Source organism: Pleurodeles waltl, chromosome 12 (genome assembly GCF_031143425.1).
Source record: "Pleurodeles waltl isolate 20211129_DDA chromosome 12, aPleWal1.hap1.20221129, whole genome shotgun sequence".
Taxonomy (NCBI): Eukaryota; Metazoa; Chordata; class Amphibia; order Caudata; family Salamandridae; genus Pleurodeles; species Pleurodeles waltl.
The window spans coordinates 493,777,646-493,921,824 of NC_090451.1; positions in this window are offsets into that span (position 1 = coordinate 493,777,646).

The window sequence follows — 144,179 nt, forward strand, 5'->3', positions numbered from 1 at the left end:
CCCTTCTGTGACGGAGTCCTGGGTCCGTGGGTGTCCTCCCTCACACCCGGGATGGGGCTTGTGGGGCCCTCCTGGTCCGCGCCCCTGCTGGCTGACTTCTCCGCCCTGCTGCCCTTGCCCTCCTTCGATGAGGCTCTCTGGCCCTTGCCTCCCCTGGATGTTGTGGCAGGTGACGGCCCAGGACTTTGCTCCTTGGGGGCAGCCGTGTCAGTCTTCTCGCGGCGGCCCCTGATTTTACGGGTCCTCTTTCCAGGGGGGGGCTGGCTGTCCCCTTGCTGCTGGCCGATGTATCAGTGCTGGGAAAGGGTGGACTCCAAAACCTGTGCACAATGGTGACACTTGAAGCAGGGCTGGTGGTGGCTGAGGTGCTCTTGGGACTCGTAGCAATGGAGGGGGTAGGCCAGGTGGGGCAAAGAGGTTAAGTTTGGAGAGGTAAAGTTTTTTAGGACCAATGTAAAGGGTAGGTGTAGTGGGTATGGGAGTGGAGGAAGAGGATGTGGTTGTAGGAGAGTCAGGTGTGCTGTCTTTGGGTGCAAGTGCTTGTGACGTAGGCTGTCGTGAGGTGGTTGGCTGTTGGGTGGGTGGCTGCCTGCGTTTGTGTGTCTTGGAAGAGGGGGTGACAGACACAGTGGGAGAGGACACAGGGGACGTGTAAATGGCAGTGGGGGTGGTGACTGCACATGTGCGGACTGTACTGGAGGGTGTGCTGGTGATGGAAGTACTGGCTGATGGTGGTGTGCATGCAGGTGTGAGTGGAGACGTCACAGGGAGGGAGGAGGGAGACGAGGAGGAGGGGGACACAGGGGTGGTAGTGACTGTTGGCATGTCTTCATCTGGGTGTTGCTTGGGTGAATGCTTGTGTGATCTGTGGTGCTTATGTCTGGATGAGCTGCCCTTGGGTGTTGAGGTGTGTGCAGGCTGGTCTGATGGTGTGGATGGGATAGGCTGAGGAACAGGAGACAGAGACAGGGTGGAGGCAGTTAGAAGAGGGAGGCTGGAAACAGGGACAATGGCTGCCGTCAGTGCTGAGGCCAGAGCATTGAACGATCGTTGATGGGCAGCCTGACCCGAATGAATGCCCTCCAGGTATGCATTGCTCCGATGCACCTCCCTCTCTACCCCCTGGATGGCATTCAAAAGGGTAGACTGCCCAACAATGATGGTCTGTAGGAGGTCAATGACCTCCTCACTGAGGGCAGCAGGGCTAACATGGGCAGGGCCTGAGGTGCCTGGGGCGAAGGAGATGCCCGCCTTCTTGGGCGAGCGGGCACGGAGCGAAGGCTGAGGGGCTGCTGGGAGGGCGGAGCTGGTGCGCTGGGTGGCGGCTGTACCTGTAGAGTCGGGGGTCCCGGATGTTGCCGCCACCGCTAGGGAGCTCCCTTCCGAGGACGTGTCGGTGTTGCTGGTGTCACCACGGGTCCCCGTTGTGGTGCTCCCCTCGCCCTCCGTATCACTGGTGACCTCGGTGTCTGTACCATGGCCCACCGGGGCCTTGTGAGTTGCAGCTCCCTCGTGCTCCGATGCCAATTCTCCTCCGCCTGATGATGCTAATGCACGCATGCACAAGAAGACAAAGAAAAAGGGTGGGGGGGGGAATAAAAACAGGTTGAGTGCATGCATTGTCAACACCGTTGGCGGAAAGGACAGACACAGGAGCCTCATGCACTACGCCGCGCCATCGGGGTACACTACTCAGTACTTGTGACTAGGCCAACAGGTCTATGGACAACATATGCGCACATGGGTGATGCTGGACCATGGATTGCTGTACTTGGCACCCTACAGTGGTGGGGGGCGGGGGCATGGGGCAATGCCTAAAGGAGGGGACTACACTACAGAAAGCGCCCTGGCCTAATGTCACCCACAGGCCTCCTCCCCCACCCAGACGCCTCCACTGCATGTATAGATAGCAGAATGTGCTGGTACTCACCCCCTTGTGTCTGCTGTGATGTCCTCACGCGCCCATCCAATTCGGGGTAGGCCACCGCCAGGATCCGGGACATCAGGGGGGTCAAGGTACGACTGGCACCCCTCCTACGTTGGGAGGCCATCCCCAGCAGTGACTCGGCGGTCTTCCTGGTCCCACGGCGGATGTCCTCCCACCTCTTTTGGCAGTGGGTGCCCCGTCTTGTGTGGACCCCCAGGGCCCGGACTTCCTTGGCGATGGCACGCCAAATGTCGACTTTCTGATGGGCGCTGACCTATTTGACATGTACAGGGTGGGAAAGGAATTTTCAACATTTTTCTGCATGTTAGATGTGATTGCCCCCCCCTCCCCAACCCTGCCATGTGGCACATGCTCTCATCTGTCATGCCTTGCACTCCTCATTCGCTCCCCACCCCACCATCTTACATCCACCATACACAACCCAGGCATAGCCCATTCAACGTGCACCCAGTGTACTTACCTGTTGGTCTGGAGGACCGTAGAGTAGCGCATACTGGGGCAGGACCCCATCCACAAGTTTCTCCAACTCTTCTGAAGTGAAGGCAGGGGCCCTTTCCCCAGTCGCAGCAGCCATTGTCTCTTCCAGACTGAGGTCACAGCAGCACTTGCAGTATAGGTCCTCTCCTGTGGATGATCAGGTCTCGAGTGATTAAGCAGATAGAAAATGGCCGTCACGCCTGCGGCGGTGCGTACCGCGACCGCTGGCGCACATCGTCATTGGCTCCTGAGACCCATAGGGTTCAATGTTAACCAATGCTGCTTTGCGCCGCGGTCTTCGACCGCCTACCGCCACGGTGTGTCACGCCAGCGCAGTGACCTCACATCCCACTGTCACACTTCACAGGTCCGGCATCCGCCATTTCAAGGGCCCACATGACATGATTTCTACTGCATTACACAGGCCTAGGCCTTGCATTGTCACTCATACAAGCCGTTCCATGCATAGCGATTCGTGTACTGTGCAAGCTGTGTGAACGAACCTGTGGGTTGCTTGACTCTGTGCTCCATGTTGTCCTTCCTAGGCACCGTTCGCTGGGACTTGCGAGGAGAAGGATGAATCCTCCCGTGTACCGACCGCTGGTGGACCTGTCGACAATGGAAGAACGACATATTATACTTCGATACCGACTTGACCGAGCCACTATACATGAACTGTGTGCCCAGCTGGAGCCAGACCTGATGTCCACCATCCGCCAACCCACAGGGATTCCCCCTCTGGTGCAGGTGCTGTCAGTACTCCATTTTTTGGCAAGTGGGTCTTTTCAGACAACAGTGGCCATGTCATAAGGGATGTCTCAGCCTATGTTTTCTAAGGTTTTGTCCAGAGTGTTGTCTGCCCTGATGAAATACATGCGGAGATACATTGTTTTCCCTGAGGAGGGTGATTTGGCCACTGTGAAGGGTGATTTCTATGCCCTTGGACATATCCCCAACATCATTGGTGCCATTGATGGGACCCATGTGGCTTTAGTACCCCCAAAAGACAATGAGCAGGTGTACAGAAATAGAAAAAGTTACCATTCGATGAATGTCCAGGTGGTCTGTTTGGCTGACCAGTACATCTCCCATCTAAATGCCAAGTTCCCTGGGTCAGTGCATGACGCGTATGTCATGCGAAATAGCAGCATCCCTTATGTGATGGAACAGCTACAGAGACACCGTGTGTGGCTAATAGGTGACTCTGGTTACCCCAACCTGCCTTGGCTATTGACCCCAGTGAGGAATCCCCGGACCAGGGCAGAGGAACGGTACAATGAGGCACATGGGCGAACTAGGAGGATTATAGAACGGACCTTCGGGGTCCTGAAAGCCAGGTTTAGGTGCCTGCATATGACAGGGGGATCCCTCATGTACTCACCAAAGAAGGTGTGTCATATCATCGTGGCCTGCTGTATGCTTCACAATCTTGCATTGCGACGCCAGGTGCCTTTCCTGCAGGAGGATGGTCCAGATGGTGGTGTTGTAGCAGCTGTGGAGCCTGTGGAGAGTGAAGAGGAGGAAGACGACGGGGACGACACGGACAACAGGGACACAGTTATACAACAGTATTTTCAGTAGCACCCAGGTAAGAATCACCCACGCCATTTTACATTTACTTCTGGCCTCCTGCATCTCTACTTTCTGTGTTTCCCCCCAGTTCCTTTTCACTGATTTTTTACTTTCCCTTCCCTTTTCAGAGCTGTATGACCCACAGCGTGACTTCTGCTTTGTTTGCCCATGGACTAATGCTTATTGACACTGGTATGTTGTCATCACAATGTTAATGAACATTATTGCACCGTTATGTGTAATACATTTGTAAAGAATACAAGCAGACTCCTGACATTTGAAGTGCAATTGGTGATTTATTTTAAGTGCTGCGTATAGGTCCATGATAGTAAAACGGTGATGGGTGGGGGTCGAGTAATGTCCATGGCAGAGTCCAGTTCTCAGTAGCACAGGTGCATTGCCCATATGCCTGTGGAAGGATGGAGCAGGGGGAGTTCAAGGTTGGACAGGGTGACAATGTGGGACAGTGGGATGACATCAGGGGGTATCTTGGGCTGGCGGGGGTCTTGGCATCCTACTCTGTCTTCTTGTGTGATCTCAGGTTCCGCTTGCGGGGTGGTTGATCTTCAGCAGGAGGTGGGGTTCTGGTGGCCTGTCGTGGTGTGGGGGCCTCCTGTCCACTGGCGCCGGCGGAGGTGGTAGGCTGTTCGTCGTCCGGGCTGGTGACAGGGGCCCTTTGGGGTGCCACATGGTCCCGCAATGTGGTGACTATCTGGTTGAGGGCCAGGACGATGGTCCCCATTGCGGTACCGATGTTCCTGAGTTCGTCTCTGAACCCCATGTACCGTTCCTCCTGCTGTGCCTGGATCTCCTGGAACCTGGCCAGTACCGTCGCCATCGTCTCCTGGGAGCGGTGGTATGCCTTCATGATGGTGGTGAGGGCCTCTTGGAGAGTGGGTTCCCTGGGCCGGTCAACCCCCTCTCGCACAGCAGCCCTCCCAGTTGCCCTGTTTCCCCGGGCCTCTGTCCCCTGGACGGTGTGCCCACTACAACTGCCCCCAGGTCCCTGTTGTTGTTGGGGTGGTGGGTCAGCCTGGGTGCCCTGTAGTGGCGGACACACCGCTGATTGACGCGTCCTGGAGACAGAGGCATGGGCCCGCTGGGTGGGAGCTGTGCTGGTATTCCCAGAGGGGGTTGGGTCTGCTGTGGCCTGTGTCTGTGTGTGGGGAACCGACTGTCCAGAGGTCCCCGATGGTCCGGGCTGGTCATCAGGTTCTAGATCGACAGAGCTGCTGTCATCACTGGGGGCCTGTTCTTGGGGCGGGATGGACAAATCTGGACCCTCCGGGCCGGTGTGTTGGCGTTCGGGCCCTGCAGGGGTAAAAGAGTATGGTTATTGCTTCTGTGTGTGCCATGGCGTACGATTTGTGGGTGCCCTTGTCCCCCAGTGCTGGCCTTCCCTTGTGGGAGGAGTTGTGAGGGTGGTTTGGGGGGGGGATGGGTATGTGCGGTGGTCATGCTTGGGTGATGGGTGTCCATGGTTTGTGTTGGCATTCAGGGATTGGTGTTGTGTTGAGTGGGTTGTGCTGGTGAGACATTGGCAGGGAGGATGTGTGCTGGGGGTTGGGGGTGAGGGTGGGGGTGGGGGTTGGCATGCTGGTGGTTGGGGGGGGTGAAGTAGTTGGGATTAGACTTACCAGAGTGCATTCCTCCGCCTACTCCAGCGAGGCCCGCAGGATGCAGAATGTTCAAGACCTCTTGCTCCCATGATGTGAATTTGGGTGGAGTGGGTGGGGGTCCGCCGCCAGTCTTCTGCACAGCGATGTTGTGTCTTGACACCATCGACCGCACCTTCCCCCGTAGGTCTTTCCAGCGCTTTCGGATGTCTTCCCGGTTTCTGGGATGCTGTCCCACAGCGTTGACCCTGTCGACGATCCTTTGCCATAGCTCCGCCTTCCTGGCTATTGTGGTGTGCTGCACCTGTGTGCCGAATAGCTGGGGCTCTACCCTAATTATTTCCTCCACCATGACCCTGAGTTCTTGGTCCGAGAACCTGGGGTGTCTTTGGGGTGCCATGGGGTGGTGTGGGGTGGTGTTTGTGGTGATGAGTGTGGTGTGTGTGGTGGTGTGTGGTGTTTTGTGCGTGGATGTAGTGTGGGTGATGATGTTGTGTTCCTCTGTGTGTTGGGGTTTGCGATAGCTGTGCTCTCTCTCTCTCTCTCTCGCCTTCTCTCCGAATTTCTAGTAGTGGGGGTTTGTGGGTGATGTGGATGTGTGTTTTATAGTTGATTGGATGTGTGGGTGTGGTGTGTGTATGTGTATCAGGTGTGTGTATTTCGAATTGTCCAATGTGGCTGTGTTTTGTAAAGGTGTGTGTATTTTGACCGCGGTGGTGTGTACCGCCAATGGAATACCGCGGTTGAAAGACCGCCGCGTGGATTCGTGGGTCGTAATGGCATGGGCGTGTTTGTGTTGGCGTGACGGTGGAGGTTTGGTCATCTCCAGTTTATCGCTGACCGCTGATGAGGCGGCCTTCCGTGGATGTCGGGTTTTTGGCGGTTTGGCAGTTGTGGGTCAGAATGACCGTGGCGGTTTACCGCGGCCGCGGCGGTAGAATGGCGGACTTCTGACCGGCGGTAGGAGCCTTTTACCGCCGAGGTCAGAATGACCCCCTAAATGTGTCATCACATTAATTTCCACCCACAACATTTATAATTGAATTTCTTCCAAATGTTGTCTTCTCCTTGAATCTCCCCTGTAAATTCTTTCTCTTTTCTTTTCTTCCCTCCTCTGATTATTCTTAGACCTTTTTAGTTTAATTATTTTGCACAATCTACATAATCCCCATATCCCAATTAGACAAACCACGACAATTAATATTTCCTATAATATTTTCAATAGAACCCCATTCCAAATGTTGCTGAACCAATTTCCCACTGAAGCAAACCATTTGCCAACTTTTTCCCACACACCTGGTTCTTTCAATTCTTTCAAATCAGCACTTGCATTAGTCAGATTAGTAAGTAAGTCTTTTATTTCTTTACTATTGTCAGGAATATATGAGCAAAAATGCCTAGAGTTAAGTATTCTACAGACTCTGCCATCCTTCGCTAAAAGAATGTCTAAAGCAAGATGATTTTGAAGAGCCATAGCTCTATCCGCAGCTAATTCAGTATCTATTAGGATTATAGCCCCTGAAAAATTTGTCAGCATGTTATCCACAATAGTAGACAACTTTTGAAGCTTGATCGAATTCAGGATGACTCCCACTGAAGGAATCACTGCACCATATTTCCCACTATCGCAGAAAAAGGACTCCATCCTCTGTCTCTTATGATGTAATTCAGTCACTTTCGGAAACTTTCAAACCCTCCATCTGGTAAATCTTTAGGAAAACTATCCCCAAATAACATATCCCATACCATCCTCTTGGAAGACGGTGATAAGCATTAAGTCCACAAATATAATATATCCCTGGAATCTCAGGGTCCTGCCCATTCAACATAAATGTCCATTTAGTCTGAAACAATGACACATGCCTGCATTCACTCGTACCCACAAATAAAGTGTCAGTGCATGATTTAGGCCTATATATACACAAAGCTTCCCTACGTGTAGTGCATCTAAAGGTAATTACCCTTGCGTTTTAATCGCACTATAATCATAATCATTCTTCTAAGTTCTTTTCTCTAAGCCTTTTTCTAATTTCTCTTTTAGCGCCTTTCTCCTGTCATCAGTGTGATCTAAGAAGCTCTTCTCTAAAGGTGTAAGCAAGCATGTCAAATTATGCTTATGTGCATATGCTGTGCCAAAAGTTAATGTAGGTTCAAAGAATCCTCTAATGCCATATCATCCTTAGCTATTTTACTCATATATCTAATTATAGGGACAAACGAAAACACAAGCTCATGATTCGAGTAGAAGTACTGAATATACTCCTGGTCATAAAACCTTGTTAGTAACAGACTATAACTTATTCCATAGATTAGCGGCAAGCTATGATATGTGACTCCTTCCTCGACTGATAAAGGTATCTGCGTACAAACATAACTATTCCTCATATTCATCATTTCAACATACTCACTCAGCAACCAATAGAAGACAGTGGAAGAAAGTTCTTCTTGTGCATTAGTATCCCCATGCAAATACTTCTCATCTAACCTAAACCTCTCTATTGCTGTTAGTGCAGCCGTTCTCTCAAAAGCAGAAGTATGGTTGGCTTCACTCTTATCAAGAACAGACAAACCCACAATCCAAACCAATACTTATATATTTACAGTGCCTAGTATTCCTATCTTGCTGGCTAAAGTTACTTATGATCTGTAAAGAATCAGAAAGCAAAAGGAAATTTAGAAAAACTGCAGCAAAAATAAAAAACGAAACAATTCTTCTTTCAGAAGTTATTTACAGCTTTCAGTTTCACTTCCAGGATCCTTCGTCAAAATCAGTAAGCAGCGTGTCAAAATCAGATTTCATAAGTCAAATCAGGTTATCAATGTCTCTTCCGGTTATTTTCAGCATTCTCTTTTTCTCAAATTTTTTCTCTCAGATTGTTTCAACAGTTCAGTTCATCAGCTTCCTTCAAGTGCCAAAATATTGACTCAGAATGTCACTATCAAAACAAAAAGACAAAAACTCTTACTGCCACTCACTTGTAGTTGCATACGCCCATTCAGGAATTGCGTATCTTCGACTTGCTATTCTCTTTCTTTTCAACTTTCAATCATCATTTAATTCTCCTTCACTTAGATCTTCTCTCCTTGTTGTATCTAGTTCTTCCTCGATTGTTGCCTCAACAACCACTTCCTTTCCTCTTTCTTCTTGCGACTCCGGCCACTTATCTCCTTTCAGTGGACCTTTTGTCAATGTTCTCTTCAGAGTAGGACTAGTACCTTCTCCTTGTTCTGTGTTGTTTTCTCTTGACAGACCTGCAGTCGGGTCAGGAGGAGTCAGATCACAGTGACTTTGATCCACCTCAACTCCTTTCCCCTCTGGGTCTGGCAATTGCTCTGTTTGTCTTTCAAGATCTTCTGCTTCTGGAAAAGCCCTCCTCTGACTAGGCTCTCCTGCTGCCTCAATTGAGACAGGTTCTCCGTCACCCTCCTGGAGGTCTTCTCCTTTGTCTCTCTCACAGGAGTGACTGAACCGTCCTCAATGGGTTTAGATCCGGTCCCTGTTCCCCTTTGTTCTCTTTCCGGCCCTGAGACTTGTTTCACTGTTGTTGGTACTCTCTGCAACTCATCTTCCTCATGATCCAGTGGACATGCTACCTTATTCATGTGACTCGCATGAATCCAGTTCGGAATTCCAGCGCACTTCACAGCTGTGGTAGTTGTCAGAACTACCTGGAATGGACTTTTCCAACCAGGCTCCAAACACGTTTTCCTCACGTGTTTCCAGACCACAACCCAGTATCCAGCTCTCAGGTTGTGCCCTGGGTCATGGATCGGTGGCAGTGTGGTGGCTTCCACCTGCTGAGAAGGGTGACCACCCGTCCGTAAATTTCAGGGACTGCCCTTAATTTCATCCTGCCGTCCATTGTCCGTGATGAAAGGCTTAACGGACGGCATTTGGCCGTAATTTTAGCCTTTCACCAAAAGGACAATGGATGGCAGGGTGAAATTACGGGCAGATCTGTTTCCCCAGCTGGATTAAAGGGCAGGGAGTCTTGTGTGCTCAGAGGAAGGGAGGGGCAGACAGATAACAAAAGCCCTTCTTGCCAGGTTGTGTCCCTCCCTAAAGTAATGCAAATGTGGCTAACGGGTAAATCTGCAAATTCAAAGGGGCTTGAAAACCTGCATTGACTTTAATCAAAGGAGTCACTTGAAGCTTTCTGATGGCAAAAATATTTTCTTTTAGAGAGGTACCTTAAGGGTGTTCCAAGGTGAGGTGTGGAGTGCGTGGTTTTAATGGAGTGTTATAAAAAATGTTAGTACTATGTATAAACTTTATATTATTCATAACTGTTTTTGAGAAGCACTTTTTTAATTTAATCGAAATGTATTTGCGCATTTTGTAGCAGCCTATATTATGATGTAGTTGTTTTTATATAGCGCTTACTACCCCTGACGAGGCATCAAATACATGTTTAAGATAAGGACTTACACATTCACAGTTCTTTCAGGGACCTCTGTACCTCATAGTACTAACAGACATTGGCAAAGCCAATAGGTCTCATCAATGCAAGAGTTATTGGCTTTGCCAATGTGTTTTAGCCATGTTATACACCACAGTGGCCTCTGTTCATGGCTATAAGTTAGTGGCATAGTGGTGTGGAGTGGAGTAGAGTGGCATAAAAGCAGGGGCATGGTGGTGCAGAGTACAGTGCAGTGGGGTACGGTGCAGTGGTTTAGAGTGCAGTGGCATGGAGTGGTGTGGGGCAGAGTAGAGTGGCATAGAGTGCAGTGGAATAGAATGGAATACAAGAGAGTGGCAGAGAGTGCAGTAGTGTAGAGTGGTGCAGTGGCATAGAGAGCAGAGTAGACTTGCATGGCAGAGAGTGCAGTGGCGTAGAGAGGAGTAGTGTAGAGTGGTGTAGTGCAGGTTAGAGTATAGTGCTGTAGAGTGCAGATGCATAGAGTGGAGTGATGCAGAGTAGAGTGGCATAGAGTACAGTGGCATAGAATACAGTAATACAGAGTAGATTGGTGTACAGTATAGTGGTGGAGTGTGCAATGTTGCAGAGTAGAGTGTCAGTGCAGTGATGTAGAGTGGAGTACAGTGGCACAGAGAGTGTGGCTTGGAGTACAGTGGTGCAGAGTAGAGGGCTGTGGCGTACAGTGCAATTGTGCACAGCGCATTGGTGCACAGTGCAGTGGAATAGAGTGGCATGGGGTAGAGTAGCATAGAGTGCAGTGGAGTAGAGTTGACATACAATAGAGTGCCACAGAGTGCAGTAATGCAGAGTGGTGCAGTGTCATAGAGTGACATTGACTGAAATGGCCATTACATTTGCACAGACATTCCGTTTTTCAAATCAAACTATACTGTGCACAGACGATGATGTGTGGAAATTGCATCACCTAATGCAATTATTTGTTTTAATCATATAAAGGTATTTTTTTCCAGCACAGTTCAGAATTAACAAAAATGTGCTTCATTTGTACTCCTAATTCTGATATATTCTGAAGATGGGACAGAAAAAAACTCTTTCCTAACTCCAGTATCCAGCAAGATTGTCGCATAAATCCTCTCACTTTGAAGTCCCACTGAAGACAAAGCCTGACATTTGACTTTGTTCTTTGAATGCACATCAAATGTGATGATAGAAGAACAAGATTTACACGCCTGTTTACAGAAAGGGAGCACTTGGAAGGACACTGTAAATAAGGTTTGGGCAAGGGATAGGACAAACTGAAGCTGCATAGCCTAAAACAAACAAAGCCAGCAAATTGAAAACAACAAAATGTGAGTTACAAACCACAAGGCCAATGGCAAGCAAGGGGCAGAATGCATTCCCAAGTAAGCTCTATGAATGTACTTAAAGTGACAGGCGTGGGATACTTTGTGGGGAAAGTCCAGTATTTTAGTCCAGTCCTTATCTTGCAGAGGTTTGTCCACATCAATCACCCAGGTAGCATGACGAGAAGACCTGGAGTGGTTTCCATGTTTCAGGAAAGGTCTGTACACCCATTCGATCAGTTTGCCACCAGTCCCATGTGGTAGAGCTTCTGGCACACCTCTTGTAGGGTTAGTGCTAGGTGGCAGACATGAAATAGGGCATTTAATGATTATTTAAGGTGGTAGTAAGTAAGGAGTTGACCGGGGTGAAGATGGTAGTCTGCCACAAGGGTTTGGAAATTTAGTAGCTTGCTGTCCAGAAATAAATCCCCCAATTATAAGACACCTGCAGCATGCCACTGATGGAGTTGCTCTGAGCACAGCCGTCCTATGCGAGTGGAAAGACTTAGAAAAGATAGTGCAGAAGCACAGGGTTTCTTCGTGTCAGTGAGTTTACAGGTTCTAGCAAGACTAGAGAAAGCTGTGCATGATATCCCCGGGTGGTGAACTGTAGAATGGTCAGTAGTAAACAATGAGCAGTGCATTGAGCATTCCTTAAAAATCTTTACTGATAAACCCCATCTCATGCAGGGAAGTGAGCAGAAAGCCACTGAGCCACCTATTGGACCTGTGCAGCTGAATAATAGCATTCTAAGTCTAGAAGACCTAATCCACCCGCAGTCACGGGTAGCTTTACAGTGGAAAGAGCTACATGACGGCGCCGCAGCGACCAAATCAAATGTGTGGCATGTCTGAAGAAGGAATGAAGGACAAGCAGGAGAAGGTTTGCAAAATAATACTATCATTGGGGTAGCACACCATCTTCACTAGTGCCACATGGTCCACTACAGAAAGCAGAAGAGAAGACCAAAAAGCAAACTGGGTTTAGAAGGACCGTGACACTCTGCTGAGATTTCCATCCTGCAAATCAGTGGGAGACTGGTAGATATTATTCACTAGGTATTAAAAGGTAACTGGTTCCCAGTTTAATCTGAGATCTAATTATATAAAAAGGGGAAAACAGTGCCACTAATTACATTTTAACATTTTACTTTTTGTTTGTGCAATTTAAATTCCAAATATTTTGAAGATTCTATATGTACTTGACACTTAGGAATAACCCAGATCACTAGTTTGGCTTTTGCTCAATTTCAAAACCATTTAAAGACATGGGGGCAATTGCCTTGCACAACCTTGCAAGGGGTCTGGCCCCGGCTCACCCTTCATAAGCACGAACAGCGGACCATAACACCAGAAGAGTTTGCCAAGGTGGATGGGTGTTGCTTCTTCAACTACTTGAGAGTGCCTCTTCTGTTTCTCTTCTGTGTGCATAGACAACGCCCCAGGTACCCAATACCTTCCGATAGTCTTGGTGGACCCATCTTGTCTGATTTAAGGAATTGTCCCACCTTGTTCTTCTCTTCCTTATTTACCATGTTCTTAGCAACAACGCTTTGAATCACTTGCCGTGGATCTCCCATTTGATCTTGATTTCATCCTCCTCTTTTATTATCTTTGATTGGTAGTCCGGGCCCCCATTTCTGAGATAAATGTAGAGTCCCAGACATACACTCTAGTGCTGTAAGACTACAGACAAGTTGTGGGTACCTTCCATCCTGACATTAGGTGTGAGACTGTCGTCCACACCATCTGCCCTGCCTCATTGAAAAAAATAAATTTAGGTTGAAAGCCCATGGGCGGTTGGGGTGACCCGATGTTTTTGTTCAATTTGTTTAAATTAGCATAAGGTTAATTACCTTAATGTTTTCCAAACAGTTTACCAGGGGTTTTAAAATGTTTGGAAACATAATCAAAATGTTGCTGTTTCTTTATCTTCAAGAAAGATTGGGTAAATTTGGATAGGGGTGATGGCCTTGACACAGTGCTGAAGGGCATTAATTTACTACTGAACAAGGACGTAATGTGACACCTGAATGTAGCATACCAGGAGGCAATCACAAAAAAACCACAGTGAATAAATAGTGCTATGTTAAAAAAGAGTAAATAAATGCACTGACAACATAGTGAGGCATGGCCTTTCTTGGGTGTGTCTGTAAAACTGACGTTTGTTCTTCAATTTTTGTCCTGAATTTTGACCCTTTGTCCTGAATTTTTGTGCTGAATTTTGACCGTTTGTCCTGCATTTTTTACGGTCCTGTCCAGAATTTGCCACAATGCCAAGTGGTCTCCTTACTGCTGAGAGAAAGAGCGAACCACATCAGCCAGACCTTTGCAGTAGTCCAACACCATATCATCTGTAATGTTGACAAGTGCATTTGCAGGCACCGCTGGCAACCTTATGGCTCGGCCTATAAGGATCACATGCGGCGACAATCCTGTCTTCCTGTCGGTGTGTTTCTCATTGACATCAACACTAAAAGTAATGCGTCAGGCCATTTTAGATTCTTGGACGCACACATCTCCGCAACTCTTGACTTCAAGGTACCATTCATCTGTTCCACTTTTCCTGATGCTTCAGTGCGGTAGATATAATGCAACTTCCGCTCAATGTTCAATGCTGCACACAGTAATTTAATTACTTCATTGTTGAAGTGACTTCCCCACTCTAATTTTTTATTTATTTATTTTTAGTATTTATTCAGTGGAACAAAACACATGTAACAATAACCCCATAAACAGAATTACAGAGTGATTATAAAGACGGTTCGTACAGCATGCAAATCCCAATGCATCGCAGCCACAGTTCATAATCCCAGAGGGAGTTTCCCTTCTCAATTAAGGCATATCGGATTGTATCCTCAGCATTGGGAGCATAGAACATCGATAAGCACAAGGCCAGAAGCCAGCACAAAAATAATTCACTATTCCGGCTCCAAGAGAATGAGTAACCAACATATTAAGAACAGAGAAAGATGGGCAAGGGAAAGACGCGTTGGGCGCGGTGCAACCATCCAGTCTGACATATCAACCATGGCGCGCGGGGAAAGCCAAAATCAGAGCTACCAATTCCGTGACTAAGGGAAATCGTCGCCGAAGCCTCATGAGAGGGACTCCAAAAAGGAGTGCAGTGGAGCCCAGATGTCTTGGGCCGGGAGCCCTCTGGGACCAGTTCCCAGAAAATCATTAATTTTTCTTGACAAAAAGAGGCATCTCGCAGCCAGTTGGATCCACGCGGGGCCCTGCCACGTCACCAGTACATCGCAACCCTGCGCTTCGCAAGCAGCAGCAGCAGGCTCACAAGCCTTCTATGAGCTGACGGAACGGCATCAACCAGTCCAAGGAGCGCCAATTTAGGGGAAAAAGGCAGGGCCAGACCCGTCATTTTCTCGATCATGTGCATTACATCCACCCAAAAGGAGTGGACCTCTCCACAATACCATGCAAGGTGCAAAAAGTCTGCATCGGGAGCTCAACACCTTTCGCAGTGCGAATGCGCACGCAGACCTATAGCATGTAAACCTCGAGGGGTGTAATATAACCGATGCAGAAATTTGAAATGAATAAGCCTCAACCTGTAATTAGGGGACAAAGCATTCATATGCGCACAGCATTTCTTCCACACCTCTTCAGAAATAGTCTCACCAATGTCAACTTCACATTTAGTTTTTGCAGATTCTGCGACACCTCCCCGCTGACCCTGCAAGCAGTTATACAGCTTGGTAATGAGTTTGCACTGCGACTGCACGCTACATATCACCTCCAGGACCTGACAGGTTGAGGGAGTTGCAGGGAGATCGGAGAAACGCACACGGAGCATTGCGCAGACACGCAACACATACAGCCGGCACAACGGGTCATCACGGCTATCACCCAGAGCTGCCTCCAGGGGTTCAACCTCCCCTCCACAAACCAATCACCCAGTGCAGTCAAATACAAGTCACGCAAGAAATTGTGCAGTTGAGTATCACGATGCATCCTCTCATCCGCGACAGTTAGCACCGGCATCGAGCGAGTGAAGGGCTCACGTGCAGCATCCCAGCCCAGTAGGACAGTCCAGGCTCTAGCAGTGCATGCCACAGTATTCACACCCCGTGGCCTGGGCCAACGAGGCCCCCCGAGAACACGCGACAGACCATCCGGCCACACCGCATCACTCTCAGGCGCCAGATGTGGTAAATAACGAACCGGGTGAAGCCAATAATATGCATAGTGGGCCTGTGCACAGTGGTAATAAAGCTCCAAGTCAGGAGCAGCAAGGCCACCCAGCTCAAAGGGTAATGTTAACTTCTCCCAGGCTATTCTAGGTTGCCGGCCCGCCCAGACCAATCTTATCAAGGCAGAGCGCAGGCACCGCAGAAAGCTCGCAATGAGCACAAGAGGAATGTTCACAAACTGGTACAGGAATTTGGGCAGCACTACCATCTTAGCAATAGCAATGCGTCCTACAAGAGATAGCTTCAGCGAACGCCACACCTCGACCCTGTCTTCCAGCCACAAAATAGCTCTGCCATAGTTGGCCATCCATAGGGTTTCCACGTCTCGACTCAGCCACACACCTAAATAGCGTACCGGACCGTCTGCCCACCCAGTCGGGTACCGAGAGGGGAACCTCCCTGAGCCATCAGCGAGGGGCATCACAACTGACTTGGACCAGTTAATAACAATGCCAGAAAAAGCGCCGAAGCGCACAGCCTCATCAAGTAGGACATCAAGATTTTGGCGTGGCTCGCGTAGATACAGCGCAATGTCATCTGCATACATGGAAATCAGAATGGGCTGCTGTGGGAACGGCAGTCCTCGTGTGTTATGGTGTTGTCTCAGGTACGCCGCCAGGGGATCCATCAGGATTGCAAAAAGCAACAGAGATAAAGGACACCCCTGACGAGTCCCACGTGCCACTCGAAAAGGGCCCGAAATGCTACCATTGAGTCTCAGTCTAGCTGTGGGTTCAGTATATAACAAGTGTATCAATTGCTCAAAACGTCTGCTCAAGCCAACCCTAGCGAGTAGCACAAACATATACTTCCATGCCAGCAAATCAAAAGCTTTAGTGGCATCAAGGAACACTGCAACTGCATCCTCCTCAGGTTCAAGCGAGCCCGCGACTGCGAAGTATGTACGCAGACTATGAGATGTAGACCGGCCCGGTACAAACCCAGACTGATCTGGGAGCACCAGCTTCGGCAAAAAAGGCTGCAATCGCGCGGCAATCATCTTGGCCAATATTTTGTTGTCTATATTAATCATTGAGAGAGGGTGATACGAATCACAGCAATGGGGGTCCTTACCAGGCTTGAGAACTGTGACAATCAAGGCCTTGCTCAGGGAGGCAGGTAGGATTCCAGTATCCATAGCCTCCGCATATACCTCCAAAAGCTGAGCAGCAAGAATCTCAGAGTATTCCTTGTAAAATGCAGGCGTCAGCCCATCCAAGCCGGGGGACTTATCTCCCTGCAGGCTGCGGATCGCTGATTTAACCTCCTCAACTGAGAAGGGAACGTCAAAATAAGCGTAGTGAGCATCATCAAACCAGAGTAAGCTGATCTCAGAGAAGTAAACCTGAGCCGCCTCGTCGTCCAGCCCGGAAGGCTCCGCGTACAGATCCACAAACAATTTAGTAAAAACGTGCATTACACCATCAGTCCCCATCACCCGCTCCCCCTACGAGCAGTCAATTTCCGTAATATAGTTACTGGCCCAAGGTCTGCGCAACAAATTCCCCAGCGTGCGTCCAGGCCTCTCACCTCCCCCATAGCGCCGTGCCCTAGCAAACTTCCTCAGGAAGCAAATCTATCTCTGGGAGGCCTCCTCATATTGAGAAACAGCACTCCGAACAGCTGCAAGCGTAGCGCCAGACCAATCCAACACCAGACTCCTCTCCAGATCCGCTATCTGAGCCTCTAAATCCACCAGCTCTCGCTGCAGCATCCGTAAGATACCATGCTGTTTTGAAAGACACACCCCACGAATGACCACTTTGAATGCCTCCCACAGCGTTCCAGCTGAACTCACAGACCCGCTGTTTTCAGCGAAGTAGTTGGAAATGGCCTCACGAACCTCCCCACGAAATGCCTCATCTCGAAGCGTCCCGTGAGGCAGGCGCCACATGAACACACGCCCAGGACCACTAGGAACAGCCAGCACCAGCTTGACTGGCGAGTGGTCTGACCGTGTGCGCGCTATGTGTTCCACTGACTGAGTCCAAAGCTCCACATCCTGAGTACCCAGCCAATGGTCAATATGAGACCAACTGTTGTGTACTTAGTTAACACAGGTGCCCTCTCTTGCAGCCACATGCTTCACCCTCCATAGATCTACTAGAGCGCCCTCAGCCATCACAGTCAACAGAGCCCTCACAGCAGCAACGTTCTGCACCCTGGCCAGACTCTCATGATCTGCCACCGGGTCCAGAATCACATTGAAATCACTGCCCCAGATCACCGCTCCACCTCCCAGAGACTGAACCAAGCACCACACTGCACACAAGAATTCAGGGTCATCATTATTGAGGCCATAAACAGAGACGAATCTGCAAGGTCTGACTCCGCCCAACAGGACATATCTACCGTCCGGATCTGTTATTGTCTTTTGAGTGAGCCAGTGCAGCCCCTTACGCAGCAAAATCGCCACACCTCTTGCATAGCTCGAGAACACTGACCCTTGTGCCTCGCCAATCCAACCAGCTTTCAACCTGTGCAAAGTAGCCGTAACCAAATGAGTCTCCTGGAGCATGCAGATATCGATTTCCTGGCGCTTTGCGTAAGCAGACATAAGCCGCATCTTTCACCCATCATTCAAGCCACGCACGTTCCAGCTAAGACACCGAACCAATGTCATCCTCCCAGCACCTACTAATCATCCAAGCCAAGGCACCGCACAGCCACAACATCCCGCCAAGCCCATCTCCCCCATTCAAGCAGAGAAAATGAAAGAAAACACAAAGAGAGAGAAGAACAGGACAGAACAAGAACAAACCCACCCCACACCCACGCTGACCCCCGAAACGAGTCAAAGCAAGAACCCCACCCACCAGAACCAAGATATCCCCTCCGTAACAAACAGAATGAGAATAGGACACATCCAAGGGGCGAATGCCAGGCCATCCATCCTACCACCCCGAACGGGACAGGGGAGGGGGGGGCAAAGGGCCACATTTCAAGTAAACTTCAGAGCGGCCAAAAGTAGAGATGTCGCATTAATGGAGCATCCAGCCGTCTATGAAGAAGCAACTCAGCCCATCGACAACCCCGGCAGGTCAATCGGTATTGCTTAAAGCCACCCGGTCAGCAACTGGGGAACCAGAGTCAGCAGCAGCAGACCTCCTGGAGATAGCCTTGACAAATTTAGCTGCCAGTTTCGGATCGGCAAAGAAATGCAGCTTGCTGCCATGCTGCACTCTCAGTTTTGCAGGATAAATGAGGGAGAAACGTGCAACCGTCTAACTAAGTACCCGTTTAATCTGCAGAAACGCCTTATGGGCTGCTTGCACTCCAGAGGTATAGTCCGGGAAAAAATGCGGTTCAGTGTTCTTATGAGTTACCGGGTGCCTCTCTCTAGCCAACAGGAGAACAGTATCTCTAGCACGATAATTCAGCAGCTGGACAATGATGGGGCGAGGCGGAGTACCAGGCGGGGCCATGGTCCCAGAGATCTGTGAGCTCTCTCCACCACCAACATCCGGGATAGCTCGCCAGGGAAAAGCTCAGAAAGCATGTGCTCGACAAAGTCCTCCATCCTGCCCATGTCCGTGGACTCTGGAAGCCCAATGATTTTAATGTTATTGCGCAAGGACTGCGCCTCCAAATCCTCATTTTTAGCACCTATGACCTCCAGCACGCGCTCCATGCTCAGCAATTGCTCCCGTTCATCTATCCGTCGATCCTCCACCTCTGAAGTGCGCATCTCCAGCTGATCAAGTCGGAAGTCGTGATCATCCACCCTGGTCTTTATTTTGTCTAGCTGCGCAGTCAGATGATCAAGCTTGGCATCTATTCCAGAAAGGCCGCTCTTAAGGTCCAAGAACATGGCTTTGACTGAGGCGTCCAGGCTTCCCCCCTCCGCCGGCGCATCCGCCACCTGAGAGGCAGAACCGCCTGCCTCTGCTCCGCCTTGCCCATTCTCACAGCCGCAAGTGCATTGACAGAAGAACCCCTGACAGTCGATCCAGCAGAGCCGCTGCCCCCAGAGACCCTATAATGAGAGCAGAGACAAGCAGCCGGGGGGAACCGCGACGTACAGCCGACCCGGTAAGGGACTGCACTGCAGTTCTCACAGAAAGCACTGCGTCTACTCCAGCTAGGCCAAACGGGGCCCCAATCCCACAGTAAGCAGACTTCTGTGCAGCTCCGTCAGGGTCTCCACCGGGGCAGCCCGGCACCCAGCAAGCAATGGGACTCCCGACCGCCCCGGGAATGCAGCAGCTGTCCCACGGCCCGAACTGACCGTCGAAGGGACCAGCCACCCGGAGCGGCCCCGGGAACCCCGGAATTACAATGCGCACCGCCAGCCGCACACAGGAGGAACAAGTAGCGCCTGCAGCCCCTCACCTCCTCACACAGCCAGCAAGCAGTCAGCGCCACCCGTCAAGGCCGGGGTCTCAGCCAGGGGCCCCGGCGGCCACAAAGCCCCCCCAAGAGGAAGCAACTTCCAGGAGAGGCCGGCCTGAGCGCCCCTCCTCTGCCCGCCTCAGCTGACAGCCGTAACCACGAGGCGAGCAGGCCCCCCGAACCCAGGGGCGAAGAAGCTGCGATCCGACGAGACTGCCGGACGGCACCGTAGGGAGGGAGCAACCACTCCCCCCTGTCCCCCGCGGGCCACATTCCAGCCAGCCAGGCCCGTCCTGGCAGGCGGAAACTCAGCACCAACGGCCTCAGAACTCCCGACCCCGGGGCAGGAAGACACACGCCGATCTCGGGGATGCACCGAAGGCGCAAAAGCCAGGAAATTGCTGCTGAGGTAGGAGACATTAAATAAATATGCCCTAAGCCCAGCAGAGCCTCACTCCATGACAGCCATCTTGCTGGCAGGCCAGGCCACGCCCCCCTCCCCTCTCTGATTCTAAAGAGATCGGAAACCTGAAACGCAGTATCAGTTCCCTAAGCAGTAGTTTCACTACTGCAAGACTATCATTTCTTCGTGTAGGGTAAGCTTCAATCCAATGAATAAAAATGCAAACATTCACCCACACATATCTCAAACCTCCACTCACAGGCATCTCAATAAAATCCATCTGCATTCTCCTGAATGGACCTCCCGTTCTTCCAGTGTGGCTCAAATTAACCACTGTCCCTTTCCCCGTGTTCAGCTGTTTGCAAATGACACAACAATGGCAAACTGCTTCAACAACCTGTCTAACCCTTGGGGTAAACTAATCATGTTTGAACATTCAAATCATTGAATCCCTCCCAATATGTGCTTGAGCATGATAGTACCTTGCCATCTGAGACAGCAGAATATTTGGCAATATCAATTGACCCTCTTCTGAAACCGATAATTCATCATGTCTTTGCATGCATTTCATTTTGCTCCATGAAAGTTTTTCCTCCCTGTCAGCATTATTCTGCAACATTTTCAATTCCTCCAAGGTGTCAATTACTTTCAGTGCAAAACTCGGACATGTCTTGCCTTCATCAGGTAACAGTTCCTATTTGTCTTAGAACGATATTCAGTTCAATGCGGAAAACCTTGCGACGTGATCCACTTATCCATTTCCCAATGATACAAAGTCTTGCGACTTCAGATGTGCACTGCATTTCACTGCGGCAATCTTTTCACGCATTTGAATAGCGTGTAGCAGTTCTTTAATCCTTTCACCATTTCTCTCTGGTGAACCAGAAGAGATCATGAAACCTCTCTGTGACCACAACTGGCCAAAATCATGGACTATTCCAAATCCATACTGGCTATCTGTATAGATTGTAGCTTTCAGCTGAGCAGAAACATGGCACGCTCTAGTAAGGGCTACCAGTTCTGCTACTTGGGCAGAATACACTCCTCAAAGCCAAGAAGCTTCCAATGTACCCGTAATTTTGCACACAGCATATCCTGCTCTCGGGGTCCCTGCATTGTCTCTCAGACAAGTACCATCAACAAAGATAATTTGGTCATTATCTTCCAATCAGGTGTCTTTAATTTCAGGTCTCGGTTTTGTGCACAAGTCAGTTACTTTAAGACAATCATGCTCAACATCTTCCATCTTTTCAATTTCAACATTTTCATTTGGAAGTAAGGTTGCCGGGTTCAGAACTGTACATCTTTTCAATGACACATTTGGTGACCCTAGAATGCTCGTTCATATATGGTCAACCTCGCTCCAGTCAAATATAAGAATTTCAATAGAGTGAGGGACCATTATAGTCAGGGGATGTCCCATCACAATGCCTTCACACTGTGTAAGGCTTTGACCAACTACTGCAGCTGCATGCAAACAACCTGGTAAAGCTGCTCCAATTGGGTCCAAAGTAGCTGAAAAATATGCTACTGGGCGGTTTACACCTCCATGGGCCTATGTCAAGAACATGCCTCACGCTCATGACAAAACAATGTGAAAGGTTTTGTGTAATCAGGCATACCCAAAGCTGGAGCCTTGAACAGACTCTCTCTCAATTCAGTGAACGCTTTCATTCCAGCCTGGTCTAACACTATAGGATCAGTGACTTCCTTATGAGTCAGCTTCTGCAATGGTTTCAAAATGACTGAAAAATGTGGAATCCATTGGCGACAATAGCCTACCACCCCTAAAAACATCCTGACATCTCTCTGTGTGGTTGAAGGGGATTTATCTGCAAAATGGCTGTAATCCTTTATCTGGATATCTTTTTTGATCCCTTCTCAGTCTGGTGATCCAAATATTTTACGACTTTTTGACAGTATTGCAATTTCATCAAAGATACTTTGTGACCATTCTTTCCCAAATGGTTCAACAGGGCAATCGTATCATACTTGCACTCGTCCCTTGTTTTGGACGCAGTCAGCAAGTCATCAATGTACTGCACCAAGGTCGATTGGTAAGGCAATTCCAACGACTCCAAATTCTTCTTCAAGATCTGATTGAATACGGAAAGTGACTCTGAAAACCCTTCAGGAATTCTGCACCAACAGTAAACTCGATCCAGAAATTTGAAACAAAAGAGAAATTGACTATCCTCATGAAGAGGCACAGAAAAGATGGCTTGCGACAAATCAATGACAGAGAACTACTCAGCATCACATGGAATCTGAAACATTATCACGGCTGGATTTGGCACCACAGGACAACATTTGACCACAATCTCATTTATTTTTCTCAAATCCTGGACAATTCGAACTTTCCCACAGGGCTTCTGCAAACCCATTATCGGTGAACTACATTGACTGCTCAATAATTCCTTCAAAACCCCTTGCTTTACAAAGTCTGCAATTATCTGGGCAACCTTCACAAGGACATCTTGCGGCATGTGGTACTGCGGAAGTTGAGGAAAAACTGCATTCAGCTTTACAGTAACTCTAACTGGCTCAACTCCCTTTATCAGACCTACTACTTTTCCTTTCAAATCCCACACTTTCTCCTTAACCATTCCCTGCAAATCAGGATGAAGCTCTTTCACTGTGAACACTGAGAAAAATTCAATCAGAAGTTATTCCTCATTTATAGTTTCCTTTATAAATCATCAGATCGAAACGTGTCGCTGAATAAATTTTCTCTTTGAATCACTGTCCTGGAGTGCGATCTTGGTGTCCGTGCGAGTTGCAGCGAGTGTAATATATATATATATATATATATATATATATATATATATATATATATATATATGTATACTAGAGCAGCTCTCCACCTAAAATTGGGAACTTCCCAGAGTTCTCCTTTGTTTTTTTGCATAATTCATGTGTCACTTTAACCCTGAAAGGGCCTTGGTTTGACTTATACTGGGTGCTCCCTTGTGTCTGGACAAAGCTACACCCCTCTGAAGAGCTCTAATGAGAGCGAAACACGTGTCAGGGGTTGCTTTACTCATTCCAGGTTGGCTTGAATGGTATTTGACCAGTCCAAAGCTGTAATACTGTGCCTGGAGTGGTGAATGGCTTTTGTCATTTTACAGCTCGGCAAGGATGACACTGTGTCAATCCCATGCTTAAAGATTTTGCTGTACGAATGGCAAAAGACTTTGTCACTATCTAGCTCGGTGAGGATAGCACTGTGCTGATCCTATGTTTAAAAACTTTGCTAGATAAGCAGACATTTGAGGTGAGCAAATCTAGAGTGTTGCTGGTGTTGCAGGGTGCTCCTTACTAGAGCAGCTCTCCACCTAAAATTAGGAACTTCCCAGAGTTCTCCTTTGTTTTTTTGCATAATTCATGTGTCACTCTAACCCTGAAAGGGCCTTGGTTTGAGATATATATATATATATATATATATATATATATATATATATATATATATATATATACATGCATATATGAGAGATTTCTCTCCCTCTATGAAGTCTCTCTCTCAATATATATATATATATATATATATATATATATATATATATATATATATATACATGCATATATGAGAGATTTCTCTCCCTCTATGAAGTCTCTCTCTCAATATATATATATATATATATATATATATATATATATATATATATATATATATATATATATATATATATAGCTATAGAGATCACTTTTTTTTTTTTTAGAGATGTGTGATTTCCCTGGGGGGGATTATGGCCCCCAGCGAAACCACACATATATAAAAAAAAAATGTAGCCCCCTACAGGGGGTTAACCCTGCTCACGGGCGACCCCCTGTCAATTTCTTTATTTTTATTTTTTATAGTTTTTAACCCCTGGGGGCGATCACTCCCACCCAAGGTTTGACCAAACATGTAACAATAAAATAATATGCCCCCGAGTGGGTGGCCAGCCTGTTACTGGGTGGGCCGACCCCCATAGTTTCCCTCCGTGGACATTATTTTTTTTATCTAAAATGTCGTTTTAAAAAAACCCAATATATGTTCCCCGGGTGAGGGACTGGCCTGTTACCACGTGGGCCAACCCACTCCCTGCTATCCTTGGTGGCATGAGCAGGAATCAGTTTGTGTGAGGCATTGCTGGAAAGGGGAGACTTTCCCCTTTCCAGCGATGCCTCCCACAAACATTGGGGACATCGAAAATGCCCCCAAAACCCCACCGAATGCCAGAGCACACCTTTCCTGCTCTCGATGGCCGCTCTGGTGAAGGTTTGTGAGGTCATCACAAATGGGCAGGGGCGGGGGAGACTGAAGATTTTTTAAAGAACCCTCTCTAGTGTCGGCTAATGTTCATGGCACATATTAGGGAGGGTGTGCGTGTGTCGGCCATTGGCCATCGCACGCACCGATAGGGTTAATTCAGCAATGCCAAAAATGAAAAGTGAGCTATGAACATTTTTACAACAACAAACATTCTGCCAAAGCATGATATCTTAGTACGCCACCCAAATACACTGTTTGCTGAAAAAAGTGAAATACAAATAAAATACCATTTAATCCCATGCTATCCCTGGCCTACATAATCCTAGATACAATGTGTACCACAGAAAAAGTGGTTTCATATACCTAATGACTAGTACTGGCCGGATCGCCCGGGGGCAGACTAGGCCACATGGTAAAATAAATGAATTGTGCAAATGTAACAAACATGAAGAGCATTTGCTTAACTGTCAACCTTTTTCCCTTCTAAAAGATAACAAATTACATTAAAAAAAATTCTATGCCCCTACTGCAACTTCAGGTTACCCACCACAACCAAATTTAAAAATTGAATAAAAGTACAAATAAAGTACTGGTGCATGCCCTCTATCAAACAACACCCTTATCCAAAAGTTTGTGAACTTACTTGTAATGTCACAGAAACAAATTCCTTCAAATCCAATAGTTTATCCAGCAGACAAGGAAAGTGATTCTTTCCTGATGAAATCAAATGTTTCCACCCAGGCCTTTTTATAACATGTATTGTGACATCACTGATAACATCACTGAAGCATCTGAAATTACATTGTGACTAATTGTGTTATTGATTGAGGGTGGTGGAAACCCTACTCAAGCAACAACCACAATCCTTCTTAGGATGAGCCACAAAACTCACTAAATGAACCTGTGCTTAACCCTCTGGTAGCTTGTTCCAAGAGCAATCAGGATTAACTGAAAATAAATCCATTCAGTAGAACTGGAGTTCTGAATTTTTAAAGTTTTTAGTGCAATCTTGTGCCCAAAACATCAAAGCACCAACTGCAGGTATCTGGTTGTGCAAGACCGCAACAGAGTTGAAATTAAGCAGACCACGATGGAGCATGGGTCAGATTAAAGGGGTGGATTGGTCACAGTCTCAATTTATCTTCAGACTTGGAATATTTCCAGAAGAAAAGTCCAGGAGAAGGTGGAGTTTAGAGGGGCAGGAGGAGCTGCTGGATGAGGGCTTGGTGATGCCATTAATAGTGGCAGGACAAAGCTCTGAGATGTAAAAGATGGATTTTAAGGCCAAGGAGTTTGTCATCGTCAATGGGAATCTGTGGTATAGTAGGTATGTTGTGAATGTTGGGCATTGTTAAGGCTACCATACAGGAGATGTTACTGTAAATGGATATGGAAGCTACGTATTCCAATTATGGCAACTAGAATGTGATGGTTTGAAGAAAACAGCAGTTGGAGCTGAGATAAGCAACTGCTGGTGGCTGAGGTTGCTTTGCTCTGTACCTAGTAAAACATGAAGAGTACTTACCAGTGTGTGGTATTCTTGAAACTTCACATTGGTGACAAGTTGGTCCTACCTGGGATTTGAGTGACTCCACACTTAATTTGCTGGCAGCTGTCTCTCTGAAACATCCTAATTTACAAGTTTTGGGATCTTATCTTTACCTTGTATGTTTTCAACATACATTTGTGAAATAATGTAGAAATTAGCTTAATTTGGAAATTGACCGAACAAGTGAACGAGTGCAACAAATAGATTTGCTTTAAGTGTCACAGTTATGTGGATTATGTACTTATCAACCAGTTTGGACGATAATGAAGACCGCAAGTCACACAGCTCTTCGTGTTTTTTAAACTTACTTGGCTAACAAGGTTGGAAGATGGCTTAATGAATTCACACTAGGGCCAGAGTGTTCTATGTTAAAGTCTTGAGGTCTGGCGTGCCTAATGGTACTGATAGAAGGGAGATTAAAAAAAATATAGTGGGTTAACTTTAATGTTTCCATATGAATTTATTAGTCGGTGAAGGCAGTTGTAGGAAAGTGCCCTTTTTGGGTGGTCACACTCACACTTTTTGCTGTTGATGCTGTTGGGCATGGCTCTGAAAGTGCACTGGAGCCTGCTAACCAGGCCATAGTGCCAATGCTCTCTCCCTAAACTGGTAAATTTGAATTAGTGTTTCCAAGCACTTTAACCCTCTTAGAAGTCCCTAGAACATGATACCCGTGGTACCCAGGACATAAGTTTTAAAAGGGTCATGAGGCCTAAAGCACTGCTTGAGTGACCCAAGTAAATGACTAAGAGCAAGCCTGCCACTGCAAACTGCAGGATCAGCATAAACTCCTCAAACTTGATTGGTACAGTCAAAACACTATCTTTAATATATCTCAGTCTCCCCTAAGGAAGGGCTCCTGAGCCCTGACCGCAGGGTGAATTATAATAAAGGTGTGGGCATATAAGTGCAAGCTTGTACAACTCAATAGTGGCCTCACAGCTGCTACCACCAAGACAGGATTCTGACCCCATGGGCAGAAGTGTGAACACTCCCAGGAGTCAGGACAATGGCCTGGATAGGAAGGAGGTCACATCTCCTTCCCTCCCATGAAGGCTAGTGAAGTGCACATCAAGGTAATGAACTTCAAACAGGCAGACCGCCTGTGATATGCAAGCAGTGTGTTTCCAAGGGAAGGACAAAGCCCGCCCCCTGTCCCAGGACCATTTTCACCGAGCAGGTGGGAAAAATAGTTAGTCAGGAGGCGTACACCACCACAAGGCTAGCCACACCTTTACAGTGGGCAGCCTGGTCTGTACAGCTTAAGAATACTTATGCCATCTTGAAAAGAGGCAGAATAGATGGTTCTGGGTAGAAAAGGTGTCACAACCCACCAGAAGTGATCACCTCAGAGGTGGATTAGCCGCTGGAGCTAGTAGCCCATTGGCTACCTGCACCCACACCCCTAATAGACCAAAATCTGGAATTTAAGGGGCGCCCTGGCAGTAGAACCTCAGTTCTGCAACAACTTGTGAAGAAAGGACAAGAGAAGGCCTGCTTTGACAATAACAGGAACCTTCACAAACCAAATGTGTGATAGCTTGAACCTGTGGCAACCTTCTTGGAACTGCTCGACTGCAGCTCATCGTGGCCCAAAGATCGATTCTCCCAGCAAGAGGGAACCCTTTGTAAGCCAAAGGCAAGACCAGATTCCCTTTGCTCAATACTGCACCAGCTGGCACACCACAGCACCTCCCTCCGACATCACCAGTGGCTCGGTTGTCAAGTTTTTGCATCTGTTTCCTCACCTTCACCATTGCAGTGGTAAAGCCAGGAACCGCAGCGCCTGTTCAGCACCACGGATAGCCACACATACCTCTGCAACGAAGACTCAAGAGTTAGGTGGAGTTGTCAGTACTGTCCACAATTGTTTCCTTTTATTACAAGCTCTCAGCTCCACGTTCTATGGGGTCTTACTGCCCCAAGATGTGTACGTAGATAAATACGGCTTTCCCCTTCAACATCAGTATTGTCAACAACTGTTTCTTCATTATGCACTTCCCGTCATGAATTACATGGTTCGGTTACGCTATGCACGTGTGCATATTTTGGATTGTAGCAGCAATGTACTTACGAATGCTATATAGATCATTTAATGGCTATTTTTCTTTATGTCCTTTAGGCTTATCATGGCCTTTCTCTCTTGAATTTTTTGAACTAATTCCCTGTACTGAAGATAGCTCCATAGAGGTATGTGCTTGCTGATGTTTTTCTCACTCACTTGCAGTGATAGCTCTACCCTGTTGTAATGGTTTTTCACCCCGACACTTGGTCTGCATAGAACTGGGATATCATAACGGGCATGCCTTTTCAATACAATGCAGGAGTTCGTTACTTGGGAGTCCTCTACCATTTGTTGTATCTTGTCATGGTAACAAGTCTCTAGCCCTCATTACAACCCTGGCGGTTTGTGTTAAAGCGGCGGTAATACCGCCAGCAGGCCGGCGGTAACAAAAATTGAATCATGACCACGGCAGAAACCGCCAACACATACAGCCACTTTAACACTTCGACCGCTACGGCGGTAGCAACAAACACCGCAGCGGTAACCGCTAACAGACAGGCGGAAGACAATGTACCACCCACCCCATTACAACCCGCCTATCCGCCAGCTTTTCCAGGGCGGTACAAATGCCATCAAAAGCACGGCAGAAACAGTACCTTGAAGAGAAACCACTCACCTCTCGACACTCAAGGAAGAACCAGGACGCCATGGAGCCCGAACTACAGGTGTTAACCATGCTGGTGTATCTTCTCATATACCAGGAGTACCAACGCCGGCGACGACAACCACGGTGAGTACTGCACCTAGTACACAGGGGAGGGGGGGAGGAAAAAGAGAGTGACACACACACACGCAACATGCAACACCCCCACCCCCACCCTCACCCTCAACACCATACACACAAATACATTCAACAACATTACATATACCCCCCATAACCCTCTGGAATAATTCAGGGACAAAAGGAATGGAGTCAAATTAGTGTAATATTAGAAATTTAGAATAAATAAATAAACGGTATGTGCAATATATACAACAGGAAGGACAGTGTCCACACAAAAATAGGCCGTGGCCCACTGGGCTATAACACATAGGCCAATCCCACACTTGACTCCTGCCTCAAAACAGAGAGAACACTGCAGGGGCATCAGGTCGAAAACACATAGGCACCTCAGGGGGGAGGGAAAGGGGGGACACCTCACTCAGAAGTACTACGCCACTGCTCCGGGAGGGTGCTCCATGCCCACTGTTTGGTCCTGGGGAGTGCAAAGCCACAGTCTCTCAAGTCTCTCAAGTGGGTGGTTTGCCCACTGCTTGGTCTTGGGGAGTGCAAAGCCACAGTCTCTCAAGTCTCACGTGGGTTGTTTCCCCACTGCTTGGTCCTGGGGAGTGCAAAGCCACAGTCTCTCAACTGGGTGACATGTTCCACTGGTTCTGGAAGGGGCTTTGTGCCCAGTGTGCTTCATCCTGCCAAGGATTGGGTGAGTGGATGCCTTTTCCACTGGTTCTGGAGGGGGCTTGGTGTCCAGTGTGCTTCATCCTGCCAAGGATAGGGTGAGTGGATGGCTTTCTCCACTGGTTCTGTAGGGGGCTTGGGGTCCAGTGTGCTTCATCCTGCCAAGGATATGGTGAGTGGATGCCTTTCTCCACTAGTTCTGGAGGGGGCTTGGTGCCCAGTGATGCAGCACATGGGGGGTGCCAGGTCACAGTCCCTCACCTGGGTGTCAGAGCCACGAGATTTGCAGTGACCAGGATGCATGAGTCCATGGAGGGAAGGCTACAATCCATCCGCCGCCGGCTACGGCTGCACAGTGTTGGTGGTGCCAGTGCTGGAGGTGGTACTGCCAGTGGTGGGGGGAGGCTCCAGCCCTTCCCCTGCAGCCTTGGATGGCTGCCCACTGGGGCTGCTGATGTTGGCAGTGGTGCTACTGTCAGCGGCGCAGGTGGTGGTGCTTGCAGTGGTGCAGGTGGTGGTGCTGCTCGCGGTGCAGGTGCTGGTGCTGCCAGTGGTGGGGGGAGGCTCCAACCCTTCCCCTGCAGCCTCGGACATCTGCCCACTGAGGCTGCTGCTGCTGCTGGCAGTGGTGCTACTGTCAGCGTTTCAGGTGGCGGTGCTTACGGCAGTGCAGGTGGCGGTGCTGGCTGCGGTGCAGGTGCCGGTGCTGCCAGTGGTGGGGGGAGGCTCCAGCCCTTCTCCTGCTGCCTCGGATGGCTGCTCACTGCGGCTGCTGCTGCTGACAGTAGTGGTGCTTGCGGCGGTGCTTGCGGCGGTGCAGGTGGCGGTGCTGGCGGTTGTGCTGGTAGCCACCAGGCCTTTACCTTCAGGCTTGGACGGCTGACGTGCCTTGGCTGGTGTTTTGTGCCCCTTTCTGCCCTTGGCAGATAGTGATGTCACCTTGAGTCTGGCAGCTGGAGTCTTTGAGGTGGCCTTGCTGGGTGGTTGTGGCTCCTAACCCTTGCTGGATACTGTCCCCTTCTTCACCTTGCCAGGTGGTGGAATGTTTTTGCCCTTGGCAGGGGTTGGTGGCACACTGGCTGGGCTGACAGGTGTCCCCTTTGAGCCTCTGACAGCTGCAGACACCACAGCGGATGTGCATTTGGTGGCTGAGGTGCTGGGCTGGGTTTTGGCCACCCTGGCCCGAGGTGAAGGACAGGGGGAGGTGGGGGAGGGAAGAGGTCAATGTTTGCTAGGAAGAGCTTCCTAGGGACATTGGGGCGGGAAGAGGGTGAAGGTTTGGGAGTGGAGGAAGAGGGAGTGGTTGTAGGAGGTGTCAGTCTGCTGTGTTTGGGTGCAGGTTCATGAGCTGGATGCTATTGGGAGGTGGATGGCTGTTGGGTGGGTGTGTGCTTGCATTTGTGTACTTTGGGAGGAGGGGTCACAGACACAGTCGGAGAGGACACAGCGGATGTGTGCATGGATGTGGGGGTGGTGACTGCCAGTAAGGGGTGTGTAGTGATGGGCGTGCTGGTGATGGAGGTAGTGGATGAGGATGTAGTGCATGCAGGTGTGAGTGGAGACACCACTGGGAGAGATGTGGACGAGGAGGAGGTTGGGGACACAGTGGATGCAGTGGATGTTGGTGTGTCTGCATGGGGATGGTGCTTGTGTGAGTGCCTGTGAGATGAAGTGTGGCACTTGTGTTTGCCTCCATTTCTTGGCAGGTGGTTCCTTCCAAACAACAGTGGCCATGGCATCAGGGATGTCTCAGCCAATGTTATCCAACGTGTTGACCAGAGTGTTGTCTGACCTATTGAAACACATGCGCAGCTACATCGCATTCCCCCAGGTGGAGGATTTGGCCACAGTGAAGGCTGACTTTTAAGCCCTGGCACATATCCCCAACATTATTGGTGCCATTGATGGTACCCATGTAGCATTTGTTCCCCCCCCCCTGGAGAAATGAACAAGTGTTCAGAAAAAGCTATCACACTCTGAATGTGTAGATGGTGTGTTTGGCGGACCAGTACCTCTTCCATGTGAATGCCAAGTATCCTGGCTCTGTGCACAATGCCTTTATCTTGAGGAATAGCAGCATCCCATATGTGATGGCTCAACTCCAGAGGCACCGGGTGTGGCTAATGGGTGAGCCCAGGTCCTCACCCAGTAAATATTGGTGTATGGGCATGGGGTTGTCCCTCAGGGTGAGTGTATGGCTAACAGGTATCCCTCGATATTTGCAGGTGACTCTGGTTACCCCAACCTCTCATGGCTACTGACCCCAGTGAGGAATGCCAGGAGAAGGGCAGAGGAATGTTACAATGAGGCACATGGGCGAACAAGGCGGATAATTGAAAGAACCTTTTCCCTCCTAAAGGCCAGGTTCAGGTGCCTCCATCTGACTGGTGGATCTCTGTACTACTCACTCAAGAAGGTGTGCCAGATCATTGTTGCATGTTGCATGTTGCACAACCTGGCCTTGAGACGCCAGGTGCCTTTTCTGCAGGAGGATGAGCCTGGAGATGGTCTTGTGGTAGCGGTGGAGCCTGTGGACAGTGAGGAAGAGGGGGCAGAGGATGAAGATGTGGACAATAGACGTTCTCTCATACAGCAGTACTTCCAGTGACACACAGGTAAGACACTGTAACTTTACATTGCAGTTTTGTGTTGGACATTGGACATGGCAGCATGATTTCCCTATTTCAATGGCCACTTACTGTTCCCTTTGGCATCTCTATTTTCAGATCTCTGTGCCCCACGTTGGCTCCTGGTGTGTTTACTGCTGCCCACTACAGGTCATACCAATGTAAATAAAACTGTACATATGAATTGCAATATTTACAGATTGTTGAACTAACACGTTTTCCAATCAATTGGCAGACTCCAGACTTGTCTTTGTTCCAAGGGTGTTTATTTAAGTGCTAAGAGGTTGAGGGGGATGTGCAATGGGCTTGGGTGATGGTGGAGGAATGTCCAGTTAAAGTCCAGTCTCTTTGTATCACAGGTGCATTGTCCAATCGGGCATAGGAAGGGGAGCAATGGCAGTTCAAGATGGACAGGGTAACAGAGTAACAGAGTGGGACACAAGGGTGACAATCAGGAGAGTCTTTTTTCCTGGCGGGGGTCTTGGCAATGTTCTCTGGCTTATACCTGGATCGCAGGGACCGTTTGCGGGGTGGTTCTCCTTCTGCAGGGGGTGGGGTGCTGGTGGCCTGTTGTTCCAGTGGTGGGGCCTCCTGTCCACTAGCACCGGCAGAGGTTGAGGGCTGTTCTTCGGTGTGGCTAGTGTCAGGGGCCCGTTGGTGTGCCACTGCCTCCCTCATAGTGTTGGCCATATCAGCCAGCACCCCTGTAGTGGTGACCAGGATGGTGTGGATGTCCTTCAGGAGCGCCCTGATCCCCAGGTACTGTCCCTCCTGCAGCCGCTGGGTCTCCTGCAACTTGGCCAGTATCTGGGCCAAGGTTTCCTGGGAATGGTGGTATGGTCCCAGGATCCCTGCAAGTGCCTCGTGGAGAGTGGGTTCCCTGGGCCTGTCCCCCCCGTTGAACAGCAGTCCTCCCAGCTTCCCTGTTGTCTTGTGCCTCTGTCCCCACTGCCACTGATCCCAGGTCCCTGATTGTCTTGGGTTTGTGGGGTTATCTGGGGTCCCTGTAGTGGTGGACACACTGCTGATTGACGTGTCCAGGGGACAGTGGTATGGGCCTGCTGAGTGGGTGCTGTGCTGGTGTTTCCTGAGGGGGAGGGTCTGTGGTGGAATGGGACTATGCCTGGGTACCCGACTGTCCAGAGGTCCCTGAAGGGCCAGGTTGGTCATCGTGATCCAGGCGTGCAGAGCTGCTGTCATCACTGTGGGCCTCTTCTATGGGGGGATTGGATGTTGGTGGCACCTCCTCTCCAGTGACGTTGAGTGGGGGTCCTGTGGGGATGTAAATGCAGTGTTATTGTATCTGTGTGTGCCATCTTGTGCATGGGTGTGTTTCCCTGAATGGTTGTGATTGTCCTGTCAGCTTTGCCTTCTGTGCGTGGTGATTTTGTGGGCTAGGTGATGCTCTCTAATGGGCATGCTTTAGTGATGGGTGTCCATACAGGTCTGTGATGGGTGTCCATGCATAGGTGTTGCATGCAGGGCCTGGTATTGGTATGGGTGGGTTGTGATAGTGGGGTATTTGTGAGGTGGTGGAGTGATGGGGGTGAGGGGAGGGATGGGAGTTTGTGATGGCATGCAGGTAGGGTGGCAGATATAGTAGTAAAGATTTGACTTACCAGAGTCCAGTCCTCCTGCTACTCCTGCGAGGCCCTCAGGATGCATTATTGCCAAGACTTGCTCCTCCGATGTTGTTAGTTGTGGGTGAGGAGGTGGGCGTCCACCGCCAGTCCTCTGTACTGCTATCTGGTGTCTTGCAACCACGGAACACACCTTCCCCCATAGGTCGTTCCACTTCTTCCTGATGTCATCCATTGTTCTGGGGTGCTGTCCTGCGACGTTGACCCTGTCCACGACTCTCCACCATAGCTCGATCTTCCTTGAAATGGACGTCTAGTGCACCTGTGATCCGAATAGCTGTGGCTCTACCCGGATGATTTCCTCCACCATGACCCTTAGCTCTGGGGTGTCTTTGGGGTGCCATGGATGTGGTGTGAGTGGTATGTGTGAGGATGTGTGGGGTGATGTGTTGGGCTGTGTGCTGTGAGGTGCGTGGATGGTGTATGGGTGATGGTGTTCTGTGGCTCAGATTGAGTGGGTGCTCCTGCCTTATCTCTCTCTCTCTCTGTTAGCAATCTTTTTTTTCGTTGAAAGGGTTGTGGGTAATGTGGGTGTGTGTTTTATAGTGGTGTGGGTGTGTGGGTGTATGTGTGTCAGGTGTGTGTAGTTTGAATTGTCTAATGTGGTGGAGTTTTGTAAGTGTGTGTGTATTATGAGCGCAGCGGTGTGTACCGCCAATGGTTTACAATGGTTGAAAGACCACTGCAGTGATTCATTGGTCCTGATACTATGGGTGTATTCCTGTTGGCGTAACAGTGTGGGTTTTGGTACCGCCAGTTTATCACTGACCATTTGGTCTGGTGGACTTGTGTGGGTGTCTGTATAGTAGCGGATTTCTCTGTGTGGGTCATAATACCCGTAGCGGTATACCGCCGCGGTCGCCATATGTTGCCGGCCTTCAGCACGGCGGTAGGAGGCATTTACTGCCAATGTTGTAATGAGGGCCTCGGATTACAAAATGGTGGAACAGGCTTGTGGTGAGAGACACTCATGAATATACACACATATTGTTAGCGTTTTATTTATTTTTTTGTTTGTTCTCATTTGTTCTTTTTTTCTTAAGAATACTCTATTCAGCACGAATTCTGCTCTACATCTGGATGCTTTTCCATCAAAAATTGTATGTCTTTCTTTGTAGTTCCTCTGGTTTCATCTTACTCTGCATGATATTAGGATGGTTACACATTCACCACTTGGGACGGTGGTTGACTATCTCTATTTGTCATCACAAGTTTTCACTAGTATTGCCATTTTTTTCGACCTGGAAATTCTGGTACCCTACAATCACGCCTTGCACATATGCTTTATCTTCTAACCATATACAACCTCACCATTGAGCAATATGAATATAACATGGCAATAACTTTTCGTTAGTTTCTAAATAACCCTGTTTCTCTGGGGACACTTACTCGAATACTGTGAGTAAGAGTCTATGATTCCCTGTGATCGTCATTCCATTTCAGCGAATTCTCTTTCACGTATTAATTTGTACAGCATTGAGAAAGTCTTGATGATGAAACATGTGTCGACTGCTGTTATTGGACTCATTGTGTTTTGGGAAGAATAAATCCTAACCAGCAACAAGACATGTTTGGAACTCTTCATTGACTTGCTTAACACATATAGGCCCTCATTCTGACCCTGGCGGTCTTTGACCGCCAGGGCGGAGGACCGCGGGAGCACCGCCGACAAGCCGGCGGTGCTCCAATGGGGATTCCGACCGCGGCGGTAAAGCCGCGGTCGGACCGGCACCACTGGCGGGGTCCCGCCAGTGTACCGCGGCCCCATTGAATCCTCCGCGGCGGCGCAGCTTGCTGCACCGCCGCGGGGATTCTGACCCCCCCTACCGCCATCCAGATCCCGGCGGTCGGACCGCCGAGATCCGGATGGCGGTAGGGGGGGTCGCGGGGCCCCTGGGGGCCCCTGCAGTGCCCATGCCACTGGCATGGGCACTGCAGGGGCCCCCGTAAGAGGGCCCCTAAATGTATTTCACTGTCTGCTGCGCAGACAGTGAAATACGCGACGGGTGCAACTGCACCCGTCGCACAGCTTCCACTCCGCCGGCTCGATTCCGAGCCGGCTTCATTGTGGAAGCCTCTTTCCCGCTGGGCTGGCTGGCGGTCTGAAGGAGACCGCCCGCCAGCCCAGCGGGAATGTCAGAATTACCGCCGCGGTCTTTCGACCGCGGAACGGTAACCTGACGGCGGGACTTTGGCGGGCGGCCTCCGCCGCCCGCCAAGGTCAGAATGAGGGCCATAGACTTTGTGGACTACTTTGGTGTACCTTGGTTTTTTTAAATTACTTTGTTTTGGTGTCTAAATTAATAGAAAATCATCTTTATTTCTATAAATTGGTGTTGGATTTCTTTCAAGTCATGTCAATTACTTATTGTCCACGTTGATACTCTGAAATGCTTCTCTAGTAAAGCCTGACTGCTCTCTGCCACACTACCAGGACTGAGGTAAGTATTTATTATTGTGAATCCAAGGACCATCTTTGGGATATGTGAGAGTATTACATAGTGAAGCCTAACCAGCATCACTGCACAATACTTCACTTTCCTTCAGCAGTGTAACATTTCTCAAGTAAATGAAAGATTTCTGAAGCTGATGATAATACAGTCCCCTTTAGACTTTTTCACGTTTGTCCATATCCAAGGGACTCTTCTGACAGTGAGTATATCAGGGTACAGAGTGCAAGCCCACCTAGAGTGTTTCCTGATCTAGTCCACAACTTTATTCAGAAGAGGGACAGGAGTTTCCGAATGAAGATTCACGACACGTTTTCTAAAAAATAAAAAACGGAGTGCATTGTGGTTGGATATGTGGGCAGGTGTTAGTAACATCATTCTGACTACCAGTATGGTTGCACTGCAATTGTGACCTCCCTCTGGACCACATGACATTCAGTGCTAGCTCTCAAAGCGCCATTGCACCTTACATCTTTATGAGGCATATAATTCAACTGACCCCCAATAAGTAATTGTTGCCCATCTCCTCTTGGGACACGTCTTCATGAGAGCTGTTGATTACTGGAAAACACAGGGCTGAGGCTGTGACTGGCTACAGGATGCTCTCAGTTGGTCGCTACAGGTTGAAGACTGGATTAATCTAGAGACTTTGCAGAAAGTTTCAAATTTATCATCTACCTTTTTTACTTTAGGATTGAAGAGCAAAATCATTAAACAAAGCATCCAATTTATCCAATTTGCAAAGGCATCTATCACAGTAATCCTTAAGTTTGCTTTCAAGGTCTATCAAGCCCATTGGTGACTTCCTGCTGGTTGGGCTAGCAAGCCTTATCCCTCTAACACTTACAGAAGGTAGCAGGGGTTCAGAATGGGAGAGTGATGAAACACTTGACCCTTTTGATCTTAAGGTTTCCTTTCTTATCTTTTTTGAGGGCAGGATGTCACATGTATTTGAGATCTCTAAAATGGTTGAGATTGATGGCTCATCAGAGATGCATGGATTGAAAACTTGAGAAGCTATTGAACTCTCCGAGTGAGACTGGGTGACAGGTTGGGCAACAACATGTGAAGAAATTGACTGCAGGGGGAGTGGGAGGAATCAACACTTGCCCTCTGGCTGGATGCAGCTGCTTTCTCTTGAGGTTTTGGCAATAAGATAGTAGGGTCTCTCAGGGTGGCATCCAACCTAGCCTCAACTCGGCCTACATCCTAGTCAGTAGGTCACATCACTAAGGCAAGTAATTAGTCATGGATTTGGAGGCTAATTACCTTTTTGGCACAGTCTGTGAGTGGGTTCCCATTGCGCTTGCTGATGGGTCCCACCTCAAACAGTTCACAGGGAAAAAACTGACAGGATTATTACTGTAAGTTGACCTGTGCAGGGTCCAATGTGAGGGGCCAAGAGAAAAGGCCCAGCCCAGCCTCTTCGGGATGGGCACAGATGGATCCGCTCTTAGCCTGATCTTTGCCCAGGCACACACCCTGGCACACCCTGTGCGCCTCTCACGAGCAACAATGGCAGCTTTTACATGCGCCATCTCGGTGCTGTGTGAATTCATTAGGCCATCTACCGACTTCCAACAGGTTCGAAGCCCTTTCATCTCTGGATGAGATGGACTGACCCGTCAGCCCCTCTTTGACTGCCCTGGTGAGCAAGGGCATTGTGCCCTGCAGAAGACCGCTTTTTCTGTTTCCATTTCAGCCCCTGCAGTTTTCCTAGACTATAAAATAATTTCCTGGACTGTAGTGGGTTTACGGGCCAAGTTGAAAAATCTAGACTGGCTGCAATTTACCAAGAGACCTGGGACTGATCCACGGCATATAAATGGGTAGTTTACACTTTGTAGCCATGCTATCCCATCTCCTGTAGATTAGTTATAACCGGGGTGTATCCTAATAACCCTAATATATAGCAACTGGGTACATAAAAGGCATATGCACAACCAAAAACAAATGTTGGAATAGGAAAAAATACAAATTATTAGTTGAATCAGTGAATACATAAATTAGTGCCTGGACCTATAATAAATCATTTCTAAAACATTTTTATTTTTACATATCTCAAAAGCATGTAACAGCATGTTACTCAAAGCAGCTGAAAACCAAAATATGATAAAAATCTTTCCTTGAAAATTACAAATGACAAAAGAAAAGAAAAAGCATATCAGATCTCTGTCTGACAGTACAATTAAGTCCGATTCCAATCTTCTGTTGACCAAGCCCAGTCGGATGGTACACGTGCACTCTCTGCCTAAGTGGGGTATGTGTGGGCCATTAATTTTTGGCTCACTTTTTTTTTAGGTGCTTTGCACTAGCTTGACTTTCCACCACCTTATATGTACGTTTTAAAGGCACACAGTATTTTAGGTCTTGCTCCAAAAGGGGATAGAGATACCTTTATTTGGGTGCAAATTGGGGCAAGATCGGCTCAGTGTTCCATATGTTCATGCACACTGTTTGAATTTTGCATTTATAGTTTTGTTTTTTATGTTATAGTTTGCTCGCGTTGCTTACATAACCACGAGATGTGATAACCATGAGGTGTGATAGATCTTGAAACACTAAGGCCCTGATTTATACTTTTTGACGCAAACCTGTGCTAATGCAGGTTTGTGTCAAACAGTATAGAGCCTTCTTGCACCATTCCAGGACGCCAGCCGGGTGCCATATTAATGGAATGGTTCAATCCAGCGCAAAGGGTGGGTTAGTGTAAAAAAAAATGACATTAGCCGGATGGTGGTAGCGGTATATGAGATGGGTGTTTAGCACCAAAAAATGACGATAGGCTGGTTAGAGTAAAAAAAAAGATGTCTTTAACCAGATCAGTGTCATTTATGGTGCTAAACCTACCATGCCACACAACTCCTGCCTTAGAAAAGGCAGGAGTCATGTCCACCACCCCAACGGCCAGCACAGGGGACAAGGGTCCCCTGGGCATGGCCATTGCACCCTGTGCCATGTATGGGGGCCCATATGGGGGTCCCTGTGGCATTTTTATTTTAAAAAAGAGGTAAATACTTACCTTTACTTACCTGTACTTATTTGGGATTGTGTCCCCATCCACCGCTGTCCTCTGGTGTGGTTGGGGGTGTCCCTGGGGCCTGGGGAGGGCACCTGTGGACCCATTCCATGGTATTCCACCATGGAAATGAGCCCACAGGTCCCCTGACCCAGGCATTAAATATTGGTGCTAAGCAAGCTTAGCGCCTTTATTTAGGCCCGCCTCCCTCCAGTGCACAATTTTTGCACTGGAGGATAAATAAGGCACAAGGGTCTCAGAGTAATTTTTTGCCCGGGAACGCCTGCCTTGCATCTGATTGACGCAAGGTAGTTTTCAGAAGGCAAAAAATGACTTTAACTCCAATAGTTTGACGTTAGATGGGTCTAGCGTCAAAATATAAATATTATGGCCATTGTTTATACTTTTTTAGCGCCGTATTTGCATTATTTTATGACGCAAAAGCGGTGCAAACGTGCAAAATACAATTGTATTTTGTAAGTTTGCGCTGCTTTTCCGTCAAAAAGCGGCGCAAATGCGTCACTAAAAAAGTATAAATATGGGCCCCAATTTGTGCTGAAATAGCATAAAAAAAGACGCTGTTTCATTTCAAACAGAGTATAAATATGCCCCTAGATTTACTGATATGTATATGTATTGTGTGTCTACTAGGCACTTCTTTCTTCCACAATCCTGAGGAGGCCCGTAGTAGACAGGGGCCGAAATGCGTTGACATTTTAATTGGAGGAGTTGACAGAAATGTAAGAGATTCAGATGTTTATGGGAGATACAGCTTTTTGAAGAGAAATGGATAGATGTATTCTATATCTGAACTACATCCCATGAGGACTGACTCTATAAATCTATCACAACAGCCACATGAAATTGTGAAAGACTGGAGTCTGACTTAATTTGTACTGTCAGCCAGAAATTTGGCATGCTTTTTCTGTTCTTTTGTTTATCATCTGTGTGTTTTAATTTTCAAGGAAAGATTTTGTCATAATTTAATTTTCAGGTGGACTGAGGAACAAGCTGTTGCGTGCTTTCGAGTGATGTAAAAATAAAAATGTTTTCAGAAATGATTTATTAAAAAGCCCAATGACTAATTTATGTATTCACTGATATAACTAATAATTTGTATTTGTTCCTATTACAACATTTGTTTTTGGTTGTGTATATCCCATCTGCTGCAGGCAGGGCAAAGGGAGGTTTGGCTTTAATCGATTCCGTTAAACTTCTGAAATTGTCTGTCAAGGATCTGTATCATACCCCTACTATTGAATACTATTACTTAAGTTCCAAATATCTTTTGATATTTTGTTGATAAACTTTTGTCACAACCTCTTTGACACCTCAGTGACTAGGGGTGTGAATGATCTGGAAACCATCTGTTGAGAGTGGGGTCCTCACAGAAAAGGGAAATTTAGATTCTTTGAATAGGTGATTTCAATATTTGTATCTGCAACCCAGAATCCAAAGTAGTTTGTGGGTTGCATGATGAATTAGATTCACGGCTTACGCACTTTAGACATACTCCCTATGGGGATGCCCTCAACAGAATAATTTTATCCAGTAATTTAGTCTTTGTGCAGGACATTCAGGGCCTCATTTCGAGTTCGGTGGGCCAAGGAGGCTGCCCGCCAAACCCTTTCGGACGGAAAACTGGCACTCTGATTTTTCACCTGCTGTCCCTAATATGGGTTTTCTGCTGGGCCAGCGTGTGGAAACAGCACTTCTGCCCACTGACCCAGCAGAATACTCTCCATAACATTGACACAGGCTCATAATCGAGCCAGCAGCAATGTTGCGGTGCGTCAGGTGTGGCAGCACCCGTTGCGCTTTTCACTGCCCGTAATTCATTCATGCACTTGGCATGGGCTGTCCATGGGGGGCCCTATACAGCCCATGTCAAGTGCATAGGCAGTGCAGGGTCCCCCATTGTGCCCCCAATATTCCCTTTCTGCCAGCCTTTCCATGGTGGTGTGACCATCATGCAAAGGCTGGTGGAAACGTGGGTCTGCCAGATTGAGACCACTGGCACCGCCAGGCCATCGGCTGGCAGCAACCTGATTGTGCCGGCAGTCGGACTGTGGCGGCTCCACCACGGTCATAATAGGGCAGTTGGACCACCCCTTTCGCTGGTGGTCCGAGCACCAGCGTGAGTCTGGCGGTCCATGGACCACCAGACTCGTAATGAGGCCCTCAGTCCTTTACTAGTAACCTGTCTCCAACTTATCATGACATAAGATCATACACTGTAATTGATTATGTTTTGTTTTAATCTAATTTGGTCCCTTTCATTTTGAATCATGAGGTAGAATCAATTTGTATTAGGAATCATAATCTTCTTACATTACACTTGCAAATTGAACTTGACACCAAAATCACTCAGGCTCCACAAAGGGATATTAAATTCACCAAGAACAGCGAGGTCTGCATTAAGTGGAACCAAGTGGACAAGGCTCAATTTATAAAAAGAACTTGTGGAGAACAGGCGGATGCTAATTCAACAGAGTTTACTAGAGGGGTGTGACCCTAAAGTCATTATTGATGCATTTATTTTCCTTGGTTCTTATATTTCATTACATCTGACTCCAAACAAATGTCCATGCTCAATCAAACCATTTTGGTTTAATTCTGCATGTTTCTCTGCCCATAAAAGCCTTACATTTGCCCTAGGAGAGCACCCACTGGACTTGATGAAAGTGAGGTTGGCTAGGAATGCCTACACGGCAACCAATGCACCTAGAAAGACTGAAGTCAGGGCCAAGGCTTTGAAAAACATGGAGATTGCAGGGAAGTTAAAGGACTTTAGTGTTTTCAGGAGAGTAGTTACTCGTCCATTTTTCTGTGGTAGTAACAGACCACAGATTGATGCTGTTATTCCAGTTAACACTTGGGTTAACCATTTTTCAAAGATCTTTGACCAAATAGCCAGGAACAAGTGCACGGACCCAATGAAGCTGCTATTCATCTGAGCCAGTCATTTGGTATTAACAATGTGATACCAGTCATTGAACGCAGTCTCCCAGTGAAAGCACCTGGCCTGGATGTAATTCCTTTGAATTCATTTAAAGAGCATCTCTTTTTTTGGGCCCCCATTATTACACATTTTCTAAAATCAGCTATTGTGGGTCCTTTTTTCCAACATGGCAGAAGGCATTGGTTGTCCCCATATTTAAAAAGGGGGACAAACATAAGCCTAGTTGCTGCTGGATAGCACTTTTAAAATTTTGGGAAGAGTAGTACTGTTGGAACGTAAAGAATGGGCACTTGAAAGTAATATTTTGTCCGATGGGCAGCTAGGTTCCACCCAGACATGAGCACGGTGGATCAGAGCCTTGATCTTTATCTTATCATGCAAAAATATGGTAGAGGTAAGAGAGAAACCATACATTTAGTGTTCATGGATCTCATCTGTGCCTTTGGTACCTTGCATTGCCCTAAGCTTTGGGACATTAGGTTATGGTAGGCATGGGAGGCGACAGAGCCATTGTCGAATTACTCTCTCGGCTACAGTGGCAAACATCTGCAAAAATGAGATATAGCGCAAAGGGTGATTTATCACCAAAAATAAAATCCTTTTTTAGGGTTCGCAAAGTCTGCATTATGGTGCCTTTTGTTTTCTTACTTTATATCAATGGCCTCATGGCCTCAAAGAATTCCTGTGCAATAGTGGCAGAGATTTTGTCAATATAGGTACCTGCTTTGTACCGGTACTTTTGCAGGCGGACAACACAGTTTTAATAGTTAGAACTGATGATGGACTGCAGATACTCCTGGATGCTTTTAATACCTTTATGACTGATCTTGGACTAAAGGCAAATCTTTCCAAATCATTTATAATGAAATGTGCTCCTAGATTTTCTAAATTGTGGAATTTTACAATCTCTGTAGATGAGGTTGCTAAAGTTCATAAATTTACCTATGTGGGAATCCAGCTGGATGTAGCCTTTAATTGGAAATTTTTGTTAATTAGAACACTCCAATTAAAAAAATTTGTTGAATCTGTGTTTCATTTTGCTAAGAGGCTAGGGCACAAACCAGTAAAATAGATAGTTCACATTTATAAAAGTAGATGCCTGTCAATTAATACTTTTGGTGCTAGAATATGGGGGTACACAGATGAAAGTCCTATGCAAAAGATCGAAAATTGATATATAAGTAGGCTTCTGGAAGTTCCGCAATCTTTACCCTCTATTTGTTGTCATGCCGATATGGGTTTAGGCTTCATAGAAGATTACATCAAATTGCAACCTCTATTATTATGGTCAAGAGCCTGGAGGAAGTCATAAGCCATTTTACCAGAGCAATATTACTTGATTGTCTTGCTTTAGGTAAAGTTATAAAAATACTGTGGCTGACATATATTAAGGAAACCTTTAAGGAGTTAGGGGATCCAGAGTTGTATTCAAAGCCTGAGAAATCTCCACATTTGGCCCATTATCTGGTAAAAGGCTTGTATGTTAAACAGTGTTATATTGCACGTAAGGCTGAACTGCATTTGGGGGACCAGGGCACATCACATTGGAATATTATTTTGAGCCCTGTTCCTGAGACATACCTTCAATTTATTTCAAATTAATGGAACAGATTTCTTCTCACAAGGTTGCGTTTCAACCTTGTCCACTTTTTGGTGGCATATCCCACACAAGGCTTGTGGTTTTTGTCCCTCCCAGCATGTCCAGGTGATGGTAGATCTAAACAGAGACGAATGCGCTTTATCCTATTTTGCAAACTCCACACCACTTGTAGAAAACACTTTCTCACTTTCTTTTTTAATAGTAGGTCTCATGAGTTGTTTTTTTTCCTGTGTACAGCAACTAGGAACTCCAGAATTATGTCACACAGTGCTAAATTTTATTAAATGTCCCTTATCCATCAGATAGAGATATTAGTTCTGGAGAAATTAATTAATTTGTGTTGTTTTTTGTATTAGTTATTTTTATTATCATGCTACAGGTCCTGTTTTTGCCTATAACATTTTAACTGTTTTTATTACATGTTTTTATGTATTGTATTTGCACTTTTATCATTGTTAATGAGGCCAAATAAAGTATGATTTGACTACACTAACAAACAATTATCTGCATTTTGTCGTGGCATTTTAATGAGGTACTTGCTGCATTTTCAAAATTCAATTCACGTAGAAATTATTTTCTTGTGTGTTGCATGTGTGTTTGTCAGGGTTGGTCTTTTGACTAATAATTTCCTTTCACAGGTTAGAATCATTTATATTTCAGCAGGATACATCTGACTTTTTTTAATATCTGCAAATTTTTTCTCCTTGGGCAAATAGTAATCACAATGCAAAACATAACCGCAACGCCTTTCTTTTTAACAGTACCAGGTAATCCACCTATTATTTGGCAAAAATGGTAAAAGGCCTTCTATCATTATGCTGGGTTTGCTCGGGTTTGTGGTGCATCTTTGAGTTCTGACAGAAAAACATGTATATTGATGCAGTGTCTAGATACAGAAGGTCAAGAAATTTATGAACATCTTCCTGATTTTTCTGTTGAAGATGCAAATGTTCTTAATGAAGTTGAAATATGTGTTAAAAAATTGGATATTCATTTTTTACCCAAGACAAGCATTGTTTTGCAGCGTTATCATTTTGGGAAAAGAATGCCGAGATCTGAAGAGTCCGTGAAAAATTACAATTTGATTCTCAGAAAATTAGCTTCTTGTAGTTTTGGTGCATTCTTGGAAGAGAGACTACTGGATTAATTTATGCTAGGTTGTTCTCTGGAAAAAGCTATGGAAGTATTTTGGGAAAAAAGATAATTAATCTCTGAAGGAAGTGTTGACCATTGCTCAAATACTGGAGTATTCTAAAGCATGCATTGATGTAATTAAGAAGGATAGCCAGGTGAAAGGTGGGTGTCAAAATGACAAGATATTTGTGGTTAAAGATGCTTCAGTTAACAAACTAAATTTTGAAAGAAAAGTTCCTATATTCAAACAAGAAGGAAGTGTTTTAGATGTGGTAATGTAGTTCACATGGCAAATTTTAAAGACTGTCTGAGCTGGAAAGCTATATGTAAATGCCAAATGTTATAAATCCTCATAAGACAGTCAAAACAAGATTCATGTACTTTTTTCTTAAGACTCTGATTTGTAAGGAGAAGATGCCATTACTATGATTTTGCAATTAAGGCAACGTGACAGCTCATGTGATGATGTACTTATTAATAATGAACCTTTGTAAGTACTCTTTCAATCAGGGACTAAATTAACTTTAATACCCAATCAATTTTTAAAGCTAAACTGTCTGACAAACTTAAACTTCACAAAACTGATATTAAGGCCAAAGGTTATGGTGGGAAACCAATTAAACTATCACGTTATTTTTGTGGCATTATTGAATTTAGAAAAAGAGTGATACCTGGGAAAATGTATGTGTTTATTTTTACCAAGAAGATTTACATGTTTACTTAGACCCTAATGCTAGTCCTTTTGTGAGCATAAGAAACATTGAAGAATCGTCAGGTACCTCAGAGTGTGCGGGAGTATGGGATGACAAAGAAAGTCATGATGTTTATGAATAAAACTTTCTTTGCATGTTTCAGCAGAAGTTAGGATGTTTGGAAAACTATATGCTTAACATATTAAGATCAGACACTGCTCCCAAGGTTTGCAAAGTGAGAAAGTGAGTCCATCATGGCTAAAGAAGCTATGAAGAAATAATTGACAGGTTGTTGAGTGAGGGGATAATAGAGGAAATAGAAGCCTCTGAATAGTTGTCCCCAGTTGTAATGGCACATAAGGCCAACGAGGAGGCCAGACTTTGCACTGATCTCAGAGAGCTTAACAAGTGTGTGGTGGTTGATGTTATCCACTTCCCAACATCATTGAAATTTTCTTTTCTTTGAATGGGGCTAAATATTTTTCTTCATTATACCTAACCTTTGTATATCACCAGGTAATATTGCATCCAGATCCTCATGTCTACACATCTTTTAGCACTTCTTTTATTTCATGTAAATGTTTGAGGATGCCCTTTGGGTTAATATTAGGCCCATGCAGAACTTGCAGAGTTTAACTCCGTGGAATTCTGCGAAGCTACTCAAAAATTCCACAAGATTCTCCATGAACGGGTGGAAATAGGTATGTTGCACTGCTTGCACTGTGATTTAACACCAGGAGCTCGTTGTGCTCTGAAATATCAGTGCAAATACTACCATATGGCCATACCATATCAGCTAGGGACATCCGTTCTACACAGAATTTGGTTAATGCCATTAGTGACATACCATTGCCTAGAAATAGAGAAGAAGTGATGAAGTTCTTAGGTATGTCAGAATTTTACAGTAAATTCATACCTTGATTTTCAGAAAAAAACAAACGTTTAAGATAATTGTTGAAGAAAGATTCTGAGTTCAGGTGGCATGAGACTTGTGAGGAGGAAGTCAATTCTGTCAAATCATGTTTAAATGATGAATCCGCACTGGCAAGTATTGAACCACAGGTTATGATACAATTTTTATGATGAATGCCAGTGCAAGTCACATAGGAGTGGCATTGAAGCAACGGCATGATAGTGTGGAGCAAACTATTTTATTTTTTCTTGATGTCGTACGATGTGGAACTTAATTGTTCCATAATTTAAAAAGAGGTGTTGGCTGCGTTGTGAGTGGTGAGGAAGCTGTGCAAATGTTTGTGGGGAAGATCTTTCATCGTTAACACTGACCACAAATCTTTGAAAGAGTATACAACAAGAAGGGAATTGATGTTATTTCAGGAAGAATTAGAAGATTGTTTGTGGCTTCACAAGAATTTAAATTTGATTTAGTTTATGTTCCGGGTGCAACTGCTGCCGGCTGAGGCAGCCAGAAGATGAAAGTTTGTGTCGGTAGGGAGTCTGTTTCTGTCGGAGACTGGGTGAAAATCAAATCACTCAAAATAAGTGGCAGTTGTTAAAAATATAGCAGTCTCCTCAGAATGGTGAACATTTTTAAAATACTGTAAAAACAAATGATCACATGAAAGGGAACACGCCTTTTGCATATGTCGTTTACCCCCATTTTTGCCCCCATTTGGATTGTAGCTGACTATAAGAGTGCTCTGAAGCCTGCTAACCAGACCTAAGTGCCAGTGATCTAACTCTTTACAAAGTATGTGTTGCATTGCCTATCCCCAGTTGTTAAGTATTGACTTACTTGTAAGTTCCAAGTATATGTTTGCAGGGTACCCAGGGCATGTAAGGCAGAGTGTCCACTCAGGGCTGCAGCACTGATTGTGACACCCTGTGTGTGACAAAGTACAAAATGGCTCCCAGCCTGCCACTGCACACTGGAGAGCAGTGATCACACTGATAGTTTGACTTTGCCACTCAAACTAGTGGCAAAGCCACCACTTCCCTTAACAATATTTGTAAGACTCCCCAAAGGAAGGCCTATAGAGCCCTATGGCAGAGAGCCATATATCTTTCAGGAGGGGCTCAGACATTTTGAGAATGCCTAGAACCCTGAACCCCTGATCACATCAGAACTGGAACACTGACCAAAGAAGGACTGCCCTGCTGACCCCTGGATTTCACAAAGAGAGGCTGCACCCTCTGCTGGACTGCACCTGTGACACCTTGGGCTAGCAAAGCTGTGACTGTGCATGTGGCTCCTGGCTCAGGGAAAAGTAGTGCCCAAGACCAAAGCAGTGACTGCAAGTGTTAGTTGGCTGACTCCCTGGAACTTTGAAATGTCAGAATAGTTGTAGTCCTGACTATTGACTACAAAATTATTGACCAACCAAAATATTGACTGCTGAAATATTGTGAGCCCTATACTTACAATTTAAACAACAAAAATATTGTTTAGAAAATATTTTCCTATGAACATATCTAAAGTTAAAAAAATATCTGCTACAAAATGTAATTCTTTTAATATAACATTTTAAAATTACTATTAAAATTAACAAAAATATTGAAAACCCAAATATTGTGTAAACCGTTTAATGACATGATTTAGCAAGCATTGGCAAAGCCAAATTATATCACCTTTCTAATGACCAAGCCAAGCTACTGGCTTTGTCAATGCTTGTTTGCAAAACATTGTTTTAAATAAGTAAAAGAAAACACATTTCAAAATACTTAGGGACAAACAAATACATATCTTACATTATTTCATTACTTTACACTCAATTCAATATGTCCAATCTTTATAATTGACATGGCATATTTTTCATATGGAATTCATTTAGGCAACAGTGAACAGAATTTTAAAAGAATAAGGGGGGTTTAAAGGAAAAAGCTTGCCAAGACCTAAATTTCTTCCCAGTCCCACAAGACTCAACAAAGAAACATGGTCCATCTATTTGGTCCTCCGCATTAGCCCAGTGAGCTGATTTATAGAACTCCAAGAGAATAGGTATCTCCTTTTCAGTGCTGCTAATTACTTCTTATGACCCCTTCACAACACCAAAAAAGCCTTTGCGTGCCAAGTCCTGAGCTTTCATACAATTTGTAGAATGCAGGAGCTAAAGCAAAAACAAACCTTAAATTCTGCACTGTAGTCATGCCCTGGAAAAAAATATACCTGTTGTGTTTTTACAGTCAATACAGATGCTGGACTGCATATATGAAGATGTGAAGCATCATACAAAGGCAAGAGCAAGAAAACATATGGATTCTCTTGAAATACTGAATGAAACAAAAAAGTAGTTCCCTAAATGTGAGCAGTCGAAGGATACAAGATAGCAAATCAAAAGGAAGATAAAAAGGCTATGCTTCAGGAGTAGGACAAACACAACAAAGAGAAGGCAAGATCATGAAAATTGTGCATGCAAATGATAATGACATTAAAGCCAACTAAAAGTAAGCCTCACACCCACTCTATGTTTCAGGTATGGCCACCAGAGGCTTTCACCTACAGATTTCATTAAAAAATCATTTGAAATTGAAACAAAATTTATACTTTTCCAAATATATTTTACATAAGTAAAACGAATTTACCTCGCAAAATTTCTGTATAGTTTTCCCATTAAATATATTTACATAATTAAAATGAATTTAATTTGAAATTTGTCTTACAAAATGAATATTAATTTACAAATAATTAACAAATAATGTATTTTTTATATCAAAAAATGTTTCATTTTATGAAGGGCCTTTTCGTCTACATATAAAACTAAATAAATATCATCAAGGATAAATATAGTTTTTAATGTTTTAAGATCCATAATATGGGGGCGTGGCCAACCAGGATGGCCGGTGGGACGCGTCTCTGGTGTGCTCCGCCATCCCTATCGAATCCTACAGGGATCCTAGGTGCCGGACGGCAGTGCACCCCCCACAAAAGCAAGAGGCAGTGTCTGATGATGGCAGCGGGTCCCTGCCCACTTTTGGCCGCAGTTGAAGTCGTGGGTCGGCTGGAGTGCGGAGTTGGGCCTAGGTTGGACAGACGCGGCTGATGCAGTGGGCCCATTGCAGCCTTCTCCGGCGGGCGCGGCTGCCAGCCGTCCCCAGATCGGGTGGCTGGTGTTCATGGGGGAGGGGTTCTTTGGGGCTGTCCCCCCCCCCCCCGAGCCGGGGCAGGCGTTTGCATCGGCTCGCCCTGTGACGCCGTTACGAGGTGGAGGAGGCACGTTTGCCACCTCTTTGGATTACCTGCCAGCATATTGCTCCTTACATGTGTGGAGGATCAGACCTGCATGGCGATGGTGAGGTGCAACGACAGGAGTGGAGGTGGCCCATGGCCCAGTCTGGGTTATGGGGGAGTGGCCTGGGGTGGTGCACCACTCTGTAGATCTCTCTGGTAGGAGGTTGCGAGGGTGGCTGATCTGGGGCCCGATGGGTGGCTGCGCTGCGATGGTGAGGCGCTTGTCTTTTGTGCCTTTGGAGTTTGTGCAGAGGTGTAGAGGACTGGGAACTGTGATCCTGCGTGCAGTGAGCACACGTGACCCACGTCAGGTTGGAGTGGTCGGCACAGCTGCGTGGGCATTCAGAGGTCCCTATTGTGGATATTTGGGATGGACAGTGGATCTGCATTGCCCTGGTGGTGACACATCCTATCATCTCTCAGTGGAGGTAAGATGGGGCGGAATCGGCAAACCGCGCCATCGCGGAGACACACAATGGAGCAATATACTACACCTATGCCGCTTCCACAGTGACAGACTCATTTGGGAGGGTCTGGAGAGGCATTGGCGGTGCCGACCACAGCGGAGGAGCCCTCACGTGCTAAACTGTTAGTCGCCATCCATGGCGCTAGAGTGGCCCTGGAAGGGAAAAAATAAATGGTGGCTGCGGAGGTGAACCTTCTGCGAGCTGACCTCCGCAGGGTATCTAATAAGGTCAAGGTGGCGGAGGGGTCTATTGTGGATTTGCAAACAGAGGTTAGCACATTGCGCAAACAGATGGCTTAGGTCAGTTCTACTGTCGGGACATTGGAGGCGAGGGTGGAGGATTCAGAGGGCAGATCTTGACGGAACAATGTGCGCGTCCTTGGATTCCCGGAACGCGCGTAAGGCTCTACGGTGGAAAGTTTTGTTGAACAATGGATCAGAGAAGTATTGGAGCTGGAGGGGTTGTCCAGGGTGTTTGTGGTGGAGCGCGCTCATAGGCCTCCGATTGCTCCTTCTCGGCCCAGGGCCCCACCGAGGGCCATCATAGCGCACCTCCTGAACTATAAAGACAGGGACTGTATCCTACGGACCGCCCGTGAGACTGACAGGGCTGTCTTTGAGAATAACAACATTTCCATCTACCCAGACTATATGAATAAGGTCCAGTCCTCCTGAAAAGGGTTTCTGGAGGTGAAGGCCAAGCTTCGTGCCATGAACATCAGATACATGTTGTTTTATCCAGCATACCGTTGTGATAACTCTGTCAGCAGATTCGAAATCCAACAGGATGGTACTGTGGCGGTGGTAGATCCTGAGCAGGCTGTTGAACTTGCTGACTGATCAGACGGGGGCTGGGGTGCTCTCTATTGATTCTTGAATATGTTGGCCTATGGTGGATACTGCTGTTGCGGCCCGGCCGGGGGTCTTGTGTTCAGCCCGTGGAACACGCCTCGCATGATTGGGAGCAATGGAACTGTTACGAATGTTGGTTTCAAGGGGCTTAATGTGTATTTGTATATGTTTGAGGGGGAAATGCTTATCCTAGACGATAATTGGATGGGATGGAAGGCGCGGTGAATACTGTTGTTGGGATGGGGGGTGATCACGTCTACTGTTGTGGTAGGGTTTTTGGGTGTTTGGGTGTGGGCTGTTGTCCTGGCAGCATACATATATATGGATCTACAGTATGTTTTGATATGTATGTTTTACTGTTCATCTGGGGTGGGACTAGGAGTTGGGGGTGCACAGTTCACAATGGTTTGATGTTTATAACGGCAGTGCATTGCTGAATGTGAGACAGGCGGTTGGGACTTGTCTTGCCTTCTCCTTTTGGGCGTAGGGTTGGAGGAGGGGCCCTAGCGGGAGGGGTGGATATGCAATCTTAACATGGGTCGACAGATTAATATACTGACATGGAATGTTAGGGGATTGAAGAGCTACACTACGTGTTGTAGAGTACACTCCTTCCTGAGGAGACATGAGGTTCATATAGCGTGTCTCCAGGAAACTCCTATGACAGAAGAGGAGTCACATAAGTTGGCTAGAAAAGGCCGAGGTCAGGTGTTCTCCTCATCCTTTTTCTCCTATGCAAGGGGAGTGTTGATATGGATCGCTCCCGGGGTCCCGTTTACACATATCTATAGTGACACAGGTGTGGAAGGGCGATATATACATTTACAGGGCACTTTGGATGGAATGCCCCTTACTGTTTTAAACACGTATGTACCTAATATAGATGATCCCTCCTTTTATGAGAATATACCTGAAATGCTGGGGGAGGGGATAGTCTCCCCTCTGATATAGGCTGGAGACTACAATTGTATATTGGATGGCTAGATGGATGGTTCTCAGTCTAAGTTGGGAACCAAACCATTGATGACGAGATCCCTCACAGAAGTTATGTACAATCTACGGCTCTGGGATGGTTTGAGAGAACTACATCTGGAGGCTAGGGAATACACCAGTCATTCTAAGACGCACAATACATATAGTCGGTTGAACCATTTCCTCTTGGGTGGACTGACTTGTTCACAGGTAATGGATGTCAAGCATTTGGGGAGGTTTTGTCTGATCATGCATCAGTACTGATGCACGTGCTGTGTCTCGTAGTTGGCGTATGCCTGCGTCGTTTTTGATGGAGGTTGGCTTCCGTGAGAAAATGGCGGTGGCCCTTAAAGACCATTAGGATTTGAATCGGGGTACGACTAACTCAAGGAGCACGTAATGGGAAGCCATGAAGGTGGTATTAAGGGGAGTGTGTATCGGCACTGTATGTGGGGTGCGCAAACAAATGGAACAGGAACTTACAGACTGGGAAAGTGCACTGGAGGTAGTACAGCACCAGACACTGGTAACTCAAGAGGTTGAGCAGGAGCAGATTCGGCTGTTTAAGAAGGTCAGTAACTGCTGGGACATGCTGGATTATCCTTTGATCGTATAGACAGCGACTCCATAGGGAGGGAGACAAGTCTGGTAAATTGCTGGTATGGCTCATTAAGCGGGAGGTTGAACTTCCTCCCATTCTTCGCATTAAGAATATGGAGGGGGTACAGGTTACCAATTGCAGAGATATTTTTCCGGTATTAGTGGAGCATTTGCAGGTTGTGTCCAGGGCTGGACCTCCCGTCTTGGATGTTAGCTTAGGAGAGTTTCTGAAGCGGATGAGACTTCCACAGCTGGAGCCGGACTGTAAGGAAAGTCTAGAGGCTGAGATAACAGTTGAAAAAGTGGGTGCGGCTATGGAGGCGTTGTTGAAATCTAAATTGCCTGATGGGGATGGTTTCCCGATTGAGTTGTACCAAACGGTTTCTCTCCTTCTGAGGGAGAGGTTGTAGGCGGTGTTTGAGGAAGCCCAGGATCAGGGTATTTTTCCTTAGACCATGTGGCAAGATGTTGTCTGTCTAATGCTTAAGCCTGAGGGGTGTCCCGATGACCCTTCCTCATATCGTCCGCTCACTATGCTCAATAAGGATGTCAAGATTGTCAACACCAGGGCAGTGGGCGATCTATTGGCGACTAGAATGCAAAAACCCAGCACTCTCAAAACAACGTAATTTATGCATTGTGCTGATATGTTGTTGTTTAATCTTTTGCATTGCAGAGTTTAATCCTGAAGACTTATTTTTAATGTGTTTACAAATACTGTTCATTTGCAATGTATTGCTGCAGGCTTTCAGAGTGTGTTAGGGTGTGGTCCCTTTCCAGGGCTTTCCAGAGACTTTCCCTGCAGCATGCCTGGGTGTGGTTGTGGGCTGGGCCAAGACTCTATAAAAGGGAGCCAGCCCAGCTCCAAGTGCTCACTATTCAGAGGTCCCGGTGCAGAGCAGCAGCTACTTCCTGAGCTCCTGTCCCGGTGGCCTATTTGATCTTCCAGGCCTCTGCCCTTCATTCTTCATTGGTGATCTTTGTTATGGGCGGTAAGACAGTGGTTGGGCTTGCCCCCCGACGCCTTTATCGAGAACTTTCATATTTTTGGCCTAATTCTTTAATGATTAACAGATTACTTTGCGCGCTACCATTTCTTGACATTTACATGGTGGCTTACGAATCGGCAAGACGCGCAATTCGTTTCATGTTGATTTAATCTTGTTATTCATTCCACGCTACCATTTCTTGACATTTATATGGTGGCTTAAGATTCAGCAAAAGACTCGCAATCCGTTTCATGTTGCTTTAATCTTGTTATTCATTGCGCGCTTCTATTTCTTGGCATTTACATCGTGGCTTACGAATCGGCAAGATGCGTGATTAGTTTAATGGTGATTTAACCTTGATATTCATTGCGTGCTACCATTTCTTGACATTTTACATGGTGGCACTCGAATCGGCAAGATGCACGATTCTCTCCTCGAGCTTAATTCATGTTCATTGTATGCCACTATTCTAAGTCATTTATTAGGTAGTATTCGAGTTGACAAGTTGTGTGATTTGTTTCCTGAATCCATATTGTGTTATTCATGGTGCACAATCTTTTTATGGTGTTTACTATATATATATGAAAATCTGCAATGTGCGCAATTCGTGTTGAAACATTTCAAGAGAACACAAAAGGCCAGAGCTTCTAGATGCAATATTGCATGGTCCTAGTATGCATTCTCAAAAAAGGATTCATATGACTGGTTTAGATCTTATTCAGAATGTTTTCCTGATTCTCATGTAAAGGAAAGTACTTGAATTTGAAAGTTTCATTTAATCCATCTTGATTCCATTACAGGTATCCGGCCATCTTGAAACTTAGTCATTTTAAGCCTAATTCTTAGGTTGTTCATGTTTTCAGAATGACTAGGCTTAGAGTCATAGTCTAGTATTGATTTCATGAGATGTAATTGTCATATTGTGTGTTTTAACCTTTTTCTTACTACAGGTCTCCTTCCTAGCTGTTCCCTTCCTAATCCCCTCTTCCTCTCTTGAACTCTCTTAGCCTATGTGATTTATTTATCAGAGTCTTGGAGCTGTTCAGTGGTAGATGTGTTGGGAACGTGCGCAGACCCCGGGGATCTGGTGACTCTGACAAAGATTCTGTGTAAAATTTTGGCTACTCGACTGCATGGAGTGATCCGGGGTCTGGTACACGAAGATCAATGCGGATTCATTCCCGGTCGTAGTACGACTTACAACATACGCCGTTTGGCACACGTTCTACATGAAACTTCGGGCGTTAGACGAATTGGTATTAGTATCGCTGGATCTAGAGAAGACTTTTGATACTGTGGAATAGGAGTACCTGTTTGCAGTCCTGCACGGAATGGGATTTGGCCCTCATTTTTGTGCTTGTGTTAATTTGTTGTACACCGCTCCAACTGCACGTGTTCTGGTGAGCGGAGAGCTTTCGGATTCTTGGGCGATTGGTAGGGGGACTAGACAGGTATTCCCACTGTCACCTCTCCTCTTTGCTTTAGCGGTAGAACTGCTGGCGGGCTGGCTGTGTGAGGAATTGGAGCTCTTCGGTGTGCAGGTGGGACTGGTCACTCATATTGTGTCCCTACATGCCGATACTGTGTTGATATACCTCTGAGAGCCACGCGTTTCGGTCCCTTTGCTTTTACAATTGATGGAAAAATTTGGGGCTGTATCTGGTCTACAGGTGAATAGGAAAAAGTCGCTACTGTTTCCTCTAGGATCACTATATGATGCCCCGCCAGAGGATTTACCGGAGGTGGAGCTCAGGTGGGAGCTTGAAGGTTTTCGATATTTGGGCATATGGGTTACACATACGATGACGGCACACCTGACGCACAATGTGGAACGGGTGGTGAAGAGTCTGGAGTGCTCTGCATCGTTCTGGAATAAGCTGCCTCTGTCCATGATGGGAAGGGCAGCTGTGGCCAAGACAGTGTTCTTGCTGCAGTGTCTTTACCTGGTCCAGAATTCTTTCTTTCCGTTGACAGCGCAGCTTTTCAATCATCTGGATAGCTTGTTGATTTCCTTGGTTAGGGCTGGCCGTCGTAGTAGGGTGGCGTTGTCCACATTACAAAGGGATATAGAAGATGGAGGTTTGGCATTCCCTAATATTAGACTCTATTATTATGCAGCTCATTTACAACATGCTGCTAAGTGGATGACGCAGACGGACAATTGGGAGAAGCGACTATTCGCTGGTATGTTGGGAGGTGAGACGCTGGTGCACGCATTAATGTCGGGCGGTAGGTCGGTGACTCCTGTCCCCTATTTGGCTAAGACTACGGCAGGGATCTCGGAGCAGGCGGTTAAGAAAATACTCCGATGTTCCCCCTTTGATAGGGAACTGAAGATCTGGAGTCTAGCCCCCTTTCGGGATATGGATACTTTAATGTCAATGGAGGCTTGGTGAATGGGCGGCTGCTTGGTGGCGGGTGATTTATATCCCAATAGGGAGTTTATTTCCTTTCAGGAGGCGCGAGATATGTTCGGATTGAGCACTGGACAGTTCTTTCAATATGCCAAGATTGAGAGTATGGCTCGAGAGGCCTGGTCTAGATTCCCGGTGGCCCCCTCAGCACCAAAAGTGTTGAATGGGTTAATAAATTGGGGAGAGGATTCCAACTTGGTTACTCTTTTTTATGCAGCGCTGTGCGGAGATTGTGCGGGAGTGGAGTGTGCAGCGCGTAAGGCCTGGGATCGAGAACTGGTGAACCCTTAGGAAGATGTGCTCTAACTACGTGTGGATGTATTGTACTGGGAGAAAACTAGGCGGTCTGGGTAGCGAGGTGAATATCAACGAAGAATGTCGATTCTCGAAATGGTGCACTCTTGAAAGATACTAAAAGCACTATTGCAAATATAAAGTACAAGAGGCCCTCATTATAACATGAAAAATAATAGTACTCATGAGTCAGTATACATAGGCAATGTTTTGTCATATATTTCGGAAAATTAATAGGATTATTTCCAACATAATCCCCAATTACAGTATCACTGTCCAAATCCAAATAGTAGAATTAATTGATCTGTTGTTCCAAGATTGCTATGATTCCAAGTCCAGATTTCTCTAATCAAAGTTCAATCATATTCTTCAAAAGATGATATAGCTTATTATTTAAACTTTAGCAGCTGCATCCAAATTGATAGCCAGTCCAGATTTTCTCAAATCAAGGTTCAATCATATTCTTCAAAGGATGATATAGCTTATTATTTAAACTTTAGCAGCCGCATCCAAATTGATAGCCAGTCCAGATTTTCTCAAATCAAGGTTCAATCATATTCTTCAAAGGATGATATAGCTTATTATTTAAATTTTAGCAGCCGCATCCAAATTGATAGCCAACACGTGTTTCGTCCAGGAGTTTCCCAATGACTTCATCAGGGCTGTAAATTATATAGGTACCTATTATTATATGTGTATCCATATTTCCTAATTAAAAAGGAGAGACCTCCACCAGTGTATGGACATGAAAAAATATATGAGAAAATGTAAAAAAGGGGTGAAGAAAATATATGAAAGGAATATAAAAATTAATGGAAAAGTTGTGCAATAAAATGTGAACACAATGGTGGGATGCAGACATATGTTAGTTCTCAGTGCACCTTAATTCCCAAAATGTGAGAATATCATACCCTTAGGTATCAAACATCATATATTATTATTAGATACTATGTCACCCATTCTTGAGTGAAAGGTGAACATGGTGTTAGGATATAAGAATTAGTGAATAAGTATCAAAAAAATGAAACTTACTTAAATCGCTCTTATTTACTGAATATGAGCGGACCCCGTACCCTAGTGATGTCCCTTGCTACTAAAAAACACATGCAAATGAGCCATGAGCAAGCCGTAAAAGGATAGAATTTAGAGATAATTTGGGAAAGACCTTTAGGATCACAACACATATTAACTGTGGTACCCCGTTTGTGATATATATGGTGCTTTGTAAATGTAACCGGTACTATGTGGGGAGTACAATTCGTCCACTAAGGGCTAGGATAGGTGAGCATGCCAGGGCACTTGCACGTGAGGATTGTAGATATCCTTTAGTAGCACATATAATATCATGTGAAGTTCAAGGACCTTACAAATCGTTTGAGTTTTTTGGTATTGAGCATGTAGGAATTGATCCTAGAGGAGGTAATAGAGAGTTGATACTAAGGAGGAAAGAGGCCATGTGGATATTACGATTGAAGGCAGTTGAGACAGGTTTAAATACAGATAGGGAACTTGAATACTTTCTTGGTGACTAGGGAAAACATATTTTACATCTTAACAGTATTCAGCAGTGGTAACTTATCTCAATATTGTCAATATGATATTTGACTAAATTTTGTCATTAATATAAGTTCATATAAATCTTGTAAACTGACATCATTTGGGTATATTGAGATTCTGGTCTAATGTGAAATGTAATTCACCTTAACTAATGTATCTACTGTTCAATGATAGCACGTACTGGCGATGAAATTTGATTTTCTGTGAAAGTAGTGTACATCCAATTTTGTGATCCATGCTTTGTATTTGGTAGGATTATTAACGAAATGATGCAATGTAACAACCTTTGCAACCAATTACATTATGAAGTTTAGATATATAATCTCTGGGGATATATTATTCAAATATTACTAATATATTGACTGCCCTTTCCTTATATATTACTGATTTTCTTTAAAACTATTTACTAATGTTCACTGTAGATGGTTTGTTGTTTTACACTCATTGCTAATAACACATAAAATTCTAATTTCGTTTTTATTTACGACATCTCATTTTAATATGAGCACTCCTATTAGGGTATATATTACAATGCTCTCTCCAGGTCTTTATTTAATAGTTTACTATTGAAGATATAATCATTTGAAGATAGTCGGTATATAAGGTAGTTCATCTCTTTTTTTGACCATTGTATAGGTCTTTGTGAGACTCCCTCCAAGATGGCTGCCAGTATTGTAGTCCTTTCTTTATGGTTACTTTTTACATTCCTGTCTGGAAGATGTGATTCACTCTAAAGATGGCCGCCATAACTCTTGGTCTTTCTTTTATTTTTACCATTGTTATAGGTCTTTGTGAGACTCCCTCCAAGATGGCCAACAGTATTGTAGTCCTTTCTTTATGGTTACTTTTTACATTCCTGTCTGGAAGATGTGATTCACTCTAAAGATGGCCGCCATAACTCTTGGTCCTTCTTTTATTTTCATTTCAGTTTTGATACTTTATCCCTCCAAGATGGCCGCCAATATTGTAGTCCTTTCTTTATGGTTACTTTTTACATTTCTGTTTGGAAGATGTGATTCACTCTAAAGATGGCCGCCATAACTATTGGTCCTTCTTTTATTTTTATTTCGTCTGTGGTCTCATATAAGGAACCCAGACATGAACACTCGAGTTTTGATACTTCATCGACACACACGCGTACTCGCGCTTCACGTTTTGACTCATTGGAAGGTGGATTGATATAACTGATATCAGGTAAGCTACATGCTTTAGGTATAAGTTTATTCAAGATTTCAGGATAGGACATAGTAGTAATGTTTTTTTTTTTTAAAGGGACTTAGGAGAGAGATATGATTACTATATACTTATATACTTGGCCTATTTTATTTATATTGGAGGAATTTATTTAATAGGGCATGTTAATTTTGATAAGAACTCTGATTAGATAAAGATGGTATTTTAGGGTTCACTATGGTTCTGATTTGTTTCTTGATATTGGTTTGGTTGGACGTGTTTGATAGTTATATTTAAATTTTTTTACATAGCAGATAAGTTGCTTAACGGAATTATTCTGGGATTCGCTTGTAAGGAATACTTATGATATAGGACGCATCTACATATATGTTTAGGTAAGAGCATGGCTCATTTGCACGTGTTTTTTAGTAGCAAGGGACATCACTAGGGTATGGGGTCCGCTCATATTCAGTAAATAAGAGCGATTTAAGTAAGTTTCATTTTTTTGATACTTATTCACTAATTCTTATATCCTAACACCATGTTCACCTTTCACTCAAGAATGGGTGACATAGTATCTAATAATAATATATGATGTTTGATACCTAAGGGTATGATATTCTCACATTTTGGGAATTAAGGTGCACTGAGAACTAACATATGTCTGCATCCCACCATTGTGTACACATTTTATTCCACAACTTTTCCATTAATTTTTATATTCCTTTCATATATTTTCTTCACCCCTTTTTTACATTTTCTCATATATTTTTTCATGTCCATACACTGTTGGAGGTCTCTCCTTTTTAATTAGGAAATATGGATACACATATAATAATAGGTACCTATATAATTTACAGCCCTGATGAAGTCATTGGGAAACTCCCGGACGAAACACGTGTTGGCTATCAATTTGGATGCGGCTGCTAAAATTTAAATAATAAGCTATATCATCCTTTGAAGAATATGATTGAACCTTGATTTGAGAAAATCTGGACTGGCTATCAATTTGGATGCGGCTGCTGAAGTTTAAATAATAAGCTATATCATCTTTTGAAGAATATGATTGAACTTTGATTAGAGAAATCTGGACTTGGACTTTGGATCATAGCAATCTTGGAACAACAGATCAATTAATTCTACTATTTGGATTTGGACAGTGATACTGTAATTGGGGATTATGTTGGAAATAATCCTATTAATTTTCAGAAATATATGACAAAACATTGCCTATGTATACTGACTCATGAGTACTATTATTTTTCATGTTATAATGAGTGCCTCTTGTAGTTTATATTTGCCTTAGGAAGATGTGGACTGGAATATGGCACTGTCTAAGGTACGCACGGTCTCTTGTAATCACAGATTTAAGTTGTTGCACTTTAATTTTGTTCATCATGTATATATCACACCTGCTCAACTTAATAAGATGGACCCGACAAGGGAGACTGGGTGTCCTCAATGTGGGGAGACAGGTGCTTCCTTTCTCCACTTAGCCTGGTCCTGCAGGGATGTGCAGCAATTGTGGTGGGTGGTGGTTCGGAAGTTAGATGGTCACCATCTAGTTAGTTGGTCACCGGTTTGGGGCTCGAGACGATGCCATTGACTTGAGTCCTGAGTATATTACAGAGACCATGGTGTAGGAGTGTCCGATACAGATTTGCGCAGCTCACTCTGGTGCTGGCTAAGCGTAGGGTGGCTAAAGGCTGGATGAGTACACAAAGCCGATCTCTTTCTAGCTGGTCCCGTGATGTTCTGGAATGGGGTGTGGCCGAAGAACAAGACATGAGACTGACACATAGTGTGACGCCGCGAAGAACAGCAGCTTCCCACTTGCAGACCCCAGTCAGATCAGGGGTCCACGTTTTGGGCAGCTGTTACTGCCGCAGGCCGCTTTTCGGTTCGCAGACTGTTTTTTGGGCCGCAGCGCGACCTGAAACTTTCCCTTTGGGCTCTGTTTCACGCTGCGCCAATCTTTTACCCCCCTAGTTTTACTTACCTGTTTCTTACTGTTTTTCTTCTTTTTTCTCTTTTTTCTGTTTCGTTCCTTCTTGGCCATATTTTTTCTTTCCCAGGAGTCTGTGTTTCCTTCCCTGCATGCCTTGCTCCCTATCTTTTCCATTTACTTTACTGTGGCTTTTCCCAATCCAAGATGGCTTCTTCATTACTTCCTGCATGTCACTTCCTGTTTGTCAGTATATAAGGACAGTTGGTCTTCTGTTCCTTGTGTTGCAAACACTTCCGTTCCGGTTGTGCTCCTCGCTCCTGTATCCTGTGATTTTGGACTTTACCAGCTTTTCCCTGTCTGCAGTTTTTGTTCCAGACTTTTTTGCCTCATTATTTTTCTTTTCTTTGTATCTTTTTCAGGAGTTCCTTGATCTGAGGTTTTTCCCAAGTTGGGTTTTTACCTCTGAGACTCCTTCTGGAGGTTACGGCCTGCTTGGTGTTCTATTATCAGCAGCACAGTGGCTACTGGAAAGGGTCGTCCCTACCTTGGTCAATCCAGAACAAGCAAGAAACCTGGTGGTGCTCAGAGACTGGCAGATTACAGCAGTAAGAAGCGTTCAGGTCGTGACACGTAGGGAGGAAGGGGCTCTGACTGACATAATGGTTTGGAGTACATTATGAGACCGCTTCACAGTGGTTCAGGAGTCTAGCTCTAATGGGAGCACTGATGATGATTGTTGACCGTGGAATGGTATGCTCTGCATACAGGGGACAACTAACTGTGGTAATATAGTAACGCTGGTAAACATGGTGTATGAACGACTTGGTTACAGGTGAGGTCCTTGGGAGGAGAGGTGGGGGTAGCTATTGTTGGTCTGATTGGATATGTTCTTTGTTTTTGTCTGTAGGTGTCATCATCCTCAGCCCACGAGAGCAATAGACATTGTGGTATCTCATATGTAAAAGCACTCCTTGTTTTTGTCTTTGTTTTTAAGTTGTTTATTGTGAACTCAATAAATGGAGTTATAAAAAAAATCAAAAATATGTTTTAGAAATCTATCAAACATGTAAACAACCCAAAAACAAAAACATCCAAAGTAAAACATAAAGCAAAGGGTATTACAGAATAATTCACTGAAACTATAAAAAAAAAAAATCCTTTACTTGTGGGAATTACATGTGCTATTCTAACTCTAGTACAACTCAACTTGGGGAAATTGCAGTCATTTGAGGGTAGCAGGGATATGAATCAGAGTCATTTGAATATCAGTTCAATAAATATTGGTAAAGGTGCATATTTGTGGGTTCAATCGAGTCCAATAAAAATTGGGGTTAGTGCATACAATTGCTGTGAGTGGGATATGAACTAGTCTAACTCAAGTCCAACAAACATTGGGCTAAACATGCATAACTTGGAGAGCATATTTACAGTTCTAACTTCAGTCCAACAAACATTGGCATACGTTCATTTAATTGGGGGTGTCACAAGTAATAAAACTAAAGTCGCCAAAACAATACACATTATTGACATAATTATACAACTTTACTTTTAAAATCCAATCTACCACACATTGTTCATTTTCAAGTAATTTAAAAATATAAGCACGCTTATTGAGATGCATACATATTAAACATTAATAATTTATTTCACACAAATGTATTTTATTTTACAAAGATTTTTGTAAATAGTTCTTAACTTAAATAAAATAAAATGAATATAACAAATACTAATAAAATGTACTGTATGAAATATATTATTATTTTAATAACGTATTTTTAAATTATAAATGTAATATTCTTAAAATAGATATTTTAATATTTTAATTTATGGTAAAATCCATAATTTTATATATATATTTAAATTATTTTATGATAAAACTCTAACCACTTGCTATTACTTATTTTTGTACTTAAAGCACTACCCATCCTCACCTATAATAAACCTTGCACCACCAAAAATAAAACAATCATTGAAACTTACAACAATAAATTATTAGATTAACACAAAATAATTAGCATACGTAATTAAAGCATCAAAAACATACAAAATAAAACACTTTAATTTAATAGAAGCACTGCCAACCCAATACCCCAATAAAATCGAACAACTCAAAAAAATAAAATCATGTTTCTACTATACATAACTTTAGTAAACAAACAACTATCTAAATAGTGTAAAAAAAAAAAAATACCATGATATTTTAATCATCAATATTTTAAACATTGATATTATTGTGAAATAAAAAATGTACTTAACCTTGATATTCCTGACTGATAATTTTGTAGTCCTTGATATTAAGCGTCAGTGATATTTTGGATGTTCACTGTGAGAATGAGTCCATAATTGGACAGCTGAATGAGAGAATGGACTAACGAATCATTGCATGGATGAATGAGTCCATGAATGAAAATTGGCTGGATGTGCAAGTGGGTGGTTGGATGGCTGTCTGGATGAATAGGTGTGTGCATAAACTTGTGAATGACTGCAAGGATATATCACAAAACTAGGTTACATAAATCTTACAGGATGAAGCAACCCACAACAGTGGTGGTAACATTATAAAAATGTCATGTATCATCAAGAAAGGCCATAATATTGAGAATTACCACAATTGCACCTGTGCAGCATTACACCAGCAATGGGTACCATTGGGTCATTACAAACAGGATGTAGGAGCCTGTACTACCAAGTAAAACAGAGTTTCTGCCCACTGGCCCAGAAGGAAACTGCCCACAACATTGAAACCAGCTCGTAATTGAGCCTTTGGCAATGTTGCGGTGCATCAGGTGTGAAAGCACCCTACATGCTTTTCACTGCCTGTGAATCAGGCGGTGAAAAGAGTGACAGGCTGCCCAATGTGGGGCTCTGCACTGCGCAGTGCATGGGCTGTGCAGGGGCTCCATGGGGCCCCCGGCACCCCATCTTCGCCAGCCTTTGCATGGCGGTGGAACTATCAGCACTGCCCTGGCGGATTAAGACTGCCGGGGCCGACAGGCCATCGACCAGTGGAAACATGGTGGTGCTGGCAGTCCGACCATGGTGCTTTTGCCACGTTCATAATGTGGAGGTCAGATATATTATGTTTGTTTAGAATTTGTGCTGCATCACCCAGTAATACATAAAACATGTTTAGATTTGCCCCACATTCATTAATCTTGAATGATAATTCATATTTTTACTAAGAAAACGTATAAATTGGCACAGATTTTCATGATTGAATAGATATCTCCTGTGCACGGACACATTTTAATCTTAGGGCGGTGTCTCTGAAAGTGATGGGTGGTGTGTGTTACCTGTTGTATTCACATGGTGGGGGGAAATAGGTATATGGAGCTCCTTTCCTGGGATTCACTTTGTGAGTGGGATGTATGAGGTTTGTGCAAAGTGGTGGGTGTTTATGGTTCTCCCCTCAGACTTTGGCCAGCACCAGAAAGTTATTCAGTGAGTGGCTTATGCGGTTTAACTTGACTTATGGTCTTGAAGTGTGGGACTACAGAATTGCCTGTTCATTTGCGGTTGAGGACAGGTAACAGAGTCAGTGATGTAGCTCCTTCTCCTGTTGGTTTATTATCTAGGGCCTCATTCAGATATTGGGGGATGAGTTATTCCATCACAACGGTGATGGCTATCCTGCCCGTCAAAATCTAAATCCCATAGGGAAGAATGGGATTTAGATTTTGGCGAATGGGATATCCATCACCGTTGTGAAGGAGTAACCCATTCACCAATATCTAAACCAGGCCCCTAGTCTCTGTGCAGAGGCACGGAATACGTTGCAGTCATGGTTGGGGCTTTGGGCTGAGGACCACTACATGGCAATGACACCAATGCAATGGCACACCACAATGCCAAACAATGCCAAACACAGACACAGCACTGTCACCAAACATAAGGGCCACTCATCCAGATCAGCAAACCAGAAATGAACTGATCATGGGCATGAAACTAAGAAGGTACACTCCATGCACAACATGCACAGACATGACGAGCTACCTTGCATATACACATACCCTCCTCCCACCTGGACAACATGCTGCACTGTACAGCCATTCCCACTCACATCTAGCAAGCCAGAATGGCCACCAGCTAACAGGCCACCCCTGTCATGTGAACCATCTCACAGAAAGAAGAACCCACCCACCGAGCTAAAGTTAGCAAGCCTGATTCACAACAACCTCGATGGAGCATGGTACACATGTCACAATCCACTAAACACAATCTGTGTCAGCACTGCTGCACCTGTCATTGGCATTTCTGTGAATCAGGTCAAGCCATTGCTTGCATCACACAAACAGACAACCAATCACACCTCCAGCATTTAACCCTCTCTCACTCCATCCATGTGCACCCCTGCCACTGCTATGGAGAGGATACCAGAGACATACAGCCCTCCTCAGGATGAAGGCCCCAGTGAGGACACCGACGTTGGATGTCTGGACAGTAACAACCTACCTGGACCATCTGGGACATCTGGTGAGTCCACCATTCCCTACCTCACCCTGCCCACATCAACCCTCCCCTCCCCTGTGGCACCAACATCTCAGCCAAACCGTCTGTGCCCCAAGGACTATTTAGTCAATTGTGTGCCCCACAGTTCAGGGACCTGAGTCCAGCCCTCACACCCAAGACAATGAAGGTCCTGGTGACACTGGGAGTGGGCACACCGTGCCAGAGGCACAGACACATGGGGGGAGGAGGTGTGGGAGGGGACCTGTGGGCCAGAGGACAGGGCAGCCAAAGAAGTCATCTTACCGGGAAGCCATCTTCCAAGTCCTGGGAGCATATCAACTATCCCAGGACAGGGTGGGCCAGATCATAACCATGTTGGGGAGAAACCAAAGGCTGGAGAGGGAATACCACCAGGAGGTCGTGCAGCAGTGGCAGGCCCTCATTGCCACCATGGCCTCCATTGCAGGGGAGCTCAGGGACCTCAACACCATCATGAGTGCTTCCTCCACCCACCAGCATGCCTCTTCCACTAGCCACATAACAACTGAGCCTTCTACATCTGTGGCCACAAGCATTAGGCATCCTTCCCTCTGTAGTTGATGAACCCCCTTGCAAATGTGGTCATCCACCCAGTCATCTGGTTGGAGCATATGCCAAGACAAAACCCACTGCCAGGAAGTAACCCTCTCTTGATTACTCTCCCTTGTGTGCCACTGTGGACTGTTCAATGACATTAATCCATTTTCCAATGGCCCATGGACACTGGACCTGTGCTACCTAGAGCTGTGCCACCTACTCATAGGATTCCATCTACCACAACCCCACTCATCACCTGTTTGCCACTGTGTGCACAATACACATTATAGATCACAGCCACTGCATTTTCTGTTTTATTTGTATATGGTTGGTCTGCAAAATGTTATGTGGGTTTGGCCCCCTAATCCAACAGGCAGTGTAATGGACTGCAGAGGGAGGCATCCTCTGCAGGAGACACAGTACAACAGAAATGTCCCAGGGTAGATGTCAGGGAGTCACTAATACAGCCACACACCAGAGTGTATCAACTTATCTAACCTGCAAAAAGAGCATGACAGAGACTACCATTAGGATAATAGGCATGGTGCCACGCAAAGCACATATGCAGTTCATAGTTGTTGTGCCCAGTGTAGATAGCCATCTAAACAGGGCACAACAAATATCACTTCACTTCTATATCACCAGTCTTGGGTAACACATCACAAAGCACTGTAGCTGGCATCTGTCATGCGCTAAACCCTAGTCTGTGAACATTAACTAGAGGCTAATGAACATGAATGGCACAAGCAATAGGTAGAAGAGCCAAAGATTACCAGTACAGTCACTCGCTAGAATGACATGAGAACAGGAGAATGCAGGACACATAGCACAATACAGACCTGTCCATAGGAGATGTGAATCTTGCAACCTGCAGGGAGTACACATGGTAGAGATGATACATTTTCAGTCAGCATCTTACATGCATTCAGTCACCTCCTACAACACACACCTAGGGATAGGAACACATTACACCACCACTGATAATTCAAATCAGGAGGACAATTGACAGCAAACTATGTTGAAATAGTACACATGCAAATACACACACAGCATGCCTGTATATTACTGGGAGTACTGTCTGATGAGCTCAGCCCTAGAGTCAGCTGCACCTCTCTCATCTGCCTCCTGATCACTTTCAACTTCTGCATCACCAGCCACTGGTCCAGCTACCTCCTCATCATCAGCTAGTAAGGCTATCTGACGCCTGAGGGCCAGATTGTGAAGCATGCAGCAGGCAACTATGATCTGGCATACCATTTAGGGAGTGTAGAGGACTGCACCTCCAGAAATGTGCAAGCACCTGAATCTAACCTTCAGGAGGTCAAATGTCCTTTCTGTTACACGCCTCGTCCTGCCGTGGGCCTCATTGAAACTGAGTTCCCAGTCAGTGGCAGGGTACCTCACTGGTGTCAACAGCCAGGGAAGATTAGGATATCCAGAGTCACCTGTGTGCACAGAGGTAGGAACTGTTACAATACAGGTACAGCTACAGTGAATAATGTGATGACAGGTGCCTTAACGAGGACACACATCCAAATTTATACATACCAATGAGCCAAGCCCTCTCCCTCTGTAGTCATGATGGTACATCTTGACTACAAGTGGGGGACATTGTTGTTCCTCAGAATGTAGAAGTCATGTACAGATCCAGGAAATTTGGCTGTCACTTGGAAGATGTATTGGTCTGCCAGACACACCACCTGAACATTGATGGAGTGGTAGTTTTTCCTGTTCCTATAAACTTGTTCATTCGCACAGGGAGGGACCAAGGCTACATGGGTGCCATCTATGGCCACTAACATATGAGGGATGTGTCCCACATCATAGAAGTCTGCTTTCACATAGGCCACATCCCCTTGTTGGGGGAACCTGATGTAGCTGTCCAGGTGTTTCAAGAAAGCACACAGTTCATTCTTAAACACAAGACTGTACATGGGCTATGACATCCCTGCTGCCAAGTCCACTGTAATCTGAAAGGAGCCTGTGGCAAGAAAGTGTAGCACTGACAGAACTTGAACTGTGGGAGGGATGGCATAGTGATTACGTATGGCAGGTAATAGATTTGGCTCCAACTGGGTACATAGATCCATGATGGTCTGACGATTCAGAAGATAGGTCTGAATGATAGGCCTATCCTCCAGGGTTGCAAAGTCCACTAGCGGTACACTGGTGCATGTCTCAATATCCTCATGACAGGGTATCTAGGATAGAGAGGAGAGAATGTATAATGTGATCTACACTCCACACATTTTACCAGAAAATATAATTATCGCACGCAACTAACACTGTAGACATGCCGTACACTGCTGACACATACTACATTGGGCATGCTGAAGCAGCATGGATTCCATCCTTGCTGCACATTGCTGCCCCTGATCAATAGTTCCTGACATACATCACATGTGTAAGTTCCATATGTGGTACACTGAGCTGTCCTGCACTGAGCATGTATGTAGCCATGCTAATTACCTATATGGTTACACTGACTCTGAGCCAATGAGTACCTGGACATCCACATCATATGACAACCATCAATATAAGACCACTGTGTCATGCATGTCACATGAATGAGCCAAACCATGATGCCACAATATAGGCTTACTCCACATTCAGGTGAAAAAAGTGTATGGTGCACCTATTTTCATGCATCAGGCATGATATGAGCATAAAATGGCAGCCGTCTGCCCTGCAGCACTGGACAGATGAAGTGATCTAAGTCCGCCGGCGTCTGTCGTCATGGCGGTAGGTGGTCACAACCGCTGTGCAACCTCTCATTTGGTAACATTGCTGCCTATAGGGGACTGGAGCCAATGGCGATCACCGCCGGTGATGGTGGTCCTGTATGCGGTCGCCGTGACTGCCATTTTCTGCAGTCTTGCTCACTTTACTCCTGACACTCTTGCAAGCAAGACCTCCACGAGCTGAGCTGCTGTGTACTGTCTCTGGGAGCCATTAGGTGAGCCCAAAGCCATAGTCATGTATGGTAGGGGTGTGTATGAGGGTGAAAGGTATACATGTTCCAGTCAGGGAGTATATTCATGCAGGGGGCATGGAGTTTAGGCGTGTGCACCGTGAGGATGGGTATGTGTTGGCATTTGGTGGGTCTGATGTTTATAGTCCACTCTTGTTGGTATAGTGCCAGAATACATAACTTCCTCCCTCTGTCTGTGTCACCCATGCAGGTCAACATCCATCAGAAGAAAAGGATCTGTTGCACACACTGACACACCCAGGCACATACTGATGCAATGCAGGCAGACGTTATACATACATAGACACACCCAGGCACACACTCATACATACACTGACACATTCAGGCACACATAGATGTGTAGGCTGACACATCGAGACACACATGCATACACTGACACACCCAGACACACACTCATGCACATACTAACACACCTAGTCACACATAAATGCCTACATTGACACACCCAGACATACACTGATACAAACACTTATACAACTAGGCACACACTGATGCATACACTGACACTCAAGGCACACACTGATGCATACGGTGACACACCAAGGCACACACTGATGCATATGCTGACACATCCAGACACATAGATGCATAAACTGACACACCCGGGCACACACTGATCCTACACTAACACACCCAGACAAACACTAACATATACGCTGACACAACAAGGCACACACTGATGCATTCTTTAACACACCCAGGCACACACTGAAGCATACACTGACACACCCAGCCACACTGATGCTTAGACTGACATATTCTCATTCTGCACTGAACACACATCAATCACAATGCATTCAGGAGCTTTCACATTGCACTCAGACACTTATCAACCTTCATTCATGCACCGCTCACCCTGCACAGAGAGCACTCACACCGTTCTCCATGCACACATACACTGTTCTGTCACCTCTTATTATTAATCTCCTAGACGAAACCTAATACATGTACTAATGCTTGTTAATAATATAATAATATAAACACTGAACTGGATGGCACATTAATTGTGTCTCTTGTTTGGTTGTTGAGTTTCGAGTTCTTGCCTCCCAATCCACCCCCTAAGAATATGACTGCGAGTGAAGTGCCATAAGGGTGTACATGGCCCTGTTTGTGGAGCCACAGTAGCGGGGACCCCAGGACACCAAATTACCTCTACCATCACAGTTGGGGCCCAGCAGCCTCTTTCTGCCTCTGAATGGGCTTGGATAAATGTATTTTATAACTGTGCACACACTGCAGAAACACAGCAAATACCTGAAATAAGCAACTAACCCAAGTAACTGTACCTGAAACACAGTGAGGTCATTCTCTAAATCAATTCATTGTCAGTAGCACACCACTGCTTGTGGGACCCAAGAGCAGAGCAACCCCCTAATCCCGGGAGAGCCTGCAAAGGGAATCCTAGCCGTGACCTTCATGCACGGAGCAGAGAATTCACTTTCAGAGATCAACCATTATCTTGACTTTCAATCAATACTTCCCAAAATAAGCACACGAAACGTCCTCTGTCAGGTTTGCCGTGTCTCAAAATAGCTGCCTCCAAACACAGACTCCCTTACACAGCATCTGTTAAGCGCTTAGTATCGACGTTTACAAGTAAGTGGGCTATTTATGGCTCCCTGAGCACCGCCGTTGTCTTATTTTGTATTGTGTTAAGGGGAAGCACATGTGATTTATTGCTGGTGTGGTATCTCTGTTGTCTGCCATGCCTGATTTATGGGCATCAAGTGCACATAAATAGATGGATACATTTATCCAGTTCACAATAATGGTTCCTTATCTGACAAAGGCTTGTCAAACATTGATTACCGAAATGTCTCTGCTGCTCTGGGAGTACGTGTACTGTGTGTGTGTGTGTGTGTGTGTGTGTGTGTGGCCGTGCACTCAGTGCGGGCCATTGTTACATTACCAGAAGTCTCTGTAGCTCCTAAGCAGAACGTGGATTCCTTCCTCTGCTTGCCAAGGAATAAACAGCTCCACTTTTAAAGTTCCTCGCTATAACTTTCCTTTATTCCTGTCATTGAAACTAGCACGGTTCCAAAAACAGCAATATTTACTCGTCTTTGAAGTCTCACCCAGCACCTTGTAAGAATATATTAGTGGAGGCTATTTAGAAATTACAACTTTTGGCACGAGAAGCAACTATTTAGTAGAAGAGGGCAAGTAGTTATAGGGCAGGGGAGAGTCGAATTATGCTGCAGGGTTGCCTAAATTATGCGGTAAAGAAAAGCAAACTTTCCCGCGATTATACAACTCCTCTTTCCATTACAAGATCTCTGCCATCGGTACGGTACATTTCAAATGTATTATCAATGTCTCTTCCTAGGACATATCTTACTAAGAAACCTACAAAGATGTGTTAACATAGAAGTGGTTTGCTTGTTCAAATAACAGCAGCCTTTAGAACAATGTCCCTCACATGAACGTGATTTTTTTTGTTAATAGTCAAACAAAAAATTATGTCGAAGACAGACTCATTTTGTCCACCCCATTTAAGTATTTCATATTTTTGTTTCTTACTTTAGATACAGGTCGTTTCTTCAGTCTATGAAATGGGGATGTTTACATTACTTGGGTAACATTGCCACCCTTGTCTTTACTTTGTGTCCACCTAATGGGCCTCCGGATGCGTCTTTTTTCATTAAGAAATGTGAATTTCCAGGAATAATTAAACCAAACATTTTCTTAACAAAGAAGGAACCATTTTTCCATCCTGTTTTAATTACATTGAAATAAAGAAAGATATCCAGTCTATCACCTAGGGACATTAACATTGTCTTGCCAACTATTTGCTCCAGGGCCAATTTGGTCTGAGTATTCATTGAATTCAGATAGGTCCTGTTATGATTTCATTTTTGTTTTCTTGTCCAGAAAGATCCTCCTTCAAGTGCACTTGAGAGTTTTACAGCAGAAGGACAAGGATGTTAAGTGCGTTGGTGGTCAGGACTGCTGCTGTTGCGGTGGTCTGACCACCGCATTACAGCCCCGGCTGTCAGACCACCAGGAAACTGCTGGCACCGTCAGGATCCATGATCCTGGCGGCCTCACCGTTGCGGAGATCTTAACCTGCAGATTATGACCTTGTTCTCTGCCAGCCTTTTCATGGTTGTAACACCACCATGAAAAGGCTGGTGGAAAACAGGTGCAGGGTGTCCCCCAGCCAAGCACCATCACAATGTTCACTGTCTGCATTGCAGACAGTGAACATTGCAAGGATGCTAGTGCACCCTGCGGGCTACAGCATTGCCGCCGGTTCGATTACTAGTCGGAGACAATGCTGTAGCCTGTTTCCGGCTAGACCGGCAGGCAGAAACTGAGGTTTCCGCCCACTGACTAGCAGGAAACTCTTAATAACTCCATCTGGGAGGTCGTCGCGAAGGCCGTAGCCACCCTGTCGGGAGTTTGGCAGACTGGCTTTCCTGTCTGTCAAACTTGTAATGGGGCCCTAAATGATTTGCCCAAGTTCACAGGATGCTCAACAGAAAGTGGGATTCAAACTTGGATCCAAATATTCCAGAGTCAGCAATTCTAGCCAGTTCTACCACTTGACAACATCCCTTAAACCAGGGAAATTTTGGAATTGTGGGGCTGCCATATGGTTATTTTTCCTTTCATTTTGAAACAGCTGAGCCAATTGACACGTGTAGTTTTCAGATTTAATCATGGCGAGGTGAAATTGATGTATTTGTTAAAAAAATAATAAACCAGTGCAGAGGTCAATTTTTAACGAACCAAATGCCAAGGTCGCAGAAAACCAAGGCCGTCTAGTTTTAATTCCACCTCATGCTTCATGATTCCACCACCCTACACTTCCTGTATCTTTATTTCCATATTTGGGTTTTTCCATCTTTGCTTTCTCCTTTTTGTCACTGTCGTCACATCTTTATCTGCGTCCTTCGTTCTTGCTTTTCTACCTTTCAGTCACTTGGCCTGGGTGAAAGCCTAATAATGAAAAATAGTTCTCGGTTCCCAAAACTGAGTGCCGTTGTGCAACAGCTGAAACCACTTGCTCAAATAAAGCACTGGTTGGTTTCCATTTTCTGATAAAAAGGATATTGAAACGCGATTTACAGCCTGTTTCTCCTTTCACTATGGTTGCAAAGCCCGATGACATATGTTACGTTATCAGCTGTTATCTAGAACTTCCTACCACTAGCATGTCCCCGCATCACCTTAAGTAAAACATTTAGGCAAACTGCGCCTTTTAACAGGCACACCTTTGCAATTCTGGGATCTTGCAGCACTGATTTTCCATTAGATATGTTTTGCTACATGCACCACTGTACTAAGTGCTGGCACTTCGAGTGGCAACACACTGCTGCTCCATTGCCATTAACCTTCTTCATATCATAACGGTCAATTTTAGACAAGAATGCTATTTTTCTAACCCATAGCACGAAGCATTCTAGCACACGTTGCCCTAGCCACATAACTGGGCAAGTGAAACTACAAGTCCCAGCATTCTTAGGATTGGGTGCTGATGGCCAGGACTGACAAGAAGCCATCCTCGCGACATATCTCTTAATCGACAGTTGAGCATCAATCAGATAAACGCTCTTCACGCTTCCTTTCTGCACCTACTGGGCTGCTTCCCTGTGATTTTCCCTGACATTAAACGAACCGTCCACATTAGCACTGCACTTTACATCCAAAGCCAAGACTTCTCACTGGCATGTTTGCAAGAGGAACCCTTCTTGGAATGTTTGCATCATTGTTTAAAGAAAAAAACACAAAGTAGACTCTGACTAGAGATAATGTGCAATGTTTGGCTGCCAGGATGAAATCTGTTCCCCAATGTTGCCACATATCGGTGGCAGCTGCCAGTTTACATTCATATATATATATATATAGCCGCGTGCATGCCTCTTACATACTTAAAGCTGCTGCAACTTCTGGAGTAGAGAACGTGGTTTGAAAAACAATGGGAAATCTGGACTCATTTTCTAAAATCTCATGTTTTCTTGAAGCAGTGGGTGATTTGATTAAAGGTCAAGTGCTGTAGGCAAGCTATTTAATTATTTGCTAATTTACTACTTTTCATGCGAAACTGACAACGCGGGCCAAATAACTGGGGTAGAGCAAAATGTAATTACATCTCATAAGTGTACCTCAGTGTTTTAAGTGAAGGAGACACAATACCTGTGACTGGTGCTCACAATGCTCAGTTGCTTATGTTATTCACTAAAATATGATCTAGAATGCAAATTACTCATGATATGATGCATAATTACATTTTTTGCATAAATTAACGAAGTATGTCGGCTGTTTGATTAAAGTGTTTGCCTGCAGTATTTGCACCTTCAGAACCTGCTCCTATTTTTAAAAAAATGACATTTTCAAAACATAGTCCATCTTGTCCATCTTTTTTAAAATATTTATAAATACACTAAGGTTTTAAAGAGCAGCCATATCTTCATACACCTTTCGAATAGCAGATTTTTTCTCTTTTATCTGATGAGAACTGTAGTATTCACTGCTTAACGTCTGAAAATGCAATATTTTGGAGTTATGTTGTTGAATTCTTTTGAAAGAAGCCTACAAGCTTTTCCTTTGGAAGTATTTTGTGTACCAGGTGCAGTTAAAGGTGTACACGGGTAAGCCGTGCCTACTTTTCCTTTGCTAGCGTTCTTCTCTTTAGGAACAGAAGGTGGTGTTGCATATTTGGGTACAGTCAACCATGGATCAGTGGAGGAAGCACACACTTACATGCTCCATGTGAAGCAAAGAACTACACAAGTTCTGATATGGAGGGATATATGCGACAACATGAAATACAAGAATATCCGCTAGCACTTTAATTACTGCAAGATATTAACTTTTTTATATAAGCAAGGTGAGCAGAAGTAGCAGATTGTATAGTGACTTTTCTAACTCCACTCTGCTTGTCTTGATGATGCTGGATACTGTGAAAGTCGATAACGTGCACTTATAAGTGTGAGTCGATATGAAGACTCTGCTGTTGTGGTCTCACACCCCTCATTGGGGTTTTGCAGCTCAAATTTTAACAACACCTGCCAAGAATCATCATGTCATGTGTGGTATTTAAAGCCAGACCTGGATTTGTATCCAGCAGCACGTGGGACTTTTAAACTCATTAGTCAACTACTTAATTTGTAAAGAATGATTGCCAGTGACCACAGCTGTGGTAGGATTCCTGCAGCCAGTCCAATTAAATGTTGAGTAGAATACCAATAGTGCATATACTTAAATCCACCTCATGTTCTTTCATCCACTACTATAGCCTTATAACCCACTGTAGCAGGCTACACGTCCATTAAAGGCCCGCACCAGCGTTAAAGGACCAAGCCGAGGTCGAGGGTCTTTAACAAGGGAGCGGGACTTTAATGCCAGTATAGCCCAGCTACTGTATGCTATAAGGCTATGCGAACATTCATCCACTAGAGGGCAGAAGATTCTAATTAATAAAACAAAGGCCTCACGGAGCCAGAGGGGATTGAAATCCCCTGTGCTCCATAAGGCTTTGTTCACAGCCATTTCTGTGAACAAAAACACTGGAATGTTGGAGCACCAGGCTTCTACCGACCAATAAAAGCCCTGAGCACTCCATTATTTTCAATGGCGCTCCCAACATTCCAATGTTCTAATATAGCCTCAGAGCCCGCCGTAGAGGGCTATACCGACCATTAAAGGCCCACTCCAATGTTAAAGGCCGGAGCCGAAAGCGAGGGTCATTAACAAGGGATTTTAATTGCCGTATAGCCCAGCTACGAAGGGCTATAAGGCTACTAGAACATTCTGCCACTAGAGGGCAGAATGTTGTAATAAATAAAGCAATGTTCCCACGGAGCCCGAGGGGATTAAAATCCCCTCGGGCTTTGTGATGCCTTTGTTCACAGCTGTTGCTGTGAACAAAGAACATTGGAATGTTGATGCACCAGACTTTTACCAGCCAGTAAAAGCCCAGAGCACTCCATTGTCTCCAATGGAGCTCCCAACATTACAATGCTCTAAAATACTTGCCCTCCCCTTTTATCTCACTCCTGCCAGTGCCTGCTTTCTCCTTTTGAGACTTTTTTCTCTCTGTTTCTTCCTCTTTATTCCCCCCTTGTGTGTTTTCCTTCTCTGGCTCTCAGGAAATGCTAGATGATGAAAAATAAGTACCAGTCCCCAAAAATGATTGGCGGTGACCCACACCAGCAACTACCGCCTCAAATTAAGCACTAATGGTAAGTATAGACTTAAATACCTCTACGTGGGAAGTACAGCTACCTTAAAGGCCAGGATCGATCAAGTGTGTAAACCTGTAATTGTACTGTACTGAACATTAGCTCCAGTATCAATGTATTTCTTGATTTTCTTTCTAGTACCTCCTCCTTTATTGAACTTTCAATATCGTCCCTATAATGAAGGTCCTCAATTAAGCTCAGGCACTTTGTTTTTCTGCAAGCATAATCTTGTGTAAATTCCAATTGTTGAATTTTGCTTATTTTAATGTATATGATTTCTGTGTAAGTTTTGTGGCCAGGAGGCAGATTGAGAAGACAATGCCTTGTGGGAACTGTGAAACTTGACATTTGTTACTTTTGAAACTATATGGAAAGTACATTGAACAGGTACCCTGCATTGCAAGCCGAGTCACGTATACAATTTTCACACAGGTGACCACACGTGTATTTTGTGTAGCACGGATACCTTTCTGACACATTCTGGGATAAAAGTACACAAAATTGGTCAGGCCTATTTACAATATAATGATATTGCTGGAACACTCTGACCTTAATGCCAAATTGTCTTGAATTTTGTGTAGCATCATTAGCTACTCCATGATTTGTAGCTAACAAAAGAATGTGGAATATCTGGGCCTGTTGGTTCATGCTTAAATTGAGAACTCGAGTGTCTAACTTTCCATTATCATTTTGCAGAAAACTTTGACCCTCATTACGAGTCTGGCGGTCCTGGGACGCCAGACTCGCGGTGGACGTCGGACCGCTGCCAAAGCAGCAGTCTGGCCTCCAAATTACAACCCTGGCGGAACCTCACGGTCTGACTGCCGACAACGCCAGTGAAGGGGCCCCCATGGACAGCCCAGTTGCACTTTTCACTGTCCAAATTACAGTCAGTGAAAAGCCAGACGAGTGACGTTGCACCCGATGCACCGTAACATCACTGCCGTTTCGATTACGAGCCGGTGTCAATGTTGTGGCCTGATTCCCACTGGGCCAGCAGGAAGAAACACTGTTTCCGCCCACTGGCCCAGTGGGAAACTCGTAATTGGACCAGCGGGTGGAAAAACCAGAGTGGTGGTTTTTCTGTCCTAAAGAGTTTGATGGGCGGCATCCGCCGTCCGTCACTCTCAAAATGATGGTCTTTGTGAAGGGCATATTTGTGGTTTCACTCCATGCTGCCCTTGAGGTACTTTGGGCCAGATATAGGAAAGGGTTTTTCCCATTCTGTGTCAATGGGAAAATGTGTTCGTACACATGGCCCTTTGTGCCTTTAATGCTGTGGCTCTCCACTGGACTTGGAAGAAGACAACCACTTTGCACCCCTTGGAAGTGCGCAAAGAGCGGCAGCAATGCCGCAGTGACTGCACCTGCTGCACTTTTGGCTAGCAGAGTTTGGACCCTCTTCTGCATGCCTGGCTTGGGGAAAAGTTGATTTCTAGCCCCTGCTTGAAGCAGAGACTGCCAGGGTCAGTTGGCTGGCCCCCCCAGAATGGCACAGGTGACATTAAAGTAGGAATAGTCCAAGTCACATCTCTGGTAGCCACTTCAGAGGTCTTGCTGCTACTAGACATAAGGCAACCCAAAGGACAATTCGGAGCTAGCCAAAAGGTGCACCCGTGTCTGTTGTACTCATGAATGTTGGTTGTAACTGGATTTATTGCCCAAGGACGACACCAGCCTCCACCAAAGTTTTGCATAGTGACCGCTGTGTTGCAAAAGTGCACGGTCTGCATCGGAAACCATTAGAACCCTACAAAAAGGACTTTGTGGGACCTTGAGATGCATGGACCGAGTGACCTTCACTCACCTGTGGACCAAGAACTCGACCAGACTTCGCCACCATGGACTTCACAGCATCAGGAGCACCCTTCAGCGACTTTAAGCCTGCCTCCCTCAGCATCAGGACCACTCCATTGTCGTCTATGATGGTCATCCTATAAAGTTTTGATCTTGCTTAAAAAATGTTTTGGTAGCCACGTAACTGTCCAAAGTATTCTCTCTGTCCCCCTAGACCTCTGTCATGCCGGACTTGGTCACCCAACTCTGGCCGGAGTTGTCAAACTAACTGTTCCAAACTTTTTGTTGGCCAGTGCTTGTTTGCAGTTGATTTAAAAGTTATTTTGTGTTTCTAAAATCTGTATCTCCAGAACGCAGAACTCCAGTATTTTGTGAACTGACCTACTAGGTCTAGTATAGTATTGACTAAACATCTAAATCATATTTTGTCAAAAATATCAGTGAATCTTCCAGTGTGGTGCCATTTGATGAATCCTCACAAAGCTTTTTTTTTAATTTTTTTTTTAAAGTTAATCTGATCTATGTTGGGCATGACAAGTTTTGTGCAGATCGCTCATGGGGGCTGGGAAAGGGGCCACAAAATACTTTTGCTTTTTGAAACCCCATATGAATTCTAACTCTCTTTTACAGAAAAAAACAGCTGAGTAGAGTTAGAGTAAAGATGGCAATAAAGTAGAATTTTATTCAAGGGAGTGAGTTTGCTTTATTTGGTGAAAATCCATTCAGTAATTTTCATAGAACTACAGAAATATGTCAGGTGGGCTTCATATGGTTCATAAGTTAGAGATATCTGGATTTTTAGTCTACAAACTGTCGTTGAACAAATAAACACATTTGATTGGATGAAGGAGCATTTTTCCCTTTGTCCATTTTGGGTCCGCTGGCTCAAAACAGAGACCGTGGAGCTAGAGGTCTCTGATTGGCTGGCCATAAGGAAAAATGCCCTTTAACTGCAGCCTTTATAGGATTTAGAGAATAGTGCCTGCATCATGAAAATAAAAGGCCAACGTAAGGACGCAGGCTGAACACACCCTAGCCCACAAGCCTAAGTGTGTATGAGGAAATGCCTCTTTTTGTATGTTCACACCCACATTTCTGGACTGATGCTGCTGGTTTTTTTACTCTGAGAGTGCACTGAAGGCCTACTAACTAGACCTCAGAGCTAGTGTTTTAACCCAATGAAAATTGCATGTAAAATCGGTACACCCAATTGCCAAGTCCTGACTTACATATAAGTCCCTCATATATGGAAGGCAGGTTACCCGGGACATGTAAGACAGATTGTCCACCCAGGGCTGAAGAACTATTTGTGCCACCCTTCATGTGACAACGTACAAAACGGCCTGAAGCAGAGACTCCAACGGTCAGTTGGCTGCCCCCCACAATGGCACACGGGACATTAAAAGCTGGAAGAGCCCAAGTTGCATCTCTGATAGCCACCTCAGAGGTTCTTGCTGCTACCGGATGTCGTGCATCCCAAAGGACAATTCTGCGATAACCAAAAGGTGCACCTGTGTCTGTTGTACTCATGAGTGTTGCTGATAACTGGATTCATAACCCAAGGAGGACACCATTCTCCATCAAAGTTTTGCATCATGACTGCTGTTTGCAAAAGCACAAGGTCTGTATCGGCAGCTGTTGGAACCATGCAAAGATTACTTTGTGGGACCCTGAGATCCATAGACAGAGTGACTCCCTCTCACCTTTGGACCGAGAACTCAATTGGACTTCACCACAATGGGCTGCACAGCATCAAGAGCATCCTTGAGCATGTTTATGCCTGCATCCCTCAGCAGGACCACTCCATTGTCGTCTATGACAGTCATCCTATAAAGTTTGGATCTTGCTTTAAAAATGCTTTGGTAGCTAGGTAACTGTCCGAAGTATCCTCTCTGTCCCACTAGACCACTGTCCTGTGGACTTGGTCACCCAACTCATGCCGGAGTTGTCAAACTAACAGTTGGAAACTTTTAAAAAAGTTTCCAAAATTTTGGTTGGCCAGTGCTTGTTTGTGGTTGATTGAAAAGTTATGTTTCTAAAATCTGTATCTACGGGAACCTTCTTGTGGATTTTGATTGTTAAGGTTTCGAAAATTCATAAAAATAAGCTCTATTTTTATAAATTGGCGTCTGGTTTCTTTTGTGTTGTGTGCCTTTTTCTTTCATTGTTTGGTGCTGTTAAATGATTTACATATTGTTCCTTTACTAAACCTTACTGTTCACAGCCACAGCTCCCAAGAGTTGAGCTTACGATTGAGTAAACATACCTGACAGGACCTAAGATGGTATTTGTGAGTGCACTGCACTGTAAGGCCACCCAAACATATCATATAATACACCCAAGTCCTCACAGTGGGCAAACACCAAGTGGGCTTCCACCTGTTTGTAATTAAAAAAAGTATTGTTTCTGACACTTGATCCATGAACCGCTACTGGGGTTCATAAACCCTAAGAAGCTCAGGCCCCACCAAGTTCATTGTCCATAATCCTATGCCCTGTCACTGGGATTGTGAACTATGAAGAAGACACAGCATGTGTTCACAAATTTCATGGTCTGCAGACTTGCTACTGAGGCTGCAGACTATGGGCACCATTTTGAATGTGTTGAGTCTGCAACCTCAATAATTGGCGATGGACTATAACATTTGTGAAGCCATGCTGAATCTTCTTTCCATAGACCGTGGTCTTGGTTTCAACAAAATGTGCTATATTAGTGCTATTATAGGTGTGTTGAGTCCGGCATCTCCAAAAACAGTCTGCAGACTGTCAACACATTTGGCCAAATTATAAACCTAACAATAAACCTCATACAAATGTTTATTTATGTGTGAACTGCTTTCAGCATCAATTTTAGAGTGGGCTGTGATAGTGGCCTAAACATGTTTTGAATGCACAGACTCCATTGTGTCTGTCAGAAGCCTGCAAATGTAGCACGCATAGCAATAAAGATCACAAGCACTGAATCTGGTATGGGAGTTATGGTTTGCAGAGTTGTTGTGAGTGTTATGGGTTGAGGTGCTAACCATAAACAGCAGATTTCAGTGTTATTTAGCTTTGTGAAGTAACCATAGCTTCAGTTTAACTGTATTTGAGTGAAAATATTTATGAATGCCTCTCTTTCAAAACCATAACCAATTTCACTTCTGTTATTTTTTCTTTTTCAACCCCCATAGATGAGAAATAATTTCTGTTGGCACCTTTGGAGTATGAGTATTTAATAAAAATATGTACATTATATAGCATAACTTGGAGCACTTATGTGCAAGAACCTCTTTGGGACTTTGGTGGTTAGTTAGTATATTGTGGCATAGTGTTTTACAGTAGTAATAAAATATTTCTGTGATTTTTGTGTAACTGGGAAGAAAAGCATCTTTTAGAGGACTGCTTTGAACTCAATTGGCTTTCTGTTGAAAAACATATTCACTATAAAATGTTTTATATTACCTACATGGATTTCTAAATATGTGGTTCTCCCTCTGTACAAGGCAAATTAAAATATCCCCTTCCAATTTGCATTGTGGTTTCTAGAGCTAGTCTTTTAATTTCAGCTGTATGCTGAAGACATTGACGAGGGTGCATCAAGATGTTTTGCTACTTGCCCCATCTCAACAAACACATGGGGCCTAATCCACAAAGAATTGGCATAGGGCAGCGCCGCAAGTCCTTGTGTTGCTCTGCCCTATGCTAATTCCAAAGGGCAGGAATGCACGATATCTAAAAGATACAGTGCCTTCCTGTCCTTTCACCCATCGCCGGCAAAACAATTGCGGCCGAGCACCAATGCAGGCCCCTTTGCACCATAGCGAAAGGGTGTCTGTGTTGTTGGCATGATTGATTTTTTGCCGGAAGGGACAACCTCCTGCACAAAAACAATCACAAAAGGCGTTTTCCTCATACTCTGTGTGCTGCGGAATGCACCACACATGGAAAAAGGAGAACACAAGGAGAAATGTAAAAATGTCTCCTTGTTACGCCTGCTATGGGGAGGTGTAAGTTTTTTGTGGTGCCCCAGAATTAAGCTTTGTTGTAAATCTGGGGCAGTGTAAAAAACATGGGTGTTGAGTCGGAACACCCATAGCAACGACCATGGGCCAGGGCACCCCCCCCCCCCCCCAATGCAGTGTAAGGCAGCGCAGCAGCTTGCGCTGTGTTGCCTTACACCATATCTACAAGGTCATGTAAAGCCACGCAGGGTGACTTTGCGTGGCCTTGTAGATATGGGTCTGCACTGTGCACCACAGGAGTGTCAAAAAAGTAACGCGCCAGTGGCACACAGGGGCTTGTAAATAAGCCCCAAGGCATCCATCTGCTTTCCGTATGACCACTTGACCATTATATATGCTTTATATTTGAAGTTTAAAACCATGTTACCAGCTGTGAGCCTTCAGTTCTGGCCTAGTGCAAAGAAGCTCTTGTGATCATATATTTTTATAGGTTTACTTGCAAAACAGTGCAATACAGCACAGTATTTATTCCAACACAGCAATCACCCCAACCCAACGTTCACCTAATCTTGCCTCCCAGTTATGCCCTCCGCTTTGCAGACTAAATATAGGTAGCAACCAAATAGTCTAATTTACAAAAAGTCGTCCTAACTCTGCACCTGTAGAAGTACTATTACGTACAGGTCAAGATGCATGACTTTTGCTTATTCACAAAAGTTTGTACAGTTGTGCCTGGAACGTTGCACAGTGACATTTTTTGAGGCATACTTCTGGAAAAGTCCTGTGGCTTATTTTCGGGTGTTTCCACAAAGCCAAATTGCATCCCTATCACATTTTAACGTTGCTGGGAGCCAGTTTCGCTATGCACGTTTTCTTTTGTTTTCTCCATACGGAGAACATTTTTCCAGTGAAATTTTTTTTTCTTGCACCTCAATAAAGTTTGGAGTTGTTCGGCTTCCCTTTGCACCATTGTGAAATATTTACTCATGTTCTTGCCTAGAGCAAATCTTTGACCACCTGCATGCTGGCTGAAGGTCATAGGGTAGAGCGCCCCCCCCCGTAGTGGGGGGGGGTGCGGCTCGTTAGGGGACGGGGCCTCCGAGGCCCTGGGGCACTCCCTTCCCCCTTTTCCCCCTGCCGGGGGGTGCCGAGATCGGCCGGATTTCCGCCCTGACGCCTCGCGAGGCGTTGGGGGCGGAAGTCATGCCCCAGGGGGCATGTCGTGGGGCCGACGTTGGCCGCCCGCCGGTTCCAGCCGCCGCGCACTGGTGGGGGTTATTTAAAGGCCCCCCAAAGAAGGTTATTCCTTCTTTACTTGTGTGCGGCGGCGGGACCTGGCGTGCGGCCCGCGTTTGAACCCACCCACCCTCTCCTTTATGTTAGTGGTTTGGAAGGGAGTTGGGAAATTGAGATAAAAAATGTGACTAGAAACAATAGGAGGGGGTCCCCAAGGTGGGGCCCCCAGGAGGACATCTGGGATAGGATCCTGAAGTTCTGAGCCAACCAGCGGATGTACACACCAGATCAGGGGGTAAGAGACCTCAGATCGCTGGGAGAGAACATGGGGCTCCAGCTCTTGGCTCCCCCCATTACACCCCAGGGCTGATTGGTGTTTGGAGGGGGGACGGAAGCCTAAACTGGAGGACAAGGTACCGGGTAGTCAGGGTAACCGTCCCTCCTACGGATACAGGTGAGACACGGGTCACCTGTGTGGTCCAATATGGTGGTTCAGGACAGGAAGGGATCCTGTCACACTGGTTATGGTCACAAGTAATTTCTCAGTAACATGTAAATAAAAATGTTTTCTTTATTGACTAACCTTCTTATACTTGCTATTTGATGTTTTGCTTGTTGAAGTTATGAGGTATTTTATATGATGACTTTTTGAAAATAAAAGATACTTCTTCCAACGAACAAACCTTGTCCTCTCGTGCTTTCCTGGCGGGGGGAGTGTGGGCCGTCTGGAGGCCTCCGGATCCTAATTAGGTTTTAGAACGCACACAAACTGATGTGTTTGTGAGAGGTCACACACTTTCAGTGCCACTGTTTATTGATCATTCTCTCAGTTCCTCGGAAACGTAACGGACGTCTAAAGCCTGATTGTGCTACTTGCAACTAACTTTTGAAGGTCTTTAAAAATATATGTTGATTGCATCAATAAGAGAGATCAACGAACTTAAAGAGAGTCGCATTTGGAATAACATTACGTTTTCAGTAGGAAAGGATTCTAGCAGTTTCTTCTCAATCAGCTGTTGGGCAGGGTCCAACATCTCCCCCCACCAGTGAGGTACAGCTTTATGTTGTCATTGGTCTAAGGTATTCCACCAGGATCATGAGCACTTAATATTGTAAGTAATGTTGTGACAGGTATGGATGTGCTGGAATATCTGTGTTTAGAAGTAACCTATAAAGTCTATACAAATCTAGCTATATTATTTTACCAATATGCACATATCCTGATGCATTTGTTAGCGACTTGGCCTTTCATGGATTGGGATGTTACCCCATGTGATTACCAGTAACTAAGGTTTATTCAAGCATTCAATCCATCATTTATCTGTATACTGCACTGTGTTTTCCTCAGTGGGATGGGTATGCCCAGATGTGTGTCCCTTACACACTGTGCCAGTGGAACCAACCTACACCTGCCTGATAAGCCCTTATCAGGGTGAAACAGGTCCTGTGTTGCTTGTGTTCTGGTTCAAGGAGGGCCTGGCAGTTTGTGCTGGACTGTTCCCAATGAACAGGGTCAAGACCAATTTGCATATGTCTGAGTCCAAACTGAGGAGACGATTCACAAAGGTAAACTTAGACCAAAAGTCTAAGGGCCTGATTGACAAAGGTAAACTTGGACCAAAAGTCTATGTTTAGACCAAAAAGTCTAAGTTTAGACCTAAAGTCTATCTTTACTTTTAGTAAAGTTAGACTTTTGGTCTACGTTTACACTTTTGGTCTAAGTTCAGACAAAAAGTCCAAACTCAGACCAAAAGTGTAACTTTACTATGAGTAAAGTTAGACTTCTGGTCAAAACTTATACTTTTGGTCCATTTACCTTTATGAATCAGGCCCCATGATAGCATGGTGTGCATAAAAACATCAGATTGGGATGCGGCCCAAGTGACTGCCAGTGCCTGAAATTTATTCAAGCATTCCATCCATCAAATTTTTGTACACTAAATTTGAACCATTCACAATCATATCCTACAGTTAAATAGGTTTTCATGTGAGGTTTTAAAATCTTTTTTTGTTTGAGCCTGTTGAATATACCATTAGGAACAGCCATGGAGTAGGATATTAACCTATGAGTATTAGATCAGTCTCAGATCTCTTTTTCAGGTCCTGGGGCAGCTGGAGAGTATTTGTGTCAGCTGTGACTGATCTAATGCCTAAAAGCCCTAAAAGAAAAACATTTTTTCAATCTTTCACCGGGGAACCGGTACCCATGCTACAGTATTGTCTGTCCTGTTTTGCCCAGTATGTGGCAGTTTCAGGGCAGAAGGGTCCAAGGAGAAGTGAATAAATCCTGGACATAAATGGGCATATAGACCGGGAGGGAGAATGCATTTTGCTTATTCATTGCAAAACGACTGTTCAAATATTTTGTAAAATAGCTTCCAAGATGGCTGAGCTAAAGTACATCACAAGAGAATAAAAAAAGCTCTGGTTACAATTTACAATGATTTCGTGTCTAAGCAACAAGTATGCGGGTGGAGTTTCTGCAAACGGTAACAAATTGTATCAGTCCTACGAACTAAGATAAATAAGCATCATGATGAGTGTGTAATTTGTAAAAAAAATATGGGGTCATTATGACCCCGGCGGTTGGCGATAAACAGGCTGGCCGTACTTGCTGCCACGTTATGACATTGGCGGGTTGGCTGATGCCAACCTGCCAATGTACCAGTCCGACCGCCATGGCGCTAACAGCCGCCAGGCTGGAGATAACCATCTCCAGCTCGGCAGCCACCATTGTGCTGCCTGCGGGATTATGACCCGCCTTCCGCCATGGTTTTCGTGGCGTTCGTAACGCCATGAAAACCATGGCGGTATGCCCTACCAGTGACACGAAATTCCTTCCCTGTCAATGATAGGTGGCCCCCTACATTTCCAAAGACCCCCCCACGGCCCTACCTTTCCAAGGGGCCCCTTCACCCCACCCCACATCCACACACCCCCTTCACACACACACACGCAGACACACACTCATTCAGACATACATACACGCATGCAGACATCCAATCACACACACATCCGCACAAACTTCAAGCATACATGCATCACGATTACTATACATACACGCACTCACACTTACATACATTCACGTGAGCAGTCAAAATTCAACACACACCTGCAATCACGCAAATACATACATGCACCCCCCCCCCCCCACACACACAACACCCCCTCCCCTGTCGGAGACCTGACTTACCTGGATCCAGGGGGTCCTGTGGCAGGAGACGGGACGGGGCGCTGCTATCGCGAGCAGTGCCCGCCAGCACAACACTGCCAGGCCATATTATTTGTCATAATATGGCTGGCGGCGGTCTACTGGCGTGGTGCTACTGGTGATAGCAGTACCACCTTACCGCCATCCGCCAGTATGGCCACAGCTGGATTTCCGCCCTTCTTGTGGCGGAAATCCGGCTGTGGTCATAATATGGTGGGCGGCTGGTAGCCACGCCTATGGTCTTTTGGCAGCCGTTGCCGTGGCTGTAGACGGTTTTTACCCCCAATGTTATAATGAGGGCCTAAGTGTTGGTGCTGATAAGAACAAATAAGTGCTGGTGGGACCCCCTCCACCACACACTCAAATCAAGTACTGACCGTGAAGAGGGCCTGTGCTGATATGCTTGCATGGGTGTGCAACGCGTAGTGCAAGTTGTGTAAAAAGGATGCCATGGGCCCAAGTACAAGCAAAACCACTGGACCGCCTTTAACACTGCTTGGTTACTAAACAACACCTATAATTGGCATTCAGTCGGCCCTTCACACCAAGTGGCGTAATGAAACTGAAGGGCCCCCACCTGCAAAGTACCTCTAGGGGTGACCCTCTCCCCTGGACCCATAAGGGGCCTCCTGCCCGTGCACAGTGTACTGTGCTGAGGGAGAATCCTGTAGCTCGAGGGCCCCTCGCGCCGTGGGGCCTGCGGGGACCTTTGTTATGCTACTGGTCACACCTCTGGATACGAGAGCCACTTCACCCTCTGCACTATTGATAGCTACACTTATGCACTGTAAATATGCATTCCCAAGAGCCTTGCAGCAGAGCAGCAGCACCACAGAGTAGTGAACTGTGATTAAAGTTATCAGACTGCTATAAAGACAAAGGTAACCATGCCCATTAAAGTAAAGAAAGATTCGGAAAACAAAAATCATGCCAGTATGTTTTTGCAGATGAAAAGTACCCTAAACATTATTTGAAGGAACTTATATATTCAAAGTATATTTACGGTGCCTTCTCGGTGTCTTCCCAAAATCAACTTTCACTGAATCCCTTAAAAAATAAACAGCTGCAGCAACTTAATGCAGTTTAATAGCATGGATGGACTTGTCTACTTATTGTGGTTGCACAGCAACTTAATGTAATTTAATAGCATGGATGGACATGTCTTTTTTACTGTAGTTGCACAGCAACTTAGTGTAGTTTAATAGCATGGATGGACCTGTCTACTTACTGTGGTTGACAATGTATGATAGTTACACATACTCAAAAACTGTGCCTACCACTTTACACTCGTTATGTCTCTAAACCGGTGAGAGACTGAATCTTTGATTCTTGTAAAGATATGAAATTAATTTTACCAGGAATAATTTACCTCTTTAAATATCTGTACGATATGACTAATTGTTTCAAACCTTACGTTCCTTCTTCCTAATTGCAAAAGCTGTAATTTTCTTCTGGTAAACAATAATTGTACTCCCCTCCCTCACTTCAAAGCATGACGTAGGAACGCCGTGCAGCCTCTTGAAAAAAAAAGATGAGACACAATTAAACGAGGCGCAGGAGAATTGAGGCCTTCTGTGTTTTACGCGAAATGTAAAGTAACGCCGAGGCAATTACCCGCCTTTCGACACGACAGCTCAAGAATGTTCTGACTGCTAATCAGAAGGGACTGACCACGTGCATTAAAATGCTTTACATGTCATCTGGTGTGCCGCATATCACAGTTACAATAAATATATTTCACTATCTCTAACGGTAACCATGGGCATTAGATGAGGGTAAATTGAGTGTGTGCTGCCAGTCATGGGGCTGAAATACACTGAACCTTCCAAGTTGTGAGACCAAAATAGCCCACGTTTGGAATCTAAAAACCAAAGAGCTGCTATAAAAAGGACCCTGTTAAGCCGATGGACTAAACGCGTCATTTGGTCGCTTGGTTTATTTTTGTTGCAAATGTTTACACTACCCCTGGTAACGAAGATACACAGAAATGCAGTTCACGCGCTGTGGGTCTGGGGGAAATACTGTGTCGTGCCTCTCGCATGAGCAGGGCTTGGGAGAGGCAGTACCTTCATGACTTTGTAGCAGTGTCTTCTTATGGAAGCCTGAATACGTTGAGGTAGCTGAGGCCCTTATTGTTGGGTTAGCGGTAGGCCTTAGGCCAATTCTGACCCTATTGGTCTGCAAACAGTTTCTCCATTTGTTGATATAACAGTAGTTTATTGTGACTTCTCCAATCTTCACCAATTTTGGAAAATAAAAGAACATATCAAACATACAAGGGGTCTTGAAAGACAGTGCCTTCATATCTCTATGGCAGTACCTTCCTAGGATAGTATGAATACTTTGAGCTTGTTGAGTCTTTCTTACTGAATTATGGGTAGTCCGTGGGTAAATCCTATCCGTCCGCTTATTCACAAACTAGTTTGGTTCAATTATCAATATGCAGTAGTCTATTGTCCTATTTTGAATCTGATTTACCAAAGTTGGTAGTCTTAAATACACCTCATGCCTCTTTAATTCACTATCAAAAACTCTGTGACACTTTAGCTCATTCTTGTAGGTTCCTGCTTGCTTCCTATGTGACTGTTTTTCTGTCTTTCTCTTCATGTGTCTTTCTGATTTGTGTGTTTTTCCCTCTCTTGCTCTCTGGAAATGTCGAATGTAGAAAAATAAGTGCTGGTCCCCAAAAATAAGTTCTGGTGGCCCCTACCATCAAACACTGGCTCAAATTAAGCACTAGGTACAGGTATATGAAGTGATTGACAGAAGATCACACAACTTAATTAATTTGGAAGTCTGTGTTAGAATTCATCTCCTTGTCCAAGCTCATCTCTGTAGTCTCCCCAGGGATTTTGGTGAATGTAACTATTTAAACCACATGAAAATCCACATTATCAATTACAAATTGTTTCTGCTGGATCCACTTGTGAATCGGTTGTTTGGACTTCAATCTATAGGATCAGTGAATCAAACCTGAGGAATTTTGCTGCTTACATAAAAACACCAACTAAAAGCCAATAATCAGTACAGAATGCATTAACAGCGTTGCAAAACTGTTCTAAAATTCAGCAACAATAAACTGGAATTTTCTCAAGGGTGGCATATTTAATAAATCCATAGCCAAAGATAAAGAAAGAAACCTTTCTTTCTAAACACAGTTCTATTTCCTCTAAAGGAAACAGGTTGCATTAAAAAAAAGTCTACTTTATTTAAAAAAAAATGAGCGGCATTGTGGTCTGCTGACCCCAACAGGCCGCCATCCCTGTGATTTCTGTGATTCCTAGTGTTTGCACGTCTGACCTTAATAAGTAAACTTATAAGGGGACGCAAATAGGGTGATGAACCTTTTGACTCGTTGAAGATATTCCTGCCATAGATCTGGAACAGAAATCATTTAACTCAATAATCAATAATCAACAATCATTAGTAATCAATAAATCAATAATCAATGGAGTCAGTAAATACCACTCACCATGACCTGTCAGTCATGAATAACCACACCTCTAGCAAAGTTTAGTATGTTTATTTATCTTATAATAACAATGCTAAAGTCATGTAAATTAATCTCAGAATCAAATGAAACACATATAAGAACATAACTGGTTGTCCAAAACGACAGAAGGAAGGCAATCTAATCAAGGCTTGAATCACAACACATTCTAAATCTACAGTGCAGATTAATAGCAGAATCAGCTGCTATAAAGATATATGATACATAGAATTCAGCAAGATAACTCGTCAAACATTTGTCCCTGTAATTCGTCAGTCGTCTTGTGAATGGCCTCAACTAGCCCAGATTAGTATCAGCATGTTGGCCTTCATGTAAAACAATTTAGAACACAACTTAGGAAAACATCTAGCTATGGATCTTGTCAAAACAGCTCAGTTGGTACCTAGGAAGAAAAGGCATAAAATGCTATTAATTCACATTGTCATATCTACCTATCCACGGTATGGGTCAGCAAGCAGAATCAGTCTTCGTCCTCAGGTCATCAATTGATCAGTAAAGCATCAGGCTCTCAGTCAGAGAGTATAAGCCCAATGACAGAATCTCAAGTCTCTTCTTCTTTCAGTATCTGCATAAGTCTAATCTCATAAAGTATCTTGAATTCTCAATCTGAAGTCTTTTTCCTCTCTTGCTTTGTTATATCAAAGTCACCTAAACTATCCCCTAATTCCCCATTGGTCAGTCAATTGTACGTTTATACACTACTCAATAATATTTCTACACCAAATCTATGATATCTAATATTTCGCTCTTCACACAAAGTTGATTGGTTCACTTTACGATATCCTCATCATCCGACTTGTCAGGTAACAATTTTGTTGCCTCTTCAGCTCCAGTCAGTGTCTTCATTGTTCTCGTCCTGGGAAAGTACATCTCACACACATTACACATGATTTGTTACACTGTAAGGAACATCATCTCCTGTCCGTTGGTTCTCACAGAAAGCTTCGGTTAAGCACTTTTAACAAGACAGTGGACATTTCACAGTTTAGTTTACTCTGTCAGCATTTTTTATTAACCACTAAGAAATACAACTTCTGCATGAGGCCTGGCAAAACCAGGCCAAGATACTCACTAAGGTAAGGCCTACAATTTATAAGCTAAAACATACTTCATAACCCTAAATGTGACATATTACTACATTAGTCTAGTACATTTTCAGTATTTCATAAGCATTAATCATCAATTAGTATATATTGTGAACACTGGTGGCCATTCTTCGAGGTCACAATTTCAAACATGGGCATTATTTTTCTACGTTATTTCATTTCCTACATAATTCAATTATTCAAAATACATAAACACTCATTAATTATTTCTAGTTAAGACACCTGCTTCAGCACTAGTGGGTCACATGTTGAGAGCTACATCCATAAATTTATGAGGTCGGTCTATCTGCAACCCACTAGGAATTACTATTTTAAAAATAAAACTGTCATCCATTAGAAATTGCAGTTTTCAAATTGTGATTCATTAGCAATCTCAATTCGGAAATCACAATTGTTAATGTTGATACATCTGGCCCAAAGTTCCTTGTTTAGCTAAATTGATTTCTTGCTGACCACTACCCCATTCCCCGCGGCTATCCCCCATCAAGATAATTGAGTCTCAATCAGAATATATTAGGTTTTATACACACCACCTTTACAAAGGCATTCTTTTGATTGCAGTCATGAAAAAGCCTCACTGAAAAGATTTCTTCACCCATAGATACCTTTTTTGTATTCTGATGAGCTACGTTCTAGGCTTTCGGCTTGCTTTAAAAAATACTTGAATAAGTTAATAATTCATGCAAACATGTAAAGCTTAGGGGTCAGGAGCCTCATACACAGTTATTTCACAATAGGAATTATGATCATCTTAATTTGTTCTAGACACCAGTACCAAGACAAATTTTGAAATGACAATCCAATGAGCATCTCTCTGACCTCCTTCTTGATTTCGTTATGTATATTTAATGTAATGTAATTGTTTTGTCCACTGAATAAAGAAAACTGACTTCCAAAATACAGCAGTTGCTGGGTCAGTGATGGAATTGTGTTTTCCATTAGTAACTTGTCCTCACCACCACTGGGATTTTGTTTTGGTTCAGCCTTTTCACTTGAGCATGATGGAAAAAAGATGCTTTATCCTATTGTAAGAAAGTAGATTATTAGTTGCAGTTTACAGTCAACCACCTCAAGGAATAATATCACTAAATTCTCCGAGTGAACGTCAAAGTCACTAAATGAGCCTGAACGTAACCGCCTGGTAGCTATGGCACACAGAAGACAGGCTTAACTTAGGGCAATATGTAAAGCATTTATTCAGTTCCTAAAAACAGTAATAAAGTCAGAACACCAAACAATAACGATTCCAAACTGAATTAGAAATATAAAGTAAATTTTAATAAAAAGTATGACCCTAAAACAACAAAAACTCAATAAGGGGAACCAGAGATATGAAAATGTAAAGATTTTAGTTAAAATACCTCCAAAAAGCACTAAGCGCTAATGATGCTCTATGGAAGCGGTAATATGGGAAATCAGGCAAGATTTCAGGTTGACTGAGATAGATCGAAGGTCGGATACACAATGCGACTTTGTCCAGGCAAAGATTTTACCTTCTGATTTAGTGTTTTTATGAAGCTCAGTATCCTCTAACAAGACAAGCCTGAAGCTGTGTCTGACAAATTTGCATCAAAAACCAGACACCTTTGTTGTGAGGTCTCGCTGGCAATTTCAGAGATCTTGGAAGTCCAGAAATATTACGTGTCCCAATTTTTTTAAATTTCTGGAGCAGCTTCTATGGGTGACTTCTAAGGCTTCCAGGGCATCATTGACAGCACTAAAGCCAGGGCTCACACCAGCAGAAATCACTTTCGAGAACCAGTCCATGTCCAGTCGGTACTATTCACTTCAGGAAAAAAGGTCTCTTGAAGTTGGCCGTGTCCCTGTAGCCACACAGAAGTTCAACCAACTGACCCCTCAAGTCCACTTCTTTGTTGTGGGTACAAGAAGGAGCAGGTCCAGTCATTCAGAGCTCTTCTCAGGTCAAAAGCAGCAGGCCATATCCTCTGTTGATGTTCCACAGGTACAGAAAGCTTTTTCAGGTGGGTTACTTGGGGTGTCAAAATAACAGTTTGCACTAGCCAGTGAGTGGGGGTGACTCCTGAACACTCCCTAACCAATGGGTGAAAAGTTCCTAGAGGCAACCCTTTCTTCATTTGCAGCACATACTGTTTGACTCACTGCAAACTATTCCACATTACACTATCCTAAAGGAAATCCAAACTTGCACAGTCCTTCTGTCCTAGAAGGTACCTTGTGTGCCAGGCTGTGGTATGTGTAAGCAAATGAGCAGTTCCGTCCCTTGTGTCCACTCAAAACTGGTACTGGGGTGTAGCTTCCCTCACACTGGTTTTGAGGCCAGTTTCGCTAGTGTAGGCCTTGGGAACAAGGGCTTTCCCTTCTTCAGGTCTCCACTTACACTAAACAATGAATGATCAGGCTTCAACTCTGTCCCTTCCAAGTTATTGACATTTCTTATCCCATTCCAGCTTTCCATCCTGAGCTGATTGGTAACACATGCCCCACACTCAGTTCATCATGTCCCCATGCCTATGCCATTGTTCGGCTCTGGGAGAAGTTTTCACATCTCATTTAGGTCAAGAACTGGCGGGCAATCATTGGCAAGCTAATCAGATTAGCCCCAGAGATTTAAGCAGGGAAATTCCAATTTCTCCAATAAATCGGACTTTTAGTGAATATGAAAAATAGACTTTGGATAACCCTTTTAGCCATTTACTTTAACTTAATAAAGTTACAGATTAAAGATTATAATGGGTACTTTGACATTTTCTAGGATCCAGCTACAACCCTATCAGTCAAAATAGCTTTATGGGGCTAGTCACTGAGGAACATGCCAACTTTAGTTTGACATGTGTTCCACTTTAAAATATCAGACACAGACCTTGTGGATGGAAAGATGTACTTATGTGCAATGTATTAACATTTAAATGCAGAGTTTCCTACCTGTCGAAAGGGTCATTTTGACAGGTTCGATAGCAGGATTTTCGGCTGTGGCACTCAGGCTACACATGGTAAGCCTAAGGCAAGGTTTTACACCCAACCTTGTGGATGGCACAATAGGTGCTGCAGTTCACCAGGTGGCATTTAACTTCCAAGCTCTGGATACATTTTCTATAGCATACACTAGGAGCTTATAAGTTTCACCTGCCTGGCCAATCTAACTGGTACTTGGCCTTTTCAGCAGTTCTGGCATCCATGCTGGAACAAGAAACCCACTTCTGCAACAATGTCTACACTGAGGTTGCACCACACATCATCAGCTGCAGCATTAGCCATTCGGGCTTCATGGGTGCGAGACGATACATTGTTACTTGGCTCAAAGTTGCTTCATACAGTTTAAACAAGAATCATGTTGTGGTAGATGGGATGATCCCTTATGACACAGGTTGGTCCCAATGATACTTTCACTTTTCAGTCATCTTCTTCTGAATACCCCACAAACCAGGAACACGGCTGGGGTTCCCCTTCTAAACAGTCTTGCTTCCTGCGAGATCAGGTATTCAGGGGCGTAGCTCCGGGGGGGGAAGGGGTTGTTTTGGGTGTTACATCCCCCTAAAAAGAGTATTGGGTACGAGTGCTTTCAGTCAGGTAACGTGAAGTGTCTGTCAGATGGGATTTTTACATACCCTTGTCTATGTTTTGAAGGCTTTAAACAATGTTGATTTGTTTTAAAAAAAATACTGCATTTTAACTACCTTTACCAATCCACTCTCTTCTTTCTTTCCATTGCCCCTTTAACCCCTCTCAAGTCTTGTTGCTCGTATATTGTATTTTAACAAGATATCCAAGTATGATAGTTGGGAAATCTGAAGTTCACACCCCCCCAAACATATTGACCAAGGTACACCCTACTCTCCTTTCTTCTTTGAGCTGTTTGATAGACTTCTGTAATGTACCTATATCTAGGCAGACCTACAGGTTGTTTCAGTAACTTTTGTAGATTTCAGATGATGCCCCCTCACCTGCTGGAGAGTGGCTATCATGCAGGCACCAGCGCTTGTCGCACACAGTATCCCTTTGAGTGCTCTGCAGAGGATGTTGATCTACTGTTCAAGGCCCTGGAACTGATTTGCACTGATTCCCATTGAAATGTCATTTTATGGTTGTAGTGCAGACACAGTTTTTGTGTCATGTGATGGCTCTCAGACAAGGTAATCACAATGATAACTCCAAGCAGGAGTTTACAAAACATGGGCATAATGAACTGTGCATGCTTTGCCCTTATAAGGAAAGCAGAAGATTTTCTTTCCCCTTCCATGCCCCCATACCCTCTAACCCTGGTCCTCCAATTTTTCCTACCCCATTCCAACCCCCACACGCTCTTTTCAGTACCAGGGGCACAGCTTCAGAGGGTTGTTTGGGGTGTTATCCCCCCCTCAATAAATGTATCTTCTGATGAATAGTTGGGTACGGGTGCTTTCAGTCGGGTATGGTGAGGTGTCTGTCAGATTTTACCTGGAATTTTTGCACACACACCGACAAAAACCACAAACACACACACACACACTCTCTCACCTCTATTTTTAAAGCCCTAAAGATGTTGATTATTTAGCAAAATATTGTGTTTCCTCCACTTAGTACTCCTACCAATCCCGAATTCTTACCCTTTCCACTGCCTTTTAAGCCCTCTTATGCACCATGCTTGTGGTATAATGTGTTGTACTATTATACTTCAACGTGATTGTCAGGAAATCTGAAGCTCACACCCCCTCAGTCTTCCTGACCAAGCTACGCCCCTGTCTGCAACCATTGCAGAGACCTGATTAGCGAAACAAAGAAACAAAACTGAAAAGAATCTGTAAAGAATGTAACACAGGAGTTAAGCATAATCTAACCTGAAGAAGGCCTAAACAGAAGGTTTCTTTGATGATGATGATGATGAGGATGAAGCGCCTGGGTTAAAGATATTCTTAGAAGTGGGCAGATTTGAATCTTCACATAAAAGTTAATATTAACGTAAAAGTTCAAACATTCCGTGAACCTTCCAAAGTTTGTCACGGTAAAAAAAGCAGGTGAAAAATCAACTGAGAATTTTTATATCTAAAAAGCACTTATCACAACATAGTTTTCTTTTGAGAATTTTCACGGGAAAAAAGTATTTTACATGACAATTCTACTCTTAAAAAACGATTTTGCAGGCAAAGTTGTGTGAACTTCACCAACTTTGACATTTTATTGAAGACAAAAGTCTTGTAGATCGTTTCAGCGAAATTATAATTTCTTACAACCCTAAACGTCTGTTTGACTGAATGATGATAGACTGAGCTGGTCATGCATGGGATATGACTGTGACCTTCATAATACAGATGTCTGGTTTTAAAGGCCGACTTGCTCCAGCGCCTGGATACCCCTCGCGTTATTTGTGGCACGTTACAAATCCCTATAACATAACAAAACCTATTCACTGACTTGACTAAGCCTCACATAAAACCAAAATGAGACTCGCAAATAGCCTGACTCCGCACTTGTAAATTGCGCCTAACTGTCCATTTCCCAATGACACCGAAATGTCATAATAAGAGGAAGGTTACATTGAGCTGGCCTTCAGCATTTCTGCATCGGGGGCGGGCCTGCCAAGTTTCCAGGGAATGTGTTTGATAAGGAAGGAGGCTCCTGCTTGACCTTACTAAATGCTGCCCCTTTGGTGGGAATTGAGATATCTCGCAACGTGCTGATGAGAATAGAAGCACAGCTAACTTTAAAACAGATAGTTAAAAACAGACTCTTCACACCTGCTATAATTAGCATTCCCGTTCAGAGTTGACCCGTCAAAACAAGTGTGCCAGAGCGGACGCTGCTCATTTCAAACCTGAGCACGATGTCCGAAAGAAGACAAGTGAGCATGGAAACTGACGGGACGTTTATAGAAATACAACTCACAAAAAGACCAGCAAACACCACTTTAAACATACTCTCGCTCACAAAGTGCATTACAAATGTTAATTGTATATTCTACTTGTGCACTACTGATAGTGGACAAAATATATACTTTTGATATGTTTATTAAACGTATTTACGTGCATTTTTCTCTGTTTTACTTCAAAACGAATAAACGTTATTATACTCAGATAATATATTCTTATAGCAACCCCAAAAGATGTTTAAACATACTCAACTAAAGGGGTGGACAAAAAGATTGAGAAGGGAATAACATGCTATTGTTGGCACTCTAATGCGTTTATGAACGTTTTAAAAATAACCACTACTTACCTGGCGCCTTCACTAGTATAAATCAATGGAAGACAGTGCACGCTGGTGGTCTAATTTTTCCTTAGAATGTATTTGATTGAAATGTAGGTTAACGTGGTTACAACAATACTCTAACACTTTGGGGAGTGGCGTCAGCACCTACAGAGACAATATTTTGAGTAAAGAGAAAGGACTTTTTGTCTTCATATTTGAACTCACATATAGAATACCCCTCTCCGGGACAACACAGATCACACTACAACAACACCCTAATTATCAACAGATTCTCAGTCACCTCATACAAACACCTCAAGTGCGCAAAACACAAACTGTTTCACGTGGCACGTGCTCAAATTGGTAAACAATACACCTGTTCAGCCATATTAATGACAAAACGGCGCTATGCAAATCTCCGTAAAGCTAAGGTAATATAATACATCCTAGCCACGCCTTCCTTACAATCCCTATCGAATCGTGGCACGCTGACCTGCAAATTGCCTACCAAGGTCGCTACCCTCAACATTTAGAACTCACCCTCATAAGAATAGTAGCAGCTTTAGTCCACTTGTTCCCAGAAAAATAATCTACTACTAAAGTAACAGAAGAACTGTTACTAACCACTGTTGCCATTTTACTTGCACTCACTCATTGTATTTATTTGGACGTTTTGTCTATCATAAAATTCCAAGTGTCCTCTGGTGACCACCTAACTCTAGGTCATTAGGTACACTCTCTTCCCTTCTGAACATTTCACCTACATATCACTGATTTCTGTTGGATTAGTCTAATTAGTCCAATGGAAGCACAACAAGGCTACAATACCCAGGAGGTATTAGACTATCCTTCTAAAGGCCAGGATGGAAGCAGTGTCCAAATGACCTGGAGGTAGGTGGTCACCCTAATGTGTCTTTGTGTTTTATAATCTAATCAAATGCATATATCAAAACAGGCCCGAGCATGTACCTTAATTGTGACTTTACAAGACACACACAAACTCACTATTAACATTACCTATGAGTATTTCATTTTCTATACATTGCACAATCTGAGCTGTTACTAGAGTGTCAATGAAGTTGTTGTGTCTATGGTGCCGCACATAGTGCTGCCGTTAAATCAAAGGGCATCAGCTGACACTTATGCCTGAAAAAAGACATACAAATTTGAAGTTATAATTTATGATACTGGGGTACGTAGGCATTCGTCTGTACATTAACATTAGTATTTCGGGAATTCACAAACTTTTTCAGGTTACACCTGGAAAGCTGCACCAGGCCCCTATTACTACTCGTGTTTCATGAAAGGTTATGTGAGCTCTAGGCTTCAACTATGGGCTGGCACTTACACCTGCATCATGGTGCGCGGTCTATAATTCACACCAGCTGAAATAGGTGCACCTTTGTGCGATAGCACATTTTTCACATGAGGAAATCCCTTTTCCTAAACCCACACGAGATCTGGGGGCGTTTGGTCCAACTTTCAACCGTGAAAAGGGATTTACTGCTAAACCCGGCAGTGGTAAGGGGTTATTTTGAACTTGGCAGATGTGGGACATCCGTAAAAAAATAGATGTCCCGTCTGCCCTATGAAGAGAGCATATGACTGTATATACTCTAAATAGTGCTAACGGAACATCTGCCAATTTATACTCTAAAGAGGGCAGACAGGATATTTGCCAACTGTAGGTGGATGTCTCACATCCACCAATCTGTAAATAGCTCCCTAAATCTCTGACCCTTTCCAAGGTTGAAAAGAGCCAGAAAGGAGATTGTAAATAACCACAAGGTCATGTTTTTTTTTGCAAAGGTCACAAACGTTTACGACTAACTATGCCTTAGAGCACCTGCTCCAGATTCAATGGGATTTACTCCCACGCAATTATCCGTGATCGTGTGATAATATTATGTGAGAGAAAAGGGATTTATGGCTGCAAGATCCTATTTCAAGAATTCTCTCCAGGTGTAAATGCAGCCTTAGCACTTCCAGTTCTGTTTTCTGGGTGTAAATGGCTCTGTGAATTGGTCCTAAACAGCAACCCCTGTATATGATGAAACGTGGTCAGTGGGACACATTTCTTTAAACTTGGAGGAAGTTGCAACCTAAACGGTTTTCATCATTTTATAATACCGGTTTTAAGGACAGTATGAAACCTAAGGAAAGTTTGTCAGGTACAGTACGTTATATAAGGTATCTAGCTCTGGCAAGCCTCTCGATAAAAGCACGAGAAGAGGCAATATTAAAGTTGTCCTTTAAACTGGACCATACTCCAGATGCCTAGTGAGACCGAGGTAATAAACTAAAGTAAGCATGATTCACGATCAAAAGCGAACCCATCGATGTAACCATCAGACGTGCAGCAGTTGCAGAGGCACTGAGGCAGAGAGTTGTCAGAGGCCCTCTGGGACCATGTATGGCTCTGTTGTGCTATAAGGCTGTGTCTAGTGAGACCCTGTTACTTGCTTGCATGAGGTTCCAATGGACTCTTACTGCACTACTGAAAGGACCCATTCAAGTTCACCATTATGCATGGGATGTTTTATGGCACATCATGTTTTATGGGCAAACGGCATCACAAGTTTTAGGTTTCTTTCCTGAACGTGTGAATCTACACTTCCCCTTGATGCTTGATTAGGGAGACCCAATTATTGGACATTACAGGCCGTCATTGCTAGTGGTCACTTACTTCCAGTTTGGAAAAGAAGAGGAATTTTGTCCAAAATGGAATTATGAGTCACGTGGTATATACACATGCAGGAATAACACGTATGATACTGGGGAAAATTTACCAGGTACAGTAATATAATTTGCCACAAGTTATTCCTCATTCCAGATCTTTAACTTTTAACAGCTCATAAAAGGTTCTGTATTGGTAATACTGGGTGCAGTGTTACTGCACCCTTTTCTCCACTAGACGGCATAAGGGCCACATAGCGGTTTATCAAGTAAATCTTCCCTACCCAGATCAGCACAGTGTAGGAATGGTTTTCATACATGATTAGAAGCCAACACTCATAGACACCACTGCACTTCGCACAGTATGGCATACATCATACTTGTATGGTGTTATCCTTCGCATGAATGATATAGTAGTAACCCGCCATTCGAAGTCCCATTGTTAATGGGGAGCACATAACATTCATATGATTTTCTGGCTGAACAAGGTTAAGGGGCACCTCCCTCTTACAGGCAGTAAGGGAGGGTGAGTTGACTCAGTGCTGCAGGGTTCCACCATGCACGAGCAAATGGATGATTAGTTGGGCATCTATGATGCATCTGATGGGAAGAGTGTTGCCTAAGACCTGACATACAGTAGTGTAATGTAGATTATGGGGCCTCTCAGAAGAATGTGTACAGGGGCCCCCTGAGTCTCCCTTATCTCACTGTTATTCATTGGTCTTGGCCCGAGAAGAGCTGGGGAGGAAAGCGACTGAAGTGTTGCAGCAAGGGCTGCAGAGGTCTATGTTATGCCCCTGCTGATGGATTGTGGAGTTTAATTCTTCAAGCCCCATTGCACAAGGATCGAGAAATTCCTGTTAAGCTAGCTTTGTGGGTCAACATCTACTCTCCTCAGTCTCAACAAAACCAACACCAAAATTCCAAAAGTGGTCCACATTCTGTGCTCACAACCAATCTTTGTCCCTGCATCAAGTCTTACACTTACACCACCCTGCTGTGCTCATCTTCACTCCTATTGCCAACACTATTCTGCACACTGAGAGCTCCCCTCCACACCCTACCTCAGATGTTATCTTGCACCCCTTGTCCATCCATCTCTCCCATACATAGAGTACATGTCAGCATGCTAGTTCAGGCCCACTGTGATGGTGCATGGGCTAGATGCAGGGGCCAGGTTAGTTCTACCGCAAAAGTTACCTTTTCAAGGACCAGCATAAAGAGTCCGGTTTGTCTTGGAGGATGCCACCGGGAGAGCACTGGGAATGGCAGTTGTCAGAAGATTACTCATTAAATCAAACTTACACAGGAGCAGATGCCTTTTACCCAACTCCCTCAATCAGATGCGTGCTCAGACCTTAACTGATTATCTGAACCCTGCATCCGCTAGGGGGAAAGGGGAATGGGAATAGAAAAAGAGAGACCACCTCCAGATCCAGTTCCAGCCTGTGTTTCCCACTTGAAGATAGGATATTCAGTGTGTGTATCTGAAAACCTGCACCTTTCTTCTTATTGGTATTTCTTTAAAGGAAGGACCTGCAGTTGGGTGATTAGAGCATAGATAAGTACATTCCTACTGCGCATTCAACTGTTCAGCCATTCGCATTCATCCAGTTGTATCATTCTCCTAACATGGAGCTTTTGAGAGACTAGCCCCTCTCTACGAGAACAATGTAAACGTAATATCTTCTTTTCTCCAGGAGTCAGAGGTTTCCAAGGTTCTCTGTAGAACAGTTCAAAAGTTCACAAATATACAAACTACTAATGTCTTATACAGGAAACAAAAACTCCTTCTCAAGGTGTAGTTTCCTCAAGCACAGTCTCTAGGAATTAATCTGAGCACTGAGGTTTGTCTCCAAGACTGACAAGTCTGCAAAGCAAGAGTTCTTGAATATATATGTACATATATATTTATATTACCAAGTCTGGAAATCATGCAAAAGGATTCCTTACTGCAGTTGCTTGAAGTTCTATTAAGCCAAAACGAATTCTCCTCAGAAAGCCGATAGCCAGTTGTTGGAAGAAGGACAAAATTCAGCTTCTTCAAAAGGGGAAAAGTAGCTTCTTGAAAGGGGAAAAAAGTAGCATCTTCAAAAGGGAAAAAGTAGCTGCTTCAAAAGGGAAAAAGTAGCTGATATGCACACTGTAACAATAAAAATAATTAATTACTCAAAACTGGAAGAATTCTCTAGGAAATGAAGCGCCTCAGGAACACTGCTCATTCTCCTCAGGATGACAGTTGAAGTGCAGGGCTCCCAGAGAGAAACAGCTGGAGGGAAGCTTCAGCACCAGGCTAAGGTAGAAACACTAGAGCGCTGACCTCACAAGGATTTGCGGCCACCATCTTGAGTGGCGGTTGAACCTGAAAAAGCTAGTTCTAAGAACAGCCTCCGCAAGAGCCACCGGGAGTGAGGACACCGCTGCAACCAACATGGGTAGAAGTAAAAAGGGAATCGTTTTTGCTGAGGGAAGAACTTAACAAAGCTGGCAATAGTTTTCCTGACAGGCGTCGCTGAACTGCGAACAGCAGGCCAGGCATTGCAGATGGCTGTTGCTGTAGCTTGAGAATCCTGTTGGGGGTGGCAGACAGTTGTTCCTGGAGCTCCACCTTGGGGGTCACTGCAGGATGTCATCGTTTTGGTGTCCAGTGCAGACCCTGTGTTGCTGGTTGTAGCTGGTGGTCACTGTAGCACCAAGAGTTGGGATCACCGGAGCTTCGTGTTGGTGGTCATTGTGTGTGGCAAGATCTCAGTGAGAAGGAGCCCAAAACCTTAGGATTTCTACTTCCTTGGCAGATGATTTCACTCAGATGCCAGCCAAGGGTCCAGGAACTCAGGAGGCAGTCACTGCAGGCTGTCATTGTTGTAGTGCCCAGTGCAGATCTTGCATTGCTGGTTGTCACTGGTGGTCACAATAGCACCAAGATTTTGGTTCACCAGAGCTTTGCATTGGCGGTCTTTATGGGTGGCAAGATCTCAGTGACGAGGAGCCCAAAATGTCAGGATTTCAACTTCCTTGGCAGAGGATTGCACTCAGATGCCAGCCAAGAGTCCAGGACCTCGGGAGGCATCTCATGAGAATAAGGGACTCACACTAGCAGATGTCAGTATGGGTCAGGCAGGTCCAGTTGCTGGTCCAAACAGATCAAGTTGCAGCAGGTCAGCTGGGCAGTTGCAGGGAGGCCTTTGGTGCTTGTAGTTCAGGAGACAAGGCAGCTAGCACTTGGAGTCACTCTGGGGGGTCCTGATTTCAAGATGCAGGCCCAGGCTTTCTTCCTCAGGCAGCATGGCAGCAGGACAGTCCTTCCAGCAGCCTCTTCTAAATCTTTCACTGATCCAGAAGTGTTCTGACAAGTTGGTGTGAGCATCCTATATATATATATATATATACTTGGTGCCAACTTTAAAGTGGGGGAAAATTCTAGCCTTCCTTTCATATCTGAATATGAAATTTCCTCCCTTCCCCTGCCGATGCTCCAAGGGGTCTGGGGTGACTATAGGCCGGTGGCAAATTCATTGTGAGTTCACTGGAGGAAGCTCCTTTAAAACGTAATTGGGGCAGGGAACAGACCCCCCCCAATCCTAGCAGGATGGCCCAATCTGCCCACACCTAGTACTACTTCTTCTCACTGTATGGGAGGAATACACAAAGACCACCTGCCAAATACACTTAATCATGTGACCCAGGGCACAGGCTGCAGACAGAACGTGGTTAGGACAAGAGAATGACAACTTCCTAAAAGTGGCATTTTCAGAATTGTGGATTAAAATCCAACTCTACCATTAAAAATGATTTTAAGATGCAATTCATTGAGGCCAAACATGACATTTCTGCTTGTTCCCAAACAAATATTAGCACTTAGTAAATGTAATAAGGTAACACAATGTTATTGCATGAGAGAGGCAGCCCTTGCAGTAGTGAAAAATGAATTTAAGATTTGTTTCACTAACAGGAGATTAAAACGTAAAAGTATGTGTCTAACATTTTAAACACACTGCACTCTGCCCTAAGGGCTGTTTTGGGCCCACCTTAGGGGTGACTTATATGTATTAAAGAGAACAGTTTAGGCCTGACAACTGGCTTATTTTGCTAAGTAGAATTGTCAGCTTAAAACTGTACACAGGCTGTGATGGCAGGCCTGGGACATGTTTTGAAAGGCTACGTAAGTGGGTAGCACAATAAGTGCTGCAGACCCACTAGTAGCATTTAATTTACAGGCCCTAGGTACATGTTATACAACTTTACTAAAGACTTCTAAGTAAATTAAATGTGCCAATCAGAAGTAGCCTAATTTTGCGATGTCTTAAGGAGTGAACACAAGCACTTTCGCACTAGTTAGCAGTGGTAAAGTGCACAGAGTTCTAGGAATAACAAAAACGAATTCAGCAAAACAAGAGGGGTGAAGGTGACTTCCACCCAAGGGAGTCCAGTTTAATATTTGCCAATGGACTGGATTTTTTTTGTGTATCGTTTGATCCCTGGACTTGATTCTCAACCTGAGCAAGCAAGATTTCCAGTGGCATCCACGTGGCCTGGACATGTCGCAAACAGCTTTCTGCCTGCAGAGGTACCTTGTTGTGGGCTAAGACCTCCCTTATGGTGGTGAGCTGTTGGCACTGGCCCCTGTGGCCTGGGTTCAGTCGGGCGCAACCTGGTTCTGGTGTGTGGGGTAGGATTCGCTCACAGACTTGATGTAGTGGCCCCTCCCACTACTCTGGATGTATTCAGCATCATGAGGGTCTGCTCATGCCTCCTCTGAGTGGGTGTACACATTTTGAGACATGGGGGCAAGGCAGGTCCTGTCCTGGAGTGTTTTCTCAGACCCAGAACCATGTCTGGATGCTGGTACTGCGCTATAAACGTGGGTTTTCATGGGAAAGAGAGAGGTACTGCAAGTCTCAGAGACACTTTGCTGATTTGGAGGAGTAGCCCTTCCCATTCCTTGGCACTTTGAGCTACAATGCACCAGCAGTTTCCCACTGCATGGCCTGGGCAAAGTATGCGGCCGATAGAGGCTGGGCTGTACCCCCACCCCGGTTCACGATTCAGTCATTCAGGTTCAGATATCCTTCCTATCCTACTTCAAAATGTGCAAGAAGAAGGCAGTAAGCACAACTAATCATCCTTCCAAATGCACTACCATAGACAGCATTCTCGACACAGAGTAGGGGCCATTAGAAAGGAAACTGCACTTAGAGAGGAGATTGATCTTTGAGAGTATGGATTCTGGCATCCATCCAGTTAGTACAGATGGTACTGCTCTTTATATCAGTACTGAAGGTGATGATCTAATCCAAACTCGGCCTATCAGTGCTTTGGATATTTCTTTGCCCCATGAACAAGCAGTCAAAAGTAAAGAATGAGGACCCATGCTGGTTGGGGGGCCGATAAAGGGGCTGTTACTTTTGCATCTTCTCGACCAGAAATGAGTGCTGGATCAGCACTCCTGGATGGGTGCTGTAATAGATTTATTGCAATGTTTAGTAGCCCAACTGTTACCCTTGTTCAAACGCTTAGGGCAAATTGAACTACAACTATCAACTACTATGCTGAAGGGCACCTTGGTGCATGAAGCCTTGCTCCCTCCATTGCTCCATCTACTACCTCCAGGGGAGGGTTGTCTGTAATTTAGCAGCAGCACATTTGTGCATTGGACTCTTGTCTATGCCTTCTACTCCATTGTGGGCAGAGCGAGTTCAGGTTAGGCCACTGAGCCAAGCCTATATGGCTATCAGCCAGCTCACAAGTTGAAGGTTTTGAGCCTGCCACAGTCCATTGCCCCTATGCTTTCGTTTTGGCAGATGCTCCCACCCTTAAGCACAATCAGGATGAGATGGGAGAACGATAAATACACAAAGTTTTGCATTGTTTATCTCAGAATAGGAGGTATACTTTGTACAATAGCAATCAGATTCTTGTGGTTAGAAGGGTTGATTGGTTGGTTCCATTCAGAAAAAGTCTAGTTTAGAAATCCAGTTTATAAGCACATTTTGTTAGCATATACTAACCTTTCTAATAGAAGACAGAGCAGAATTAGGCCCTCATTACAACTTTGGCAGCCTTTTCACAAGACCGTCGAAGTCATGGGGACTGAAAGACCGGCAGTCGTGGCGGTCCGTAGACTGCCATATTGCAAGTTATTTCGGATTTCCGACTGCAGAAGAGAGACGTTTCTACCACCAGCACCCCTACGCCAACAGGACACCACCCGCCGTATTATGATACGTAATACAGCGCAGTGGTTTCCTGAACGACGGTGAGGTGCTGGCAGTGGAAAACGCTGAGACCCTTCCCCTCCCGGACGACTGCCGAGCTGAGACAGGTAGGTGGACTGTCAGAAAGGGGGTAGTGTTGTGTGCATGTGTGTGGTGTGTGCATGTATGTGTTTGTGTAGTGGTATAGGTGTGCGTATGTATGTGTGCATGGAGGGTGTTTTTGTCCGAATGGAAGCGAAGGGGAGGGCGTGTGAGTGCGTGTGTGTTTGTATGCAGAGGGGTGGAGTGATCTCTCTGAGTGTGTGTTTGTGTGTGTATGGGGGTGTCTGAGTGCGTTTACGTGTGCGAATGGGGGTGTCTGAGTGCGTGTTTGTGAGCGAGCGAATGGTGGTGTCTGGATGTATACGTGCAGTTGGGTGTGTTTCTTCATGTGTGTGGATGGGGGTGTCTGCATGTATGCGGAGGTGAGGGGGTTGTCGGGGGCGAGTAAGTGTATGTGTTTATTGGGATGCATGCGAGTGGGGGTGCATGTGTGTAAATCTACGAGTGAGTGGGGGAGTCTGTGTGTGAATGCGTGCGGATGAGGGTGTGTGTGCAAGTGTGTTGATGGGCTGTGTGTGCAAGAGTGCGGATAGGGGTGTGTGTGTAAATGTGCGGATGGGGGGGTGTCTGAAGGTGTGTGGACATGTGGGGGTGTGTATGCCAGTGACAGGAATGGAGATTCCTGTCGCTGGGTGCATTACAACCAGGGTTTTCGTGGCGGTGTGACTGCCACGGAAAGCCTGGCGGTGTGCTGACTCAAAATACTGGCGGTAGTCTTACGGCTGCTATGGAGCCGGAGGTGCTCAACCCCGGCCCAGCGGTCCAACCGCCCTGGTGGTACTGGCAGCATTGTGGTGGTTTGGCTTTGGCCAAACTGCCAATGCCATAATACAGCGGTCTTTACCGCCGGCCCCGTGGTGGTAAGACTGCCACCACGCATGTGGAGGTGTTCAGACCTCCACAGTCGTAATGAGGGCCTGAGTCTTCTGTCCCTAGGATACTTTTACAAAACACCACAGTACAACCCCCATCTCAGTATTCTGCTAAGTCAACTTATTTACCACTGAATGGCTGCAAAGCCTCTTACCTCAAGAAACGTGCCTCTACACAGTAGGTTCAGAACACTTCAAAAGCTAGCAGCAGTCTACTGACTCAAACAACGACCTGTTAATGATTTTTTAAATGGGAAAATTCTGACGATGACAGTCCAAGATCGGCCCAGTTGTTGCAACTAAAGATATTCCACACTTTATTATCATGGGTTGGAACACAGCCGGAATTAATGCTAAATGATCTCAGCTTGATTGAATATTCCTGATTAATGAATACAAAATAATTTTTTTCCAGGTAACATGGGCCACCACTTCTATGATATGTGATGGCTACACTTGTTTTTCCTTCCCACCCACCGTTCTAGGCTGGCCAAAGGCGGCGGCCTTTCACTATAGATTAAGCTTTTTTTTTAAAGGTGGGATAACCATTGTCGAGACTAAAACCACAGAGTTACATATTACTTTTAGTGAAGGGCCTTTATAACTTTAATTTTTATCCAATTAATATATATATTTATGATTTTGTTAACCCAATTAACAAACATTTTTCATTTCAGCATCTTAGATAATCTAAAGTTTAAGAATACACCGTCTATGTAGGAGCTCACTTTAATTTTTTGAACAGACTTTAATACTAAATTCTATATGAATATTTTTGAACTGAACCAGTTGGGCAGTGTACCCTCATTTGCTTCACCAATGAATAACTCGGATCATAGGGGCTTTGAACTTGGTAGCTATATTTTTACTCATGACAATCAATATTCAGCCAGGTCAAGTATAGTAGTAATAACAACATGATAGTCACATTCTATGGGAGAGGTTGTGCAACAGCTGTAGACTATATATTTCTTTCAAATGGTCTCTCAAAAATGTTTGCTGAATGAGAAACCTTGGATGATAATTTTGGGGATCACAATGAATTGACTGCCTTATTCTTATTCTCTTTATCGATCGTTTGCAGCCCAGCGCAGAATATTGATAGCTTTCATACCCAACATAATGGTCTCAGGCTACCATGGAATCTGAACCCCATTGATTCTAGCCTCCATGATCCAAACTAACTTTTACTTGTTTTGGACCTGTCTATCTGAGGTTGACAATGGGGGACAAATTGCTCCTGCTTTTCTGGTTTAGCTAATAAAATTATGCTGCTTTATTAAATCGTATGCAAAAGCGAATTGACTCCAAACCTCAGTGATTCGATTTCTCTTGCTCTTTGTCAAACAGATAACTGTGTAAGGCACTGTCTTCCAAACCAAGGGATCCTGATGAGATTTCTGTATCTCACATACTATATAAATTAGACATTAAAAGAAGGCAAACAGTTATTAAAAATGACATTTGGGACTGTTCGATCATGGCGGCTAACCAAAATAACCCTACGTTATTTTGGCTCACAGTAAATTCTGTCAGAGCTGTCCATAGCCCGGCTTGTCTGATAAGCAATCATATTACAGGTGATCATTGGTTCGAACATTTTTTTTATATTTATTGTGTCACCTACACCCACCATACACCCATAGATTCTGTTAATTATTCTAATATGGGCATTAAGCTGACTTATAACTTAGAAGAAAATACTGTAGACATATGTCAGAGTTCCTCTGGTAAATCACTTTGACCAGCTGTGGGTGCCCATAGATTTAATAAAATCCAATACTGATTTATGGATCTTCCTCTTGATTACTGTTTTTATCCACCTTCCTGAGACACGCTTACCCCACACCTGGTCGACATCTATCATAGTCCCTACATTCAAAAAAGGCATTAGAACTGAATCCAAGTGCTACCGGCCTATTTTGCTTATCGACTACACAGTTAAAATCATTGGAAGACCAATCTTCAATAAAAAGATCTGCTGGGATGTGACACATTCTCGGACATGTTTGTGGTAGAGCGAGCCGATCACTCTTTAGTGCCCGCCTTTGCCCCAATATCACAAGACTCTTAAATTACAGAGCTCGCGATGCAGCGTAGCGACGTGGCAGGGATCTCCAGACGCTTCGCTATGAAGGAATGGACTGTCGCTCTTCCCAGACTTCACGTAGCATGTGCAGGAAGCGAGGAGACAGTTCCTCCCTGTGAAAAGGAAACTGAAAGAACTTCAACTGATTTATGAAATGCTATGCCCAGCCCGACTACGTGTTATGGTAGAAAGGAGACCAAAAATGTTCAATCACCGGACACACCCAGGAGTGTACAGCAGTTCCTTGGGCAGCACGTGTCCCCAAAGACTCATTGTGGCCCACCGCATCGAGTGGACGACGATGCAGCATCTTCCCATGATCTTGAGGAACAAGATCAACACCTATGATATGCTTGCTCTGCATTCATATGCATGTCCTAGCCACACCTATGGTGTATGGCGCATGGGCCACACATGGTAGTTAACACATGTATGATTATTCTGCCCCATGCTGCTGACTACGAGAGATGCCTGTTTTAGATTACACCCGTGCGTCTGTTCATATGTACATTACAAGTTGTTTGCTAGACTGGGTTGTGGTCTGTTTCCTGGAGGCCCACATAAGGATGAGCTACAAGTTCAATAGTCGAGCTTTGTCATGCCTGGGGCCAAATTTTCAGTTCATGACACACCGCAGCTTTGGCATGTTGTTTGGAGAAGTGTAATAATTGAAACGGTCTGCATACATCTGTGTGTAACTGGAGCTTTGGGCAGGCATACGTTTCCCCCATATTTGTTCCACAGTGTTGTTTCTTAGGTTTGAGAATTTGGGTTCAGGGGGACAGGGGTGAGGATTAAGTGGCTGTGTCAAGTGTTGGGGGACACAGCGTGGGTGGGGGGTGGGTAATGCAGCATGCAGATGTTCACATTACCTATACTGAATTTTGATATGCATCACATGACATGCAACATCTACTGGTGGATGGTGCAATTGGTTTGTATCTAGGGGACCAATGTGGGATATTGCTGCTTCAGCTGCAGAAATGTCTAAAATGAGTTTCCTGAGTTGAAGTGAACAATAGCTGCAAAATTCGTAAAGTGGCATTATATTTGCAGAGATAGCAGGTTGATGTATCCATTTTGCAAGAGACCCATGTGGCTCCCAATGCTGAGGTGCTCAGCCTGTGACAGATGAAGGGGGAGTGCTTTGCTGCAGGGTTCACTCACATGCTAGAGGAGTCCACATCTGGGTTCCCCAGGGGACAGGGATTAAATTACAAAAAGTATGTGATGATCCGAATGGCTTTTATGTGGTGATGCTCTGCTGTAAAGATAAGTTTGAGGTACTTCTGGTAGGGATATATGGCCCAAATTATGATGATCCCCAGTTTTATTACTCACTTCCGACTAGGCTGGCTGTCTATTTCAACATGCCTCAGTTATGGGGGGGTGATTACAGTTGTGTGCAGGATCTAGAGTGGGATTGCTCCTGGGGTCCTCCCAGGCGGCCTTCCCTGGCGGCCCGAGCCATAATGGTTGTGTCTATGAATAATGGGCTGGTTGATATCTGGAGTCATCGCTCACCGTGAGACAGAGGTTACACTCACTATTCGACGGTTCATGACATCCACACACGCATAGATTACTGTCTTATATCACGCGGCTAGTGTCCAGGGTCAGTCAGTGTGATCATTTGCCCTGTACTAACTCAGATCATTCGCCAGTATTGTTGACACTGGACCAGTCCGGCACCCCATCCAGTGCCTTTACATGGTGGTTCCCGCAATATTCACTACTAGATGCAACATTTAGCGTTTAACTTGCACAGGAAATAGAGAAGTTCTTTCGCACTAACCTAGGCTCTGTCGCAAAATTCGCTACCATATGGAAAACCTTTAAAGTTTATATCTGTGAGGTAACTATTTTGAAGCATGCTGGAGTGCTTCACTCTATTCGCGGCTGCTTACAAAAATTAGAAACTCAACTGGCAGAGCTTGAGAGGGCGCATGCAGCAACTGCAGACTCCTTGTTAGCCGAGACATGCATTAAAATAGAGGTATACAATGAGCTAGCACAGGATGAAGTTATACATTTAGGCAGGTATGCTACTGCCAGAACTTATGGGGAAGGTGAGAGACCAGGTGCAGCTCTGGCTGCCCAAATTAGACATGATTGAGAGGCGAATGAAGTAGTGTCCGTAATGGCCGAGAGGGGGTCGTTGGTACATGGGGCCCCAGAAGTGTTGGAACAGTTCCGAACTTACTACTTGGGGCTGTACAGTTCGCAAATACCCTATAACGAAGAAGCCACAACTGATTATGTTGAAGATATTGCCATGAAGTGGATAACTGATAGATATAGGGAGAGACTTATGGCACCACTCGGACCTGTGGAGATTGCAGAGGCACTGGAGGGTATGTCAGATGTAAATCCCAAGGAACCAACTGGCTGATGGTTGCATTTTATAAGGCTTATCAGGACAAACTTATGCCTCATTTCGTAAACCTGTTTGAGGAGATTGCCGGAGATGGATGCATACCACAACCATGCATGAAGTATTATTGATTACATTGTTAAAACCAGACAAACTGGCTGATATGTGTGCATCCTACTGACCGCTCTCACTCCTTAATATGGACACTAAGGGCCATATGTACGAAAGCTTTTTCCAATAGACACAGAATGGTTAAAATCCTTTCGTACATCTGGCCCTAAGCTCTTTGTGAAAGTTTTGGCTAACAGGCTAGCACTCTTCCTGCCCAACATCATGGGTCAAAAACAATCTGGCTTTATACCAGGGCATTCCTTAAGCAGTAATCTTCGACTCATTTTGGAGCTGTTTCCCGCATAGATCCCACTGTTTGAGCGGCAGCCATTTTTTTAGATGCCAAAAAGGCATTTGACTCCGTTGAATGGGAGCTCATGCTGACGGTGCTGTGCCGTATTGGTGGGGGTGAGATTTTCCTGAAGCTTGTCAGAGTTCTAAACAAGGACCCACTTACTTGTGTGCGACTTAATGGCCTGATATCAGAACCTTATGTTATTACTAGAGGCCCTGACAGGGTTCTCTGCTTTCCCTGCTCTTGTATGCTCTGGTTGAAGATCCTCTGGCCTGTGCGCTTCGTAAATATCATGCCCAGTGCGGCATCCATTTCCCACCCTACAAATTAATAATTTCAGCGTATGCTGACAACACCATATTATACATTTGTGAACCGGAAAGGAACATTTCCCCATTCCTCAAAGAAGTGTTGCGCTTTGGTCGTCATTCTGGGTTGTGCATAAACTGGGATAAATCGCTTTTTTTCCGCTCACTGAGGCCACATTGCCGGGGCGGCTGGAGTTCTGCCTCAAGTGGACCACTGAACAGGTGCGTTACTTGGGCATACAGATACATACGGATCCTGAAGGGGTCGTTCAGGACAATTATGGGAAGGCTATGCATCGACTTGCAGAGAGCTCTCTCTTCTGTCGAATTGCCATCGAAGAAGATGATAGTGGTCGCCCAGTGTTTGTGCCAATTTTATTACTGAATACATTGTTCCACGCTTTGCGCACACTGATGTTGAGTTTAGGGTGGGCTGGTAAACAACTGCGTTTGCAGTGGGATATCCTTACGCTGCCCTATTCGGCTGGCGGACTAAATGTGCCAAACTTTGGGACAAATTGCATGGCAGCGCAAACTATTTGCATATTACTGGATACACTGACCTGCCACATTTTTGGATGGAGCGTGACAGCGTGACGCCTGGATCGCTGCCTCTCTATTTACTCAACCCGCTACAACCCTATCACGTAATAAATCTTGTCTGCACTATGTGGTATCTCTTAAAAAAACTGGCAGATCTACAGTGTATACCACTTCTGTATTGCCCACGACTGCCTTTTGAATGGTGCAGTTGGGTCCTTATTTGTCAAGAGCATGTGATATTGGAAGCTATTCAAGGGTTCATTATAAACTGCATGGGTGATTTCTTCGAGAATAAGGTGCTTCGTGATTGGGAACGGGTTAAATCATGTATGGCGGCACCTATCGCGCTTTAACAGTTTTAATATTAGCGTTCACCGGACATGGAGGGCGCTGTTGGATGACGAGCTGGCTGAGCCACCAGAGGCCCCATCTCTCGCTTATTCGTGGCGGGCTGTCTCCCCCCATCGTGCAATATCAACTTTATACACCTGTGCACAAGATGTTAGAAAGCCGGCTACTTCCCGGGCATACCCGGAGTGGCAGGCTCGGCATTGGTATCTCTGACAGCCAATTGACCTACTGTTGTACTGTAACCTGAACTCTCTCTGAATGGCTGTCACTGGCTGGTGCATTTTAAATATCTCAACAGGGTGTACCACACTCTGACCCAACTGTTCAGATATGGGCTGCGTGAGAGGACTCTGGTTTTGTGCACCCGGCATGGCTTTGCCTGGGTGTCCATAATTTTTGGATGTTAGTGTTTGGCACCCTGAGTGAGGTCGCTGGTGTGATGTTGCCTTCTGAACCAATGCTAGCTCTTCAAGGTTATGATTGCAATGTTTCACAAGTATGTCGACATCTTGTGGCTGTTGGACTGCTACTAGTAATGCACAGGATTGCAATGCGTTGGATGAAAGACGCTTTACCAATGTTAGCAGAATGGCATACTGACATGGGGTATTTTAATACACAGTCAGACAACCTTATGCCACCCTGCAATCAACCCCCGAATATATGGGGGCAATATCAGTAATACTTACTACATAGAACCCAGGAGACTGAAGGCGAGAGTGTGGAGTCATAGCCCGCTGATGCCTTACCTTACTAGTATCTTAAAGCTGCGGGGAGTGAGGTGGGGGGAGGGGGGGGGGGGCGAACGGACTGGTACAGTGTGTTGTAGACCAGCTTATATAAACAGTATACTCCTGTGGCCCAGGTTTATGTTTTCTAGGAACTCGCTTCAATCCCAATTTATTACTGGCAACATTTGCAAAAACCTATTCTTCTGTAACTGCAGTTGTATGCTTACCAATTATTGAATCTGTCTTATTTGTGATGTATGCATTCATTATGTACTGTGGTTGTGACTTCTCCAGTCTGCACTTTGACATTAGTAAAATTTAAAGTAAAGTTTAGAAAAAAAAATCTTCAATAAAAAACAGGCATAGGCAAGTAATATCTTAAGTCCCTGTCAATGGCTTCAGGGAGAGGCTGGGTACCATGGAGCAGTACCTAAATCTCAATATATTAAGTAGATGCGCCTTAGCCAAGTGCTTAGCATTGTACCAAGCCTTCATGGGATTATCCTGTACTTTCGACCATGTTGATCAAGCTAAACGGTGGCTGCTTTTTCTTGAATTGTGACTGGACGTAGACTGGGTGCATTTTTATTTGTTCTCCGTGAGGATCTTTCAGTCAGAGTACGTTTCAGACCTAATGGGGAGTTACCTGATACTATTAAATTACACAGTGTTGTGTTCTACAGGGTTTTGAACTCACACCGCTCATATTTATATTATATATTAAATTTAATCTGCATCGAACCACTGCCATTTAATCGTACCCCTGTTAAGTACTGTCCCCACCTCTGTTCTCCTGTATGCAAACAATGTGATCAGACCGGCCTGCACTCCGAAGGTCTTACAATGTCTAGTTAGCACCTTTGTGTAGTTTATGGCTCATTTATATTTTGCCACTAATTTGACCAAGTCTCATATGATGGCTTGCGGTCCTAACCATTTGAGTGCGCGCATTCTTACAATAGAAACCAACAGACTGGAAAGGGTGACTAATTTACCTTATCCCGGGGTGGTCTTGGATTCCTCTGAGACCTGGGTGACTAACATTAACAACACAAAAGAATGATGGACGGAGTGCTGACAATGCAAACACTCTCCCCCAGTCACAGATCTGGGTTTAATCCATCGTTTTTTTGCTGCCCATGCCATTCCAGTTTGGACCCAGCCATATGCAAATCAGTCTTGACCCTGTTCCCCATGGGAACAGTCCAGCCCGAACTGCCAGGCCAGGTCTTCCCTGGACTGGAAACAAGCATCCTGGGGCCGGTTTCGGGGTTTCACCCCTCATCAGGCAGGCTAGCTTGAATCCAGTGGCATGGGAAGCACGGGACCCACGTCTGGGCATACCCTTTCCACTTAGGGCGACATTAACAACACAAAACTTGCACTGACACCTGAAGTTCTGTTATGCCATGGGTGCCCTTTTCAGCTTACCTCAATCTTTAGTTATCAAACTGATTACATCACCACTTGGGTTCCACAAATCTCAGAGTGCACCCATGGTTACATATGGGCCTGGTTGTGGGGATACGCAAATTGTTCCACTTTACAGCTATCTATTTGGCTTGATTCTCATGTGTCTTAAAACCACTAAATGATCACAGATAGTTCATCTTGTGACAAAGGACTGAAAGTGCCTTGGCTCTCATGTGTTAAACAAAACCTAGAAGTATTGGGACAGGCCTGACTTTTGAGAACCCATCCTCTGAGCGTAAATACGATAAATTACAGGTCAAACAGAGGTTTATACAGAGAAGGTGCTTAAAGAGGGAAGATATAGAGCATAGTAAACTGACAGTGAGACTTTTTGATACTCTAAAATCTGTTAACGTACAATGGAGTCCTATTTGATTAAAGTACCTGGTCATTGAGAGAGGCTCAAATTATTCAGGTTAAAACCTGGGTTACTCCGACATCTCCTATGCTTCCCTTTAGGGCAATACTGTAGCCATAGCCTTTATGTGTGTCCTTGTGATGATATCTCGGATCAGTCTGTCTTTATCATTTTTTGCAAATTTTATGAAATTTTTACCAAACAATTTTTTTATAAAAACACAAATTTAGTAACTGCAGAGTAGCATAGTATGTTTACAGCTATAAAACGAAGAGGAGGTCTATTTTAGTGTGGGATCTTTCTCAAATGAGCTTTACAGTTACGTAAATTTATGCTGTTTAATTTTTAATATGAGTGTATTTTATATGGCTTTTATGATTGTCTCTGACTTTCAAATAAAGTTTCTCAACGGAACTGAACATAGAATGGCCAAGACCAAGCCTTAGCCCAGGTTTCCTTGTGAGTTTGCAATGAGACACCCGTCACTGACTATCACTTCCTTTTTGTGTCCACTCCATGCCCCCATTAGCCTATATGGAAAGAAAGAAAACACTTTTTCTACTTTGACAGCTTATTCTCTGCCAACCATTAACCCAGAGGAACCAAATTCAGTGCTATTGACACTGAGCTAGAAAAAGACAAAGCCTTTTGCCATTTTTGCAGCAGTTTATAAGCATAGGATTAGCTAGTGCCATCCATGCCGACCTGCAAAATGACAAAAGCTTTTTACCTCTCCAGGCACAGCATTACAGCTTTGGATTGGTCAAATACCATCCTTTGTCTCTTTCTAGCTCTCTACACTGTGCTGATACTATTCTTAAAGACTTTGCTAGAAAAACAGACATTTAAGGCAAGCAGATTGTCCCTAGTGTTGTAGGGTGCTTTATATAGGAGCTTCTCTCCACCTAACCTGGGAACTACCTAGAGTTTCATACTTCTTTATTTGCCTTTATATATATATATATATGTGTGTGTGTGTGCATGTGTGTGTGTGCGTGTGTGTGCGCGCATGTGTGTGCGTGTGTGTGGGTGCGTGAATATACACATAGTATTTAGATGTGTGTGCCCTGTGTGGATGTGTGTGATCATTGCAATATCTATATGCAGTTGGTCAGCCAACTTCGGCCATTACTCAAATTCACTGTGAGTGACACGATTCTATTCTTTGACAATGACTGGGGCTATTGAAGGGATACAGGGGTCAGCCTACTCAGTGACCGGCGCTGGTATTTACTGCCTAACGAAATATCTCGATCCTGGTAATTTCGTGTGTACTTTGTTCATACCAGATGGAATATAGGAATGGCCTGTAAACATGATTTTATTTCTAACACGTGGGTGTTAAATAGAAGGTATGCTTTCCACGGTACCGAATCCATTACTGTTGTTTTCTTTGTGACAACCTTTAAAACGCAGGTCTCTAGCCATCTGCTCTCCTTTGTGAAGGATTATTATTGTACTATCTGTACATTACTTGATTTCACATCTTCTTCAGATTTTTATGGTGAAAAAATTGTTTTGAGTCAAGCTAATGCTTGGAAAATTAAAACAGTTGTATAGCACTCTTTGTCAGTAAATAAATCTGATTGAAAGCCAGACAAGATTACCTTGACAACAAGGCTCGGCATAGTACGAATATTTATCTTCCAGTTATTATGGCTAACTATAAATAAATTGGCAAATAGCGATGCACAGCCAATACAAAATAACAGCACATATTCTCATTTCGAGAATCATGGCAATTCTTTACCAAATAATAACAGATGGAATATGTTTCATGTAATCATACGACAATCGTTTATTAAAACTCATTGGGGGTCATTCTGACGAGGAAGCCGGCTCCGAATGGAGCCGGCGGAGTGGGTATGTGCGACGGGTGCAGTAGCACCCGTCGCGTATTTCAGTGTCTGCAAAGCAGACACTGAAATACAAAGTGGGGCCCTCTTACGGGGGCCCCACAACACCCCATACAGCCATCCTGTTCCTGGCGGGCGACCCGCCAGGAACAGGATGGCGGTATGGGGTGTCAGAATCCCCATGGCGGCGCAGCAAGCTGCGCCGCCATGGAGGATTCTGCAGGACAGCGGAAAACCGGCGGGAGACCGCCGGTTTTCTTGTTCTGACCGCGGCTGAACCGCCGCGGTCAGAATGTCCTGAGGAGCACCGCCAGCCTGTTGGTGGTGCTCCCGCATCCCCGGCCCCGGCGGTCCTTGACCGCCGGGGTCAGAATGACCCCCATTGTGTCTTATATAGAAAGTCAAAAAAATCTACCAGACACCTTCCAGCAATTTCGAAGATGATGTTCACCAAACAGAATGCAAAGAACCAAAGAGCTGCATGAGAAAGTCCTTGTGATGTATATCTGAAGATCACTAAAAGCCAACAAGGCCTCAGTCAGGGACGATCGATGACACCACCACAAAAACACATAAGTGTACGGCAAACAGATTCACAGCACATTATGTGGGCACTGAAGTTCTAAAATAATCTCTTACATTTAGAATGGAAGTACAACAAATAACCGAAAAAGACAAATGAACACGCACACAGAGACATACACAATGTACCCACCACAGGAAGACCTCACTGTGCCACAAATAGGAGGGGCCGAGTTGGAAGACTTCCTGATTTGTTTTTTTTTTGTTTCCTGAAGCTTCACCCACAGCATATCAGATTAGTGTTTAATTTTTTTAAGTTATGTGTGGCATTTTTTCTTCCTTCTTAAGTAGCGTTGGCCTGCTGTAGCAAATTTATTGTGATGGTTGCTTAATGGGAAAGCGTCCTGTTCGATACGAGCATGCTACTTCCTCCGCTTGGCAATTAGGAGGTATTCGTGGCTCCAGCCCCTTCTAGGTTGTTGTAGAGCATCATACATGCATAGAGTGTAATATGGATCATTGTTTTTTTGTTTATAATTAAGCAGGACCGATATGGATATGTTACAATCTATGATTGTTAGAAATGGTGTCTCTAGTTGGCAGTGGTTTGCACCCTGTCCAAGTAGGTACCCTCTCTCTAGTCTACACAGCTCAAATAACCCCAGCTCACCCCCTTGGAGACTTGGCACGAGCAGTCAAGCTTATCTCAGAGGCAATATGTAAAGTATTTGTACACACGCACACACATACAGTGAAAACACTACAAAAGGGACTCCACACCACTTTAGATAAATATCGAGAATCATGGCAATTCTTTACCAAATAATAACAGATGGAATATGTTTCATGTAATCATATGGCAATCGTTTATTAAAACTCATTGGGGGTCATTCTGACCCCCGCGGGCGGCGGTCGCCGCCCGCCTGGAGGGAGCCGCCATCGCGGAGGCCATTCTGGCTTTCCCGCTGGGCTGGCGGGCGACCGCCAGAAGGCCGCCCGCCAGCCCAGCGGGAAACCCCTCCCCACGAGGAAGCCGGCTCCGAATGGAGCCGGCGGAGTTGGTATGTGCGACGGGTGCAGTAGCACCCGTCGCGTATTTCAGTGTCTGCAAAGCAGACACTGAAATACAAAGTGGGGCCCTCTTACGGGGGCCCCACAACACCCCATACAGCCATCCTGTTCCTGGCGGGCGACCCGCCAGGAACAGGATGGCGGTATGGGGTGTCAGAATCCCCATGGCGGCGCAGCAAGCTGCGCCGCCATGGAGGATTCTGCAGGACAGCGGAAAACTGGCGGGAGACCGCCGGTTTTCTTGTTCTGACCGCGGCTGAACCGCCGCGGTCAGAATGTCCTGAGGAGCACCGCCAGCCTGTTGGTGGTGCTCCCGCATCCCCGGCCCCGGCGGTCCTTGACCGCCGGGGTCAGAATGACCCCCATTGTGTCTTATATAGAAAGTCAAAAAAATCTACCAGACACCTTCCAGCAATTTCGAAGATGATGTTCACCAAACAGAATGCAAAGAACCAAAGAGCTGCATGAGAAAGTCCTTGTGATGTATATCTGAAGATCACTAAAAGCCAACAAGGCCTCAGTCAGGGACGATCGATGACACCACCACAAAAACACATAAGTGTACGGCAAACAGATTCACAGCACATTATGTGGGCACTGAAGTTCTAAAATAATCTCTTACATTTAGAATGGAAGTACAACAAATAACCGAAAAAGACAAATGAACACGCACACAGAGACATACACAATGTACCCACCACAGGAAGACCTCACTCTGCCACAAATAGGAGGGGCCGAGTTGGAAGACTTCCTGATTTGTTTTTTTTTTGTCTCCTGAAGCTTCACCCACAGCATATCAGATTAGTGTTTAATTTTTTTAAGTTATGTGTGGCATTTTTTCTTCCTTCTTAAGTAGCGTTGGCCTGCTGTAGCGAATTTATTGTGATGGTTGCTTAATGGGAAAGCGTCCTGTTCGATACGAGCATGCTACTTCCTCCGCTTGGCAATTAGGAGGTATTCGTGGCTCCAGCCCCTTCTAGGTTGTTGTAGAGCATCATACATGCATAGAGTGTAATATGGATCATTGTTTTTTTGTTTATAATTAAGCAGGACCGATATGGATATGTTACAATCTATGATTGTTAGAAATGGTGTCTCTAGTTGGCAGTGGTTTGCACCCTGTCCAAGTAGGTACCCTCTCTCTAGTCTACACAGCTCAAATAACCCCAGCTCACCCCCTTGGAGACTTGGCACGAGCAGTCAAGCTTATCTCAGAGGCAATATGTAAAGTATTTGTACACACGCACACACATACAGTGAAAACACTACAAAAGGGACTCCACACCACTTTAGATAAATAGCCAAAATATATCTGAATAAAAGAAGACCAGAACAACACAAATCCAACATACCCAAGCAAAGATACAAATTTTCAAAGATTACATTTTAGCATAGCTCTTACTAACACAATAGCTCCTACAGGGGCTACCACAGCATCTTGACAAAGTTGTTCCCAACAATGTGATGCCACTCACAAGGGAGTGTGGGCTGGTCCCGGAGTTGCAGGGACCCCAAGTACAGTACCTTGGAAAATGAGGAAACAGAGATGTTGCATGGAGTTAGGGAGGTGAGGCGTCACTGCAGCTGGTGCAATGTCGGTTTATTACTGCAACAGGGGAGGCGAGGCTTTGGTTCTTTACTGCTAGGCAGGGGAGGTGAGGCGTTGGTTCCTTACGGGTGAAGCGGAGGTTATGTGGTGTCAGTGTCTTATGACAAGGTGGGGTCGATGAATCCATCAGGTCAAGACAAAAGACATCGACTTCTCGGTGTCACAATCACACCATGGGGCCACAGGTGCTGAAATGGAGTTGGGTGTCATGGACGTAGGTGACACAGCACTCGGGATTCACGCTGTGGCGGGACTTCAGAGGCGCTGCAGTGGAATTGGTCTTGGTCATTGACTCAGCAGGGACTACGGCTCCAGTGCAGGCAGCAGTGCAGTCAGACAGCGGCACCGGTTCTGAAGTCGATCTGGAGTCGATGTTCTTGTTTATTCTTGGTCACATCAGAACTCACTCCCAAGGGCCAAGGAAATAGATTTGGCACAACTTGACAAGTCAGAACTCTCAGCAAGAGAGCCCAGGTGCTGGGAGATGAAGTCTTTGATGTCCCTGGGACTTTCTTAACAGGAGGCAAGCTCAGTTCATGCCCTTGGAGAACCTGTGGAAGCAGGATGTACAAAGCACAGTCCAGTCCCTTCACTGCCAGGACAGAGGCAGCAAGCAGCAGGCCAGCACAGTAAAGCAACAGGCAGTGTGACAGTCCCTCCTATAGCATCTAGCTCTTCTTCCTGGCAGAATGTCCTCAGTCCAGAAGGATTCTAACTTTGTGGGATTAGAAGTCCAGTACTTGTACCCATTTTTGCCTTTGAAGTAGGTAAGTTAAAAAGAAAGTCTTTGTAGTGCGGTGTTCCACCGTAAAATCCATTCCCTGTAGGTCGATGGACTACCTCAACAGTTTAGGACAGTGATAGGACAGTTGATGTTGGTTCCACTGATGATAATCCTTCTTTTGGTTTCACAGGGTCTTCCATCTGGATAGCATCACCTCGGATTATCAAGGTAAAATAAATAGTAGTAAGTATGAGAACTGGATATAAAACTACACTCATCACTCACCACATCTGTTTTGTGTTATCTAGGGTAAGGTAACCTTTTGTGAGGCACAGCAGAACCTTTTGTGAGGCACAGCAGAAGCAAACATGCAAATAATTAATACAAGGGGAGTGAAAGAAAAGGACAAAATGTATGTCTTGGGGAAATATTGTCTCTCCATCGGGTCACTCTCTGTTCCCACTTTTCTTTCCATAGTGGGGGTTTACAGGGTTTCCGATATATGCCTGGTTAACCTCACTGAGTGTTTTCAGAGACTACCCTTTTTCAGGTCAGAAATACCATGCTTCCATATTCCCCACGAGCTGGTCTATAAACCTTAAGGCCAGCCCGGTGGCTGTTTACTGGAGAAATAGAACTTTACACACACAAAAACACATAACAAAACAAATTAGAAAACAATAATGGTGAAGTATATACTAAAAGTCTTCAGTGACAGCAACTCATATCCTACCCACCCCACCTCCCTAAAAATTCAGAGACTCCTCCCTCCAAGAATCACCTGCTATGCCGCAACTCTCCTAAGTAGCGGTGGCTCTCCAGTGTCCTTCAGGGGAGTCTACCATTCTTCGCTCCACGTCAGGCGCTTCGTCTGGCCTGGTGGTCTCCTCCTGCACATCCATTTCTACTGGGTCTCCTCCACTTCATCTTACAGCCTAGCTCCTCTCTCTTCCCACTCTCTTCCTCATCTTCCCTCCAGGTTGTTGCAACATCCTTTTCTCCTCCCACCCCGTTGTGATTGGTCCAAATTCTCTGTAACCCTATCCAGTTGTCTGAGAATATGGTATTCCTTTGTTAGTGTTTGTCTCTTTATTGTAGGCGGTTCAATGGGATCGGGAGCCCCACAGAGTGGACTTGTGAATCCAAATGAGGTAAGTAAGGGGCTTCGGGTGTACTTTCTTACAGGCACTTACTGGCTTTGATAGTGAGGCCTGCACTCTGCAGACCCCTCTACATGTCCTAGAGGTGGTGCAAGTAGTCCTCCCAGGTAGAGATGAAGACCTCAATGTCGTCCAGATAGGTGGTACTGTAGGTTCTCCAACCCTGGTTGACCAGCCTCTAGAATATGGCTGGGGTGTTCTTCAATCCAAAGGGCATAACTGGTAATGGCCTTCTGGAATTGAGAATGCTGACCTCTCCTTGACTCCCTTAGTTAAGGCAATCTGCCAGTACACCATATGTTAGATCAAACGTGCTGAGGAACTTTGTAGCTCCAACCAGTTGATGAGCTCAACAGCTCAGGGGGTTCTTCAGTTTTATTGACGGCATTGAGTCCCTGGTAGTCAACACAGAACCTCACTTCAGGTGTGACACTAGGTGGAGCTGCCTTGGGAACCAGAACCACTGGGCTAGACCAAGGACTGTTGGAGAGCTCAATTACCCCTAACTCCAGCATCTTAGAGACTTTGCTTTGATGCTGTTCTTCACTGTATCAATCAGCCTGTAAGACTTGTGCTTAACAGGTAGGCTGGCCCCAGTGGTAATGTTATAAGTACACCATCTGGTGACTCCCGGGGTGAGTGAGAACATGGAGGTGAACTGTCCCAGTAACTGGCAACAGTCCCTCTGCTGCTGTAGGGTCAGAGTAGGGGAGAGGTTCACACCCTCCACTGACTCATCCTGCTCTTTGGAAGATAGGAGGTTGGGGAGAGATTCACTCTCCTCCTCCACCCCATCATTTGTGACCAAGAGGATGGTCAACTCAGACCTTGCAAAGTGTGGCGTAAGGCGATTCAGGTGCAGGACCCTCAAAGGGTTCCTAGGAGTCTGCATGTCTACCAGGTATGTGACGTTACTCTTGGGCTCCTTTATCTCAAATGGGCCAGGCCAACGGTCCTAGAGAGCACAGGGCTCTACCGGGCCATCACCCATACCTTCTGGCCAGGCTGAAACCTAACCAAAGTGTTGTACTGTTCATACCAGCATTTCATATCCTCCTGACTAGCTTACAGATTCTCATGGGCGAGTTTCTTGAAGTGGGTTGTTTGGTTCCTGAAGGCCAGCATGTAACTGAATACATCCTGTGGTGGTTTCTTAGGAGCTTTCTCCCAGCCCTTCTTCACCAAACTGAGAGGAACTCTCACAGGGTGCCCACACAGAAGTTTAAAAGTGATGAAGCCAACTCCCTTCTGCGGTACCTCTCTGTAGGAAAACAACAGGCATGGTAACAGGGTGTCCCACTTACACCTCATGGGTTCTGAGAGACCCATAATCATGCTTTTCAAGGTACTGTTGAAATTTTCTCCCAAACCATTGCTTTAGGGGTGGTAAGGCGTGATGAACTTGCTGATAACACCACACGTCTTCCACATAGAATTCATGTACAATGATATGAAATTGGTACCCCAGCCAGATACCACCTCCTTGGAGAATTCCACATGGGTAAAGATCCCCATAAGTGCCCAGGCCACTGTGGGTGCAGTCACTGTCCTCAGAGGGATAGATTCTAGGTATCGGCTGGCATGGTCCACCAAGACCAGGATACAGCTGTTGCCCATGGCTGTCTTGGGATCCAAAAGCCCCACAATGTCAGTGCCCACCCGCCCAAAATGGGTGGTCATGACATGCAACTGTTGAAGAGCCATGCACCTCTTCCCAGATTTGCACTCACATGGCAGGTTTTACAAGTCCTGTAGAAGGCATCCGAGGTCTACTTTATTTGGGGCCAATAGAAGTGGGTGACAAGCGTGTCAAAGGTCTTGTCCTTCCCCAAATGACCTGCCAGAGCCAGTACGAAGACTCTTAAATACTGGGGTACCACCAGCGCAGCCAGTAGGAAGACTCTTAAACACTGGGGTACCACCAGCGCATGGGCTACCCCTGGCTCAGCAAACTTAGGTTCACTATACAGGAGATCATTCTCCCAGTAAATCAGGTGAGATTCAGAGGCGTGAGTAGCCGCCTGAACTCCAGCCTGCTTCCGAAGACCCTCAAGAGTTAGTTACACTTTCTGCGCTGCGCAGAACTCCATCCTGATGGTGCCTCCTTCCTGCTGCCAAAGGGTCAACTCAGGCAGGCCCCTCAGTTTGGCCTCTTCTTTCCCTGTAGGTCCCAGGGCGTCCCCCACAGGTTCAACCTCCTCTTGGACTGTGGGAATCCTAGGAGTGGGGTTCCTATGCCCGTTGCCTCTCCTCCTCCTGGCAGGCATGTGGGTCACTGTTTCAGGATCCAGGTCCTTCTGATTACCCTCTCTGGTGGCCATGGACTGTGTGGTCATGCATGCCCACTCAGGCAATCCTAACACCTCCAAATGCGACCTGAAATCCACCTCCGTCCAGGCGACATGCTCCAGGTCATTCCCCAGTGGACAGTTAACAGCTACCCTCAATGAATCTCAGACCCCCCATTCAAAGGTAACCTGAGGTGCCAAGCATTGGTGCTCACTGTTGTCTGACACATGATGACAGCGGACAATAGTTGCAATGGCTCCTGTGTCTCTCAGAGCCTCCACTCACCTCCCATTGATGGTCACAGACGTGTGAACTAACTTTTCTTTTCAACAGGGGGTTGGGAATCCTTACTCTAGGAACTGGTTTGGGGCCCTTCTGAGAACACCTTACTTCCATCCTTGTCCACCCTCTCCTTCTGTTGGGGACCCTACCCACCCTTAGCTGAGTCTCCCACATAAATTTCTTTTGGATCTTGCTTCTGAGCCAGTATTCTGCCTCCTTGACAAGCTTCCTGGGGTCAGTAAGCTTGCTGTTAATCAAGTGCTGGTGCAGCTCTGGAAAACAACGACTAGACAAGTGCTGCAACGTAATCAAATTTTACATCTCCTGATAGTCTGTTACCTCGCTGCCCTTCACCCAACATACTCTACCTAAGTTTGAGACCCATGTTTAGTACTCTACCTAAACTTTACCATGTAACTCTCTGGGGGGAGACCATACCTCCTGGTCAGGGCATCCTTCATGACAGGGTACCTCATCTGATCTTCTTCTTTATAGGCCATCAAGGTGTCCCTCTCTTCCACTGAGAAATACTTCCACAGGCCTGCCCCACAATCTCTCTCAGGGACCCTGTGCATCATCAGAACCCCTGAACCACTGCTTTATTTCTTCACCCACAACAAAATACTTTACTACATCCTTGGGTATATGCACCCTTCTCTCAGACCACACTGTAGTACTGCTACCACCATCTGTGCTGGACCTGCTTTTTAGATTCATGTCCTTCAAGCTCTTGATGTAAAAGCATTTTCTTCTCTTCTATGGAGATTTTCTTTTTCTCTTTGGTGATTTTCTCTTTCTCTACTGCGTTTTTCTTTGTCTCTGCTTCTCTTTTGAACCTGGCCAGTTCCAACTGAAGCTCCATCAAATGCTTCAGATTGAGCTTTTCCAGTTCCATCTGAAGCCTCCTAGCCTCCCGCCTATCCTCCAGCTCCTCTGGTGTCGGACCTCTTGAGGTAGCAATGCTGCTTGCCCTGGAAGGTGCCTTCCTCCCAGGCAGATTCTGATTCGCCATCAAATCATCCTGCAGGTTTTGCTCCTCTCCCTCCACAAAAACATTCTCCTCCCTTGGGTGCTCATCAGCCTCCTAGGAAGCCAACCAGGCCCTCGTTACCTTGTACAGCACCTCCCTTTTAGTGAGGCCTTTGATAGGACATTTGAGCTCCTTGCAGAATATTTTGAGCTGAGGCACCAAATTGGTCTCCAATCTCTCCTGCACAAACACCAGTTCTGCAGCGCCAACTGATGGCTTGCCAGCCTGACACGATTGTGAATCAAAATGAAAAGTTGCAAAAAGAGAAAAGAATGTAACCAGTATGTGTAATGGTCTGCAATATGGAAGTAGTGTACACCAATCACTATATGTAAAGTACAAATACAAGTCTAATCCTCCCCGCTAATCACCAGTGTTAGAAATGGGATCTCAGTTGGCAGTGGTTTGCACGCTGTCCAAGAAGGGACCCTCATTCTAGTAAGGGTAAGGGCTTACAGCTAAGATAGCCCCTGCTCACCCCCTTGGTAGGTTGGCACAAGCATTCAGGCTTATCTCAGAGGCAATGTGTAAAGTATTTGTACACACATACACACACAGACACACACACATTAACAAAGTGACTACTTAAGGGACTCCACACCAGTTTATCTGAATAAAGAAAGGCCAAAACGACAAAAATCCAACATTCACAAGCAAAGATACAAATTTTCAAAGATAAATCTTAGTATAATCTTAGTATAACACTTAGAAACACAATAGCTCCAACTGGGGCTATCACCGCATCTTGATGGAATTTTTCTCAACAGTCCAATGCCACTCACGAGGGAGTGCGGGCCGGTCATGGAATCCCACAGAGCCCAAGTACAGTACCTTGGAAAATGAGGAAACAAAGATGTTGCATGGGGTGGGGGAAGTGAGGTGTTTTGCCGGAGCTGGTGAAGCATTGGTTCCTTACTGCTACCGGGAAGGTGAGGTTTTGGTCCATACTGCTTGGCAGAGAAGGTGAGGCGTTAGTTCCTTATGGTTGCAAGGGAGGTGATGTGGTGTCGCTGGCGACGTGTCCATCCCTTACAACAAGGCGGCATCATTAAATCCAGCAGGTCAAGATGTGAGACATCGACTTTGCGGTGATCACACCACATGGCAGAGTCAGAGTCGGGTGTCACGGGCGTCGGTGAAACAGCACTCACCCTGTGGCGGGATTTTGGAGGTGCTGTGGCAGCAACAGGCCTGCAGCGTTGGTCACGGTTGTTACGCATAGAGGGACCAAGGCTTCAGTGCAGGGAGCGGCGTTGGTTCTGAAATAGCTCTGGAGTCGATGTACTTGTTTTTTCTTGGTTACATCAGAACTAATTCCCAAGGGCCCGGGAACTACCTTTGGCACAACTTGACCAGTCAGGACTCTCAGCAAGAGAGTCGGGGTGCTGGGAAATGACATCTTTGTTGTTCCTGAGACTTCTTAACAGGAGGCAAGCTCAGTCCAAGCCCTTAGAGAACCTTTGGAAGCAGGATGTAGAAAGCAAAGTCCAGTCTGTTCAGTCCCAGCAAGCAGCAGGCTAGCAAAGTAAAGCGACAGCAGACTGACAGTCCCGCCCACAGTGTCTAGTTGTTCTCCCTGGCAGAATGTCCTCAGTCCAGAAGGATTCTAACTTTATGGGATCAGAAGTCCAGTACTTAGGCGCATTTATGCCTTTGAAGTAGGCACATTTAAAGAAAGGTCTTTGTAGTGCACACAACCCTGCCTTTCCTGCCCTGACCCCGGACACACTCCAGGGGGTTGGAGGCTGCTTTGTGCAAGGACAGGCATAGCCCTATTCAGGTGCAAGTATCAGCTCCTCCCACCACTCTTGCTCAGGAAGACCCATCAGGATATGCAGGGCACACCTCACCACCTGTGTATGACTGTCTAGAGTAAATTCACAAACAACCTAAATGTCATCCTGATCCAGGTGTGGATTACAATACCATTTAGACAGGCAGCATTTGCACATTAGCACTGGTCAGCAGTGGTAAAGTGTCCAGAGCCCTAAACCCAGCAAAAATGAAATTCAGCACAGGATCAAAAAAGGAGGTAAGAAGCAAAAAGACAGGGCAACCACGCCAAGTGCTGACAGGTTTAACAATGATTAACAAAGCTGTGGAAGCAATTCTTGCATCCCAAGAAGCCCATTCTCCTGAGCAGCCTTCTGCAAATGAGGGTAAGGTGGCTACAGAAAATGATGATTAGGACAACTCAGAGGATGAGGCAAACTCCAGGGCTGATATGTGCTGGGGTTGAATTAACTGAAGTTATTGTGTGCCTAAAGTAGAACCTTGCATTTCTGGAAACTCCTTCTCAAACTAAGGAAGATGATTTCTTCTCACAATATAGAAAAAAAGGCCTGAGTCATTACTAATTCATAAGCTCATTAGAGGTCAGGTGTCCAGAGAATCTACTGATTTCAAAAAAGAGATCTTCCTAAAGTTTCTAGACAAGGGTTATCTGCTGCAAAGCTTTCCCGAGGAATTTCCATTGTCAGTTACAGACGACTCCCTCATGGCTGGTCTAGCATTTAGTGGAACTATAATTTTGGAGGATACTTCTACCTCTGAAGAAGTAGATAAAAAGGTGGATGCTGCTGTGAAAGCCGGTTCAGCTTTATATTTTTCCCTTAGAGCATACACAACATATACAGTGAAGCCACTTGTGCATGACTTTCAAGCTGAGTCTGCGGAGATTAAATAAGGAGAGGGAACAGATGCAAGATAATCCATTATGGAAGAAGAAGTCCGATTCCATTGTGACATAACTTTTGAATCCCTCTCAGTAGCAGCATCTGCAGGTTTTGTTATTTCTTTGAGGCAGCACACTCGAATGTGGGCATGGAAGAAAGAGAATGTTCAAAAGGCATGTTTAAGTCATCTTTCCTTCAGTGGAGTGTAACTGTTTGCTCCCCACAGGATCTGGTGAAAAAATATTTGAGGATCTTGGGGAAGGGGCTTTGGTTATCCTGGGGACGCCCCTACGAGTGGGGTAATCATGCCTTTCTAGGTAGGGTACATGGACGTTGTGGTCAATTCTCCAACAAAAGTAGGGGAGGGCACAATGTTTCATTTCTCATGTGGTACTGGCGGCATTTGCCAAGTCAGTTCCAGCCAAATTCTGCTTTTGGATTTTTTCCTGCAAGGCTCCATAAATGCGAGTGAGATTTGCCATTCTCTAGGGACATTTTCTAGTGCTGGTTGTGACGAACGGCAAGGCATGCATATTTCCGCACATTGGCAGAACTAAGTGAAATCTCATTGAGTTTTTATGTAACTCAGTGAGTTCTGCCCACACCTAAATAAAATCCAGCAACAGCCTCCAACTCCCACAGTTTTCCCTTCAACCTCCAACTCCTGATTATACAGAGGGAGTGGAAGGGTGAATCCAGGCTTTTTCTTCACCTTGGAATTCAGATGTTTCAGACATATGGGTACTTTGCTTGCTGGAACAAGGCTATGAACTAGATTTTTACCTCTTTCCCCAAGGACTGGTTCAACCCCACAGTGACTCCTCACAATCCTACAAAAGGCAAGGGCTTATTGAACAGAATCCAATTTCTATTAAGAAAAGAAGCAGTGATCCCAATTCCATCACAAGAAAGAGCAAAGTGGTATTATTTCTTTGTGTTCTTGCTGCAGAAACGTTCAGTGGAGGTTTATCATGTCCTAAATTTTAAAAACAATCAACTGTACATTCCCTACCAACAACTCCAGATGGTGAATTTTTGATGGGGCTCGTGGTATCCAATCAAGTCAGTCAGTGAGCAGCCATTGAGGCAAGTAGGGGTCCTCCTTTGCCCATTTTGATCCTTTGGCTTCCCGGTTACTCAAAAGCTTTTGTGTAAGAAGACCTGTGGTGCATACCCCTGTGCCTTTTCTTTTTCTAAGACTTAGGAAGCAGTCCAGCTGGTATGCAAATGTCTGGCACCTCATGGTTTTCTGCTCAGTTCAGGCATATCACATCTGGTGCTTTCCCAACAGCTTCAATACATAGGAGCTTTGTTAAAAAAAAACATAGGAACAGTATTTCTCCCTTCATCACGTCAGGAGAAGCAGATGGTGCCTAAGGAATCTCTTATACTCTCAACAAGCCTCAGTGAGGCAATGGCTGACTTTGCAGGTGACATTGCAACAGTTTTGTTATTGGTTCCCTGGGCTCACCTCCTTCTGTACCATTTGTTATAAGATGTTCTTCGGTTCTGGCATCTAACCGTTCAGAATTAGTTCTGATCCTCCTGACAGTAGATCAGATGCTTCAATGTTGGTTGGACCCCCCAACAATTTGAAAAAGGCTGTTTTATTGTTGCCTCCCCTCTGACTATCACGACAGGTCCAAGCAGTCCTGGCTGCACTATGGTGTTCCATTCAAGGGCCTTTGGTTGATGATGTAGTGCCCCAAATCATTGAACTGGAGGGAGCTGGAGGCAGTCCACTGAAGTTTGTTAGTCTTTGCCTGCTGCTCTAATCAAGGACAAATCTTTCTTTATCCACATAGAGAACCAAGCTACTCAAGCTTATGTCAATTACTTGAAGAGTATTGATAGAGCGGTCCGTACTAATAATTTACCTGTATTCGGACGCTCTTTAGGCCGATGAATCTTTTGACTAAGTGGAACTCTCCGTACTCTATATCGATCAATTTCATCAAATCAATAATCAATAACGAACATAAGCAATACCCTGATCAACATAACACTTGACAATTAATCCATAATACATTTCGGCGAACCCTGACCTTTCAGTCAGGAAGTAACCACACCAGTTTATTCAAAGTTAGTGAATTTATTTCCCTATATTAACAAAGCTAGCACAATATAAATGTGTCTCAACACCAAATGATAAACATAAATGAACATTAATAGCTGTCCATAACGGCGAAACAAGTGCAATCTATGCAGCATTTGAATAACAAGGCATTCGATAATAGCAATGCAAATCACTAATACTATGATCTGTAACGAGCTAATTGCATACATTTAGTCAGCATAACAAGGTCTCAAATTGCATCGTGCAACAAAAGGAATCCTCATCTAACCTCAAATTAGCATCGGCATGTGGGACTTCATGCAAAACAATTTAGCAACATTAATTTAGAAAACTCCTAACTAGGGATCTTGTCAAAAATCAGCAGTTGGTTACCTAAAAGAAACACAATGCAATTGTACAATTTCCTTTCATATTTACCAATTATGATCAGCATACAAGGAAGTCTTCGTCTCACAGGTACCGTTTCTCGATCAGCATGGGACGGGGCAAAGGGGCAGGGGTGGACGGGGCAATTGCCTCACGGCGGCAAGGTAAAACTACTACTTCATGCAAGGGGATCAAAGTTAAAGTCTCTAGGGCAAGAATCATATAAAGTCTCTTTCTCTCGATTAGAGAAAGCATCAAAATCTCTTTCAAAATGGCGTCGCAGCAAGGTGGGCCATAATAGCTACGAAGTCTGCAAAATGGCGGGTATCGAGCTGGTAATGGCCTAATTTCTTCTCGTGCACCTGGGTTTTATAGACAACAGTTCAAATCCAGTAGGGTCTTCCATTGGAGGGTTCATAGGTTAGCTTCAAATTGTCCAATCAGAAACAACAGTTCTCAAGCTTTTACTTAAGCATACATTATCCTTGGAGATGGGTACGCAAGTTGCAACATTTTATACCAATTAGCTCACTTTCAGAGCCTCCATTGTCCGCACCTGCAGATCGACCTTGGAGCAAAGAGAAATGTGCCAGGCTGGCACGAAACTTTAAGATAAGCATGTGAACGATCTCAGTGGAAAAGTACAGCTTCAAGCAAAAATACACGTTTAATAGCACATTGGAAAAATACGAGCATCTAAACCGTGAGACCAGGCAACTAGGCCGAAGCCTCCACTAAAGTAATGCTAAGCTAAAACATTTCAAACAAGCAAATCATAGCACACGTTTACGATTATGTCGGATTAGTGCAATTCTAATACATCACGTTATATAAAGCACGCTTATAAATGTTGGCAAACTACTCTAAGGGCACATTTTGTCCCCGTACAATCTTTATTAGTTCGGTTAGAGTCACACATGATTATTTCAACACTACGTTTATGCGCTAATAAATGTAAAACCTTCATTTCAGCTTCATCAGTATCAGGGTCCCTCTTCTAACTTAGGTAGCAGAGTAGATTGGTGTTTGGGAGGAGACAATTTACTCTTCTTGACAGTGACTTATCTTCCGGGTAGGTAGAATGGTCATGCGTACCTTCTGAGCTGCACATTCTTCTCCTGTATCCATGTTACTAAAACTTGACATTTTCCAAGAAATAGTGAGACAGTTTGGGGAGAAAGTATTTTTCCCTTGTGGTGGTCACATTAGGTAGAGGATATGGTGAAATTGGGGCACTATTATGTCATGACTCCTTCACTTGCTGTTTACCTGATAAAGTGGTTCTACAATCCAATTTCCCTTTATCCCTAATATCGCCTCTTCCTTTTATTGATCTCAGGATATTGCCTCCCTACCTTTTCTTTCCTCTTTGTCTTCAGATCAGGAAATACTCTGCCACTCTTTGGACCTACACAGGGCACTGTTCATATATTTGGAAAGAACAGTTTATTTTTAGAAAGATAGACTTTTGTTTGTGATGCTTGGCCTTGCTAACAAAGGCTATCATCACAAGACTGAACGTTTACTTCATTAGATATGAACTTCAATTTCTTTGGCTTGCCAGAAAGCAGAGGTTTCCTTACCTCAAGATATTCAGAAGTGTTTCACCAGGAGAATGGCTTCTTGAGCAACCTTCAAAGGCTTCTCTCTAAGAAATGTTTGTGCTGCCATTACCTGGGTTACTCCACCCACATGCATTTCACACTATAGATTAAGAACGGATGAAGTATTTTCCTCTTCCTTTGTTCAGCTGTACTTTTAGCTTCTTGCTGCACTTGCTGTTTAATGAATTGCAGTTGGTTCTGCATGTCAATACTTTGCTCCTGTCTTTTATGGTGAATTATTTTCCATAGTGTGCGTGAGGATATGGTCTAGATGTAAAGAGTGGGCTGAGAAAGATGGACTAGGTAGGCAATGACACAGTTTCTTACAAGTAATCTTCATTACTTATAGTCTTCCTCGTCACAGTCCTAGATTCCCACCTTTCTGTCCCTCAATGAAAGGGATAAAAATGGCATTCATTATTAATTGAGCTTGGTATTTTAGAAAGTGTTCCTCCTTGACAACTTTTTACTGACACAGGTTGAGGTCATATTGGGAGGGGCATGGGTTGGTGTGTCTTTTTAGCTTGGTGAATGCTGTCCATGAGAAAGACGATGATCTAGATGTGAGGAATAGGTCGAAGAAGACTATGACTCAGAGAAATGAAGATTGCAGGTAAGTAGCTAAGGGCCAGATGTAGGTACCATTTTTCCTGTTGAAAACGGCCCGATTTGCAGAATCGGACCATTTGCAACAGGAAAAAAACATTTTGGTATGTACAGACCCTATTTTGCGATTCAGTAATCTATTTACCGAATCACAAAAAGGGTGTGCGAGTCGCAATTAGGGAAGGGGCGTTCCCTTCCTAATTGTGAGTCGCAGTGCAATGTAGGATTGTTTTGTGACCGCAAATGCGGTCACAAACAATCCCAGTTAGCACGAGCCTCAAATTGGTGCTAACCCATTCGCAAAAGCGAAATTTTGAATGCATGCAAAAACATTTTTTTCCACGTACCACTGCCTGCTCTGAAAAAATGAAAAGAAAACTTTTCATTTTTTTTTTTTAAATGCATTCCGTTTTCCTTTAGGGAAAATGGGCTGCATTACAAAGAAAAAATACTGCTTTATTTAAAAGCAGTCACAGACATGGTGGTCTGCTGATCCCAGCAGGCCACAATCCCTGTGAGTGCCACCATTCCCAATGGGGTCGCAAATTGGGACCTACCTCATGAATATTCATGAGGTAGGTCATTTGCGACCCAATTGGGAATCACACACAGTGTCATTGACACTGTTGTACATCCGGTTTTGCGACTCGCAAATTGTGACATTCAGTTTGCCATATTATGACACACACACACCAATCTGACAGAATACTGCCACATACACAAATCTGCCAGACCAAAGGTCAGTGCTAAAGTGACAGTACCAACAACCATACCGTTACGCCAACAAAAAAACGCCCATCACATTATGACCCATGAATCACCATGGCGAACATTAACAGTGGTAAAACATTGGCGTTACATACCGCCATGCTCAGAATGGACACCAACATACAAAACAACACTACAATGGCCAATACCAAAAACACACACCTGACATTCATACACACAACACCCCCACACCCCCCCACCACTATAAAACACCCACCCACATTACCCACAACCCTTTATGAATACAAATCATTGCCACCAGACTGACACCAAGACCACTGCGACAACTAGACACACACCACTTCCACCAATACATCCCTCACGCACCCCACATCACACAACCCACCACATTACTCAACACCCTCTCACCAACACACACCACACAACACCCATGTCCCCACAAAGGCACCTCCGTTTCACTGATGAGGAGTTAAGGGTCTGGGTGGAGGAAATGGTCAGGGTAGAGCCACAGCTGTTTGGAGCACAGGTCAGCAGTTATCCATTGCAAGGAAGATGGAGCTATGGTAGAGAATCGTGAACCGTGTGAACACTGTGGGACAGCACCCATGAACAAGGGACGACATCAGGAAGAGGTGGAATGACCTACGGGGTAAGGTACGTTCCATAGCAGTAAGGCACCAGCTCGCCATACAGAGGACTGGCGGTGGACTCCCACCTCCTCCCCCACAGCTCACAGCAAGGGAGGAGCAAGTCTTTTCCATTACTGCATCCTGAAGGACTCACTGGAGTTGCCGGAGGACAGGACAATGGTAAGTCAACAATTACTACTCATCACCTCCCATACCTGCATGCCATCTCACACCCTCACCCTCACTCCCATCACTGCACTCCATCCCACACACTGCACCTACACATATGACTAACCACAATGCCAAGCCTTGCATGCTATACCAATGCATGGACAACCCTCCTAGCCCTGCATGGAGACCCATCACCAAAGCATGCACAGCGTAGGGAAACTAACATTCCCACATACATCACCATACACAAGCAAAAGGTGTCACTGCAACACCAACGATAGAGGGGAAGCCAGGGATGTACAATATGTCACACACATGAAGCATAACACATCACTTAAATCCCTACAGGTACCCCAGCCAATGTCAGCAGAGAGAAGGTGCCACAATTATCCAGTCCCCCAACAGAAGATTCCTCCAGTGATGACAGTAACTCTGGACTTCTGGATCAGGATGATCTACCTGACCCATCAGAGACCACTGGACAGCAGGTCACCCAAGCCCACTCACAATCCACCACACAGCTTCCCCCTTCAGTATCCAATACCCAGCACCCACCCAGCGTACTCACACCTCTGTCCCCAGGACACGTCAATCAACAGTGTGCCCACCTGTAGAGGGACCCCAGTATATACCTCATACCCAAGACAATCAGGGACCTGGGGTCGGTGGCACTGGGCACACCGTTCAGGGGACAGGGGCACAGACCAACAGGGACACTGGAAGGCCTGCTGTGTGCCAGGGGGAGGACAGGACTAGGGAACCGACTCTCCAGGAGGCACTCTCTGAGATCCTGGGAGCCTACCAGCATTCCCAGGACACAATGGGCCAGATCCTTGATGACATGCAGGAGAACAGGCAGCTGCAAGAGGGACAGTATAAGGGGATCAGGGAGGACTTGCAGGCTATTAACACCCTGATCTCCATGGCAGGGGTGCTGGCAGACATGGCCAACATCATGAGGGAGGCGACAGCACACCAGCGGGCCCCTACCACTAGCCAGTCCATTGACCAGCCCTCCACTTCCACTGCAGCTAGTGGGCAAGAGGGCCCGCAACAGGATCCACAGGCCACCAGCACCCCTCCCCTGTAAAAGGTGAACCATTCCGCAAATGTTCACTGCGACCCAGACAGAAGCCATAGACACTTGCCAAGACCCCAGCCAGGAAACAAGACTCTCCTGATTGGCCCCCTTGTGTCCCACTCAGTCACCTTGTCCACTTTGAACTGTCATTGCTCTCCTTCCTACGGCCCCTTGGACACTGCACCTGTGCTACAAATAGACTAGAACAATACCCTGGACTGTCCTCCATCATCACCCCATTCCATGGCACTTTCCCCTCAATTTCTTAGCACTACAATGAACAACCTTGAACACAACTTGACTACTAGTATTTTACGGATTGATAATTTGCATTTATGGAAACAGTCACATCCAGTGCAAATGAACTGTGCACTGTGAGAGCATAGAAATAATGACCTGTAGCTGGCTGTAGTCAGCACATCAGTACACAGTGTTATATCACCAACATCTGTAAAATGACAAACCATAGGTGACAGTAAGTTGAGATGCAAAGGGAGTTAATGCCATCATGCTACAGCTACACATCATAGACCAATAGTCATAGGAATGTGCAGTTGCACTGACTTACCTGTGTGTCATTGAAAGTAATGACGGATAACTGATGTTCTGTTGTCCTCATCCTCATCATCAGCCTCTTCATCCTCACTGTCTTCAGGGTCTACTGTTGCCACAGGGGCATCTCCAGTCCCCTCCTCCTGCAGAAAAGGTACATGGCGTCTGAGGGCCAGGTTGTGCAACATGCAGCATGCCACTACTATCTGGCAGACCTTCTCGGGTGAGTAGCACAGGTATCCACCAGTCAGATGGAGGCACCTGAACCTGGCCTTCAGGAGTCCGAAGGTCCTCTTGATGACCCGTCTGGTTCACCCATGTGCCTCATTATACTGTTCCTCCACCTCTGTCCTGGAATTCCTCACAGGGGTTAGCAACCACGATAGGTTTGGGTAGCCAGAGTCACCTGCAAGTATTGAGGGAGCACATTTAGCTTCACACAATCCTATGGGGTTAACACCAGAAGGCATACACTAACATACAGTGGGTGGGAACCGAGGCTCACCTATTAGTCACACCCTGTGCCTCTGTAGTTGGGCCATCACATTTGGGATGCTGCTATCCTTCAGAACAAAGGCATCATGCACCGACCCAGGATACTTAGCATTGACGTGGGAGATGTACTGGTCCGCCAGGCACACCATCTGCACATTTAGTGAGTGGAAACTCTTAAGATTCCTGAACACCTGTTCATTCTGGCATGGGGGGGACAAACGCAATATGTGTACCGTCAATCGCCCCAAAATATTGGGGATACGTCCCATTCCATAGAATCCGGTCTTCACAGTGGCCAATTCTTCCACCTGGAGGAAAGAAATGTAGTTGCACAGGTGTTTTACCGGGGCAGACAACACACTTGCCAGCACAATTAAGAACATTGGCTGTGACATTCCTGCTGCCAAGCCCACTGCCACTTAGAAGGAACCAGTTGCCAAGAAATGGAGCACTGATAGCATTTGCACAAGAGGGGGGGATCCCAGTTAGATGATAAATAGATGAGATCAGGTCTGGCTCCAATTGGGCACACAGCTCTGTGATTATGGCCCTGTCCAGTCTATAGGCGAGTATAATGTGCCTGTTCTCCAGTGTAGCTAAGTCCACCAGGGGTCTGTACACAAGGGTATGTCTCCACCTCCTATTCATCCGCAGCGGTAGGTATCTAAGAGACACAAGAGTGAGTAGGCTGTCACAATTGGAACAATGGAACCACAACTGCAGTCTACTTGGTGCACCTATGTAATGGACCAGTGTTAATGGCGAGGTATGTGGCAATCAAATCTGTGACGCAGTTTATGTTGGTATGACTGTTTCCGCCCCCTGAAATAGCGACCGTCTGTCCTGTATGTAGGGACAGGTGGAAGTGAGGTAATTTCGCCGACGTTGGGTGTTGTGGCGGAAGGCAGTCTTGCACCACCGTGCAATTCCTCATTGGATAATATGGGGCTCTATGGAGTACAGTGGCCAATGGGGATCTGCGCCAGCGTACATCGCCGCGGACATGACCGCCATTTTCTATCTAATTCCTCACTTGTTTCCTGACCTTCAACAGGAGAATACCTACACTGTGTGTGCTGCTGTGACCTGTGTCTGGAACCCACTATGGCCCGTGTGACCGGGGAAAGGGCCCCTGTCTTCACTTCGGAGGAGTTGGGGCGACTGGTGGATGGGGTCCTAACCCAGCAAGGACTGCTGTACGGGCCTCCAGACCAACAGGTGAGTACACTTTAGGCATGATGCATGTGGGAAGGATGCATGGAGATGTGTGTGCAAGCATCGTGTCATGGGGGGTGGGGGAATGTCTTGTATATGGTGTGCACGGGGCAATGTGTGTGCCAATGGTGATGGAAACGGGTATGGTGGGCTATTTGTGTGACAGGCTGGACTGTTTAATGGTGTGCTCCTGTCTGTATTGCCTCTGCAGGTCAGCGCCCATCAAAAGAAATGATTATGGCTTGCCATCGCCAGGGACATGCGGACCCTGTGAGTCTATGGCAGGCAGAGAACCCACTGTTCGAAACGGTGGGAGGACCTGATACGCTGGGCACAGAAGACCGCGGAGTTCCAGCTGGGGATGGCCTCCCAATGAGGAAGGGGTGCCCTTCAGAACCTGAACCCCTCGATAGCCTGCATACGGGTGGTGGCCAACCCTGAGCTGGATGGGCGCTTGAGGGAATCCCAGCAGCCACAAGGGGGTGAGTACAGTGGGTATCATTACAAATTTTGGCAGGTTGGGTGGGGTCCGAGTGGTGGATGTGAGTTAGTGGGTGCCCCCAAGGCCAGGCCAGACATTGCAGCGTGGGTCATCTCTAGGGTAATGGGTGTATATCAAATACAGGTAACCTAGCTTGTTAGAAGGACATGTCAGGCAGGGCACTGTGGGTACTAGGAGGGGTGCATTTGGCGGTGTGTGGCCCTTGCCTTAGCATCTAGCTATGTCACTGGCAATGCAATGCATAGTGCTTAAGCCTGTTCCCTGTGTGTGACGGTGCTGTGCATGCCAACTGTGGTGTTGGTGCAGTCATTGACCCAGTGTTTCCTTTGTCTCTCTCCCCCCTTTTCTGTTCTGTCACCCTGTCCTTGTGTGCATTAGCATCATCTGGCAGAGGAGCAGGGGCACCGGCAACAGAGGGAGCTGGATCCCACAGGACCCAGGAGGCAGAGTCCACCGACGCCGAGAGAACCAGTGGGACAGAGGGCGCGGGGAGCACCACGGAGGAGACAGGAGGTGATGACACAGACTCAGATACCTCCTCCGATGGAAGCTCCCAGGTGGTGGAGGGCACCTCTGTGACCACCCCAGATGCAGGTACAGCCACCACCCCCATACCAGCACCAGCCTCCCAGTAGCCCCTCAGCGAGTTGCCCATGCCTGCTCACCCAGGAGGGTGGGCATCTCCTTCGCCCCAAGCACCTCAGACCCTGCCCCAGTGAGCCCAGCTGCCCTGAGTGAGGAGGCTATTGACCTCCTGAGATCCATCTCTGTATTGTAATCAACCATTGTGAATACCATCCAGGGGCTGGAATCCCAGATGCAGCACTGCAGTGCATTTCTGGAGGGCATTGAAGGTGGATTGGCGACCCAACAGGGATCGATTCAGGCTGTGGCCTTCTCTCTGATGGCAGCCATTGTCCCTGTTTCTACCCACTGTTGGAAACGGTGGGAGGACCTGATACGCTGGACACAGAAGACCAAGGAGGTCCAGCTGGGGATGGACCTCCAACTACCCCTTCCCAGTCCCATTCTCCTCAACCCCAACCCATCCCATGCACACATACAGATGAGCATGCACACAAGACAACACACAAGAGTGGCAAAGCAAAAACAAGCACCACACTTCATCCCACAAGCACTCATGCAAAAACCATACAGTTGCAGACACAACAACATCCACAACCTCCACTGTCTCCCCCTCCTCCTCCTCCTCCTCCTCCTCCACCTCCCTCCCAGTCACGTCCACACTCACACCTGCATGCACTACATCAACATCCAGCATCACCACACCAAGCAGCACACACACCTCACTAGCAGACACCGCCACAATATCTGTACACGTGTCCCTTGTGTCCTCTCCCATCCTGACTGTCCCCGCCCTCCTAAAGGACACAAACGCAAGCACTCAGACACCCAACAGCCATCCACCTCACATCAGCATACAGCCCATGCACCTGCACCCAAATCCAGCAGACATACACCTCCTAAAATCTCTCCCTCAACCTCTACTCCCATCACTCCCCCTTCATCCCACCCCTCCGTCCCTAAGAAGCTGTACCTTGCCTAACTTAACCTCTTCCCTCCCCTCCCCTCTGTCCTGCCTGTAAGAGCAGGGCCCCCAAGACCCAGCCCAGTACCTCAGCCAAACAGTCCACGAGGACAGTGGTGGGACCCCCTAGTCATGGTGGGAAGGATACCACACCTCCAGGCAAGAAGGGGAAGGAAAAACAACAAGTGATGGACGGAATGTTGAACATTGTCAAACACTCACCCCCAGTCATAGATCTGGGTTTAATCCATCCTTCTTTTGCTTACCATGCCACCCCAGTTTGGACCCAACCATATGCAAATCAGTCTTCACCCTGTTCCTCATGGGAACAGTCCAGACCGAACTGCCAAGCCAGGTCCTCACTGGACCGGAAACAAGCATCCTGGGACCGGTTTCGGGGTTTCACCCCTCATCAGCCAGGCTAGCTTGAATCCAGTGGCATGGGAAGCACGGGACCCACGTCTGGGCATACCCTTCCCACTTAGGGCGACAAAGCAAAAACAACAAGTGATGGACGGAATGTTGAACATTGTCAAACACTCACCCCCAGTCATAGATCTGGGTTTAATCCATCCTTCTTTTGCTCACCATGCCACCCCAGTTTGGACCCAACCATATGCAAATCAGTCTTCACCCTGTTCCTCATGGGAACAGTCCAGACCGAACTGCCAAGCCAGGTCCTCACTGGACTGGAAACAAGCATCCTGGGACCGGTTTCGGGGTTTCACCCCTCATCAGCCAGGCTAGCTTGAATCCAGTGGCATGGGAAGCACGGGACCCACGTCTGGGCATACCCTTCCCACTTAGGGCGACAAAGCAAAAACAACAAGTGATGGACGGAATGTTGAACATTGTCAAACACTCACCCCCAGTCATAGATCTGGGTTTAATCCATCCTTCTTTTGCTCACCATGCCACCCCAGTTTGGACCCAACCATATGCAAATCAGTCTTCACCCTGTTCCTCATGGGAACAGTCCAGACCGAACTGCCAAGCCAGGTCCTCACTGGACCGGAAACAAGTATCCTGGGACCGGTTTCGGGGTTTCACCCCTCATCAGCCAGGCTAGCTTGAATCCAGTGGCATGGGAAGAAGGGGAAGGAGCCTGCACCTAAGGCAAGAAGGGGAAGGAGCCGGAACCTCCAGCCAAGAAGGGGAAGAAGCCATCAACCCCTGCCAGGAACGGTAAGGAATCCACACCCCATGTCATGGAGGGGACATAGCCCTCTACTCTAGCGGAGGCTGTCAGGGTGACACCTCCACCACCACCAGAGGTTGCCCAGGAGGTACCTCCATCTGCCACTGCACTGCCTCCCTCACCACCTGCAGAGCCAGCCCAGGAGGCACCTCTACCTGCCACCAACGTGCAGCCATCACCACCAGCAGATGCCATGTAGGCCACCCTCCAGGGGCTGCTGTACGAGGGGAACCAGTGAGCAAGTCACCCACCTGAGAGACAGTGGCCTTGCACTCCCCAGGACAGAGCAATGGGCATGTTGCCCCCTCCAGAACCAGTGGGAAAGTCACCCACCTGAGAGACTGTGGCCTTACACTCCCCAGAACAGAGCAATGGGCATGTTTCCCCCTCCAGAACCAGTGGGAAAGTCACCCACTCCAGAGACTGTGGCCTTGCACTCCCCAGGACAGAGCAATGGGTATGTTTCCCCCAGAACCAGTAGGAAAATCACCTACTCCAGAGACTGTGGCCTTGCAATCCCCAGGACAGAGCAATGGGCATGGAGCCCACTCCAGAACAGGTGGGAAAGCCACCCACACCAGAGACTGTGGCCTTGCACTACCCAGGGCAGAGCAATGGGCATGGAGCCCCCTCCAGAACCAGAGGGCTTGTTCCCGACTCCGGCTGAGGTGCCTCCCGCTCCCCCTGAGGTGCCTGCTTACCTGCAAACTGATGACTCTGCAGAGTTCTATCCAGATGAAGTCGGGATTCGAGTTGGGCCTTGGACTGTGCCCTGTGGCCATGTGGGCCCTTTGAACATTTGACTAACCTGTGCCCCTTTGTGTACATGTGCACATATCTGTTTCATGGACAATTCGATTATTTATTAGCTGTTGATATTAATACATTCACTTTCATGCATTCCTGTTGTCCTTGCATTATTCTGCCGTGTATTGGATGCAAATTGTTTTCCGTGTGTATGGTGTGTGTGTGTGAATGGTGTGTGTTGTGCATGTGTGTGTCACTCTTGTTTCCCCCCCTCCCTCCCTTGTGTGCTAGGCGGCTGTACTCACCGTTGTCGTCTTCATTGGCGTTGGTGTTCCAGATGGAGCATAACATTGATGATCATTGGGAAAACTTGCAGTTCGGGTTCCATGGCGGCATTGTTTTTCCCTGTTTCTCCGATGGTGAGACTTTTCTCTTCAGTGATGTCTTTCTGCAAGGCTTTTGATGGCGTTGGTATTGCCCTGGAAAAAGTGGCAGTTTCCTGTGTTATAATATGGTGGCCGGTACTTTGTCTCCCGTCTGGCTGTTGGCGGCTACCGCCGTGGTGAGTGTTGTTTCCGCCCTGGTGGATGGTCTGGTACATTGACTGTCTATGGAAGTTATCACCGCCATGGTCATAATTTGGTGGTATTACCGCCACTTTATCACTCACTGCCAGGGTCAAAATGAGGGCCTATGTGTTTATGGCTGGAAAAATCATCGTACTCATATGGTAGTTTCCCATCCATACGGTTTATCTTGTTATTGCATGTCTTGATTTGCCAGTTATATATTTTCCAGTCAAGCCTGCTCCCTCCTGAAAAGAAGTAAAACTATTTGTAAAAAATACATTTAGGTAAATGAACAGAGACTTCAAAAGTTGAATAATGTTACATCCTCATAGGGGCCTGTCACAGCTTCATAGAAGGAAGTTTAAATTATGAACTCCTCCAATAAGTATTTACAATTTTCTTGATAGAATGAGGGAGCAGACATAAACTCCAGTGTGGTAAGTGTGAGGTTCCCAAGTTCTTCCTCAAAGGAACATGTAGGCAAAGATTTAGGTGGCCCATTGGAATTGCGATGATGATGATGATGCAGGCCTGCCTGTTTGCCAATATGCATATCACCAGTGACAAATCTGCCAGAACGAGCCCATCCCAGTCTGCCCTTCCTTCTTGAGAACGGTTGTGCGGTCTGAAGAGTATTCTAGCCAACTGGACAAGGAAACACTTGAAACAAAGTGCAGTTGAGCAGAATGGTGGGAGGCTCACACTTGCCACACAATATCTAACAACACTCATGTAGGTGTGGCAATAGAGCTTTTGGCAGCCATTCCTGATTAGTAGCATAAGGTCCTGAAAGTCTCATAGGAAGTCTGTACCCAGCACCTCTCCCTTGATTTGTGCCTTTTTGTAAGAGCACACTTTCCTCTACATGTGTGGCTTTGAGCTATGGTCATTACAACCCACCCTTGCTCTATTTGTTGGTATCACGGTTCATTTTAATATCACTAGTGACATAAAGCTATACCGAGATACTGCAAATAGGTGTGCTGTTGGATGACCACTTTCAAAGATCTTCTGCACCCCATGTTTTCTTACACCAACTTCAAAGTTGCAAAGACACTCAAGCACCAGAACAACTTGATGGCAAGCTGAGAAAG